The 144179-nt window shown below is 37.0% G+C and overlaps 3 protein-coding genes across 3 annotated transcripts; 2 read left to right on the top strand and 1 right to left on the bottom strand.

The window, feature by feature from the left end:
• The first annotated feature begins 34131 nt into the window (after window positions 1–34131).
• Window positions 34132–129161, top strand: PSMD14 (proteasome 26S subunit, non-ATPase 14). The gene is made up of 12 exons (XM_067741743.1): window positions 34132–34442; window positions 40818–40946; window positions 43217–43268; window positions 88350–88421; window positions 88637–88756; window positions 91303–91373; window positions 92367–92517; window positions 106328–106435; window positions 113095–113169; window positions 116358–116483; window positions 126248–126310; window positions 128749–129161. Exons 3-12 carry the CDS (start codon window positions 43221–43223, stop codon window positions 128845–128847), a joined length of 933 nt encoding a protein of 310 aa, XP_067597844.1. The 5' UTR covers window positions 34132–34442; window positions 40818–40946; window positions 43217–43220; the 3' UTR covers window positions 128848–129161.
• LOC137226604 (AP-3 complex subunit sigma-1) lies at window positions 44663–45946 on the bottom strand. Its single transcript, XM_067741744.1, has one exon. The coding sequence runs from the start codon at window positions 45846–45848 to the stop codon at window positions 45267–45269; it is 582 nt and encodes a 193-aa protein (XP_067597845.1). The 5' UTR covers window positions 45849–45946; the 3' UTR covers window positions 44663–45266.
• Window positions 129162–132834: 3673 nt separating the features above from the next.
• On the top strand, window positions 132835–143287 carry TBR1 (T-box brain transcription factor 1). The gene is made up of 6 exons (XM_067741742.1): window positions 132835–134688; window positions 135250–135404; window positions 135758–135879; window positions 136510–136668; window positions 137626–137687; window positions 140745–143287. The coding sequence occupies exons 1-6, from the start codon at window positions 133997–133999 to the stop codon at window positions 141598–141600; spliced, it is 2046 nt and encodes a 681-aa protein (XP_067597843.1). The 5' UTR covers window positions 132835–133996; the 3' UTR covers window positions 141601–143287.
• Window positions 143288–144179: the final 892 nt, after the last annotated feature.

Here is a 144179-nt window from a genome sequence, read left to right as displayed (position 1 = left end):
TGTGTTAGTTTCTGCTTTATAACAAAGTGAATCAGCTATACGTATACATATATCCCCATATCCTCTCCCTCTTGCATCTCCCTCCCGCCCTCCCTATCCCACCCCTCTAGGTGGTCACAGAGCACCGAGCTGATCTCCCTGTGCTATGCGGTTGCTTCCCACTAGCTACCTATTTTACATTTGGTAGTGTATGTATGTCCATGCCACTCTCTCACTTCATCCCAGCTTACCCTTCCCCCTCCCTGTGTCCTCAAAGCCATTCTCTAGGAGGCATTGGATTATTTTACCCAACACTTTTTGCCGTGACCAACACACGGTTACTTTCTGAACTAGACTGTTACATGCCTTTCATGGTCTAATTTTATAGGTTCTGAGGAATGGGACTTCCACTACTTTCCTGGGAAGACAGTTCTCCAGTGCAGTCCCTCTAATTATTTAAGGTAGGTCTTCATTTCTTTAAAAGAGCCGAGTTATTCAAGTTGGAAAAGCAGCTACTACGTAAGCAGCCTGACTTAAACTGACAAAAGCAAGGAAATTCTGGATCCATAATTCACCTTCCACCCCTTGACCTCGCAAGCCGCCATATTAGCGTGATCACACCAAAATACCAGCTTGTGTTTACAGTTTCATTCCTCCTGATGGCGGACGGGCGCGTGTACACGAGCACTCGCTCTGTGTGCACTGAATAGGATCACGATCCGGAGAGCTGAAAATGTAAACACAAGCTGGTATTATGGTGTGACTGGCGGTTTGTGGTTCTTTGTTTGAATACTTTAAAAATGGGCACCCTGGCAAGAACAAAAGAGGCAGAAAGCAGAACTGCTCTGAAATGGCTTCTCTCATCTTTGTCCCTCCTCAGGTACACCCAAAATAACTTATCCACTTGACGGGGTCTCCAGCAACCATTTGTTTTTGCCTAGTTGGCTACACTTCAACGCAACAGTTTTGTTTTCAAAGCCAGGCCGTTCATTCTTTGCCTTTCGTAATTTTAAATTAGCTTCTGAGTATTTGCAAGCACTATACTTCTGTAGTCATTCTTTGCATCAAAATCTTCCACGTGGCAATTTCATGGCAAGGTTTGATGGGTTTAAGCAAGAACCTAAATGTCTTCTGTGGCCTTGTTTTCGTATGTGCAAATCAGCAGTGGTTCTTTTACCTCAAATGAGGATTGGCATCAACATAACCCTATCAGACAACATATCTACCTACTGTTCTTGCTTATGCTACTTTAGTCATTGATTTTGAAGTGCAGAAGTTGACCTTAAGAGAAATGTAAAGGGTAGAAAAAAACCCAAAATTATAAACTTTATTTTAGCATAACATCTACTTGCATTGGTGGACCTTTAGTTTTCTCTGCAGTCTTTGTCATTTCTCCATTTTTACACTAAATATGTTCAATCATTGGCTCTCCGCTGTGCACTTTGATTCTGAAATAGATTTACTTGTGGGATGAAGAGATGATCGTATCATTTCAGAGAGAAAATTAAGACATATAAAGAAGGAAGGCTGAAAAAAACTCATTTCCTGAAAAATGTCAAGGTAGCTCATGATATGCTTGGTAAAGTACACTATCTTGTTTTTTAAAAAACAAAACTTTCTCTTTGGAATTAGGTATACCATCACTACCAAAAATCGGTAAGCAAAGGAACAGTGGATAGTGTGGCAGGTCCCTTTTCTTAAATAAAAATTACAAAATCTGATTTTACACCTATTGATGCAGCATTCGCCACTGTAAACTTATTTCTGACAACTGTTTCTTTTGGAATCTAATAAGTAATTGAAAAACAAAAGTGATTTTCTCAATATAATCGAAAGGCAGTTAATGCAAAGATGTAAACACAAACGACTCATGGTTGTAGACAGTTTTGATGTAGACTGCAATACTTAATAAAAGAATAAGAGGGATCCTAGCTTGGGATTTTTAATGAAATGCCACTCAAATGGAAGCAAGTGATTTCAGAAGTGTTGTCAGTCACTTTAGACTGAAAAGAAATAATAAGAAATAGCTTTTAAGATATCAAATAATTTGCACTCAAATACTGTACTATAGCACCTTGCCTTTGAATAAGCCAACAATTTGCCTTGTTTGTTTAAAACTTATTGTATTTGATCACTTCACGAAACTGCACAACTTGACTGACCTTTGCCATCTTGTATCTTTCTTATCTCTCTCCATGTGAGAATGCTCACCAAGAGCGCTTGCAAGCATTCCACAAATTATAACAAGTGAACCATCTACATATACACCAATACTGACAGATCTGGATCATCTTATTTTCACCTGATATATGTTCAGGCTCAATTGAAAACTAAATTATGGAATGAATAGATATACTGGAAGAGTGAGTTTGGCCTTATCTTACACATATGTTTTGAGAACAGCTGTATGAAGCTATTTTGGAGGTTCAATATCTATGGTAATATGTTCAGATATACAAATAATTAATGTACAAAGCATTGACATTTTCACAGATTTTATCCCCAATATCATATAATTTCATATCTTGTGAGCTGTATTTCATATTCTGGAGGGAAAAGTCTGTGCTACAGGATTTCATAGCTTTAAACTTGAGCTTTTAGTTTTATAGTTTTTTTTTAATTCTTTTTTTCAAATATACGATTGTAATTTACAGAAAGTTCAAAACGTCTTTGAGCCTGTAAACATTCTTATTACTCCTCATAATTTGTGTTGGCCCATCTACTTGCTAATGCGATCACTTTCCTTAGCTACCTCATGCTACTAGTATCTGTTGATAGTAAATACAAACAAACGCAGCCTTTAGGTTAGAAGGCCTTTGGCAAATTTATCTTGTGGAAGCCAGCTAAGGAAGGGAAAATGGGGGTCAGAAAAGCTGCAGCAATGGTCCAATTCTGTATCTGTAGCAATAAGGGTTAAAAAAAAAAAACAGGATGGATGGTTGAAGATGGATGGTGGTCATGACTGTTCAACAACGTGAATGTACTTAATGCTACTGAACTCTACACTTAAAAATGGCTAAAATGGTGAATTTTATATTGTGTATTTTACCACAATAAAAAAGTAGAGGTTAAAATTGACTCTAATGAGAAATTAGGGACTGACTCTAAGAACCTACTTGCCCAATAAAAAAGCAATTTTACTGCGGAAAAGACATATGAAAGCAGGAAAACCAAACTTTTCGTTCCCATTCATTGTAGCAAACACTTAAGAATTCTTTGCCATTGGAGTTTATTCAAACACAAATTATCATGTAAAATAGCCAAAAGTTGATATTAAAGTAAGACAAAGTTTATCAAATATTCTTTAGTCCCTATTCTATATTTTTTACAACTGGCCATCTTTTTTTTCCAGGTTATTTTATTTTATTTATTTATTTTTTGTGTGCGGTACGCGGGCCTCTCACTGTTGTGGCCTCTCCCGTTGTAGAGCACAGGCTCCGGACGCGCAGGCTCAGCGGCCATGGCTCACGGGCCCAGCCGCTGCGCAGCAAGTGGGATCTTCCCGGACTGGGGCATGAACCCGTGTCCCCTGCATGGCAGGCGGACTCTCAACCACTGCGCCACCAGCGAAGCCCTCCAGGTTATTTTTTTAAAGCCCATGCACATAAGCATATAACTTATCTGTATGACTATTTATAAAAATGAAAAGGAATGAAGTTAAAAAAAGTGAAAAATAACACTGCCTTAAATACTAATGAATTTTAAGTAGTTGAAATATTTAAAAGTAAACTATAAGTCATACTGTAGGGCCTACTTTCCTAACTTTTAATAGATTTCTAAAAAAAATTCAAACCTTGAAGTGCATGCAATTAGAAACCTGCAACAGTGAGGCTAGGCTTAGTCACAGTACTATTTCAATGCAAACTGCTTCTATTTTTGGTGTCCTACAGAGAAATAGAATTAGAATGTTCTAACCTCTGCTCATTCTGTAGGTGAGAGTATAAAGCTGACTGCTTAGAAAATTGGGGTGGGGGGAGTCCTTTCTAACCAATTCTTTCTCATGTTTTATGTATTAGGTGATTGTTTTACTATGATGTGGACGATTAAGGACAAACGATTAATTTTGCATGCATAATCAACTCCAAACTCTCCTGGACAGATTGCCATGAATATGGCCTATCTATGAACATCAGAACATGGTTGATTCTTCATATTTGTACTATCCTGCTGTTTTTTTGCCCTGCTGTATGGTTTTTAAGGCTAAAACAGAGCAGTGTTACATAAATTTATAGAATCTTAGGGTTGGATGAATTTCAAATTCATCCAGTTCAAGCACCCAGAGAGTTCACGCACTCTCTTCAAGTACTTACACAGCCTTAGCATTAATAATTCTAGTGATGGTAATGCTTACTTCCACTGGAGCATATATAATTGAGAGCAGGAAAACTAAGAAGTCAGGAATAAATTACAATTTCTTCATCTGTAGAAGATATATACAACTGAGGATTAAATGAAATAACCTATATGATCAGGCCTAGCACAGTGCTAGAAATATAATACATACTAAAAAATAGTTATATTTAAATTTATTTATATCACTACTCTTTATGTTTCAAGTGTCTAGTGCTTGGTAATGTCACATAATTTGAGGGGGGTGGTACCTGGTTGTCTGTTATTATGTTAGGGTCACTGAAGTGTCATTAGACTAATATTATGATATAGAACCAGGTCACAATTTTTTTAACATGAGAAAACTAAAGATACTTCTACTATACACTGGATTCTTGTTGTGTTAGGGTAATGGCTGTGTCATGTTATATTTACATAAATATTTACCTGTTCACTTAATTTACCTTACCACTCACTCACTAATGCTAAAATTTCATCATGAGATTTAAAGTTCACCAGAAATTTTATAATAGCCTCCATAATGCTTGTCTTCACAAATACAAGCATTTTTTTGCTTCATTCACGTCTTGACTGACTAGATATTGAGGAGTACAAAAACCTACTAACTTCTACCTCTAAAATATCTCAGATGTCTGTTTCTTAATTTTATATTCAGATATTTTAAAAACCCACAAAACTGCCCTCTGGTAAAATTGCATTCAACTACCTATTATCGTCTTTGAGCTATGTTTTTATTATTTTTAAAAAAATTTATTTATTTTATTTATTTATTTTTTGGCTGTGTTGGGTCTTCATTGCTGCGCGCGGGCTTTCTCTAGTGGTGGTGAGTGGGGGCTACTCTTCGTTGCAGTGCGCGGGCTTCTCATTGCGGTGGCTTCTTTTGTTGCCGAGCACAGGCTCCAGGCGTGCGGGCCTCAGTAGTTATGGCTCGCACGCAGGCTCTAGAGCGCAGGCTCAGTAGTTGTGGCGCATGGGCTTAGTTGCTCTGCGGTATGTGGGATCTTCCCGGACCAGGGCTCGAACCCGTGTCCCCTGCATTGGCAGGTGGATTCCTAACCACTGGGTCACCCCCTTGCTATGTTTTTAAATGTTCCTAAAATTTTCTAGTTCTATGATTATGATTATTATTATTAAAGCAATCTAAGTATAAGCAGTTTGTTGACGATAAATTAATTTAAATTATGAATATGTAACCTAAAATTTCTTAAGTAATTAGCAGCTCTGGTTTACCTGAAAGATACAGTTATCAGGAGCATGTAGTTTAATATCAGCACATCTCTAATATCGATGTTATTTAAAGCCATACATTAAGAGTCATAAGCATCTGTAGTGACAGAAGAAGCATGCAACAAAGTACTGAAAAACTGGAATAGAATTAATTGGTTTTGGTCTACCCACTTCAAATTAGAAAATAGCAACAGAAAAAAAAATTAAACACTAAATGTATTCGTTAGGCAGGATCAGCAATCATGCTGCCCACACATGATCTGCAATTAATTTGTAAATAAGAAGATTCATCACCTGGAGGATAATAAACTCTAGTTTTATGGCCCAAAACACTAGAGTAAAAACCACTAATGAATGTATTATATAAACACAGGGGCAAGAATGTACATTGGTTGAGCAAGTGAGGATAACAAGGACACTTTGTTTTGTTATTAAAGTAGGACCAAAAGATACATGACACATATCTGGAGATTTTTCTGAAGTGTTAACACTGCTCAAAACAGGGTCACTTAAGAGACATGGAAAAGTGTTACTACAAGGTAAGAAGGGAAAGAGTTGATTTTTAGAAAGAGCATTTTTTAAAAAAGTAAAGATCAGTGTTTAAAATACCCTGAGATCATTACGTTAATATTAATTACTTTTTCATAACTGCATATTAGAAAGTCTTACTAATAAATAATAATCTGAAGTGATTTTAGTTTAGATCTTAGTTTAGATTTTAGCTTAGATTTAGTTTAGATCTTCAAATGTGACTTGGACTATGAAGAGATGTCTTCAAACACTATTTATTGAGAAAATAAGTATTAAATGGAAATTCCAGTATTGCCCTGTTTTGGAAGAGGCTTTGATGTGAAAACTAATTTCCTTCCTGTAAGTTACAATTGTATAACACACCTTAATTTTGAATGCAAAATAAAACACTCAAGATTACATCCATTCAAATGAGAATTTCTTCTTTAGTGCCAGCTGAGAACTCTGAAAAACACAGAGCGGTAAAAGAATCAGTTGGGATGTTTATTTAAAATACAGAGTCCTGGTCTCCACCTCATACCAACTGAAATACGATCTCTGGAAGTGGGGACTTGGAATCTGTGTACAATCATAGCAAAATCTCTAGTTGATTCTGATGCATACTAAAGTTTAAGAATGACTTTATTGTTAGTAAATATTTATTATCATCAAATATTTCCTTTTCATAAACAAGATTATTTTTTCAATAGGCATATGAAAATACTTTTCCAAATAGTAAAAACTAGACCTGAAATTACTTTTATGAAATAAGTTCTCAGACCTGGAGTCACCTTAATGGGATCAATAATATTATTAGTGCTAAAATTAAGAGGAGAAAGAAGTCAAGGGAAGTGTTATTATAGTAAATAGCATTCAAATTTTTGAATGCTCTACAACTCAACTATTAGTTATAAATATAATCAATATATTAAGATATATCACTTATTAACCTGCTTCAACTATCAAAACATCTCAGTACTCAAAACAGATGTCATAGACTATTCAAAATAGATGCCGTAAAACATACTAAGGTCTATGTAATTCATCAATAGCATTTATATTTGACCCAATTCTAATAATTTTATCTATCTGGTTTATTTGATCATAAAACATTAGCTATATTTCAAAACAAAGTTTGAGGAAAGGAGACACTTGCTGCTAGCAATTACTTTTAAGAAGTAGTATCTGGAATAAAGAAGACTAAAAGGCTTATTAAAAATTAAGCCCCCCAAATACCAGACTATACAAAAATACTGTGAAAAATGATCTCAAAAAGTATAGTTATCTGAGACCATTTAATATAGGGTTAAAACTAGAATAATCTGTATATGCTTGTGTAGTACTGTAACTGATGTTTATGATGATCACTGTCAATCATCAGGAAACAGCTTTATATGTTCTAGTTTAAGAAAGGAGAGAAATGTATAGCCCATTTTAGAAAGATTTTAATCTGGGTTGTTTAAAATGAACAATTCTTTAAATCTTAGATAAATTTCACCTAACATGAAAATTCACTAGTGGGATTTACCTCAAAGGAAGACAAGGTTTTTTCCAAATAGTTAAACTTAAAGAATAGATATTGTTACTTAGACATAGGCGCCATCTAGTGGCAAAAGACGGTAGTTTCAGGGTAATTGTTTTGTCATTGGATTAGGACAATATGGAACTGGCTACATATACAGGTTTTGTTAAAGGTTTAAAAAATGTCTTAAATTGTGGAGATTAAACTGAAAATTATTTAATTTCAAAAGAATTCAGGCTCATGAAATCACGGAGTCAGGAAGAGGTTGAAGATGATGAAAGTCGTGTCAACATAAACAGTAAAGATATAGGAATATAAAATGGAAAATCAACACAAATAGAGTTTAAGAAAAAACTTTATTGAATATTGATTATAGATATATTATTTATTATATATATACATTTTATGAAGAATGGTCTTCTTACATTCCGAGCTCTTTTTAAAAATTATTAATATGGAGTGGAATTCTCTTTTCTCTGATGAAAGTGGTTACAAGCAGCATCATTATACATTCCAAAATTAGCCCATTGTGAGGAAAACTGGATTTTCTGATTAATTATAATTAACCAACAAATATTTATTAAATAGGTATTCTACATAACTAAACACGATCTGGGGAATTAATGAGATTGAAAAAATATATAGCCTCTGTTTATAATCTAACAAAATACAGCTGAAATGACAAGAGATTAATTACAACAGCAAATATTTAGTAGGGAAATTAATTTTTAAAAGGCATTTAAAACCTGTAACCACTGTACAATCAAAGTTCAAGAAAGGGCATACCTGCTTTTTCTGGTGCTTTGTGCCAGCCCAAGAGAGAACATCTCTATTAAAAGTTTATTGTGTGTGTTCATTACTTGGTCTGACATATATTTCTATAATTTCTTCTACTGGTATGTTCAAACGTAAATACTATATTCTCTTCTATAAAGAATTAATAATGCCAATTAAGTGAAACCATATATAATATTTCCTGGCTATGGTAGATATACAGTTCCTTTAATTCTTTGACACTTTAATACAGATAGGCAAGGCTAGTTGATAGTAAAAACTGAACAAGTACTGAAAGGAAATGTTTTACATGGGGTATGATTAGACAAGGAAAGATTTAAGAAGTTTTGAGTAAGATCTAGAACAGAGTGATAAGTAAAAAATGACAAAGAGGGAGCAAAAAGGCATATGAACTAGGAGCATAAAATTGAAAGTTAATATGATGTATTGACGTAGAGGTGCATGTAGATGTAGAGGTCAATGGGGAAAGTAAAAAGAAATAAAACAAGAATGTCATTAGGGTCATGGGAATTCTGTCTTAAAGACTTACTTTATATGATAGGCAGTAGGGGAAACTGTGCTGGATATTAGGGTTATAAAGACTGATAAGATTAGGTCTCTGTACTGAAAGAGCACATAATAAACTAAACGTTTGCTGGGTATCCAAAATTATTTTGAATTTTATTCAGTTTATTCATAAACATATCCATTTGATGTTTTTATTTCTCGTGTTAATTTTTAGATTCTCGTGCAGTAATCACAGGGAAAGTGTGTGTAGTTCTTTCGGTTGAATATCCCAGGGTGGTCCCTAATGTCAGCGCATTTTTCCTGATCCTTATAACTTTCAAGGTGGTTGTCAAGATGCAGTTTGACCATGAACGTACTCCTTAGATGTCATTGTTTTTTGGTTTTTTTTGGCGGTACGTGGGCCTCTCACTGTTGTGGCCTCTCCCGTTGCGGAGCACAGGCTCCGGACGCGCAGGCTCAGCAGCCATGGCTCACGGGCCCAGCCGCTCTGCGGCATGTGGGATCCTCCCGGATCGGGGCACGAACCGTGTCCCCTGAATCGGCAGGCGGACTCTCAACCACTGCGCCACCAGGGAAGCCCCAGATGTCATTGTTAATTCAGTATCCTACAGCAAGATATGCAATGACTTGATGAGGCTTGTGCTGGATATTTTCTGCTCTTCATCCTCTTCACCCTGCTCTCTGCCCTGGGAGACAGGCTCCTGAGGACTGAATCATCTGGAAGCCCGTCTTAGTCTGAGAATGCCTGGATTCCCCTAAGGCCATAGCTCCTGTCTGGTGGCTCCTCCCCACAGCTAAAGCTCTCAGCTCAGCTCTGGTTACTACCACCTCCCTCCCTTCCCCTCAAGTTTAGGGAGAGTAATGGCTTCATGTTGGCAGGTGCTTCAATCGAGTGCCTTTAAACTGGCCCACGTCTCTAATTAAACTGTCGTTTAATGATATCTTTTGAATGTGTCTCTGTTTCCTGCTGGGATTCTGACTGGTATAAGGCTTCTAGTCAGAGTCCCAGCAAGAAGATTATAAAAAAGGAATATACACTAAGTGGAAGAGACTAGGCAGAAGAGGCTAGGTTTATGTTGTGGTAACGAACAAGAACTAAAATCTTAGTGGTTTCACACATAAAATATTACTTCTCTGTCACTCATAGATCACTCTCATTGACGCAGTTCTTCAGGGCAGCTGTCATTCGTGTGTCACGTAGCAATCTCATCTTCTCTGATTTTCTGGCTCCAACTTCTTACCACAAGACATCCACATTTGCCGCTGCAGGGGAAAAGGGAACTGGAAAATTGCACGGTGGCTTTTTACTGCCTCAGCCCAGAAGCAAAACACATCACTTCTCTTAGTCTATTGACCGGAAGTATCAGATTGTCCTGGCCAACTCCTACAGGGCTGGGAACTATGGTCTTCTGCGAGCTCAGGAAGGAAAAAGGACATTGAATACCTGCCACTGCGGTATAATAAGCAATATATTTGGCCTTTGTCCATGGTTCCTGGCACAAGATTCCTAAAACCCATGTAATTTTCTGAGTGCTAGGAGTGACCTTTGTCATTCATCATAAGCCCCTTTTGGTCACACTTTAGTTTATGCCAATGAGATAACTTAGAGTAGGTCCCTAGATAGCCTCAGGATGGGACTGGTCACCAGAAAGGCCAAGTGATTAGAGGGTAGGAACTTTCACCCCCATGCACTGACCCCCAGGGAGGGGAGAGGGGCTGGATATTGAGCTCTTTAAAACTCCTGAACAATGAGGTTCAGGGAGCTTCCAGATCGATGAACAGATTAAGGTGCTGGGAGGGTGGCATACCTGGAGAGGGCATGGAAGCTCTGGGCCCTCCCTACCCTATGTACATCATCTGCCTGTTCTTTTGTATCCTTCATAATAAACTGGAATAATAAGCATATCATTTTCTTGAGTTCTATGAGTCATTGTAGCAAATTATCAAACTTTGGAGGAAGAAGAGGTTATAGGAACCCTGGAATTTGTAGCCAAGTTAGAAGTATAGATAACCTGAGAACCTGGTATTGGGCCTGATGTGAGTGAGGGCAGTCTTATGAGACTTAGCAGTCTTATGAGACTGAGCCCTTAAACCTGTGAAGTCTGACACTAACTCTGGGTAGTTAGTATCAGAATAGGATTGAATTATAGGACACCCAGATGGTGTCAGAGAATCAGAGAGTTGGAGAAGTAGTGTTGGAAAGACTAAATGTAGACATTAAGTTAAATAGTCATGTTAAAATTTAAGGGTAGCAACTAAAAAAAGATAAAATATCATGTACAAACTAGGTCAATTGATTTATAGTTCATTTGCAATAACTATAATAATAATAATTAACAAACACGTAATGTTTACCAAGTGCGTTACAAATATTAAGTCATTTAATCCTCACAACAAGCCTATTTAACAAGTAGCATAATTGTCCCCATTCTGGCTCTAGAATTCATGCTCTCAACCACTAATGCTAATGTTTTATATATGTCTTTATTTGATTACAATTGCAATAGATGTCAACATATTTTACACAGGCGACAAAGAATAGTAAATGTGGCATGAAAAGATATTCAAAATGCTAACAATTGGTATATGAAACTGTAAGTCTTCATAGTTTTAAAAAAAAAAGGCAACCAATTGTTCTTGGCAATCGGTGGAGGATGGAGAGAGCTAGAAGCATCCCTAAAACTAAAGTACTGGATAATAGAAATAGATTTGATGATATGTGAGAACTTATCACAGGAGAAGGGTGGCACTTCAAATCAGTAGGATAAAGACAAATTACTTAATAAACAGAGGAACAATTAGGTAGTAATCCTGAGAAATGAGAATTTAGAGACCTACTTTACTCCATACACAAAAATGAAATCCAGATAGATGAACAATTTAAATGTAAAAGTCTCTGAAGAAGGAAGATATGATTGTTTAAAATTTTTTATGCTGTGAAATCCTTTTCTGAGTATATGCAGCCCAGAAGCAAAAGCAAAGTCAGCAAACTTTTCTTGAAAGTTTTATACAGCGAAAAATATAAATCTGCAGAGGGCTCCAGGTTTTCCCACCCACCACCTCAACAGAGCAGTTCTGCATTTATCTGTTTTATATATTGGTGCTCCATGTAAGGTTCCATCTGACAAAATGTTCTATTGCTAGAATAAGAAAAAGAAGAGGAAGAAGCTGAAAACCAGTCTCTAGTTGTGCACACTGAGGCCCAGAGCAGTTAAAGTCTCACAAAGTTAGCAGCATAATCTGGTCTAGACTTGGGCTGTTTTGTTGTTTGTTTTGTTTTCTTCTTTTTGCTATCCTTCTGTTAAGATTAACGAAACACTATATAGCCATGGAAATAAATTCTCTTTTGCAGTAATTAAATAGCCTATTGACTTTTTCCTTTCTTTAAAAATAAATTTATTTATTTATTTTTGGCTGCGTTGGGTCTTCGTTGCTGCACGCAGCCTTTCTCTAGTTGCGGGGAGCAGGGGCTACTTTTTGTTGCGGTGCCAGCTTCTCATTGCGGTGGCTTCTCTTGTTGCGGAGCACAGACTCTAGGCGCGCAGACTTCAGTAGTTGTGGCTCATGGGCTTAGTTGCTCCGCAGCATGTGGGATCTTCCTGGACCAGGGCTTGAACACGTATCCCCTGCATTGGCAGGAGGATTCCCTGTGCCAGCAGTGAAGCCCCTATTGACTTTTTCAGTTTGTTTAGTTCGTAGTAGTTTTGACTAGTTTTGAATCTTTCGCATGTGTCCCATTATTGATTATTTAATTACTTATTAGCACTGTCTAATAAGTAATTAAATTATCTAAAAATTATGCAGATTAGAAAAAATTGAATAGACTTTTCAAAGAAATATATAAAGTGCTTGTTCCAAACAATGAAAAATTGATTAGAACTGCCTTAAAACCCCTTTTATGGTGTAAGCAAAATCCTGTGGACTCTGTTAAGGTTATCTTTTTCCTGTGCAGTTGTCAAGTGCGCGAGAGAACTACCTGTGATTATTTGGAGTTTATCTTCCTAACAAATGCACTTCATTACAAAAAAATTCATTAGAAACACTTACAACCTAATGAAATTGGCATAATGCCAAATGTCCAAAGTATCTTATTATAAAAAGGTGTCACCTTCAAGGCAATTCCACAGCACAGATACCATGGTTAGTATTACAACTCCAGCAAGCTTTTTTTTTTTCAGCAAGCTTTTTTTACATGCTAGTCTCATAAAATTACTTCATATAAATACATATAAAATAGAATTTATATTGATATATGTGTATATATATATATGATTTGATGTTGTGTTGCATATGAATATTATTTTCAAAATTTTTTTGGTCAGAATGATTAATAGTTCACTTGTAAGTATTGATAGTCCAATCATGTTTTGAAGCATAAAATTAAAAGTTATCTCTCAGTAAGGAAAAATAATCTGCCTTTATTTAATTCTTAATCAAATTATTTGCACTCTCAAAATTACCACTTTTGAAACTTGCACTCAATGGCTGAGGTTTATTTAGAATGTTACCATCTACCTATAGAGAATTCTTGTCATTTGTGAATGAATATTAAATCCTTTTCATGAATGAGCTCATTTTCACCCGAATTGTTTGAAATTCATCTATTACACTAACATTTTAAAGCATTAAGGTTATTGCTTAATTTATTAAATACACAATAATTATAGAAAGCTATCACAAAATGCTAAGAAAACTAATATAAAGATTAATAGGATTTATGGTGAACTAATCTGCAAGTCAAATAAGTTCATTATGAAAATAGTTATACTCTAATAAAAGGACTCTTTATAGTACCAATTAATATCATCCAACAAAGATTATCTTGTATAAGCTACCTCATTAGAGGCTAAGAAAGCTTTTGAAGTGTAAATGGAGCTATATTTTCTCATATTTAACACATTTTTAATTTAATTATCTTATTTATAGGTGGATCAAGTTTATTTTATAAAAAGTTCAGAGCTTTATGTAAGTCCTAACCAACAATTCACTAATATTTTTACTCTTAAAATAGGAGCTAAGTGTCAGTTTCGGGATTTTATAAAATTAAGAAAAAATTTTTTTTCTAATTCTTAAGAATAGAATGAATTTTATGCAAACAATATTCTGCACATTGAAACAAATAACAAATGACAATACTATGCTTCTTGAATCCTGGGATAGAAAAGCGGTTGAGTCTTTAGTAGTGATCTGATATAGCCAATTGCCTTAAGCGAGAATACACATATATAGTGTCAAAAAAAGGTCATAATCTAGAGATACTAAGCCATTAAGGTCTTCACTCTTCTACTGTATTTTGGGCACTCTGTACCCTAACAATTTTAGGAGAGGAACTTTAGTTTCTTTCATTTACCAGCTCTCCAAGTAGTAAATGGAAGATAGGACATTATCAGTCAAAACATTGGGTACCTCCCTGTGCATCTTATTTTAAAGCTCTCAAGAACTTGAAATATTTGATACTATCCTTACAGATGATAAAGCCTTCTTTGATTATGGCTAATAAAGCTGTTCAAAATTGTCATTCTATGTCTTATATGGAATAGAGAACATTCAGTATTTTTCTCAAAATAACATTCAATTGAATTCATCCGTTAGTTTTATTTTCTAGGTTAAAAACCCCAAATTACTCTCATCTTTATTCACTCATTTTTCTATTATTAAAACAATTATTATTGTTGTTTGTTCTTTTTCTTAAAATGTGAATAAAAGCTAGATATAGGATTCTAAAAGGGGCCTAGTCAATGCCAAAAATAGGAAGAAATTACTTCTGTGCACGTGCTTATTTGAACAAGAATGGGGAGGGGAGGTTAAGAAGTATATAAATGAAAAAGATGGAAGTTTTGGTGAGTTTCATAACTGTAGGTAGATGTAAGGAGCGAGCAATACATCCTAAGCACTGAATGTGCCCATGAAAATGGCCAGAAGTAGAACATTGTGTGGAAAGGGGCAGCTGAGAGAAAACATGATGAAGATTAATCCACCAAAATGGAAATTAAATTTTTGAAGATTAAAATTAAGTTTATTATTTATCAGCCATTATACATTATGAATCAGCTTTTAACTGGATTACCATAGTCATTTTTCCTGAGTATACTGGCAGATTACATTACATGCCAGTTTCAACATCATTGGAAAAAGTCAAAATTTGGGAATATTTATACAAAGTTAATAACACAAAACAAGATAGGACATGAAAACTTTGAAGTAAAAAACAATGAAGAGATTTAAAAAATTGACCCAGGACTATGTAAAACCATTAAAAGGGGGTCAGGTAGTTTGGGTAATGGTTTTAAGGATTTTCTTGGGGGAATTTGTGTTGGGCATTTGAAGTATGATAAGCAGGATTCTATTTATTTATTTATTTATTTATTTTTTCTTGCTACAAAGTGAAAGGTTCAGACTCTGGAGATATTGTGAAATAGTGCTCACTAGATATTTAAATTTGAAATTCTTATAGACTAAATTCTATGCAAAATAACTCAATGTCATGCTAAATTTTAAAATAGATCATTTGCTTACACTTGTGTATTCAGCTTATAGACCACCATGGCTATTCTAAATATACTATTCTGAAACTAGAGCTTTTTCTTATAATTAATACTATCTATCACTTGAATTTGGGATTATTAGAAGTAAATTATTTTTTAATTATTTATTTATTTGGCTGTGCTGGGTCTTAGTTGCAGCACACGGGACCTTTTAGTTGCGGCACGCAGGACGTTTTAGTTGCAGCACGCAGGATCTAGTTCCCTGACTAGGAATCGAACTCGGGCCCCCTGCATTGGGAGCACAGAGTCTTAACCCCTGGACCACCAGGGAAGTCCCAATGTTAAGGTATCCTAAAGCCAAAGTATTTGAGAATAAGAGAGAAGGTGTGAATCACTAGATAAGAATGACCTGGGCTTGAAACTTGGGTTCTCTAAATTCCATGCTCATCATTTGAAAAGTGATGGTGTTGAACTTTTGATAATATCTAAAGTTCTTTTAATTATATGGTTAACTATTTACTTGTTAACTCTTTGCTTGAGATAGTTGAAGCTCAATTTCGTTCTAAGGCCCTAAGTATACAGTGATAATCAAAACGGATATAGTCCCTGTCTTATAGAGCTTGGGGCTGAGTGGATAAGAAAAGCTGACATTCTTTATACAGGCCCAGTACTGTGCTAAGTGCATCATATGCACTATTTCATTTAGTCACATAATCCTACCAGATTGTTACTATTTTGATTTTACAGATAAGAGATCTGAAACTTACAGAGATTAGGTGACTTGCCCAAGGTAAGTAAGAGGTGGAACTAGGATTTGATTCTAGAACTGTCGAATACCACAGGCTGGATTATTGGAGTTGTATATTAAGTCTTAGAGTCAGGTAGTTTAAGTCCTTTACCTTTTTTTTTTTTTTTCAAAGTTGTTCTGGTTATTTTAAGTGCTTTGCATTTCCATATGAATTTTATTTTTTTATTTTAATTTTTTAATAAATTTATTTATTTTATTTATTTATTTTTGGCTGTGTTGGGTCTTCGTCACCGTGCGTGGGTTTTCTCTAGTTGCGGCAAGCGGGGGCTAGTCTTCATTGCGGTGCGCGGGCTTCTCATTGCGGTGGCTTCTCTTGCTGCGGAGCACCGGCTCTAGGCGCATCGGCTTCAGTAGTTGCAGCACGCGGGCTCAGTAGTTGTGGCTCACGGGCTCTAGAGCGCAGGTTCAATAGTTGTGGTGCACGGGCTTAGTTGCTCCACCTCTTGTGGGATCCTCCCGGTCCAAGGATCGAACCCGTGTCCCCTGCATTGGCAGGTGGATTCTCAGCCACTGTGCCACCAGGGAAGCACCTCCATATGAATTTTAGAATCAGCTTGGGGAGAATTGATATCCCAGCATTAAATCTGCTCAGTTACTTAGAAGTACTTTGATCCTTTGGACCTACTTTTAGTGTATGGTTAATTATTCCCCATTACTGAAGCATACCATTCTTGGTGCTCTTACTGATGCTGCTTTAATTATGAGGTTTTTTCCAAGTCTAGCTCTTGGGAACAGGCATTATTATTGGCCCTTACGAACGGGTCACCCTTCCTTCTAATGCTTTCACATGGTTCTTTCCCGAGCCACACGCATGCACTGATCTCCAATCAACTGAATATTCAGGACAGTCTCTCTGTAGATCTCTGGCGTTCTCCCTGTGCATCTCTCTCTCCTTTCTGGTTCTCTGCCCTGTTAACTCTAACAGCCTGGTTTTTCCAGACTCCCACACCTGTCTCTTCAATTCAGGTAGGCCTCTGGGTTCTGCCTACGTTCTCCCTTCCTGTGCTGAGGCTTGGAAATTTTCTCCAGACGGTAAGCTGGAACAACTGGGGGAACTAGAGGGCTCCCTTCACTTGTTTTCCATCTCTCAGGGTTCATTGTCTTTTGTTGCTTGATGTCCATTGTCTTAAGTTCCATTGTTTCCTTCCTTCCCACTAGAGATGATAGTCTCTTTAGCCAAGTGTAAACAAAAGTGATATGTGTAAGTTCTCATTCAAGCTCTTAACCAAAAGCTGCTTGCCCCCCTAATTCCTCTTTCCCCTTCCCACATGCTGTAATATGAGAGGATGGCGGCACAGCTGGGTAGAAGGACCCCAGGCTTCTCAGAATCTCATGGAGCAGTGCCACTCTGACCCCCTCACCACCTTGATCTTCATGTGAGATAGAAAGAAATGTTATAACCTGTTTAAGCCATTACTATTTTGGCCTTTGCTAAAGCAACTAATATATTAACCAATACAGCCAAGGAAAGTAAATAACTTGCCACGTTCATACACATAGGAAGTAATGCAGTCAATTTATAAACCCAGATTTGTCTGTGATCATAATCATTGTCCAGTGTTTCCCAAATTTTGGTCATTTACGTGCCTTTTTCACAATTTTTCCCATCCACTTACTATTTGCGTTATTGTTTACTTAATATTTTCCTTAAAGAGGTGCTTTTAAAAGAAACTGAGTGTTATCTTAAGCAATAATAGCCATTAAATTAAAGGTCTGATATGCTCTTTATATATTTTTCTAGTATACATTAAAATAAGTACATACCTATTAATGTAAAAAATGTCCACAGACTGTCCAAAATCATCTTGGGTACCACCTGTGGTATTGCTGATAAACGATGAGAAATACACTGTATTTTGATTTTACCTCTCAGTCACTTTTTTTTTTTTTAATTAATTAATTAATTTATTTTTGGCTGTGTTGGGTCTTCGTTTCTGTGCGAGGGCTTTCTCTAGTGCGGCGAGCGGGAGCCACTCTTCATCACGGTGCATGGGCCTCTCACTGTCGCGGCCCTCTCTTGTTGCAGAGCACAGGCTCCAGACGCGCAGGCTCAGTGGCTGTGGCGCACGGGCTTAGTTGCTCCGCGGCATGTGGGATCTTCCCAAACCAGGGCTCGAACCCGTGTCCCCTGCATTGGCAGGCAGATTCTCAAGTACTGCACCACCAGGCAAGCCCTACCTCTCAGTCACTTTAAACAATGAGTAGGTAGATCACAATGAGTAGAAAGATCAGCCTCATCTGGGGGTCTTTATTACACTACACACTTCCCTCATTCTATCCCCAAAATTTGAGTTTCCAGGATAGTTGTTAACCAATTTCCTATGCTACTTGCAATTATAATGAACAGACCTATAACTTTTCAAGTTTCACTGTTGGGTGTAGCCTCCTTGGAGCAGCATTCCAATCTCAGTGGACTGCTAAGCCCATATATCTGCCTGGCTTAGAAAGGAGGTAGTCACATACAGTCTAAAGTGTCATAGAAATCTTATATTATATTTGTTTCTACTTTAGAAAAATAAAATGATAACATAGAAGGAAATCACATTAGTTGCACATCAGTTGCTTTTCCACCAAAAAAATAAATCACTGGTTACTATGAATTTGACCCTGCTACTTACTAGCTACATGACCTTTCCCATGCAGGGTACCCTCTTTGGGTTTCATTTTACTGAAGTGCAAAATGAAGAGTTTGAAAGTATGCAAAACAATAATAAGAAGAAGAACTTCATAGTAAAGAATGTGACAGTCATGAATTGGCACTTCAGAAAAGAGTAAATATAAATGGACAACAAACATTTGAAAGATGTTCAACCTTATTAGTAATCAGGAACATGCAAATTAAAGCAAAGTGATATATCATTTTATTCTCATTAGATTGACAAAAATTAAGAAGTCCAACAAAATTAAATGAGAGTGATGATTTAGAGCAACAAGAAAGTTTGAACATTATATTGGATTACAATTTGGTATTATCAAGTAAAATTGACAACATGCATGCCTTAGAACCCATCAATTTTACTTCTAGGTAGATACTCTTGAGAATCTCTTGGTCAGATAGACCAGGGAATACATAGAATGTTTGTAGCAGTGTTGTTCATAATAGCAAAAAACTGAAAACAAAAAACTGGAAACGACCCAAATGTCCATCAACTGGAGAATGGATAAATAGTGATATAGTCATACAACAATGAAAAACCTGGAGAAGAGATATGTTCAGACAACAGAAGTTTGCAAGTCTTCAGAATGTACATGGTAATTAAAATTTTCAGCCTGAATAAAATCATATATAAAGCCCTATAGAATGAAAAGAGAAATGGGTGGAGAATGGCAGAGGAAAAGGGATCAACAAATTCTCTTTTCAAAAGGCAGAGGAAACAAAGGCATATAAAACCTTTGTTTTAATTCTCATCTAATACCAATTTCCTTTTCCCATTATAGATTGTAATGCTATTTTCTGTGTCTTCCATATAGTTTCGTTCATTAGAAACTTTTTTTATTGTGCAAAATTATTTTGTAATATAAATAATTACCCATTAAAAAAACATATATATATATATATATTTTGGCCCAGCAGCACAGCTTGTGGAATCTTAGTTTCCCCACCAGGGATTGAACCCGGGGCCCCTGCAGTGGAAGCATGGAGTTCTAACCACTGGACCGCCGGGGAATTCTCTCTCTCTTTTTTTAAATCTTTAGAATATACTGGGTTTCTGAACTTAAGGCACATCAGTTTGGAATCATTTGAGTTACTCTGTATATTTTACTTACTTTGCTAGAATACAGTAAATTAAATTTTAGAGGCCTCTTGGAAACAGAGGTTATGCTTTTTTACCCAGGAGTAACTTGAATATAGATTCTGGATTCTGATTTATCCTCTTTTTTTTTTTTTTTTTTTGCGGTACGCGGGCCTCTCACTGCTGCGGCCTCTCCCGTTGCGGAGCACAGGCTCCGGACGCGCAGGCTCAGCGGCCATGGCTCACGGGCCCAGCCGCTCCGCAGCATGTGGGATCTTCCCGAACCGGGGCACGAACCCGCGTCCCCTGCATCGGCAGGCGGACTCTCAACCACTGCGCCACCAGGGAAGCCCTATTCTCTTTTTTTTTTTTTTTTTTTTTTTTAATAATGTGGTAACATGCCCATTACTTTTTTTTTGGCTGCGTTTGGTCTTCATTGCTGTGCACAGGCTTTCTCTAGTTGCAGTGAGTAGGGGCTGATCTTTGTTGCAGAGGGCAGACTTCTCATTGTGGTACCTACTCTGTTCGTGGAGCACGGGCTCTAGGTGCGCAGGCTTCAGTAGTTGTGATGCATGGGCTCAGTAGTTGTGGTGCATGGGCTTATCTTCCTGGACCAGGGATTGAACCCGTGTCCCCTGCATTGGCAGGCAGATTCTTAACCACTCCACAACCAGGGAAGTCCCTGATTTATCCTCTTTATGGCATCTTTTCTTTATAGATGCTAAAAAAATTCTTTGTTGAATTATTTGCTCAAAGAGCAATAAGGAAATTACTTGAGAAAATTAAATTTTATTGACACCAAGGATACTTAGGCCACATCACCAAAAAAAATTTATGGCAATATCAGTAGTGCCTTTTAAATTAAATGACAAATTGGAAGTGTTTAACAACATATGGTCCCTTTTTCTTGACATATATGATTAAGAATATATCTTTTTATCAAAATGTAAAATACCATCTGGCAGAAGTAACGATTATCCTATTGGCTTTATACATTAAATTAAATCACTGTACTTTAAAAAGTAAATATTGTCCTATTTTTCTTTTTTCTTGTACTAGATCTATATTTATAATATTCAAAAACTGCATAATTCAAAAACTATAAGTAGGTATAACAATTAAAACTGATTTTGAACAGAAAACAATGTGTTTCTTAAATTTTTTCCAAACACTTCTTTAAAATTCAAATGGCAATAGCTGTTTTCTAATATTCATAATTATAAAGTTAGGCTATCTGAAAACCTACTGTTGTAATTTCTTGTTAGACACATAGACATTGTATGAATGGAGTTATATGTATATGCATGGATTGCTCTTTACAAAAAGGAAGGGATTTTTATAATAAGGTTGATGCATTTTGAACAGGTATGTATTCATGCTAATTGCCAGAGTTATTCATTCATTTGACGAACCTGTCAGGTTCAGAAGATACCAAATGAGCAGGAAAGTTTCTCTCTGACACATGTATATTATGTATTTAATAAGGTGAACTTTTTGGCAACTTAGGATTTTAGGAAACATATCAAACAATTCACAATTCTGTGCATATAGTGTTCTCCAAAGCCACATTGGGACTAACCCGAACAATGAATGTTTTAGATATTAGATGTAATATTCATATCAGATATGTGGCCTGAATTCTATAAATTTTGTTGTTTGTTTAACTTTAAAGAAGTGATTATTTCAAGAGGGACTGTATCTGCATTTTAAATGTTTCTGATCCTTTTGAGTATTCTTAGTAAGCAAAGTACTTGAACAAATATTACTCCAATATTCAACAACAATTTTTAGTACCTACTATGGCTAGGCCGTATCCACTGCTCTCAAGAAGCTTAGCATTTAGATGCAAAGGCAGACAAGTAAAACAGGGATGATAGAGTAGGATTGTAGGGTAAGCAACATGACTAGTATTAACACTCCAAAACACTGGGGTACAGTGTGTGGATGGGAGACGGAAGGAAGTACATTTCAGACAGGAGTCATACTTTGATATGACTAAGGAAAGTAATAAACTAACAAATGTGAGGATTTTTTTCTTCTTTTAAATCAACTACATGGTAGTATAAATTATATACGATAAAATGTACCTGTTTTAACTGTACAGTTTGATGAATTTTGATAAATCACAATAAAGAAATAGAACATTTCTGACAATCCAAAAAGTTCTTTCCCACCCCATGCAGTCAATCCTCCCACATAACTCCACTTTGAACCGCCAAGATAATCACTGACCTGCTTTCCATAACTATTATATATATTTGATTTCATTTGTTTAGAGTTTCATTAAAATGGTATTATACAGTATGTACTCTTTTGTATCTCACTTCTTTTCATCAGCATGATGTTTTTGCCATTGTTTTTGTTGTTTTTTTTTTTTTTGCGGTACGCGGGCCTCTCACTGCCGTAGTCTCTGCCGTTGCGGAGCACAGGCTCCGGACGCGCAGGCTCAGCGGCCATGGCCCACGGGCCCAGCCACTCCGCGGCACGTGGGATCCTCCCGGACCGGGGCACGAACCCGTGTCCCCTGCATCGGCAGGCGGACCCTCAACCACTGTGCCAGCAGGGAAGCCCCAGCATGATGTTTTTGAAAGTCATCCATGTTGTTGCATATATAAGTAGTTTCCTATTTATTGCTGAGCGTTATTTCATTGTAGGGACATACCACACTTTACCCATTTATCAGTTGGGAAACATTTGGATTAATTCCACTTTGGGGCTATTGTTAATAAAGCTACTATGAGCTATCATGTTTAAGTCTTGGTGTGGACATATGTTGTTTTTTTGTTTTTGCTGTACGCGGGCCTCTCACTGTTGTGGCCTCTCCCGTTGCGGAGCACAGGCTCCGGAAGCACAGGCTCAGTGGCCATGGCTCACGGGCTCCGCGGCATGTGGGATCTTCCCAGACCGGGGCACAAACCTGTGTCCCCTGCATCGGCAGGCGGACTCTCAACCCCTGCGCCACCAGGGAAGCCCATGGACATATGTTTTATTTACTTTTGGTAAATATATAAAGTGGAATTACTGGGTCAAATGGCAATTTTATTATTATTATTACTATTATTATTATTTTGGCCATGACGTGTGGCTTATGGGATCTTAGTTCCCTGATCAAGGATTGAACCTGAGCTATGACAGTGAAATTGCCGAATCCTAACCACTGGACCACGAGGTAATACCCTGGTAACTGTATTTTCTTTTTTGAATTTTATTTTATTTATTTTTCATATATCAGGTTCTTATTAGATATCTATTTATGTATATTAGTGTATATATGTCAATACCAATCTCCCAATTCATCCCACCACCACCACCCCCCGCCACTTTCCCCCCTTGGTGTCCATATGTTTGTTTTCTACACCTGTGTCTCTATTTCTGCCCTGCAAACCGGTTCATCTGTACCATTTTTCTAGGTTCCACATATATATGTTAATATACAATATTTGTTTTTCTCTTTCTGACTTACTTCACTCTGTGTGACAGACTCTAGATCCATCCACACCTCTACAAATGACCCAATTTTGTTCCTTTTTATGGCTGAGTAATATTCCATCGTATGTATGTACAACATCTTTTTTACCCATTCGTCTGTCGATGGACATTTAGGTTGCTTCCATGACCTAGATATTGTAAATAGTGATGCAATGAACATTGGGGTGCATGTGTCTTTTTGAATTATGGTTTTCTCTGGGTATATGCCCAGTAGTGGGATTGCTGGGTCATATGGTAATTCTATTTTTAGTTTTTTAAGGAACCTCCATACTGTTCTCCATAGTGGTTGTATCAATTTACATTCCCACCAACAGTGCAAGAAGATTCCCTTTTCTCCACACCTTCTCCAGCATTTGTTGTTTGTAGATTTTCTGATGATGCCTATTCTAACTGGTGTGAGGTGATACCTCATTGTAGTTTTGATTTGCATTTCTCTAATAACTAGTGATGTTGAGCAGCTTTTCATGTGCTTCTTGGCCATCTGTATGTCTTCTTTGGAGAAATGTCTGTTTAGGTCTTCTGCCCATTTTTGGATTGGGTTGTTTGTTTTTTTTAATATTGAGCTGCATGAGCTGTTTATATATTTTGGATATTAATCCTTTGTCCATTGATTTTTTTGCAAATATTTTCTCCCATTCTGAGGGTTGTCTTTTCATCTTGTTTGTAGTTTCCTTTGCTTTGCAAAAGATTTTAAGTTTCATTAGGTCCCATTTGTTTATTTTTGGTTTTATTTCCATTAATCTAAGAGGTGGATCAAAAAAGATCTTGCTGTGATTTATGTCAGAGTGTTCTTCCTATGTTTTCCTCTAAGAGTTTTATAGTGAGTGGTTTTACATTTAGGTCTCTAATCCATTTTGAATTTCTTTTTGTATATGGTGTTAGGGAGTGTTCTAATTTCATTCTTTTCCATGTAGCTGTCCAGTTTTCCCAGCACCACTTATTGAAGAGACTGTCTTTTCTCCATTGTATATCCTTGCCTCATTTTTTAGATTAGTTGACCATAGGTGCGTGGGTTTATCTCTGGCTTTTCTACCCTGTTCCAGTGATCTGTATTTCTGTTTTTGTGCCAGTACCATATTGTCTTGATTACTGTAGCTTTATAGTACAGTCTGCAGTCAGGGAGTCTGATTCCTCCAGCTCTGTTTTTTTCCCTCAAGACTGCTTTGGCTATCCAGGGTCTTTTGTGTCTCCATACAAATTTTAAGATTTTTTTTTTGTTCTAGTTCTGTTAAAAATGCACTGGTAATTTGATAGGGATTGAATTGAATCTGTAGATTGCTTTGGGTAATATAGACATTTTCACAATATTGATTCTTCCAATCCAAGGACATGGTATATCTCTCCATCTGTTTGTGTCATCTTTGATTTCTTTCATCAGTGTCTCATAGTTTTCTGAGTACAGGTCTTTTACCTCCTTAGGTAGGTTTATTCCTAGGTATTGTATTCTTTTTGTTGCAATGGTGAATGGGATTGTTTCCTTAATTTCTCTTTCTGATCTTTTGTTGTAATTGTATAGGAATGCAAGAGATTTCTGTGCATTAATTTTGTATCCTGCAACTTTACCAAATTCATTGATTAGGTCTAGTAGTTTTCTGGTGGCATCTTTAGGATTCTCTATGTATAGCATCGTGTCATCTGCAAACAGTGACAGCTTTACTTCTTATTTTCCACTTTGTATTCCTTTTATTTCTTTTTCTTCTCAGATTGCCACGGCTAGGACTTCTAAAACTATGTTGAAAAATGGTGGCGAGAGTGGACATCCTTATCTTGTCCCTGATCTTAGAGGAAATGCTTTCAGTGTTTCACCATTGAGAATGATATTTGCTATGAATTTGTCATATATGGCCTTTATTATGTTCAGGTAGGTTCCCTCTATACCCACTTTCTGGAGAGTTTTTATCATAAATGATGTTGAATTTTTTCAAAAGCTTTTTCTGCATCTATTGAGATGATCATATGGTTTTTATTCTTTAATTTGTTAATATGGTGTATCACATTGATTGATTTGCTTATATTGAAGAATCCTTGCATCCCTGGGATAAATCCCACTTGATCATGGTGTATGATCCTTTTAATGTGTTGTTGGATTCTGTTTGCTAGTATTTTGTTGAGGATTTTTGCATCTATGTTCATCAGTGATATTGGCCTGTAATTTTCTTTTTTTGTAGTATCTTTGTCTGGTTCTGGTATCAGGGTGATGGTGCCCTCATAGAATGGGTTTGGGAGTGTTCCTTCCTCTGCAATTTTTTGGAAGAGTTTGAAAAGGATGGGTGTTAGCTCTTCTCTAAATATTTGATAGAATTCACCTGTGAAGCCATCTGGCCCTGGTCTTTTGTTTGTTGGAAGATTTTTAATCACAAGTTTCAATTTCATTACTTGTTATTGGTCTGATCATATTTTCTATTTCTTCCTGGTTCAGTTTTGGAAGGTTATATCTTTCTAAGAATTTGTCCATTTCTTCCAGGTTGTCCATTTTATTGGCATAGCGTTGCTTATAGTAGTCTCTTATGATGCTTTGTATTTCTGTGGTGTCCGTTGTAACTTCTTGTTTTTCATTTCTAATTTTATTGATTTGAGTCCTCTCCCTCTTTTTCTTGATGAGTTTGGCTAAAGGTTTATCAATTTTGTTTATTTTCTCAAAGAACCAGCTTTTAGTTTTAATGATCTTTGCTATTGTTTTCTTTGTTTCTATTTCATTTATTTCTGCTCTAATCGTAATGATTTCTTTCCTTCTACTAACTTTGGGTTTTGTTTGTTTTTCTTTCTCTAGTTCCTTTCGGTGTAAGGTTAGATTGTTTATTTGAGATTTTTCTTGTTTCTTGAGGTAGCATTGTATTGCTGTAAACTTCCTTCTTAGAACTGCTTTTGCTGCATCCCATAGGTTTTGGATCATCGTGTTTTCGTTGTGATTTGTCTCTAGGTATTTTTTGATTTCCTCTTTGGTTTCTTCAGTGATCTCTTGGTTATTTAGTAACGTGTTGTTTAGCCTCCATATTTTTGTGCTTTTACGTTTTTTTCTCCTGTAATTGATTTCTAATCTTGTAGCATTGTGGTCGGAAAAGTTGGTTGATATGATTTCAATTTTCTTAAATTTACCGAGGCTTGATTTGTGACCCAAGATGTGATCTATCCTGGAGGATGTTCTGTGTGCATTTGGGAAGAAAGTGTAATCTGCTGTTTTTGGATGGAATGTCCTGTAAATATCAATCAAATCTATCTGGTCTATTGTGTCATTTAAAGCTTGTGTTTCCTTATTAATTTTCTGTCTGGATGATCTGTCCATTGGTTAAGTGAGGTGTTAAAGTCCCCCACTATTATTGTGTTACTGCCGATTCCCTCTTTTATAGCTGTTAGCCGTTTCCTTATGTATTGAGGTGCTCCTATGTTGGGTGCATATTATTTATAATTGTTATATCTTCTTCTTGGATTGATCCCTTGATCATTATGTAGTGTCCTTCTATGTCTCTTGTTACATTCTCTATTTTAAAGTCTATTTTATCTGATATGAGTATTGCTACTCCAGCTTTCTTTTGGTTTCCATTTGTATGGAGTATATTTTTCCATCCCCTCACTTTCAGTTTGTATGTGTCCCTAGGTCTGAAGTGGGTCACTTGTAGACAGCATATATATTGGTCTTATTTTTGTATCCATTCATCGAGCCTGTGTCTTTTCATTGGCGCATTTAATCCATTCATGTTTAAGATAATTATCGAAATGTATGTTCCTATTACCATTTTCTTAATTGTTATGGGTTTGTTTTTGTAGGTCATTTTCTTCTCTTGTGTTTCCCACATAGAGAAGTTCCTTTAGCATTTGTTGTAGAGCTGGTTTGGTGGTGCTGAATTCTCTTAGCTTTTGCTTGTCTGTAAAGCTTTCGATTTCTCCATCGAATCTGAATGAGATCCTTGCCGGGTACCGTAATCTTGGTGTGGGTTCTTCCCTTTCATCATTTAAAATATATTGTGCCACTCCTTTCTGGCTTGTAGATTTTCTGCTGAGAATTCAGCTGTTAACCTCATGGGAGTTCCCTTGTATATTATTTGTTGTTTTTCCCTTGTTGCTTTCAATAATTTTTCTTTGTCTTTTTTTTTTATTTTTTATTTTTTTTTTGCGGTACGTGGGCCTCTCACTGTTGTGGCCTCACCCGTTGCGGAGCACAGGCTCCAGACGTGCAGGATCAGCAGCCATGGCTCACGGGCCTAGCTGCTCCACAGCACATGGGATCTTCCTGGACTGGGGCACGAACCCGTGTCCCTGGCATCGGCAGGCGGACTCTCAACCACTGTGCCACCAGGGAAGCCCCTTTGTCTTTAATTTTTGTCAGTTTAATTACTATGTGTCTTGGGGTGTTTCTCCTTGGGCTTATGCTGCCTGGGACTCTCTGTGCTCCTGGACTTGGGTGGCTATTTCCTTTCCCATGTTAGGGAAGTTTTCGACTATAATCTCTTCAAATATTTTCTCGGGTCCTTTCTCTCTCTCTTCTCCTTCTGGGACCCCTATAATGCTAATGTTGTTGCATTTAATGTTTTCCCAGAGGTCTCTTAGGCTGTCTTCATTTCTTTTTATTCTTTTTTCTTAATTTTGTTCAGCAGCAGTGAATTCCACCATTCTGTCTTCCAGGTCACTTTTCTGTTCTTTTGCTTCAGTTTTTCTGCTATTGATTCCTTCTAGTGTATTTTTTATTTCAGTTTTTGAATTGTTAATCTCTGTTTGTTTGTTTTTTAATTCTTCTAGGTGTTTGTTCTTTAATTATTCTAGGTCTTTGTTAAACACTTCTTGCATCTTCTCAATCTTTGCCTCCATTCTTTTTCCAAGGTCCTAGATCATCTTCACTATCATTATTCTGAATTCTTTTTCTGGAAGGTTGTCTATGTCCACTTCGTTTAGTTTTTTTTCTGGGGTTTTATCATGTTCCTTCATCTGGTACATAGTCCTCCGCCTGTTCATTTTGTCTGTCTTTTGGTGAATGTGGTTTCCCTACCACATCCTGCAGGATTGTAGTTCTTCTTGCTTCTGCTGTCTGCCTTCTGGTGGATGAGGCTATCTAAGAGGCTTGTGCAAGCTTCCTGATGGGAGGGAGTGGTAGTGGGTAGAGCTGGGTGTTGCTCTGGTGAACAGAGCTCACTAATACTTTAATCCGCTTGTCTGCTGATTGGTGGGGCTGGATTCCCTCCCTGTTGATTGTTTGGCCTGAGGTGGCCCAGCACTGGAGCCTACCTGGCTGTCTGGTGGGGCGAATGGCAGACTCCGGGAGGGCTCACACCAAGGAGTACTTCCCAGAACTTCCGCTGCCAGTGTCCCCATCCCCACGGTGGGCCCCAGCCACCCCCCGCCTCTGCAGGAGACCCGCCAACACCAGCAGGTAGGTCTGGTTCAGTCTCTTATGGGGTCACTGCTCCTTTCCCTGGGTGCTGATGCACACAGTACTTTGTGTGTGCCCTCCAAGAGTGGAGTCTCTGTTTCCCCCAGTCCTATTGAAGTCCTGCAATCAAATCCTGCTAGCCTTCAAAGTCTGATTCTCTAGGAATTTCTCCTCCCGTTGCCGGACCCCCAGGTTGGGAAGCCTGATGTGGGGCTCAGAACCTTCATTCCAGTGGGTGGATTTCTGTGGTACAAGTGTTCTCCAGTTTGTGAGTCACCCACCCAGCAGTCATGGGATTTGATTTTATTGTGATTGTGCCCCTCCTACTGTCTCATTGCAGCTTCTCCTTTGTCTTTGGATGTGGGGTATCTTTTTGGTGAGTTCCAGTGTCTTCGTGTCAATGACTGTTCAGCAGTTAGTTGTGATTCTGGTGGTCTTGCAAGAGGGAGTGAGCGCATGTCCTTCTACCCCACCATCTTGAACCAATGTCCCTGGTAATTGTATTTTTAACTTTATTATTTAAAAATGCCAGAACAGGGCTTCCCTGGTGGTGCAGTGGTTGAGAGTCCGCCTGCCGATGCAGGGGACGCAGGTTCGTACCCCGGTCCGGGAAGATCCCACATGCTGCGGAGCGGCTGGGCCCGTGAGCCATGGCCGCTGAGCCTGCGCGTCCGGAGCCTGTGCTCCACAACGGGAGAGGCCACAGCAGTGAGAGGCCTGCGTACCGCCAAAAAAAAAAAAAAAAAAAATGCCAGAACAATTTTCAAAGTGGTCATACCATTTTAGTTACTGTTTGCATGGTATATATATTTTTCATCCTTATAGTTTCAAAATATTTGTGTCTTTAAATCTAAAATGTGTCTCTTGTAGATTGCATATAGTTGGGTTTTCTTTTTAACCCATTCTGTGAATCTCTGGCTTTTTTTTTTTTTTTTTGCGGTACGCAGGCCTCTCACTGCTGTGGCCTCTCCCGTTGCGGAGCACAGGCTCCGGAAGCACAGGCTCAGCGGCCATGGCTCACGTGCCTAGCCTCTCTGCGGCATGTGGGATCTTCCCGGACCGGGGCACGAACCCATGTCCCCTGCATCGGCAGGCAGACTCTCAACCACTGCGCCACCAGGGAAGCCCAATCTCTGCCTTTTAATTGGAATATTTAATTCATTTACATTTATTTATTTATTTATTTGCCACACTGCTTGACTTGTGTGATTTTAGTTTCCCTACCAGGGATTGAACCTGGGCCCTTGGCAGTGACGGCACACGGGGTCCTAACCACTGGACTGCCAGGGAATTCCCTAATCCATTTACATTTAATGTAATTACTGATAAGGTAGTATTTAAACCTGCCATTTTGCTATTTGCTTTCTAAATGTCGTATGTTTTTCTGTTCTTCTATTTCTCTATTACTGCTGCCTTTTGTGTTAAATATCTATTATATTTTCTAGTGTACCATTTTAATTACCTTGTTATTTCTTTTATTATATATTTTTTGATTATTTTCTTAGTGGTTGCTCTGGGGATTACAATTACCAATGTAGAACAACATAGCTTGGATTAATACTAATTTAATTTCAATAGTATACAAAGCTTTGCTACTATATAGCTTCATTCCCTCCCCCACCTTTATGCTACAGTTGTGATACAAATTAGATCTGTATACATAATATGTCTATCAACACAGACTTATAATTATTGCTTTATGCAGCTGTATTTTAAGTCAAATAGGAGAAAGAAGGATTATGAACAAAAAATATATTTATACTGTCTTTTATAATTACTTATATAGTTACCTTTACAAGTTTCCTTTATTCCTTCATGTGGATTTGAGTTATTTTCTAGTTTCTTTTCATTTCAGCCTGAAGGACTCCCTTTAGAATTTCTTGTATGGCAAGTTTCCCAGTGACAAATTCTCTTTATTTTTGTTCATGCATATATTTTGGAATGTACTAATTTCTCCTTCATTTTTGAAGGACAGCTTTCCTAGGTATAGAATTCTTGGTTACCAGTGTTTTTCTTTCAGCATTTTGAATATGTCATCTTACTGTTTTCTGCTTCCATAGCTTTGGTTGTGAATCTTATTTAGGATTATGTGATGAGTAGCTTCTCTCTTGACACTTTTTTTTTTTTTTTTTTTTTTTTTTGCGGTATGTGAGCCTCTCACTGTTGTGGCCTCTCCTGTTGCGGAGCACAGGCTCCGGATGCGCAGGCTCAATGGCCATGGCTCACGGGCCCAGCCGCTCCGCAGCATGTGGGATCTTCCCGGACCGGGGCACGAACCCATGTCCCCTGCATCGGCAGGCGGACTCTCAACCACTGCGGCACCAGGGAAGCCCTCTCGACACTTTTAAGATTCTCTTCTTGACTTTGGCTTTCAACAGGTTAATTATAATGTGTCCAGGTGTGTATTTCTTTGAGTTTATACCACTTGGAATTTATTAAGCTTCTTAGATGTGTGGATTAATGTTTTTCATCAAATTTGGGAAGTTTTTGACCATTATTCCTTCAAATATTCCTTTCCTTTTATATTTCTCCTCTCTAGAACTCCAGTTATACATGGTATGCTTGATTGTGTGTGACAGCCCTCTGGGGCTCTGTTCATGCATATTTATTCTTTTTCTTTTTTTCTGGTACCCAGACTGGATAATCTCAAGTGACATATATTCAAATTTGCTGGTTCTTTCTTCTGTTAGCTCAAGTCTGCTGTTGAGCCCTTTTTTTTTTTTTTTTTTTTGAGAGTTATGTTTTATTTGGCAGGAATTTTTAAGGCTTCCAGCCCAGGAGGTAGCATCTCAAGTACCCCTGAGAGAACTGCTCTGAGGCGGCGAGGAGGGAGCTAGGATATATAGGAGTTTTGGAACAAAGGGCAGGTAGTTGGAACATCAAAAGATTACTGTTAATTAAATAAAACCAGGTATCCCAAGTTAAGGAATTTAGCACTTTTCTATGTATGGGAAGATGCAGGAGTCTAGGTTCACTGAAATCATTCCTTTGATATGTACCTCAGTTATCTGGGGTCAGTATCCTGTGTTTTCATATCCTCAGTTTCCTCAAGGTGTTGAGCCCTTCTTATTTTTCACTTCAGTTATTATACTTTTCAACTCCAGAATTTTTGTTTCTTTTTTTTTCAAAACAATTTCTTTATTAATGTTACTTATTTGGTGAAACATTCTCATCATACTTTCCTTTAGTTCTTTAGACATGGTTTCCTTTAGCTTTGTGAACATATTTAAAATATCTTAAAGTCTTTATGTAATATGTGCTTCCTCAGAAATTTTTTCTATTGATTGCTTTTTCTCCTGTGTACAGGCCATACATACATTCTTATTTCTTTGCATGTATCATCCTTTTAAACTTTTGTATTTTGAAAACTGGACATTTTGAATAATACAGTGTGGCCACTCTGGAAATCATATTCTACCCTCTCCCCAGGGTTTTTGCTGTTTTTCTTTGTTGTAGTTATTGTTGATTTAGTGAATTTTCTGAATTCATTCCTTAAAGTCTGTGTTCTTTGTTGTGCATAACCACTGATGTCTTTGCTCAGTTAGCTTAGTGGTCATCTGATGACTGGACAGGGATTTCCTTAAATGTCTTCAACCAATACGTTTCCTAGTCTTTGTGGAGGGGCTTAGTATGTGTGTTGGGGTGTGACTTCAACAATCAGCCAGGGAGTATACAACTCTATTTTTGTATTCATTTCTTGCTTGTGTAGAGCCTCAAGGTTAGCCAGAGGTGAGAGCTTAGAGCCTTCTCAGGTCTTTCCTGAGCATTCACACAGCCCTAGCCATTCACACAATCCTAAGCATGCATATTACTTGGATTCCCTGAAATATGTCAGAGTTTTTCAAAGTCCCTATGGACATCACATTCCCTAGCTAAATAGTATGGCTGGAGCAACGGTGCTTCAAACAAAGATGAGAGGTTTTTTTTTTTGGTACGCGAGCCTCTCACTGTTGTGGTCTCTCCCGTTGCGGAGCACAAGCTCCGGACGCGCAGGTTCAGCGGCCATGGCTCACGGGCCCAGCCGCTCCGCGGCATGTGGGATCTTCCCGTACCGGGGCACGAACCCGTGTCTCCTGCATCGGCAGGCGGACTCTCAACCATTGCGCCACCAGGGAAGCTCAAAGATGAGAAATTTTTGACCTCTGTATTGGATGAGGAGCCACTGGTGAAATTTTAAGCAAAGAAGGAGCACAACTGTATTTGTATAGCAGAAAGAACCTTTGCCAATGAAGCGGAGAATGAATTATGGGCAGACAGACTGGAGGCAGAGAGATCAAGGAGATTAATGCAGTATTTTAGGAAAAGAGTAATGAAGGCTTGAGTTAAGGTTGGAATACAGAGAAAGGAGAAAGAGGAGTGGTGGATTGGAAAATCTATTTACAGATTAGACCCTTCGTGATTTCCAGGGTGTTTCATTGGGAGGCCAGTGCGAACAGGTAAATCAGAGGTAAGGTCTGTCTATTCTCAGATCTGATGAGGGAAATTAAATGGAGGATGGGGTCATCTACCAAAAAAAAAAAAAAAAAAAAAGGGAGGAGGCACAGGTTTGAGAGAAAACATAAAGACAGGGATCCAAATATAATTAACATTACCTGTGATTGAAATAATTTATGTATTTTTTAGATAAAGATCTTTGAGTGGGAAATTCTGTGTAATTGTGCCACTCAAACAGTTTTGGATTCAGATGCCACAATCCTTCCTTTCCCTCCATCCAGTAGATTCATCACCATTCTTGATTTAGGAATGCTTTAAAGATGCTAGTCATTTGGAACGTATCTGACAAAGTGAGAGGGACTTGGTAAACGTGCTGCCCTAAACAGAAATGTGATATAAACTTGTCAATAGTTATTTCTTGGGCGGTTTTGCTCTCTGAAAACCTAGCAGATAATGGGTGAAACGTTATTGGTGATGATAATTACCTGGAGAAACGTGAGTATATGATTTCTTAAACCTTGTAAATTAAATTGGGCTTAAAATAGATGGTTTTACCACTAGGGAAATGGTTGTTTTCCTTGAAATTCAACCTTTGCAAATTGGTAAAGACAAGAAGGTGGGTAGACTGCACTATGGAAAAGAACATCCGACCGATTTCCACTCTTTTCACACCTCTCCCTTTTTTTCTTTTGCTTCTCAGATGACCAAGTTAATCTTAGTCCAAGTGAACCTTTTAGTTTTGACGTAGGGCCGAGGTGAACACTAAAACGAAGAAGGGTTCCGGTCTTCGCGTTCCTGCAGTTTCATCTCGGCGCCAGCCGGGCGCACAGAACTGGGGAGGGAGAGGTGCGGGCAGAGAAGGGAGGATGTCGGAGAGGCGGGAGCGGCCCTAGCGCTAACTTCCGCCCCACCCTCCAAGCCGGGACGCCTGAAGCACGCGGCCCGCGTTGTCTGTCCCGGGCGCTCCTCCTGGGACGCCCGCTCGACTCCCGAGTCGTCTTCAATTGGCCGTCGGGGAAACGGAAGCCGAAGCGGCGCAGTGAACCCGGAAGTGCTTTGCGGCGGAGGCCTGGGCGACTCTTTTGAATGGAATCGGGCTGATTCATCGCAGGTTCGCGGAGCCAGAGCTCGGCCGAGTCGGAGCTTGCTGGTGTTGCTGTCGCTCTCGCCGCCGCCGCTGCGTCACCGCTGCTGGAAGACAAGGGTCCAGACCGCGACCTCCTGCTCCGCCCGCCTTCAGGTAAGACGGGGAACGCAGGCCCCAGAGGTCCGCGGAGGCAGCCGCGCTAGGCCGCTGCCAGCGCCTTGCTTTCCTGAGTCACGTTGCTCAGCCTAGTTTCCACTGGGGTCCCGGGCGGTGAGGGTGGAGTCCAGCTCCCTTCGTCCTACACGCTGTCTCCCTGGGTCTCTGACTAAGTTAGGTCTGGATGTGGTCTCCTTCCTCCAAGCGTTTCTGCTCCGCTGAATTCACCACATCTTGGGAGCCTCTCCTCTCTATTCAGAGAGGACCCTTAGTTTTGGCTTCTGTTTGTCTGTGTTCTGTTGAAACTTACCCCTGTGTTGAAAAACTTCCCGCCAGACAGGAAACAAGGGCGAGAGAATAAAATTAACTTTCCCGTTGAATGTATGTTTGCTTTATCACTTGTGTTAACCTTAGGCCTTGACCCCTTTTCTCATAGTGTTAGGTTTTCAACTGCCTTCAAAACCAAACAAAACCCCAGAGGTGCATTGTTTTTTAACCTTGAAACTCTTTAAAACAAAGTATGGTTATTCCTGCTCTGCCTTTTAACTTAACTTTCAGTTTGTCCCACTTGAGTAGTTGTTGATGAATTGATTACATTTCCTGTTTTCAGTAAAGTAGAAATCTGCTACTGTGTGTTACATCTTGGAACTTAATTTTCCTGGGGGCACTACTTTGTGTCAGGCAAAGAAGAAAAATGTAAATTTCTCGAAAGAGTTTGAATATAAACCTAGTGACCTAAGGAAAAATTCTTGAAATTAAAATGGTATCCAAAAGTTGGGAAAGGCAAGGAAGAGGCTTTAAAAATTAGCAAGAAATGTACTTCTAGAGTGAAAATCATTTTTTTCATTGCTCGCAAAAGTATTTAGTGCTGCTGACTTAATGTTTGTGAGTAAGCAAGACGATAGCCACTGATAATGTTGAAATAAAAAAGAACTGAATACAGTTATAGTGGAGATGATTAATATAATGGTGGCCTTCTAGTCTTGTCCTATAAAGCTAGCAACTGGCTCATTTGAAGTTTAAATTATGTTTCTTTTAAACATATAAATTTAAATGGGTTATTGTGCATTTGAAGAGATTAAGATACATGGTGGCTCAGAATTAACTACAAGATGTGTTTAGTGAAGTGGTATTTAGTGAGAAGCCTGAATATTGTCTTGAATTCGTCCCAGGACAGAATTGCATCTGGCCAACAGAAGAAAATTTTGAAGTCATGATCTTTCAATGAAGCCTCACCTGTTGAGTTTGGGAGATTTTTTTTTTCCCCCCCAAGGGTCTTGATAAATATTATATTGCTGTTTTAATTGAAAAGCTGGATTTTTAACCTGTTTGACATGGGTTTATTCTATTTTTATACTTGTCTGTAACCCTTGTGTTTAATATCTAATTTCAGAACCCATGTTTGAAAATCAATAACAAGGAGCAATTGTGCTTCTATTTAATTGTTTTAAATTTTATAGCAATGTTTGTTTCATAAGTCATTGTCTACCTGTGAAAGCCTTACCTGAATACTTGTGATTTAGTACTCATGAACTTGTCATATACCCGGTTTGTTGCACTCATTTGACACTCATTCTGTTTTATGGTATTTTGGTGTCCCCATCTGTAAAGTGAGAATTGGATTAAATAATCTTTCCTGGCTCTAAGATAAATAACAATAACAACAGTTACTGAGTACCTATGAATGTTTCAGGCACTATATGTACCTATAGTACCTATAAGTACCTATGAATGTTTCAGGCACTAATGTTTCAGGCTTTGCATTTTTTTCTTACAACAGACTTGCAAGGAAGATATTATTCTCATTTTATAGATGAAGTCTAGAGGCTAAGAGAAGGTAACTTGTTCACATCATATAGAGGGTAGGTGATGAAGCCAGGATTCAAATCTAGGTCTGATTGCCTCCAGAGCCTTTCTGGCTCAATACTACTATTCTTTCACTTTATGTTTTTTCTATGGGATTATATCATGCCTCCCCAGGTAGATTGTAAATTCTTTCAGTGAAAGTCACTAAATTCCTTAGTGGCTCTGTTTCCGTATCACCTTATAAACAAGATAGTATTTAATAAATATTTTGCTTCAGTGCTGTAATTAAGAGCTAGCACAAGAAGATATTCATGATAATTCCATCCTCACTGTTCTAAACAGGGGGAATCTTACTTTCAAAACCTTATTTATATAATTAAGTTTAACGTTGACTCTTTCCATTTTTTCCACTGAAGAAAGCCCTTAAGAAAGTGAGAGAAAGAAGTTCCTAATTACTTTCCACAAATCAGACAGTAGAGGAATTAGAAATACAGTGAGATCACAAATATGGAGTAGTTAAAGGATTTAGCATCAATCTGAGAAGTAATAGTATATAACTGCAGCATGGGTTGAGGAGTAAAAAATGAAAAATGAGCTAGGAAACAGTAGAAAAACCTGAACAGATAAGGGCTTCATGATTTTGTTAGCTCAGTTGTGAGATGAAGAAGTGGAAAATCATCAGCCCTTTTTTTTTTACCAATTAGGATTCTAAACATTATGTATGACATATTAGGCATAAACACTTTATTCATATTACCTCATAATGTTTTAGTTAATCATATCATGAATAAGCTGTTGAGTCCTCTGCTTTTTGATAGGTGTAAAAACTTGGTTTAGATCCATAGACCTTTTGCATTGCTTTTATTTCTAAGCACTGGAAGTATTCTTTTATGTTCTAGTGTAACACTTTTAATTTTTATGAACCCCTTTGCGAAGTTCTGCAAAATGCAAGTCCCTCTTCTCCAGTGTGATTCATTTAGTACTGTGAAATATGCCATGTTTTGAAATTCACTAAATGGCAAACTCTATGGGAAGAAGAGCCCATGCTGGATGAACTGTAGCTATGCTCAGGATGGTGGTGCTGATGACAGCAGCTAGCATTCATTGTTTACTTGCTATGTGCCATCATTGTTTACTTGCTATGTGCCAAGCCTTGTGTTAAATGTTGTTTATGTTCATTATCTTATTTAATTATCTAAACACCTCTATGAGGTGGATACTATCATTATCCCTATTTTGCAGATGAGGAAACTGAGCCTGAGAGAGGAAACTGACCCAAGGATACAGAGCTAAAACGTGTTAGAGCCAGTATTTGAATCCTGGCACTTAGATTGCAGACTCATAGCTCTTAACCTCATATAGCAAGAAAAACAGTCATCACCATTTACCATCTGGGCCAGTAGACCTTTTAAAATTTCTTACACCTTTAAGTCATTTGAAGGTGTATGTACCTGAAATGGACAACATTGTTGGAATGTAATTAACTGCTCGTCATCCATCATGCATGAACCTGGAACATACCCATCTTATAAAGATCAGTTCCACATTTTAAATATGTCTCTAATAGGCCCCAGCTTATCTTTTCTTTTGGTTCTACTTGCACTCGCAATACTTTGTATGTGTGTTAAAATATGCCTATCATAAAATTTACCATTTTAACCATTTTTAGCCATACAGTTCAGTGGCATTAAGTTCATTCACATTGTTGTGCAATCATCACTACCATCCATCTCCAGACCTTTTTCATCTTCCCTGATGCAGTACTTTTTAAAACAAGCTTATAATTTTGTTGAAGTGGAGATGTCCATCATCTTTGCTTATAAAACATTTTTATTTTTAGATTTATAAACACCAATTAGAGTTAATCCAATGATTTTTTAAAATTTCTACATTCTTTTACTCACCTTTGTGTACACTTCAGCATTTATCCACTTATCAACTGTATCAACATCATAAAAGATAACAGAATACGTCATCTCTTTATCAAAACAGGTTCTTGTTGTAAAATAGTGTATAATGAAGTCCTTGTTGAATACTAACTGGATGAGAATGTCATATTTCCTTTCTGGTCTTAGAAATATATTGTTCAACTCATTGATCCTTTAAAAAGTAATTTTTCGAGGTAAAATTCACATAACACAAAATTAACCATTTTAAAGTGAACAGTTCAGTACCATTTAGTACATTCATAATGTTGTGCAACTACCCCCTCTATGTAGTTCCAAAACATTTTCCATTCTTCTAAAGTAAAATCCCTTACCCATTAAGCAGTTTCTCCATTTTATTCCCTCCCTCAGCCCCTGGCAATCACCAACCTGCATTTTGTCTTTGTGGATTTATATATTTTGGATATTTCATGTAAATGGAATCATACACTATGTGACTTTGTGTGCATGGCTTCTTTCACATAGCATAATGTTTTGACGTTCATCCATGTTGTAACAGTTATCAGTATTTCATTCCTTTTTATAGTTGAATAATATTCCATATGTTCCATTGTATGTATATATAGAATTTGTTTATCCTTACCCCCTTTGATGGACATTTGGGCTGTTTCCACCTTTTGGCTGTTGTGAATAGTTATGCTATAAATATGCATGTACATGTTCTTGTTTTGAATACCTGTTTCAGTTCTTTTGGCTATATACCTAGGAGTAGAATTTCTGGGTCATGTGGTAATTCTGTGTTGAGCTTTGTGAAGAGCTGTCAAACTGTTTCCAACAGTCATTAATTTTTAAGTTTGAGAAAATTGATACAGGATATTGTCAGTGGTCTGAGATTTTGTTTATATTAGTGGTTCTGAACTGGGATGATTTTGCCCTTCTAGGGGACATTTGGCAATGTCTGGAGACATTTTTTTAAAATTGAAGTATAGTTGATTTACAATATTGTGTTAGTTTCCGGTGTAGAGCAAAGTGATTCAGTTATATAAGTATATTTTTTCAGATTATTTTCCATTATAGGTTATTACAAGGTATTGACTATTGTTCTCTGTGTTATACAGCAAATCCTTATTGCTTATCTATTTTATGTATAGTAGTTTATACTGTTAATCCCATACTCCTAATTTATCCCTCCCCCACAGCCTTTCCCTTTTGGTAACCGTGTTCATTTTCTATGTGAGTCTGTTTCTGTTTTGTACATAGATTTATTTGTATTATTTTTTAGATTCCACATATAAGTGGTATTATATAATTTTTATCTTTCTCTGTCTGACTTCATTTAGTATGATAATCTCTGGGTCCATCTATGTTGCTGCAAATGGCAATGTTTCATTCTTTTTTATAGCTGAGTAATATTCCATTGTGTATATGTACCACATGTTCTTGAACCAGTCGTCTGTTGATGGATACTTGGGTTGCTTCCATGTCTTGGCTATTGTAAATAGTGCTGCTGTGAACATTGTGGTACATGTACCTTTTCTAATTAAGCGTTTTCATCTTTTCCGGATATATGCCCAGGAGTGGGATTGCTGGATCATATGGTAGTTTTATTTTTAGTTTTTTAAGAAACCTCCATATCGTTTTCCATAACAGCTGTACCAGTTTACATTCCCACCAACAGGGTAGGAGGGTTCCCTCTTCGGAGACAGTTTTGATTATCACAGCTGGTGGCATCCAGTGCGTAGAGGCCAGGGATGCTGCTAAACATCCTATAATGCCCAAGACAACCCCCTACAATAAGAAATTATTTGGTTCTGAATGTCAGTAGTGCCAAAGAAACCTTGGCTTATGTCAATTTTGTTATCATTAGAGTGCTGTTACTTGTTTCTTTACATTCACCTTGTGATCCTCTAATAATTGTGAAACTTTTTTTCTCTGTCAGTTTTCTCTTTGCCATTATGGGAGGAAAATGAAGAATTCTGAATTCTCAACTGTGTTCAATGAAAGCTAAAAAAAAGACTACAAAGATGATATCTCCAGTCTTTTATATCTTTTTGAAAGATGAAGCAGTGCTTTGGGCAGCACAATAAAAACTGAAGGATGATGCAATGGCTGTAATGTATTTCACTATTGCATCATTTGGGATGATTGTTACCATTCTTCCATTTTCTTATTATTTTAGTCTTTTTTGGCATAGTTGGGAATAACTGATTAAGACATGACAGAGTAATTCCTAGGATAATGAAATAACAAACCTTAAAGATATAGGAAAATTAACCACTTAGATTCCATAATATGTTATAGATTTCTAACAATGTACAATGAACCTATATGGTAATTACTCAATAGAATGAATTTTGTTCTATTTAAAAAATGAATAAATCCTCTTTGTTCTTTAAAACACCTCTAGAAAGACTGAAAGTCATGAAATGTCAGTCTACATATAATTAGAACAGCTCAAAAAAGAAACTTTAGAAACAAAATTTGGATACAGGGGCAATCACTATGCTCTGTAGAGCTCCCTTGGATGGTATTTCATTCTGTACTCTCAGGAAATGGTAATTAAAAATCAATTTTGATTTCTATTTTGTTTTTAGGAATTTTGCTTCTTTTAAAGCTCTTGGTATATTTCCCTCCTTAGTTCTCAAAATAATTACATCTTATTTTATTTACTTTTTTTTAGGAGAGAAAAAAAATAAAAACTTGGGAAAAACTGTACCTGCCAGCGTTAGCAAGAGCTTGAGTTAAGAAGAAATTTGTCAAACTCAACAAATTGAAGCTTAACATCACAAGAGTTGTAGTTACTGACCAGGTGAGCATTAAGAATATATTTTACTTTTATCTATCCTTACAGGATATGTCATAAAGATGTTACGAAAATGTATCAGTTTTAGCACACATGAAAAGCCCAGATTGAGGGGCTCATGAAAGTCATTTCGATAACTAGCAGTTTTGTCCTTGTCTGCTTTCTAGAAACTTTTTTTAAAGTAGTATGACTTAGAACATTTATCGATGTATTTCATTCCAAATGTTAGTATTTTATTAAACCTTATTATCTTAAAATATTTAGTTTGTTAAATATTTTCCTGTTTGCTGAGACATCTAATTTTGTTAAAAACACAAATTTGACCTGCCAGATTTTCTTTCCCTCTGCTCCTCACATTGCTCATGTATATTCACAGCATCTGGAGTCTGTGTAAAGTCATCAGAAACAACACAGGGGGAATAGATAAACTGAACACAGCTGGGAATTGACTTTGGCCTGGAATATATAGAATGTCTAAAGTTTTTTTTTCCCATTTGTTCTTTATGTTTGTAAGCTTGAACTAGGCCAAAAGAATTTTTTTGAAGGGGGTAATATATTGTAGAGGAATAAACGTATTTTATATTTTAAAATACACAGGGTTTTGTTTTGTTTTCCGTCTACAGCCTTTAAAAAGTGATATGTATCAATGCCATATTTGAGTTGAGGAATTTTAATGAGAATTTGATGGAGATTTTATTTGTAAATATTGCTATTAGGAAGGTGAGTTAAGGTTATAAAGTAGAAATTTTGTTTAGACTATCCAGTTTTCTTATATGCCTTTTCATTTTTTCAAATGAGTTTATCTGTTGTCAGTCTCACAAACTTGTGGAGTGAAACAAGCCAGACAACATATATTATTTTGTTTACATAAAATTCAAAAGCAACAGAAGTGATCTGTGCTGTTGGAAGTTGGAATTCTACCTTTGCAGGGTGGTAGAGACTAGGAAGGGGATACGAGAGGTTCTTAGGTGCTGACAGGGTTCTCTTTCTTCATCTTGGTGGTGGTTATGGTGGTGTGTTCACTTTGTACAGGTTCCATGGCTGTATCATTTGTGCACTTTTCTAAATATGGACTTGAATGAAGTTTGCTGTACCAACAGTGTTAAATATTCACAGGATTAAATTGTTTGCAGGATTCAACAAATATAATTAGGCAGTAATGATCATAAGTACATTATTGAAAAGTTTGTATATCTGTTCTAACTAGTAAAACAACATGGACAAATGACTAAAGTAATCTGTTAGCATTTAATTTAGAATATAATTTGTGGTAATACCATTTTCTAAAGCATACACATAGGAAGAAGAGGAATTTTAAGGCATAGTAGCAATTTTTAAGTAGAAAAAAATGCTTCATTGTTTAGAATATTTAGTTATACTAATATTAATTTTTATAATTTGATTACTCCTTTTTGTGTATTTGTGGCCATACTAGTACCCTTGTTGTTTTTTCCTTTGATTTCTTCTGTGAATTTTTCAAGCTTATAAGAATATCTTCTGTAGTTATTCCAGACATAAAAAACAAATCAGATTGATATTTCAAAGTTAATTCTCTTGGTACTGATTAACTCTAAAATTGTAATTGAGAACAGCAGCCAAATTTCCTTAGTGAAAAAGGTGTATATCTTTACAGTATCTGAAATAAGGCAAACTATCTGTGTGGATTCTAGAACACTATCTTAATGCATTTAATGCAATATTACTTTATATTTCTTTTAGTATAATGAGTTCGTTTTTAAAAAGCCTTTGATGCTAATTCAGAGATCCATAATCTGCTCACAATGTCTTTCACATGTAGTTTTGATGATAACTGACAAGCTGTAAGTTAATTAGCACAGAACTTACTAATGAGGATGTTAAAATTTAATTTAAAAGTGAGGACTTTTATTTGTACACTCTGGACAAATTGAAGGAAATTCAATCATACATATGATAAGCATTTCAGGCACTTTTTCCTCATTCAGGTACTTTATTAGGTAACAATAAGAAAATATAATTAACTTAATGATAGCAAAGTTTTGAAAGTATGCTAAGATTGCTTGTCTTTAAAACTGGGGATAACCCAAAACCAAAGCAGTAAAATAAGGTCTGTTAATTAGCATGGAAGACAGCTTCTTGAATTAATATGTGGTGTTAATTAACAGGAAGTCTGATGTTGTGTTGTAATTACCACCAATATTTTTGACATACTGAGTGACTGAAGGTGAATTATGTAGATAGCAATTGAGTAAACACTTTCGTGCTTAGGAACGTTTTTCTTTGTTTCTGTTTTCTAGAAATATGGACAGACTGCTTAGACTTGGAGGAGGTATGCCTGGACTGGGCCAGGTTAGTATATAGACTCTACGTGTTTCTTTGTGTGTAAACTATAAGCCTTTCACTAGTTATCCAAAGAGAAAAAAGTCAGTCCCAAGAAAATCGCCTCACAGATAACCTTATGGTAAGAAGCTTCCCTTACTGCTGGTTACTGTATTCCAACACTAAATAACTTGTGGAGAAAATGTTCTATTTTCTTAATTTAATTTTCTCCCAGGAATAAGAATTTTCTCTATTTGCTTTGATTTAAAGTTTTGGGATATGCGAGATTATCAAACTTGCCTATTGGTTAAAAAAAAAAAGACTCAAAGTATCTTATTTCTGGGTTTACAATGTAGACTTTAAAAGTAACACATGAAAAAGTAAACATGGCATACTCTTGGCAAGATCCAGAAAACCCATAGAATGTTTGTATGTACAGTCTTAACACTGATAAATTCCTTCTAGTAATTATGATACATGGATGAATTAATAAGTAATACCTCTCTTTTCTTTAAATTTGGCATATATGGTTCCTTTTTACATTCTTATTAAAATTAAGTGAATTTTCAGTTGTTTTAATATTATCATCTGTCTTGTTCCATACTGTTGGGGCAAATGGCCTCCAGATAGATTTCTATCTCAGGATATTCTATCTGCTTTCAGCTAAAGAAGAAATTTCTGCCTCTTTTGAATTCTACACTGATTATCTTTCCAGTCCAACATTTACAAAAGAGATGACTATGTTAGACTTGAATGTATTTTATGTCCAAATTTTGGGACTATTTTTATAACCCTCCTTAAGAACCCTTTTAGTTGTCAGCTGTTTCCTATTTCCATATCACTGTCAATGACTTTGTCTTCCTTTATTCAAAGTAGTCTAATATTTTGACTATTAAGAAATAGTTTTGTTTGAGATTTCATGAAATTTTCAATGTTTTGTAGGTTCTTTTACAAGGGTCTATCATGGTTTATGACTAATAAACCTTTTCCTTTTAGAAAGTTGAAATCATGTGATCCTATATTGCATCATTGCACAGACTTCAGTTATTTTTCGTTTGCTTTTGTTAGTTTTTTTTTTAAAACAGTGAGGTTCATTTATTTATTTATTTATTGGCTGCGTTGGGTCTTCGTTGCTGCACGTGGGCTTTCCCTAGTTATGGTGAGCGAGGGCTAGTCTTCATTGCGACACGTGGGCTTCTCATTGCGGTGGCTTCTCTTGTTGCAGAGCATGGGTTCTAGGTGTGCGGGCTTCAGTAGTTGTGCCGTGTGGGCCCAGTAGTTGCGGCGCGCGGGCTCAGTAGTTTGGCTCGCAGGCTCGAGAGCGCAGGCTCAGTAGTTGTGGCGCACAGGCTTAGTTGCTCCGTGGCATGTGGGATCTTCCCTGACCAGGGATTGAACCCATGTCCCCTGCATTGGCAGGCAGATTCTTTTTTTTTTTTTTTAACAGTGATAAAATATATTTTTATTTACTTCGTTGAGTCAGAGGGTCATAAAAAAAATTATTGCTAAAGTAGATACCAGGCAAACAGAATGGTGCTTTAGAAGTCCATTTACCTTGGAGTTTATTTAAACTAAGAGAAAAAGGTCATAATGTTTTCATGCAATACATACTTCGTTCTTTAAATAACAATTCTGACAAATAACAGAAAGAATTAAGGAATGCTGTATTTGTGATCCATACAAAACACCAACATTTTGGGTTATACATAATTTAAAGAAATGTCCCAAACACTTTTCAAAATACTGTAGTAGCCAATACATAGAGGCATGCCTTAGGTGGCCATAGGAATGCAGTTTAGAAAACAAAGAAAAAAATCACACTGTAACTACTCAATTCTTCAAAATCACTGAACAAGAAAAGCAACAATGAACTTCCATACTGATTTTACATAACTTCTATACAGTACCTAGACTTAAATCCAAGAGCAAAAGTTAAGCCTCTCCTCCTCTATTTTTGGTAAACAACTGCATGGTAAACTTAGATGACATTTCCCCCGGATTTTACCTGAGAGTGGCCTTTTAAATTTTTTATTTAAAAGAGGGCAGGTTTGGCACTTTTATACTGATGTCACCAATGTTAATATTTCTTGGGATCTCAGGAAGATTCATATTCTTTACAGCTGATACAGCACGGGCTGGAGCTCCCGCTAAGCCAGCCTCAGATTTCTCCAGTTTATTTTGTGCATCAATTTGTGTAACAATCTCATTCATGTTGGTCTCCAATACCATTCCCCCCATCACCATTTCTGCAAGAATATTGTGAACCTTGTCTACATGGAAAATTAAATCCAGTTCACAGACGTTTTCAAAACACTTGTCTAATGTTTCCACAAATACTTGAATTAGATCTAAAATGCCAAGTTCACTTTCTGAAGAATCCACACAGAAGACAAAATATAATGTTGCATAATGTCTATAAATCAGTTTGTTGTCAGATCCTCCAATTAATAATCCTCCTTCTAGGAAATTACAAACATTTTCATCTCTCTTAGATACCAAATGGAATGTCTCCCTGATGATTTGCTGTTGTGTATCTTCACTGTAGGGCTGGTAGAACTTGGAGAGCCGCGGCTTCCCGTGGTTGTTAAAGATGAGGATCGCCTTGATCATGGCTGAGCCGGGCCGACCGGGTGGGAGCTGGGGGCCAGGGCGGGGGCGAGCGCGCGAGACTCGCCTCGGGATCTTGCTGGTGATCCTTCCCCACCCGCCCCCTCGGCAGGCAGATTCTTAACCACTGTGCCACCAGGGAAGCCCCTACTTTTGTTAGTTTTGAATATTTCTCATGTTCCTTTACTGTAAGCGTGTTTCTTCATGATTCTTCATTTTTGTAAGATCTGTGTAATACATTCTCTTAAGAGGCCTAAGCCTCTCTGAACTTGACCCTTCTAAAGCTGCTTCCATACATTTACAAACATTCTAGGTAGCGTCTACAATTTCCCTAATTCATTCTGAAATTAGCAATAACAATGTGTAGGCATATAAAAGTGTCAGAAGTGAACTGAGGTGGTATGTAGATACTGCACATTTACCTGCAAATTACAGGTAAAGATGTTGCCTTAGTAGAATTCTTAAGGGGAGTTGCATCAAATTTAAATACCAAAATAACTTTTTCCTTAAGTAGTAGATGCAATAAATTATATATCCATGCCAGAAATCCATGCTGGGAAATTGTTGGACATGAAATAATGGGTTGACTGACCACCAATTGAGTTACATCATATCTCAATGACCGCTGCAAACCTTTGCATTGAGTGGAAAACTAAGTGTTGGTTCAATAACCTGTCCTTGGTTTTGGATAATTTAATCAACACATATCCCCCCTCAGTTTGTATTCTATTTGAACTTAAAAATGTGGTGCCTGAGAATCTGATATTTCATGTGTTTCATCTTCCTGATTAGATGACAGACTCTCAAGAGAATGATTTATGGGGTTCTTATTTCTGTGTTACCTCCTTTATCAAATACTAGGTGTTCAATGATTACATTTTTTCTTAAAAGTTAATTTACTCTTGTTCTAGACTAATATGACAAACGGATATGATGTTGCTTCTAAAACATGAGATATTAAGTGTATTATTTTTTAATAAACAGGAAAAAAGTTAAGTGTATTGTTTATTTTTTAATTTTTTTTGGCTGCGTCGCACGGCATGCGGGATCTTAGTTCCCCAACCAGGGATCGAACCTGCACCCCTGTGGTGGAAGTGGGGAGTCTTAACCACTGGACCACCAGGGAAGTCCCGAGTGTATTTATTTTTAATAAAAAGTCAAAGACCTTTGGATTGATAATAGCTACTCTTTCCATTAGATAATGCGTAGCAGCCAATAAAAGTAGAAAGGATGGGCTTCCCTGGTGGCGCAGTGGTTGAGAGTCCGCCTGCCGATGCAGGGGACGCAGGTTCGTGCCCCGGTCCGGGAGGATCCCACATGCCGCGGAGTGGCTGGACCTGTGAACCATGGCCGCTGAACCTGTGCGTCCGGAGCCTGTGCTCCGCAGTGGGAGAGGCCACAACAGTGAGAGGCCCGCGTACCGCAAAAAAAAAAAAAAAAAAAAAAAAAAGTAGAAAGGAGATAGAAGTTGTTTTACCCCTCCAAAAATCAATGGGAAATGTTACTATCTTACCATATAATATAAAAGTCAGAATTTCCTCATAAATAGGGGCAGGTTACTTGCTGTTAACTTTGCAGATGTCTCTTTTAAAACATGGGAATAGTAGCAGAACAGGGTTTTCCATCCATTCTACTGACTCAACTTTCTTTGACTAGAAATGACCTTTCTCTTTTCCATGGCTAATGCTTTGACTTATTCTCTGATCCCATCCTCTCTTGAAACCTTGCTCATCTCCACTGACCCCTTCCTCTGCCTACAAAGATGTTTAAGTGTCCTGTATCCCCAAAACAACAAAACTTCACTGCATTCTGCCATTAAACCTTTTCTTCCATTTATTTCAAGAATTCCTGAAATAATAGCTTATACTCACATATTCTACCTCCTTACCTCCATTGACTCTCATGAGATTATATTCTGGCCTCCTTCTTCATTACTGTACTGGAATTGTTCAAATTGCCAAGTCTATTGGCTTACTTTTAGTTCTTTTTTCACGAGACTTTAATATATCACACTGTTCACAATGTCTTTTTTAAGAATTTTTCTTCCTTTAGCTTTATCATGGTACTTTTTCCTAGTTCTTCATTATGGTATGCATACCTATAAAACAACTTAAAGTTTTTCTTAAATATTACATTTTTAAATGTTAATACGTGAACAGTAGCAGGCTAAAATCATTAAATCTGTCTACAATCCCCTACTTCAATATAACTTATCAGTAGTGAAGCAGAAACAGATGTTTTATTAGAACTATTAAAATTTGTAAACAAATAGCTTTTATTTCAAATGTGTGTTTTTATTTACTTTGCTAAAGTGCTTATGAACTTGAAATTACTGAAAGATGTGAGATGATTGTATTAAAAGTATTTACTGCTGTAATTTGACTGCTCAGTTGTCTTCATAACTATCCCAACTTAGGTCTTGGCAACTAAACTATTTCCAAAAGTAGTCAAGACTAAGCCCAACAGATGGGCCTAACCAAAGCATAGTCTGCAGCATCTAAAAGTGTTTTTTTTTAAATAGTTTAATGATAGTTATTTTATTTATTTATATTTTGGCCATGCCACATGACTTGGGGGATCTTAGTTCCCCAACCAGGATTCCAACCCGTGTTCCCTGAAGTGGAAGCTTGGAGTCCTGACCAATGGACCGCTAGGGAATTCCATCTAAAAGTTTTTGTTTAAGTCTCTTGGTCCATTTTAGCTTTAGAAAGAGTCAAGATAAGCTTAAAAGTAAATGAGGGCTTCCCTGGTGGCGCAGTGGTTGAGAGTCTGCCTGCCGATGCAGGGCACACGGGTTTGTGCCCCAGTCCGGGAAGATCCCACATGCCGCAGAGCGGCTGGGCCCATGAGCCATGGCCACTGGGCCTGCGCGTCCGGAGCCTGTGCTCCGCAACGGGAGAGGCCACAACAGTGAGAGGCCCACGTACTGCAAAAAAAAAAAAAAAAAAAGTAAATGAAACTTAAGTAAAATGTCAATGACATTTATTATCTCGTCTTGTATTTACATTCTTTAGGCCAGTATTTTGAGTTTTCATGTGTTGGGTGTTATGCTATAGGGAATACCAAGGTAAACAAGAACATTGTTACTTAATCTAGGGACCTAACATTCTAGTAGACATACAGCAGTTATGTTTCAAGTGCCTGGCACATATTAACTCTTCAAATTAGCGAATACCAGTGCTTATTGTAAATAATGTGATTTGTAGAGGATGTGGTACTTAATTTTTTTTCCCAAAAAAGGAAAGTGAGACTGAGTTGAGGAAATGATGCTTGAGCTAAATTTTGGAATGTAGCCAACATATATTGAGAAAGGCCTGGAGAACAGGTGATGTGAGGGGAAAAATGGGAAAAGAATCTGGTAAGGGAGTTTGGAGTAGATTATAAAAGGTACTGAATGCCATTTTTAGTGATTTTTACTTTTTCCCTAGTAGATGTACTTTAATGAAGACTTTTTAAGCAAAGCTGTGGGATAACTGAATCTGTGTTTTTGAAAAGTAATTCTAGTGGTAGTTTGAAGAATAGGTAGGAGGAAAGAGTTTGAAGGTAAAGTCATCAGTTATATGAATATTTTTGTCTTTTAATCCTGTAGGTACATAGTAGGGTTACGCTTTTCCATCTTTTTTTGTGGGTGTGTATGGTACGCGGGCCTCTCACTGCTGTGGCCTCTCCTGTTGCGGAGAACAGGCTCCGGACGCGCAGGCTCAGCGGCCATGGCCCACAGGCCCAGCCGCTCTGCGGCATGTGGGATCCTCCCGGACCGGGGCATGAACCCGTGTCCTCTGCATCGGCAGGCAGACTCTCAACCACTGCGCCACCAGGGAAGCCCTTTTCCATCATTTTTGAACTTAGCCTGCTCATGATTTTGCTTTGGCCAATGGAGTGTGAGTTGGAAATTAACAGGTCACTTTTAGGTGGAAGCTTTAAGAATCAGTGTGTGATTTGCCTGCCCTGGTAATCAAGGAAGCATGGAAATGGAATCTCTCTTAACTGAGAGAGAGTGACATACAACCTGCAAGTCAGAAATCCTATGATTTTTGTGTGAAATTCCCTAATTTTTTTAGTCTCTAGTTTTTAAGAAACATGATATAGGCCAAACTAAGCACAAACCAAAAACATATTTGTTGCCTATAAGTTATCAGATTGTACCTTTCTAACGCAGACCTCAGTAAATTTCAGATGCAAAAATAAGGGAAAATACTGTAGGTGAGTGGTCAGAGAAGGCTTTCTGAAAGTGGTGAGATGTAAGCTACATTTTGAAGGATTATTTCAGGTCGCTAGACTTAAAAAAAATAACTTCATGAATTGGATATGATCTATTTTATTTGTTATAACTCCCAAATTCACACAGTATACAGATTTTATATTTATAACCAATAACTGTTTTTTTGGTTTTTGTTATGTGTCTTGGAATAGAAATGTTCTTTCAGTTATCTGTCTTTCAGATTTTGGTCTAACATTTTATAGAAAGAATTAATTTAACATAGTAATGGGGGGAAATGCCTGGAATAAATGAAGAAATAATAAACTTTCATGAATGATGAGTCTCAATATCACATGCCAGTTATCTTCAGTTAATCATAAATTCAATACAGTTCCAATAAAAATATCAACCAGAATTTTCATGGAATTAGAAAACTGATTCTAAAATTCATATAGGAGAAAAAAAATCCAAGAACAGCAAATAAATTCTTAGAAAGGAAAAAGAAACTGCTCTACCAAATATCAAAATATATTTTAATGCTGTGTGACTCAAATAGTGTTATATTGGTATAGAAATAGTCAGGTAGATCAGCATAATCAGGTACAAAGTCCAGAAACAGACTCATGCATATATGGGAGCTTGATTTATAATAGAGATGGTATTAAAAATTAGTGGGGAAGGAGAGGCCTGTTCATTAAATGATGCTGAAGCAAGTGGCTTTCTATATGGGGGGAAAAATAATATTAGATTCTTACATTATTCTGTACACAAAAGTGTATATCAGATGTATTGAACCTACCTGTGAAGATTAAACTTTATAATTTTGGAAGACACACCTATTAGGATGCCTATTTTCCAAAAATATGTAGCAAATAAACAACTGTTGGTGAGCGTGTAGAGAAATCCTTGTGCATTGCTGGTAGGAATGTAAAATTGTGTGATCTCTGTGGAAAATGGTATGGCGGTTCCTCAAAAAGTTAAACAATTGCCATATGATCCAGCGATTCCATGTCTAGGTATATACCCCAAAGAACTGAAATTAGGGAGTCAGGTATTTGTACAGACATTTCATAGCAGCATTATTTGCAATAGCCAAAAAGTGGAAGCAACTTGTATTTATTGATGGTTGAGTGGATAAACAAAATGTGGTGTATTAATACTGTGGAATATTATTCAGCCTTAAAAAGGAAGTTCTGACACATGCTATGACATTGATGAACCTTGAAGACATTATACTGAATGAAATTAGCCAGTCAGAAAAGGACAAATATTTTATGATTCCACTTAAATGAGTTACTAGAGTAGTCTGATTCATAGAGACAAAAAGTAGAATGGTGGTTGCCAGGAGTTGGGGGTTGTAGTGGAATGGGGAGTTGGTGTTTAATGGTACAGAGTTTCACTTCGGGAAGATGAAAGTTCTGTAGATAGTTAGTGCTGATGATTGCACAACAATGTGAATGTACTTAATGCCACAGAATTGTACACTTAAATATGGTAAATTTTATGTTATGTATATTTTACCACATTAAGAAATTCAATTACCATATCTTTGTAATGAGAGTAACAATATCTACTTCAGATAGTTCTTATAAGGATTAAATAAACTAACCCGTGACCATGTCAGACATACAGTACATAGCCCCAAAAAATGTTTTTTGGAAGAAAATTTCGTCCTTTATGACCTCAAAATAGGAAAGCAGAACTCAAAAGAGAAGATTAGTAATTTGACTGCCTCAATACATTACTAACTCTTGTCCTAACAAAGACAATATAAACAAACTTAAAAGACAAGGAGTAGAGCAAGAGGAGATATTTGTGACACGTCCATCCACAACACATTTAGTGGAACCATAAATCAGTAACACAAAAAAGACCCATGGGAAAAAAGATCATGAAATGATAATCTGTAGAACAAGATTTGCCAATGAACATGAAAAGATGGTCAACCTCACCGTATATCAGGGAAATGAAAAGTAAAACAAGTATTAGATTGTTTTTTTAAACAAAAGTATGTTGTTTTAAGTATTAATGAAGACTTGGGGAAGCAAGAATTCTCATGGAAGCCTTTTTCCTTAGGGTTGGTGTGGGTGTGGCAGTTTGGATTATTGAAAAATTGCAAAGTACTTAAGTGTCTATCTGTGCCAAAATGCATTATGATGGAATATTATGCAGCAGTTAAAATGAACGAGATTCTGTATCTCAATATGCGTAATAGACCTTACAAACATATTAAGAGAAAATTTCAGGTTGTAGATATATACATACAATATGAAAGCATTAATGCTAATTTTAAAAACATAGAATAACTTTTTTTTAAGGGCATGTAACTTTAGTAAAAGTATTACAAGTTCTATAGCAGCACTGTCCAATAGAACTTTATGCTGTGAAGGAAATGTTCTATATCTCTGCTAATACAATAGCTATTAGCCACATGTGGCTATTAAGCCTTTGAAATGTGACTAGAACAAGTGAAAAACTGAATTTTAAATTTTATTTAATTTTAATTAACTTAAATTTTATAGCCACATGTAGCTGTTGAGTCCATGATAATGTGCCTAGTGTGACTGAAGAACTGAATTTTTAATTTTACTTAAACTTAAATAGTCACATGTAGATAGTGGCTACCATATTGTATAACACATGCCCAGATAACTCATACCAAATGCATGAGAAGGGAGGGAGACAAAAGGAATTTCCACTTCATAAATAATGTTCTCTCTTTTTAATAAACAAACACAAAAATTAAAGCAAAAGAACAAGTCAGTGAATAGCATTAAATAACATTTTCCTTTGGTAAAAACTTTTTTTAAAAAGCTGCCAAGTAAAACATAATCAGAAATTCATTTTATTTTTCAGTACTTTTTTTCATGCCTTACTTAGACATTCCATATTCTCCTTGGAGTTGAAGAGGGTAACACTATAGCAGTTGCCAGAGACTAGATCATAGAGGGCCTTGTAGAAAATTCTCTTCCAAGTGAGTTGGGAGGTTGTTAGAGATTTTTGAGGAAAGGAGTTATGCTCATCATACTTCCATTTTTAAAGAACCTGGATACTCTGGAGATGAGACTTAGGAATGGAAGCGGAGACATGAAGCTACTACGGTACTGTTTTAAAATAAATTACAGATTATGACTTATTTTTATTGTGTATTTATCTACTGGAGAGATTCTGGTGTGGCTTCAGCCACATTTGAAATAAAACCTTTATTTACTGCTGGTGCAGTAGCATGAAAATGAGCAGGTGTTTACAAAAGGCTTTTTATGAGTTCTCTTTATGTTCCTGAGCTCTTTAACCTGTCTGTATTGACAGTTTTTATATACTGATGGGTGCTTCTGGTTACCTTTTTCCCCCCTTTGATTCTTTGAGTATCCTGATGTGATCCTCTGAACATTTACAAAGAGCCTTTCTAAACACTGTTAGATTAATTTGGCCATTTTTGTTCCTATTGAGAAATAGGGAAGGGTCAAGAAATTTTAATTCTTTTATTTCTTTGCTTAACTACAAGTAAATAGTGATTTTGCTTTAGAAACAAAGGAAAAATACGAAATGCTTTTAATTTTTTTTCATTTGCTGCTCTTGTCATGTAATAATTTTATTATTTAAAAAGGTATAGTTCCTAATTATTCTATTCATATACTTGAGCTGATGCTTCTACTGTAGAAAATCAGAAAGAGGTCAGGTCAAAAACATGCTAATTAGAGCATATTCTTTCTAGGTGTCATTGTAGTATAATTCTTCTGAATAGTTATTAAACCCCATGAAAAATGTGCTCCTGAGGAGTCTCAAATCTGTTCTTGAGAGTTCTCAAGTAAAAGGGAAACAAAACAGATATCTGGTGGGTGCACTATAGTTAATCTGTGTTCTTTTGTTTGAACATTCTAGTTGTGACTGGGCTTTCAAGGGAAAAGGTGTTTGACACTTGTGAATGTTAAATTCTGTCTTGATATGAAATTACCGTAAATGACTTTGCTTGAATTCTTTAGAACATAAGGGGAGCAGTGACGTGTTTTCAATCATAGTGAAATTGTCTTCCAGAATTAATCACATTCTGATGAAATAGAAAATCAAAGTCATGAGGAAAAATGAAATGTTAAGATTTTAAAATTAAAGTCAAGGATATGATGGATCCATGACAACTGATACTGCTTTTGGTAGAAAGGGTATATGGGGTGAGAAACAAGAAAAGATACCTCTGTCTAATATAGGAAACGGAGATGTTACAGCATAATCTTAATATTCCAAATGTATGGGATGTTATGGTCATAAAAATCGAATTTATGTCTTTTCCTTCCCTACCCTCAACATTGTTTTACTTGTTTGATTTACTGGTAACCATTCTCATTTGGTACACTGATCTTTGGGTTTCCTATCTTAAATTTGTGTTACATAGTTTCTAATTTTTCAGTTCATATGATCATTTGGACAGTTCTTTAGGTTATCGTACTCACTTGAAATGTGGACAGACATGGCCAGTGTTCTCTCCCACAACATACATTCAAGGTGGTTCTTTGTGGAATATTTTCTGGGTTGAGCATCCTGGAAGCATGCCACGAGAGCAGGGCAGTGGTCTCTAGTGGGCAGCCTCCCAGTGCTGCTTTTCAAACTGTTGCCAGTGATTTCACAGGCTCTTCCTTCCAGGAGACTGAATGAATGCCTGTGTTGGGCACAATGGGAAGGCTTAGGGACAATAAAGAGTTAAGTAATGACTATGATAGTTATACTTTTCTCCCATTCATTGTATATTCATTTCCTCTGTTTTTTACTTGATTACATATTCTTACCTGCCTGTGGTATCTCTCTGTTAACTATTAGTTCTTTGTTACCTAGTGTTGTAAACACAAGAGCCTGAGTAATTAGAAGCAAAATGCTTATCAAAAGTAATAGTAGAATGACAAAACCTAGTTTTGGAAAAGCACCCCTTTCTGTTATATAGAAAAGGTATTCTTTTACATCATGGGAAACTACTTATTTTATTACCTAGTAAAATACATTTTTGTTACCATTATATTGCTGTATCACTATAGGGAGTTAATTTTGATTTTACTTTAGCTTATAACTAGTTCCACAGTTTCTGGCTACTGTTTCCTTCCCACTTGCAGGTTCTGGTTACTATATGCATTTCCTAGTTTCTATTTTATAGGCTAACTGAGGTCTTCAAATATTTTATAGCTCAGTCTTTCTACAAGGATCTTCCTGGGGATTTCCTTGGCATCTATGAAAATTGTAGCAATATAGGGAGATAGCCAGATACTCTAAATAGGGAATGTAAGTTTCAGTGGGATCTGGAGCAAATGTATGGATCTGTAAAGAGAACTCACTTTTTTTTTTCTGCGGTACGTGGGCCTCTCACTGCCGTGGCCTTTCCCGTTGTGGAGCACAGGCTCCGGACGCGCAGGCTCAGCGGCCATGGCTCACGGGCCCAGCCGCTCCGCAGCATGTGGGATCTTCCCGGACCGGGGCACGAACCTGTGTCCCCTGCATCGGCAGGCGGACTCTCAACCACTGCGCCACCAGGGAAGCCCAGAACTCACATATTTTGACAGTTGTATCAGGATTCCCCTCTAGAATTTGTAGCAGTGGTGTGGAGAAAGGGATGAGAGCCAAATGGACGAATGCTGAGGGCTCCCATGTTTTAATGTGAGATGTTCTATGTATATAATCTCCTCGTTTAATCCTCACAACAATCCTATATGGGTAGGGATAATTATTTCCATATTATAGGGTCAAGTCACGGAACTAACAAGAAGTGGAGCTAGAGTTGGAACACAAGTCCTGATGCCAAAGCCTATCTACATCAACATGTCCTCAGGTAGATAATATCTATAATAATGTTGTCACTGGCTACTTGCTTCATAAATTAAAAAACCTTAAACAGTCTGGAATTTTTACTGCAAAATGTAGGTGAAGAGAAGATTCTTGCTTTACAATTCTTTAGGAAACCTAAAATATTTGAGAGGATTTTTCTTCATTATGACGTGTAATACTTGGCCAATGTTTTTAAAATATTTAAGGAATGAGTAAATATTTCATTCATTTTATTCCCTGTGACAATGTATATCTTGACATATTGATGAAGACAGAGGAAACAAATAGTACAACTTTTTAAAGAAGGTTTATATTTCTTACTCATTTTAGTTTATAAAGCATTTTCATTACTGTTCATAAACTGATTAGTGCTCTAAACTAATTGTCAAAATGTGTGGTTTCATTAAAAAAATTATTTCTGGAAAGAGGCTTCTATTATTAAGCTAATTTGAATGACCAATCTTGTTGTACCTTGACTTGTAATAATGAAAGAAGAGGTACAGAGAGCTGTTTTATTTGAATAATAGACTTGCCAATTAGCCATCAAGTGCTTCCATCTGTGAAATTGTTGATCAGATGGGTTAGCTGGGATGTTTCCAGACTAGGGCATCATAAATGGCACTTGAAAACTGTCACTTTGATGATGAGGTTTCAAGTATTACACTGCTTGATGCTGTGGAACCTTTTTTTCCTTTTGCAGTACCATGTTTTTTTAGAACATACTGATCCCACTTATGAATTCTGTGGCATCAAGAGAACTTGGGAGACCTGCCACTGATGTAAAGTTCTGCCTAATCTGCTGCTCTGGTCTGTGCTGAGATTAAACCAGAGTATTAACAGCTTCTTTCATGGCCTTCACAGTAATGTTGGTTGATGATCTGACTGGCACAGGCAGGCAATGCTCATTACCTGTGGGTCATGGAACTGGCACATGTTGGCAAGTTTCTTTGCACTTTCCCATTAATATAAACTCAGTTTCAAGTGCCTTACTCCCTTAAGTAAATGGATAATAGTCTAAGCTATGTAAGTGTTGAGGTTTCTATGTAGCAATTGTATAAAGTGAATTTAACATCTGCACTATACATTTTTAAGGATTTAAGTTACATATTGGTAATTATTACATTAAAAAATTTAATAACAACTTGGAAATATAAATTTCTGGAAATAATTGTCATATGTCCTTCTTCACAATACTATATCTTTCTTGCTTGGTCTTATATTTTGTAGGATGATTTCTTTAGTAAGTTGACTTCCTTGAATGCTTGTGGATATGATTAGCTATTGGAGTCCCTGAATGACATTCCTGTCTGTTAGGCCTGTATCATGCTTTTCTTTTCCCATAAACCCAGATTCCTGAAATTTGGGCAGGCTTCCTGGTCACCAGTCTGTGTGGGGACAAATTCACGTCCTTGTCACTTTGTGGACACCAGCTTGCCCTTCTGTCTGCCCTGGCACAGATCTCTGACCTGCCTAAACTCATTGTGAAAGGCAGTATGTTTTGGGCAATGCTGAAAGAAAGGCACGCTCTGGAGCTAGACCAGATGTAAACGGTGGCTGAGCTCCATGGAAGAGGAAGAGAATGAGAATGCTGTGTCAGCATGAAGGAAAGTGAGTGGTTTGTGATCTTGTTCCTATTCATTTTTCTTCCAAGGTAGATTTTCATAAATTTGAACCATCCTCAGGTCCTTCAGCCTCCCGGAGTGGACCATCTATCCCCCAATGAGAGAAAAGTATCAATTCAAATGTTTTGTTGTTTGTTATTTGGGAGTATCTGACCACTGTGCCTTTTTTGTTCTCAAAGGTTTGGCTGTTCCCTCTCCTAGGCAAAAATGTCCGGTAGTTAGTGAATAACATTGATTAGGCAACAGGTTTCTGTTTTACAGGTGAGGAAATTGAGGCATATAGCAATTCACTTGTTCAGTGTACTATATCGTTTGAAGAAATATGACATTTGGCAAAAAAAAGTGACTTCAAAGCAGAACTGAAAGGCTGTTGCTTTTAAGTGCTCCTCTGTAGAGCAGTAAATGGAAGTATAAGAAGAGAGATGTGACAGTGTGACCTGTGCCTTTCTTCCCAAAAGAATAGAACTTTCCCCTGTGCCTTTTGACCACAGTTACTCTTTCATACCTTGTAAGCATTTTTTTCCTGATGTTTTTTCTGTCCCTGTTCCATAATTCCTCAGAAATAGCAACTTGGTAATCTTTTGCATGGTATCCCAAATAATATTGTGAATAGATAAATGCTTAATGAAGTTAGGGTAGTGGGCAAGAGTATTTCTAAGAAGTCTTGGAGAGGTGATTTCTGTCCCTTACCCTCTAGCTGTTATGCTTTAGAACTTCTGAGCCTTTTATGCTTCTAAGAGCATAAATCAAGGAGTTTTTCTGAGAACCAAACAAGACAGTTTTTAAAAAAGGTAAATAGTTGTTTTAAAATAGGTGGTATATGACATGTTACAGAGTTAAGAAATTAACTGTGCGTATGTTGAATGTGTCCTTGCTGTTTCTGTCCCCTTCCCTAGAAACACCTGTTATCAGTTTCTTTCTGTTCTTCCAAAGATATTCTATATCAATGCTGTCTGATAGAACATTCCATGAGGGTAGAAATGTATTATAGCTAGGTGCCTAATATGGTAGCCACTAGCCATGTAGCTATCAAGCCCTTAAAGTGTGGGTGGTATGACTGAAGAACTAAATGTTTAAATTTAATTTTAAATAGTTTAAGTAGCTGCATGTGGCCAATGCTACTATATTAGACAGTGCAGTATACATACTTAATAGTATATTCTGGAGATTGTCCTATTGCATACTTATACATATAAAGCTGCCTCATTTTCTTTAAATGATTGTTTGCTATTCCTTTTTATGGGTGAACCATGATTTATTTAACCAGTCCTCTGTCAGTAATGCTTAGGTTGTTTTCTATCTTAATGTTTTCACAAGGATATTTACTACAACATTGGCAGCTTTGAATTTAGGCTTCACCACTTACCTTGATCACCTTGGACACATTAGTTGATTTTGAGCCTCAGCTTGCTCATTTATACAGTAGGCGCAGTAGTATCCACTTCATGGGATTATGTGATTATTAGAAGTAATTTATGTAAAAGACTCAAGAATGGTCTAGGAGCTCAAATTAGGTGTAGTAGATAATAGCTTTACTGTTACTTATTATTTTAATAATGAGACCATAACAACCCCATTGGCTGATGTTTAGTGTTGAATTGTGGCAGAAAATTGAGAAAGCTTTGCTTAGCCCATTTTAGGTTTGTAAGTATAGACAGTCTCTACCTTTTATTCACTTGACTTCTCTGAATTGTACATAGCCATCTGTAGATTACTCTTCATATGCTAATTTAGAACTTTTGTATATCAACTGGCAAAATTGTACATTTAAAGCTCTTACATGGTGCCTTGCCTGTCAGCCAATGGTTAAATTTAAGCAAGATCACTGTCTTAATACAACATTGCTTGTGTTTGGATATTTTATGGTATATTTGAATATTGATGGAAAACAGGAAATTAAAGATGCTTATACTATTTAGAAGCAGCCATAAAATTATATGGATTATGGAAGTATATTATGAGTTTAGATATCAGTTTTTTCTTTAGTATTTTCAGTGATGTTGCTTATAAATAAAACCCTTAGAATTTTATTGAAAAAGTAAACTTTTTGCATTGTGATTCCTTGACCACAGGTGATTTTTTCATTCTTAATACTCTGGCAACTATTAATAAACTTGTTTTAAGTTTTCCTTGACTTCACTCTTCATAAACATTAAGATCTGTTAACAACACCTTTGCACTTCATGTGAATGGTTTTCTTATTCAAAGTTATTTAAAGAAAAGTTAGATTAATTTTTTAAAGGCAGTAATCAAAATTTTCACAAGTATACAGATTAAGAACCAATTTCAAGCATGTTCTGTGTCTATGTATACTACGAAGGAAATGTGCTGGCGGGTTTTTGTTGTTTTTAATCTGAGTACCTAAATGGCATGTTTGTGAGTGAAACTCAGTTAAAGGAAAAACAAAGTATTAGCCTTTTTCTATCTAAATTTAGTATTTATTTCTAAAGCATATATATATTATATTGAAATTAGAATGGCTAATTTGTTTGTTTGTTTTTTTGCGGTACGCGGGCCTCTCACTGTTTTGGCCTCTCCTGTTGCGGAGCACAGGCTCCAGACGCGCAGGCTCAGCGGCCATGGCTCACGGGCCCAGCCGCTCCGCGGCATGTGGGATCTTCCCAGACCAGGGCACGAACCTGTGTCCCCTGCATTGGCAGGCGGACTCTCAACCACTGCGCCACCAGGGAAGCCCAGAATTGCTAGTTTTTGATAGACATCAGTAATTTAAGTATTAAAAGTTTATCGTTAAAAGTAGTAGGTGGAGTGATAGCAGCTGTGTGCCAGGCACTGTATTATTTGCAGTACATATGTTGATACCACTTAATCCTCATAGTAACCAGTACTGTGGGTATGATTAGCCCCATTTCACAACGGAAAGTGAGCCTTAGCTTTAAGCTGTGTAGTGAGGATTCAGCCTCACGTTTAATTTTTCTGATTCCGAAATATCTATGCTGTTTACAATATTTTAGTTTGGGAGGGAGTTTTATCAAATTGTTGATAAGCATCATCATCTTCCTTATATACTGACTTTATAGGAATTGCCCAGTTCAAATGGTTATTCTTTGTTCATGGTGATGGTCTCAGGGCTGCCTGTGCAGATGATTTTGAGCAGTAAGTAATAATATTTTTCAGTGTGTAAACAGTAAGGTACATTTGTGTTAATTGAAATGATGCACTGAATCAAAGGGATTAGACTGTGGGTCAGGAGATTTGGTTCTGACGTGTAGATTGCACAGTTGTTTAAATTATCTGTGTTTATTTTCCTGTCTGTTCCTATCTGTATGTTCAATAAAAGTGTGATTATACTTCTTTGACTACTTCGTTGTTTTATGGATCAATAAAAAAACGATGAGAGGATTAAAAAATTTTTGCAAAGTCATACAGCACTCAACGAATACTTTAAAATATTGGCTGTCTCCAAGCACATAACGTTGTGGTGAGTTGTCAAGCCTTGATGAAGCATCCCTAAACTAGATTGTCTCCTAAGACCATAATTTCTCTTAACTTTTGGAGCTGTCTTTGGAACTACAAATTATGAGATAGGAGGTTTGGAAACTGCAGAGAGAAAGAGGAGTCAGAGAGGGAGAGAGAGGGGGAGTGTGTGTGTGTGTGTGTGTGTGTGTGTAAGTAAACACAGGTGCTGTAAACCAATTACATTGTAGGTGGAATCGGGAGTTGATTTTTTTTTTTGAAAGATAGGAAAACTGTTCTTAAAAAGTTTTAATTGGGCATCTTTGAATGAATGCTATTTTTGCCATGATGCCGGAATTTGCTGAATTGCTATGACAGATCGTATTATCTACCCTATTTGTAGGCCTTTTTTCAATTTTATGCTTACAAAAGAGATTTATTTTGTAGTCACTATTTTTGAGAAAGATCACAAGAGGAGGTACTTGGGCATTAAATAACTTTACAATATTCTTGAGTTATAAGAAGTTAGGATAGAAATATTTATAAGCCTTTTATTTTTGTTTTATTTTTAATAGCTTTATTGAGATATAATTGGCAGCCACTAAACTATACATACTTAAAGTACATAATTTGATAAGTTTTGACATGTATACATACACCTATGAAACTGTCACTACAATCATCATGGTGAACATCCATCTCCCCCTCTCCCCCAGATTTATTTATGCCATTTCGTAGGCCCTCTCCTTTCACTCTTCCTCATTCCTCAGGCAACACCTCATCTGCCTTTATACATTAGTTTTCATTTTCTAGACTGTTAAACAAATGGAATTTACAGTAGATTTTCTTTTTCGTCTGGCTTTCATTACTATATTTCAAGATTCTTCTCTGAGTGTTTATCAGTAGCTCGTTCCCTTTTATTGCTAAGTAGTATTTCATTGGCTGGATATACCACACTTAGTTTATCCATTCACCTATTCATAAATATTTTAGTGTTTTCTGGTTTGGGGCTATTACAAATAAAGCTGCTGTGAACACTCTGTACGTGTTTTATTTCTCTTGGGTAAATACCTAGAAGTGGAATGGCTGGATTATATGGTAGGTGTGTGTTTAACTTACTAAAATAAAAAACTGCCAAACTTCTCAAAAATGATTTACTGTTCTACATTCCCACTAGCAGTGTGAGAGTTCCAGTTCCTGCACATCCTGGCTAACACTTGGTGCATGGTATGGTTAATTTTTAAAATTTTAGCCATTCTAAAAGGTAGTGGTATCTGATTATACTTTTAGTTTGCATTTTCTTAATGACTTATGATGCTGAACATTTTTTCATGTGGTAATTTGACATTTATATATCTTTTTTAGTGAGGTCTTTATTAAAGTCTGCTGCCCAGTTTTTACTGGGCTGTTTTATTAATGAGTTTTGTGAGTTCTTTATCTATTCTAGATATAAGTCGTTTATCGAATACGTGATTGCAGATATCTTCTCCCAGTCTATGGCTTATTTTTTTATTCTGTTAGTGTTTTTCAAAGAGTGGTGTTCTGGGCTTCCCTGGTGGCGCAGTGGTTGAGCGTCCGCCTGCCGATGCAGGGGACACGAGTTCGTGCCCTGGTCCGGGAGGATCCCACATGCCGCAGAGCAGCTGGGCCTGTGAGCCATGGCCGCTGAGCCTGCGCGTGCAGAGCCTGTGCTCCGCAACGGGAGAGGCCACAACAGTGAGAGGCCTGCGTACTGCAAAAAAAAAAAAAAAGAAGAGTGGTGTTCTTAATTTTGGAGTCTAGTTTATAAGATTTTTCTGTTATAAATTATACTTTGGTGTTATATCAAAGAGATTTATGCCAACCCAAGGTCACAAAGATATTCACTTGTGTTTTCTTCTAGAAGTTTTATAGTTTAACATTTTATATTTAGTTCTGTGATCCATTTTGGATTAATTTTTATATATGATGCAAGATATGGATCATGTTCAGTTTTTAAAACTTTTTGCATGTGAATATCAAATTGTTACAGCATCAGTTGTTGATTATTTTTTTCTCTACCTTTGCATTTGTACCTTTGTTGGAAATCAGTTGTCCCTAAATGTATGGCTTTATTTCTGGAGTCTCTATTCTGTCCCATTATCTATTTATTTATCTTTTTAAGCCAGTACTGCACTGTCTTGAATACTGCAGCTCTATAACACGTGTTGAAATCAGGTTGTGTTAGTCCTCCAGTTGTTGTTTAACAGCATTGTTTTGGCCATTCTAGGTCCTTTGCATCTTCATATATGGTTAAAAATTAGGTATGTCAATTTCAGTAAATAAAAATCTGCTGGGGTTTTGGCTGTTGGTATATCAGACCTACACATCAATTTGAAGAGTATTGACATCTTAACTATATTGTGTCTTCCAACCCATGAACATAGTATATCTCTCTATTTATTTAGATTTTCTTTAATTTTTCTAAGTAATTTTTTGTAGTTTTCAGTGTACAGAATTTTTATATCCTGTCATGTTTATGTCTAAGTATTTCATATTTTTGATGCTATTATAAGCAGTATTTTTATTTCATTGATTATCTTGTCTGTGAAAAAGACAGTTTTAGGGGACTTCTCTGGTGGCACAGTGGTTAAGAATCCGTCTGCCAGTGCAGGGGACACGGGTTCGAGCTCTGGTCCAGGAAGATCCCACGTGCTGTGGAGCAACTAAGCCCATGCACCACAACTACTGAGCCTGCGCTCTAGAGCCTGCGAGCCACAACTACTGAAGCCCATGAGCCTAGAGCCCGTGCTCTGCAACTAGAGAAGCCACCGCAAGGAGAAGCTCACACACTACAACGAAGAGTAGCCCCCGCTGTCTGCAGCTAGAGAAAGCCCATGCTCAGCAACAAAGACCCAATGCAGCCAAAAATTATTTTTTTTATTGAAATTTAAACTCAATGTGAGTGAATTAGTATATATAAAAAAAGGACAGTTATACTTTTTCCTTTCTAATCTGGATGCCTTTTATCTCTTGCTTTATTAAATTGACTGTAAATGTCAGTAAAATGTTGAATAGAAGTGGTAAAAGTCATTCCTATCCTGTTCCTGATCTTAGGGGGAAAGCATTTATTTCCCTATCAAATATGATATTAGCTGTATGTTTTTTAATAGATGTTCTTTATCAGGTTACAGAAGTTCTCTACTATTTTTACTTTGTCAGAGTTTTCATCAGGAATGGATGTTGGATTTTGTCAAGTCTCTTTTCTGCATCTTTTGAGATGATCGTGTTTTGACCCTTTATCATTATATAGTGACCTTCTTTAGCCCTTGTAATGTTTTTTGCCATGAAATTGATAGCATCCTAGCTTTCTTTTGATTACTATTAATGTGGTGTATCTTTTCCTGTCTTTTTCATGTTAATATATTTGGGTCTTTATTACTTCCTATTTGAAGTAACTTTCTTGTAGGCACTATATAGTTAGGTCTTGTTTGTTTTTAATCCACTCTGATAATCTTGGCTTTTTAATTGAAATTTTAAGATTATTTACATTTAATGCAATTATTGATATGATTAAGTTTCAATCTATTATATTGCTGTTTACTTAGTATTTTTCTCATTTGTTCTTTTGTTGCTTTTTCCTTTTCTACCTCTTTCATGTAATATTATATTACTTCACATGTAATATTATATTACTTCACTGGAATGTTAAAATAGTATATTTTGTATCTCCTCTGGTATGGTAGTGTTGCTATAATTTTTAGTCTCACCTGTTACAAAATTTGTAGTATGTTTTTATTATTTTTGTCTGAGTAGTCTTTTTTTTTTGGTGACGGTGGTAAAATATACATAACAAAATTTGCCAGTTTAACCATTCTTAAGTGTACAGTTCAGTGGCTTTAGGTACATTCACATTGTTGTGCACTTAACACCACCATTCATCTCCAAAAGTTTTTCATCTTCCCTGTACCTATTATTAAACAATAATTCCTCATTCCCCTCTCCTCCAGCCCCTGGCAACCACCATTATACTTTCTGTTTCTATGAATCTAACTACTCTAGGTACCTCATATAAGTGGAATTATAGAATATTTGCTGATTTGTGACTGTCTTATTTTACTTAGCATAATGTCTTCAGGGTTCATCCATGTTGTATCATGTGTCAAAATTTCCTTCCTTCTTCCCTCTCTCCCTCCCACCCTCCCTCTCTCCCTTCCACCCTCCCTCCCTCCCTCCCTCCCACCCTCCCTCACTCCCTCCTTCCCTCCCTTCCTTCCTTCCTTCCTTCCTTCATTTATGGTTGTGTTGGGTCTTTGTTGTTGCCAGGCTTTCTCTAGTTGTGGCGAGCAGGGGCTACTCTTCATTGCGGTGGGTGGGCTTCTCATTGTGGTGGCTTCTCTTGTTGCGGAGCATGGGCTCTAGGGCATGCGGGCTCAGTAGTTCTGGCTCGCGGGCTCTAGAGCTCAGGCTCAGTAGTTGCGGCGCACGGGCTTAGTTGCTCCGTGGCATGTGGGATCTTCCCAGACCAGGGCTTGAACCCGTGTCCCCTGCATTGGCAGGCGGATTCTTAACCACTGCACCACGAGGGAGGTCCCTCCTTCCTTTTTAAGGCTGAATAATACTCCATGTACGATATACCACGTTTTGTTTATTCATCTGATGATGGACATTTGGGTTGTTTCAACCTTTTGGCTATTGTGAATAATGCTTCTGTGAACATTGGTATACAAATATCTGTTCTAATCACTGTGTTAAATTCTTTTGGGTATATACCCAGAAGTGGATTTGCTGGATCATATGTTAACTCTATTTTTAAGTTTTTAAGGAACTGCCATACTGTTTTTCATAGCAGTGCATTATCTTTTAGAGATTTAAATAATAAGAAAAAATCATATATTTACCTATGTAGTTATCATTTCCTGTGTTCTTTCTTTTGTGTGGATCTATATTTTTATCTCGTATTATTTTCCCTTTGCCTGAAGGACATAACATTTTTTGTAATGCAGGTCTGCTGCCCATTAAAAAAATTGGACTATTTTTCTTTTAATATTGAGCTGTAGAAGTTCTTTATATACTGTGGACTCAAGCCTCCTTATATGATTTGCAAATATTTTCTTCCAGTCTGTGGGCTCTCTTTTCACTTTCTTGATGGTGATCAGCCTTCTCTTTTATGATGTGTGTTTGTTTTTTTTCCCTTTGGCCGCACAGTGCGGCATGCGGGATCTTAGTTCCCTGACCAGGGATCGAACCTGCATCCTCTGCAGTGGAAGCACAGCGTTTTAACCACTGGACCTCCAGAGAAGTCCTATAACTTGTGCTTTTGATGTTGTACTAAGAAATCATTGTTTAGCCAGAGTTCATGAAGATTTACTCCTTTGTTTTCTTTCAGGAGTTTTATGATTTTAACTCTTGCATTTAGTTCTGTGATCCACTTTGTGCTTGATGTGAGGTCATGCTTTTGCATGTAGATATCTAGTTGTCTCAGCACTATCTGTTGAAAAGACTCTTCTTTCCCCATTGAATTGTCTTGGCTCCTTTATCAAAGATTTATTGACCATAAATGTTGGGATTTATTTCTGAACTTTCAAATCTGTTTCATTGATCTCAGTATCTCTCCTTATTGTTCTGTAATACTTTAAAATTTTTTCTCTTTATCACTGGTTTTTAGTTATGCTATGCAGTGACATAGTTTTCTTCGTATTTCTTGTGCTTGTGGTTTGTTGACCTTCCCATATCTGTAGATTTATTATTTTCATCAAGTTTCAACAGATTTAGAAATTATTTTTTAAAATATTTTTTCTGTCCTCCTACCACCTTTCCCACCCTTTCAAGGATCCCAATGACATGTATATTTTTCTTACAGTAGTTGTCCCTGCTGATGGCTCTGTTAATTTTTTTCCAGTGTCTTTGGTCTCTGTGTTTCATTTCCTTTTGCTGTGTCTTCAAGTTCACTCAGTTTTTTCTTGTGCAGTGTTTGATCTTTCATTAAACCTATCCAATATATTTTTCATCTTACAGCATTTTTTTCTATCTTTTGGCCACCCATGGACACCCTAGAGATAGAGCTCCCCCAAGCCCCTCTAAATTCACTGCATATTTTATCCTGTTGCCACTCATGTATTGTGACATTCATCATAAGTTTCATTTGGGTCATTTTTATGTGTTTCATGTCTTAACTTTTTGACAGTTATAATAAGATTTTAATGTCCTTGTCTGTTAATTTTAACATCTATGTTGGTTCCAGATTGGTTTCAATTAATTGATTTATCTCCTCATTGTGGGTCATATTTTCTTACTCTTTTGCATGCCTGGTAATTTTTTTTACTAGTGGCTGACATTGTGAGTTTTACTTTGTATGTTGGCTGTTTTTTATTTTTATAGAATATTCTTGATACTTGTTATGGGGTGCAGTTAAATTACTTGGAACCTGTTTGAATCTTTCTATTTTGCTTTTAAAATTTGTTAGGTGAGACTGGAACAGTGCTTAGTCTTGGGCTTATTATTTTACACTACTGAGGCAAGACCTTTCTGTCTAATCAACGCCTTGTGCATTTTAAAGTTTGGCTGATGGGAAAAGCATTATTACCAGTGCTATGTGAGAGGTAGGTACTCCTCCCTCTAATCTTTTTGGGTGTTCTTAACACGGCCTTAAGTAGTTTCCTCATATACCTGCACTGATTAGTACTCAGTTGAATATTCAAGGAGGACCCTCAGAAGATCCCAAGGTTTTTCTCCCTTTGCAGCTATTTTCTCTCTGGTAGTCTGTCCTGATAACTGTAGCTGCTTTGGTCTCCCAGTAATCTCAGCTCTTAACATCTCAATTTAGAGAGTCCAGTAGTCTTTGCCTGGTTTCCTTCCCCCTGCACTGCCGCCTGCAAACTGTCTCAAGGCAATAAGCCAAGTAGTAGCAGGGTTCACCTCCTTTGTTTCCAGGTTCTCAGAGATCACTGTCTTTTGTTGCCTGATCAGTGTCTTGCAAGCTATTGTTTTATATAGTTTTATCTTTTTTATTTTCTGGTGAGAATGTAAACTTAGTCCCTGTTGCTCTATCTTGGACATAAGCAGATGTCTTTTTTACTTACTTTTTAATAAGAAAAATTTGTGTGGGACTAGATATTCTAGATGGATTCTCTTTTCTAGTGGAACTTTAGAGAGATCAGTATTAAAATTGTACTTAGATTTTTTTTTTTTTTTTGCAGTATGCGGGCCTCTCACTGTTGTGGCCTCTCCCGTTGCGAAGCACAGGCTCCGGACGCGCAGGCCCAGCGGCCATGGCTCACGGGCGCAGCCGCTCCGCGGCATGTGGGATCTTCCCGGACCGGGGCATGAACCCGCGTCCCCTGCATTAGCAGGCAGATTCTTAACCACTGCGCCACCAGGGAAGCTCCTGTACTTAGATTTTAAGAAAATATGCTGACATTGAACAGTTAATTGAAACCAAATTAACAGAAAGTGCTGTTCTTTCTTAGCATTCAGAGGTAGTAAATAAACAAGATAGGTTATTGCTTTATGGACACATAAAATTTAATGTGTAAGGCAAGATTTCTTAAACAGGATAGATAGCACAAATACTAACGGGATAGATTGATAAATTTACATTGAAATTTAAAATTCGTTTTCCTTTATAAACGTGATTATAAAATAAATAGTTAATATTTGTGGAACACTTAGATGTGCCAGGCACTGTTCTAAGTACTTTAAATATATTAACTCATGCAGTCTTTGAACAACTATATGAAGTTGTGTTATTGCTAAGAGTCCTCATTTTTTCACATAAAACTGAGGCATGAAGAAATGTAAAAAGCAAAGCGGGGAGCCGCAGATTGGGAAAGATATATCTAACATGTAATGGACAAAGCACTAGTCATCAGTATATGTATTTTGCTTCTACAAATCAATAAGAAAAAGGCATACATTTTTAAATGGGCAAAAGATAGGAACATTAAAAGAAGAAACAAAAATGGTTTATAAACATGTATAAGCTAGTGGTAGTGTACAGCCACCTTGTACATTTTGGTAAAATCTAGTAACGATGAAGATTTGCTTATCCTGGGCTTCCCTGATGGCACAGTGGTTGAGAGTCCGCCTGCCGATGCAGGGGACACGGGTTCGTGCCCCGGTCCAGGAAGATCCCACATGCCATGGAGTGGCTGGACCCGTGAGCCATGGCTGCTGAGCCTGCGCGTCCGGAGCCTGTGCTCCGCAACGGGAGAGGCCACAACAGTGAGAGGCCCGCGTATCGCAAAAAAAAAAAAAAAAATTTGCTTATCCTACACCCTAGGAGATCTTTTCCTAATTATATTCCCTAGGGAAAGTCTCCCACGTGGATGCAAGAACATTCACAACAGCATTGTTTATAACCCTTCAGTACTCCTTTCTTAAAGGGCTGGATAGTAAATATTTTAGACTTGTGGACCAAATGGTTTCTGTTGCAACCACTCAATTTCACTCTGCCATTGCAGTGTTAAAGCAGCCATACATACATAATACAAAATGAATGTGCCTGGCTGTGTTCCAATAAAACTTCATTTTTCAAAAACAGTCAGCTGGTTCTCCCACAGGCCCTAGTTTGCTGATCTCTAGTTTATAATATCAAAAAATTGAAAACAACCTAATTGTCCATCAGTAGGAGAATGTGTACATAACTTTGCTTAACAGTGGACTTTTGTAAAGTAGGTGATCTACACATATCAGCGTGATTAATCCGTACTAACATACTGGAGGAAAAAAGCAAGTGGAGGAATAATACATTCTAAGTTTTAATATACAATTTAAAAACATACAAATACTATAAAATATATTACCTGCATGTACTTACATAGTGAAAGTATGAGGAAATGCATGATATCACCAAAAATTAGAATAGTGGGTACAACAGGGGGTATGGAGAAGATGCAGTCAATCAAGGAGGATGACACAGGAGCTTCAGCCTAACTTTTGGTGATGTTTTATTTCATAAGCTGTTTAGTGAGAGTATTATTTATTAGGTCTTTTGTGTCTCTTAAATATTTTATAATGAAGTTTAAAAGAAACAAAGTTTAAAAGAAATTAACAGTGGTTAGTTTGAAAAAAACATTTGTTGTTTGCGCTGTGGATAGTTGTCACTTGGCTCTCTTTTTCTCCCAACTGCTCACATACCTGCCTCATTGGCCTCTCTGACACCCAGGAAGGCAACTTTCTACTCTTAGGCCTAAAACAGATTAGTTCCCTAAACAATAACCCTTGTGTCCATGCTGCCTAGTTGGTTTACTATCTCAGTCTCTTGTTCTCTAAGTATACTTCAGGCATATTAGTTTCCTTTTCTCTAGCCTCTCATTTATTCAGCCTTTTGGATATACTTATCCTCCTGGAGAAGGGATCTAAAGTTCTTAACGGAGACCACATAAGCATAGGATTGCCTTTGGCATTTTCATGTGTGCTTGGCTCAGAGAGGCATCAGAATGCCTTGCTTGGCATGTTAGTGGGTGAGATAGTGATCAAAAAATAAAAGCCAAAACTGCATTTATTTATGAAGAAATTGAAGAGTTATTTATTGAGCATCTTTTTGTAATTCCTCAAGTGTCCCATGTCATTCTTCTCATTCATTCATGACTTTGTATAAGGAATTCTCTCTAAATGAATGTCCTTTGCCTCCATTGTTTGTCTGATGAATTACTACTTACTAATTACTAATTACTATGTCAGTGAGGAAGGCTGGGGTATGCTTTAGCAACAACCCTTAAACTTCAACCGCTTAAAACTACAAAGTTTTCTTTTTTGTTCACGCTGTGTCAGCTGGGTACTATTCTGTGGTGTCATCCTTACTCTGGGACTCAAGCTGATAGAACATCATCACTGAGCACTGGCTCTTAAAAAGCTTTGACCGGGAATGACAGGTCACCTCTGCTTACATCTCATGGGCTAAAGCAAGTCACATGTTCACATCTAACTTCAATCAAGGAGATGCAGTTCTATTATGTTCCGGAGAGAAGGGCTATAGCAGTAATCGTCACCCATGATGTCTCCAAACCTGATTAATCTCTCCTTATTTCATATTTCTGTGACACTGTAAAACCTCTGTATTTCACTGAGTTGAAATGATAATAAAACCCTATAGTAATATTGAATGTGATATGTTTGGCAGTTGGCTGTAGACCTCTGAAATTCCTAGCCAGGTAGCTGGGCAGACTTACCTCAGTCATTTCATTAACCTTGCAATAAGGAAATCTTTGCTTTATAAGTTTACAACAGTGGTTCTCAACCTTGGCTGTACTTTAGAATCACTCACCCCAGAGCAGTTTAAATCAGAGTCTCGGATGGTGGGTCCAGGCATCAGAATTTTTTAAGCTCGCCAGGTGATTCTGAGGAATAAACAGGGTTTAAGAACCACTGGCTTCCATGTTCATTGCTTGTTTGCTTTTGGGGGAGGCTCTTTGAAAATAAGGCTTTATTTTTATTATATCCCCAAGGCTTATTCTCTTTCCTATTTTTTTGGTACCAAACCCCTATTACAATTATATATATATATTTTTTATATTTACTTGTATAATTATCTGTCTCCTACATACATTTTAAGGACTAGCACCACGTGTAATTGGTTCATCATATACCTAGTTCATGTCGCAGTATGTAGCACATACAGTTTCCCCAAGTCCTTTTCCTTTTTCTCTCCTAGCCATGCCCACAATTTTTGGATTCCCTCTACTCTATATGGTACTTTTTCTTATATAATACATGGTTCCTTGGTCTTCCTCTTCTTTCATTAGATGAGATAAATATCATATTTGAAAAAATATAAAGCAAGATGCACCCAAACAGGCAAGGTTATTAGTGTTCTGTGTTAATACCTCTAGGGCCTGGCTTTTATGGCTGCTTAGTGGCTCTAATAAGCTGGTCACAGTAGCATCCACTTAACCCTAAGCTCCTCTGATCAGTGATCCAACTAGTCTTGAACTCTGTCTTCTCTTCCAGGGATACCCATTGCTTGGATGTCAGGTAATCAGCTTTTTACAAATATTTGTTGAAAAAATATTTTATTTTGAGAACTATATGTTAAAGAGAAATAGCCCTTGGCCTCAAGACTATAAGTCAGATATAATATTTGTAGAACTTCTATAAACCAAAAATATACTACATATTACTATAAGCATTTTGTATGGAAAACACACCATCTTCTCTCTTGTCTTATAACTGTGTATTTCTTTTAAGCATGTCAGAGAACTCCAAACTGTTTGATTTATATTCTGAAGTGCTGGATATTTTTCATAAAAGGCAAAGTGTGGATAAGAAAAAAAATGACCTTTAAAAAAAGTCACATCCTCAGTAAAACACCCATTGAAATGGAAGCAGTATTGACTCATGTTTGGCTTCTTAAGAATCCATGCTTCAGTCAGCCCATTTTATTTTTTAAAAAGCTTTGAATGGTAATGTACAGGATGATTGCTGTTTCATGTCTTTGTGCCTTTAAATGTCAGTTTCTTTCCTTGCGACTCTCCTCTCTTTTTTTTTTTTTTTTTTTGCTTGGAAAAGTTATACATATTTTTCAATTCTTAGTATAAGGGATAATTGTATCAAATACATAGCTCTGACTTCTTTGCCCCCTATATGTGCTTTTGTGGTGCTTTTATAGTTTTTCTTGCCTGCCTTCTGGTTTGTAAACATTTTGAGGACAGGGGCCTGTTTACCTTTGTATAACCAGTACATGGCAGTGGGCTTTCAGGTCTGTGGTTGTTGAGTGAATAAATAAAAGCATGCATTCTTTGTATATGTGTGTGTACATGACTTTGCATACTATACTTTAAAAGATGAGCTACTTAGTGAATTATGAATGCTTCCCAAAATAACCAGTTTATTTGTGGCTGACTATATTTTACATGTTTTATAATTTAAATACATAAATAGTTGAACAGTATAAAAGGAGAAAGGGCCACCGGTGACTGTAAGAACTTTAAAGTCAAAGCCAACTGTAGTAGGGTCTGTTGTGGAACAGTTCTGATGCCTTAATGTTCTGTTGTAGGACTTTAGAGGTTCTGCTTGATTCCGGGACCCTATTTCCAGTATAAAAGATAGCATGTTTTAGCCACTCCTAAATGTTTGTAGTTACAGCTTCTGAAGTTTGACTAATCGAACCTCTGTGGATGATGCTTCTTTATAACAGAGGTAGTGAAACACTGCTTGTTCCTCTCTCATTGCTGTGGGGCAGAGTGAAAGTCACCCAGAGTGGGAGACAGTAGGTCCTTCTTCTGGTAAGACAGATTTCACAAAAATGTCTGAAGTGGTTGGTGCTTATGGCATTTTTTACACACACACATACACACGCATTTTCAAGTAGGTGAAAATGTTTCAAAGTGAATATCAAGGGTGGTCTTAAAGAGAAAGAAATAGCACAGCTGGGCATTGTTCACTAGGCCGCCAGCCCCTATGTTATTTTGATCAGGTGTCTTTTTAACCAAGTAATGGTGTCATCTCCCCTTCTCCCCGACTGTTACCTTGCCTTAGCCCACTGCCTGTTCCCCACTGAAATTTTTATATTCTCAAAATATTGGCTCCAGGGTGGCCACTTAGGTTTGCTGTATTGGAGGAGCTGAGTAAGCCTAGGGAAAAAAGTCAGTTTTCAGAGAGGAGGAACTGAGTTTGTCATAATTGGAATGCTTGAAAGAAGGAGACGAATGAAAAGAAGGAGGAAAAGAATAAAGAATAGGATGTAGGAATATAGCATGTATGATTTCCATTTTTTGACATCCTCAACCATTAAATTTCCCATTATTATCTAAGCCCTTGCTGATCAAGTTTTTAATAAGCGTATTGTTGGTTATAGTTACTTGAGAGCTCAGCTATGTTACAACAGTGGATGAAATTGTGTCTCTGTTGTCATGCTGGTAATTTTTTTTATTGATTTATCACAAGGCATAATTTTAAGCATTATAGATTTTCTAATGTTTAGTTCTTACTCTGATTTTTTTTTTTTGACTGCATTGGGTCTTCGTTGCTGTGCGTGGGCTTTCTCTAGTTGTGGCAAGAGGGGGCTGCTCTTCGTTGCGATGTGCGGGCTTCTTATTGCAGTGGCTTCTCGTATTGCGGAGCACGGGCTCTAGGCACGCAGGCTTCAGAAGTTGTGGCTCGTGGCTCTAGAGCGCAGACTCAGTAGTTGTGGCGCACAGGCTTAGTTGCTCCGTGACATGTGGGATCTTCCTGGACCAGGGCTCGAACCCGTGTCCCCTGCATTAGCAGGCGGATTCTTAACCACTGCGCCACCAGGGAAGTCCTCTGATAATATTTTTATTAAAGGAAATACTTCCAAGATTACTTAGTGATGAAAGATGTAGCATATGTATGTTAATTTTTTAAATTGTAATATTTAGAATGTTATTTATATAGTTGAGTTTTAAATATCTATAATGCTTATTATATGAGAATATTAGTATTTATAAATAAGGTATTTCAAAAGTAATGCATCATTATTTTAACATTTCTATTCTTATTCTTCTTTCCTTCTTTTTGTCTCTTTTTTTTTTTTTTTTTAAAGAATTAATGTGCCATCTGGAAACCTCTGAAATCATGCTATAAAAGGAATTTTGGCTTTTTGGCAACCAGTCATCAGGATATGCTGTGACTGTGCACCTTATCAGAATAATGAAACTTAATTAGAAAGGTGTTTATCTCATATATGTTCCAAAACATTTTCATAATGGGGATTCTTGTATGGACATTGTGGAAATAAAAAAATTATTACTACCCTATCCCAAGGTTAAGGTGGTTAAGTTATCATCATGAGATAGTCCTTGGATCTTAAACAGAAATGTAAATCAAAACCTATGTGGCTAAATGGTTCTGAGCTATTTTTAAACACTATATCCTATTTCTTTTTTCAGTGTTAAAATAAGAATACATTTAGTTTATATGTTTTTCAGAGGGGAGAGTTGCAGTATTACCATGCAATTAGCTTGCTCTGTTCTTCTCTTCTGGAATAATGTAGTCATTGGAACTGTCAGCCAAAGGACCTTTTTTTGGAACTTTTTTTTTTAACTCTAAAAAGTAACAAGTTTTTAAAATTAACTGAGAGAAAACAGCTGAAAGCATGCATTAAAAGGGTTAAGTCGACATGAAAGAATTCATTTCCACTTTAATGACCTAGCCTTGCTGGGTTAGGACTATGGGGAACATGCTTCTGACTTGTACTCCTATTGCCAATTAACACCTCCTATAACAGGTTGCCTCAGCTAGTCATTGAAGCTCAGACAGTAGAAATAGTTTACATGCAGCTTGTTTTTCACACTAGTTGTTTAATACTCACAAAATTAAAGTATTAAAAGGTTGTTTCTTACCTTGCTGGGTTAGAGATAAACAATACAGTGATAGTTATTTGTGAATGTTTGAATTTGCTTATTTTCTGTTCAGGTTTTTTTTTCCTCTTCAGGGGTTATTAACTGAGGAAACTGAAGGTGGTGGTTTCATCAGATTTTAAATTTTTTGACAGAATTTGTCGAGGGTTATGTTGCATACCATAAATTAAGAATTATTTTCTGTCAGCTTTCCAATATATGTTTAGGTTTTATTTTGTTTTTAAAAACATAGTCACCTTCATTTGTTGATAAAACTTGCTTTCTCTTTGTTGAAAAATATTTTAACAGACCTCTAAAAATAATTCTATAATGCAGGACCAAATACCTTAAAACAGCCATTATAAAAATAAATAAGTCCAGGTAATATTTTAATCCTAGAACAACTTTTTAATAAATTTTGAAATGCTTTATGTCATTTCCTAAGGTAACTTTATATTTTTGGGTTTTTTTGGAGTGTTGCAGTTCAGTGATACTACTTATTTTACGTTTCTTTTTAAGTGACACTTTGGTTCATGTTTAATCAGCAGGTACTTTAATAACATTATAAAATTGGCTAAATAATTGATACCAGTTCACACTAAGAGAAAGGTGGAGTGATATAACTAATAGTGTTAACATATTTGTTAAAAGGCCTGAGTAGGTAACACTTTGAGGCATTAGTTTTTATCCTGTTATAATGGCAAATGCCTTTTTTTTTTTTAACACTTAGTCAACAAGGGCTGCCCAAGTAAAAGTCACAGCCTTTTATGCTGGATCAGATTTTAACCTTCTAAATGGGGGGGAAAACCCCACAAAAACACAAAAAAACAACTCATGTCTCATTTAATTTTACCACATTTAAAATTTGTGGACCTGGATGATAATTTCTGTTTTACTAAATGTGACAGATAAAACTCATTGTACAGAGGTAAGTTTGATGGCCTTGTGGGGTCCCTAATAGGTATTATATCACTGGTTAGGTAGATTTTCATGTATGTATAAAGGTCAGTCACACTGCTTGTGCCTATGGCTCACCTATTTTACCCTGCAGTTCTGTTAGATAGCTAACTTATACTCTTAGTCAGTTTAAAGGTATGGATTCCCCCCACCTCATTTTAAACAAACTTATTTTAAAGAGTTAGGCACTTACTTAAGTGATTTCAAAGTTGTGCCTGTAGGATTTGAGCATTGTGGATTTATATAGCAAAAGTAATTATTTCAGTTTCTTATTTGTATGAGGGGTATGTGCATTTTAGTTCCATGTTTTTTTACAGAAATATATAACTAAATCATATTCTAATTTTCAAATTGTTACATTCATTTAAGTTTTAACAGTAGACTATAAAGTTGTAGAACATTCATATATTTCTTATTTTACTTATTTGTTTTCAGTGATGTGTGTGTGTGCTTTTTGTGAAATACAGACCAGTTTTCTTTAGTTTTTTATTTTATTTTTTCTTTTGCGTAATACCACTTTAGTTATAAAAGTACCTTCAGTTATTCTCATAGTTGTTTTTAAAGAACCTTGGAGTTTAAGTTACATCATGTTCAATCTTTAAAAAAAAATGACTTTCTGTACTTGTTTATTATGGTGGTTAGATAGTTGTTATAAGGTCAATAGAGTTAACTTGAATAGTTCAAACACGATGTAAGTTGGTAATTTTAGAGTTATGCTGTTGATTAAACATCAGAAACATTTTCTTCATTGTTTATTTTTTAGAATAATAACAGCCTAAGCCAATTTTTGAAATTCAAAAAATATTTGGGCCCAGGTTTTCATTTGATTTATATCACTGTATAGTTTTTTACTTTAGTTTACCCAGCATTTAGCTTAGTTTCTTTTTTCTTTAGTTTCTTAAACATAATAAATTCTCAATAAATGAAAGGTATTTGAAAGTAATTCAAATTCTGTACATTTATTCAAATTTTTTTCATCCTGTGAATGGAACACATGTAATTTGTCATTGTATGTGATCACCATATGCCCATTTTAGTTGAATGTAAACATAGACTAACAGTAGTTGATTTAAATCTAACATTAAAGTTTGTATCACTTTCTACTTGTGAAATCTTTTGTTTCTCATTAAAGTCATAGGATTATAAATATGAGACATGAGGGCAGGGGTAAAGGGACGTGGAAACTTTCTGTGGGTGAGGAATAAAAACCATCCTATATCTCTTTTCCTGGGTGGCACCTCCCAATCCTGGAAGTCCCTTTCTGTGCCCATTACCACTTCATTACCCTGACTGCTCCTACTCTGTACATTTCTCCTCCTTGAATCCCCTGACTCACACGTGTTTTTTCTTAAGTTATTTAACATTTGATATAGAGCTATACCTCGACATCTTTATTTGCCTAGGGTATAGCCATCTTGCACCTCAAGTATCTTGAAAATTCTTACTTGATATCTCTGCTTCTGTAATGAACTAGTGTCCTACTTTTGTTGTTGTGCATATTTACTCAGTTCTTTAAAATACATTAAAGTGATACTCAAATAATTTGGTGTGCTGACATATGTACAACCATGATTTAATTGTTTGAATAAGGTGATATGTTTGTGAACTGTGCTTGCCTTATTATTTTTCTATCATTTGTATGCTGTGATTAAAAAAAAAAAGCCCCAAATGTTGTGTAACTTGTTTCCTACAGTATATTTTAATAAAAAGGCATATTTTTGTTTTCACAGTAGTGTACATACTATGTTATAAGTAAATTCAGTAGTGCCTTTTGGTCAGCCAAGCCCCCTGTGCCCATCTAGACTTCAGAAAATAAAGGGAGGCCCAGAAGTGTTCCCCGTTCTTAGTGGGCATACTAACTGCTTTTAGGTAGGAAGAGCATCCCAAGACTTATTTCCATTTTCTTTAGTAGGAAATGGCTCCAGGTGGAAGAGGATTCTAAAATTGTAAACAATGGAAAGGAACTAAGCTTCCAGAATAAAAGTATATTTGGGCATATGAAAAAGGGATGGTATGCTGTAGTGGAAAGGCCACATGGCTAGAAGTCAGAGACTGCATTTCAGTCCTGATGATCTGTGCCAATGTGTGTTTTGTCTGCCTTTCCATTTACATTATAAGCTTCTTGAAGCCTTCATTTAACCATACAGCTGTAGTACTAGGCACATGGTAAATACTTAAATATTATTTGGAGCCTGGGCTTGATCTCTGCCTCGCATTTGAAAAATGATAAATTTTTTCAGAGCCTGGAAAAGAAAGTCCAGATTTTCTCTGAGAAGACCATGTGGACCATGGAATGAATCGGAAAACTTCAGGTTAAACAAAGACAAACAGATTTTTTCCACTCCAGGATTTTTCTTAGAGCCTCTAATATTCTAACATACAACATAAATTTGGGGGGTAGGTTAGATATTCATTATATCCCAAACTTACTTAACTAGGAGTGAACTCTATGGATGGTATTTTCTTGAAACTCTTTCCCCAAAAATGAGTATTTTAAAAATCTCTGTCACACTGCAGAATAACAAAGAATTGATAAAACTTGGTGATATATTGACTATAAGGACTGAAGGAGAGTAAATGAAAATTTTGCCTAGGTTTCTAGTTTGAGACTCAAGATAATTATAAGTTGGGAAGGTTAGTTTGTAGAGAAACATGGTGAGTTTGATTTTTGAAGATGTTTAATTTGAGATGTCTCCCTTAGGAAATAATATGATGATTTGGTAGTATTACTAAGTGAGGAGGGAACCCTTAAAAAAATATCATCTGATTTAATTAGTCATCAAATATTTGAACCCCTCTGTAACATTTTCCCCAATATGAACCACTTATGTTTGCATAACTCCAGTTACAGGGGACTCATTAACTGGAGCTCTTCTTTAGATAGCTTGGACCAATACAAGATTTTTCTTATATTGAAGCCAAATTCAATCTCCCCATAGCTTCATTCCATTAGTCCATAGTTCTACAAATTATATAGTCTAAATCAGTGGTTCTCAAATTTTAGCAAGCATCAGAATCACCTGGAGAGCTTTCTAAAAACCAAGATTTCTGGGCTCTGCCCCCAGAATTTCTGATTCAGTAGGAATGTGTGTTTATAACAAATTCCCAGGTGGTGCTGGTGCATCTGGTTTAGGGACTGCACTTTGAGAGCTATTAGTCTGAACTTTGTCTGACAGCTTTTCATATATTTGAAGACAGTTGTTTTGTATCTTGTCTTTTCCAAGCTTTATTAAGTTCTTTGGAATATTTCCTATATATCATGACTTTAAGTCACTTTTCCATACTTGGTAGCTCAGATTCTGAGAGTGAAGAACTCTGGAGTAGAATCCTTTACATACAGTCAGGAGCCAACCATAAAAAGACCTCATGGTTCAGTGCTCTAAAATACTTTGCACTGGTAAATGTTGAAACTTGTGTGGTGTCTTATAGGTTAGTTCCTAATTTACCTCTGTTTGTTATCATGGCCTTCAGGATGGGAGAGGAATCTGCCTCCATGTGAATGTACTTCACAGCCATACTCCTTTTTATTAGCTTTCTTTTTAAATTAAGCGAAGTTTCCTTCAATATTGTAAGTTAAAAATATTCAATGTAGCAGCAGGCTAGGGTACTTTTTTTTTTTTTTTTTTTTTTTTTTGGCGGTACGCGGGCCTCTCACTGTTGTGGCCTCTCCCATTGCGGAGCACAGGCTCCGGACACACAGGCTCAGTGGCCATGGCTCACGGGCCCAGCTGCTCTGCGGCATGTGGGATTCTCCCGGACCAGGGCACGAACCCGTGTCGCCTGCATCGGCAGGCGGACTCTCAACCACTGCGCCACTAGGGAAGCCCAAGCTAGGGTACTTTTAACTTAAGGTAATATTGCTGATTAAGATGGCTAGAGTCATCTGAGATCTCAGAGAAAGGAGCTTTCAACAATATTTTTAAATTATTGGTTGTTATTTGTTCTTAGGTTTATCTGCATTATTAAAAGAAGTATCACGAATATTCTGGTTCAAGCAAACATCACTGTTTATTTACTTAAATAATTTCTAGGAGTGCAAAAGTGGGTTAAAAAGTTTGTACAGTTGTAATGCTCTTGATATACATTGCTCAGTTGCTTTTCTGATAGTTTGTACTAATTCACGTTTCCACCAGTAGTGCTGAGAGTGTCTCTTTTATCACACCCGCTCCAAAATTGGGCATTGTAAAGCTTGTTTGATAGGAAAACAACAGCAACAACAATGTCTTAATGTGTTAATTGGCATTTCTTAATTAAAGGAGGTCAACTAGTGAGGTTGAATATTTTTCATATTTATTTCATTATTTCTTATGTAATTAGTTGCTTTATATTCTTTGCCCATGTTTCCATTAATATTTTAGTATTTTGTTAACTTGGGTATTGACTTTTTGTCATAAATGGGGCAACTATTTTTTCGGGGTTTTTTTTTTTCCTTTTAACTTTTTTAGTACAGGTATACCTCATTTTATTGAGCTTCACTTTATTGTGCTTTGCAGATAATTGTGTTTTACAAATTGAAGGTTTGTGGCAACCCTGCATCCAGCAAATCTGTTGGTGCCATTTTTGTAACAGCATTTGCTCACTTCGTGTCTCTGTCATGTTTTGGTAATTCTCAATATTTCAAACCCTCCACCAGCAAAAAGATTATGACTCACTGAAGGCTCAGATGATGGTTAGCATTTTTTTTAGCACTAAAGTATTTTTAAATTAAGGTATGTACATTGTTTTTTTAAACATAATGCTATTGCACAGTTAGTAGACAACAGTATAGTGTAAACATAACTTTTATATGCACTGAGAAACCAAAAAAATTCATGTGACTTTCATTATTGTAATATTCACTATATTGGAGTGGTCTGGAATTGAACTCATAGTATCTCCAAGGTATGCCTGTATTCAGAAAATTTAGATTATATTGTCAGTTTTATATATTTTTTTTGTTCAATTGGGTTTGTAACTAGAATGTATTTCCTCGCCCAGGTCAAATTTATTTATTTAGTTAATTAGTTATACTGAAATATTATCCATTAGTAAACAGTAACTTTCCATACTCCCCTCCATGCAGCCCCTAGCAGCCATCATTATATTTTTCTGTCTTTATGATTTTTGTTTGTTTTGTTTTGTTTTGTTTTGTTTTGTTTTGTGGTACACGGGCCTCTCACTGCTGTAGCCTCTCCCGCCGCGGAGCACAGGCTCCGGATGTGCAGGCCCAGTGGCCACGGCCCATGGGCCCAGCCGCTCCATGGCATGCGGGATCCTCCTGGACCGGGGCATGAACCCGCGTCCCCTGCATCGGCAGGCGGATTCTCAACCACTGCGCCACCAGGGAAGCCCAGTATTGTCTTTTTGGATTGGCTATTTGACTTAGCATAGTGTCCTCAAGGTTCATCCATGTTGTAGCATATTGCAGAATTTCCTTCCTTTTTAAGACTGAATAATATTCCATTGTGTATGTGTATACCACATTTTGCTTATCCATTCATCCATTGGTGGACACTTGGGTTGCTTCTACTTTTTAGCTCTTGTGAGTAACGTTGCTGTGAACATTGGTGTACAGACATCTCTTTGAGAACCTGCTTTCATTTCGGGGGGTTATATACCCAGAAGTTGAATTGCCAGATCTTACAGTATTCAATTTTTAACTTTTTGAGAAACCACCATACTGTTTTTCACAGTGGCTGTACCATTTTATATTCCCACCAGCAGTGCATGAGGTTTTCCATTTCTTCACATCCTTGCCAATACTTGTTTTCTGTTTTGTTTTGTTTTTTATTAGTAGCCATACTAATAGGTATAAGGTGGTATCTCCTTGTAGTTTTGATTTGCATATCTCTAATGATTAGTGATGTTGAGCATCTTTTCATGTGCTTACTGCCCATTTATATATCTTCTTTGGAGAAATGTCTATTCAAATCCTTTGCCCATTTTAAAATCAGGTTTTTGGTTGTTTTAGGAGTTCGCTATGTATTTTGGATATATAATTTGCAAATATTGTCTTGGCACCCTTGACACTCTTATTAAAAAATAATTTGACCCATATATGCAAGGGTTTATTTCTGAGCTCTCTGTTCAGTTCCATTGGTCTATGTGTCTGTTTTTATGCCAATACCACATTGTTTTGATTACTGTAGCTTTGTAGTAATTTTGAAATCAGGAAGTCTGAGTCCTCCAGTTTTGTTCTTTTTCAAGATTGTTTGGCTGTTCAGGGTCCCTTGAGATTCCATATGAATTTTAGGATGGGTTTTCTATTTTTGCAAAAGTTGTCATTGAAATTTTGACAGAGATTGCTTTGAATCTGTAGATCACTTCGAGTAGTTTTGACATTTGAACAATATTAAGTCTTCCAGTCCATGAACATGAGATGTGTTTCCATTTATTTATGTCTTCTTTAATTTCTTGCAGCATTATTTTGTGGTTTTCATTGTATAAGACTTTCATCTTCTTGGTTAATTCCAAGTATTTTATTCTTTTTGATGCTATTGTAAATGAAATTATTTTTGTAATATCTTTTTCAGATTGTTCATTATTTGTATGTAGAATTGCATGGTTTTTTGAATGTTGTCTTTGTATCCTGCTACTTCACTGAATTCACTTATTAGATCTAATGTCCTTTTTGTGGATTCTTTAGGCTTTTCTTTTTTTTTTTTTTTTTTTGCGGTACGCAGGCCTCTCACTGTTGTGGCCTCTCCTGTTGCGGAGCACAGGCTCCAGACACGCAGGCTCAGTGGCCATGGCTCACGGGCCCAGCCGCTCCGCAGCATGTGGGATCTTCCCAGACTGGGGCACGAACCTGTGTCCCCTGCATCGGCAGGCGGACTCTCAACCACTGCGCCACCAGGGAAGCCCTAGGCTTTTCTTTGTATAAGATCATATCATCTGCAAACAGAGAAATTTTCCTTTCTAACTTGAGTGCCTTTTATTTCTCTTTCTTGCCTAATTGCTCTGGCTAGAACTTCCGGTACTATGTTGGATAGATGTGGTGAAAGCAGGCATCCTTGCCTTGTTCCCCATCTTAGAGGAAATGCTTTCAGTCTTTCACCAACATGGGACATTATGTTCACTGTGGATGTTTCATCTATGGCTTTTATTATGTTGAGGTAGTTTTCTTCTATACCTAGTTTGTTGAGTGTTTTTTTCATGAAAGAGTTGAATTTTGTCAAATGCTTCTTCTGCATCAATTGAGATGATCATGTGGGGTTTTTTTCCCCCTTCATTCTGTTGATGTGGTGTATTACATTGGCCAGTTTTTGTTTGTTGAACCATCCTTGCATTGCAAGTTTTAATCCCACTCAGTCATGTGTATAGATAGTCCTTTGAATATGCTGCTGAGTTCTGTTTGTTAGTATTTTGTAAGGATTTTTGCATCGATGTTCATAAGAGATACTGGTCTGTCTGTAGTTTTCTTTTCTTGTAGTGTCTTTGGTTTTGGTATCAGGGTAATGCTGGCTGGCCTCATAGAATGAATTAGGAGGTGTTCCCTTCACCAATATTTTTATCATGGTTTTGGTTATGATTTGATTTTTTTTAATATAAATCATTGATCTATCTGGGTAGTGATAATGTGACATGGAGAAACAAATTTAGTTTTAAATGTTTTCCATACTGAACAGTTAAAAAAGGAAAGATAAAGTAGAATATGTTCGATTCTATGGTAATAACTTTGAATCTAAATGAAACGAAACTTTCTGGAACAATATAATATTCCATCTAGTTTCAAGACAGGTAACCTGAATTTATTAATACCACTGCAGATGTTATAAAAATTAGCTCCAAAATCAGCGTCAGAGCCAAATGTTTCATTAGTGAACTTGTCCAAATTTAAATCTGAAGGCATAGATAATTTAGTATATATACATTGTATTACAACATAGAAAATGGGAAGTTGTAAAACTTTCCAATTCATTTTATACATCTAGCATAATGATATCAAAACCTGACAAATTTAACAGAAAAAAAGAAAATGTCAGGTCAGTCTCACTCATAATAATATATATAGTAATATAAATAAAAATTAAATATAAATATATTTTAAATTTTAGTATAAAAATAGTAAATTAAACTTGAACAATTTATCCTGGAAAGGTGGTTTAATACTAGGAAATCTATTAATGTAACACATCACTGAAGAAAGGCAAGGTAAGTAAAATATAGTGGCCATTGTGGCTTCTTTTGCAAAAAGAAATAGCTGTGTCACTGACAAATCTCACCAATCCTTTTGTTTTGTTTTAATTCTTATTTGTAAGCAGCATATACATGAATTTCCATTTTAAACCCATTATAGAAGGCCTTTAACAGGGGACCTTACCTCATTTATACCTCATTTATATTTTTTCATTTCATTTTCATTTCATATTTTTTATTGTCAGTGTTGTGTTAGCTTTTTCTTCTTCAGAGATTTGGTAAGGTGTATATTCAGTTTTAATGTTTATTGTGGTTACTTTAAATTTGTTCAAAAGACTCTCAAATCCATATTTCTGTAATAGTCTAAGTCAACACTTAAACAGATCTCTTTTTTCCCCTCCTATATGTCAAACAGAGAGTTTTGTATACTTCATTTCTCTCCATTGCCCTATATAGTTATTGGGTGAGATCTGTGGTTTTGAACCCTGGTTATTTATGTTATTTAGCTCTCTCTGTTTTTAACTGCTTTCAGTGGTCTTAACAAATTGTTTTGTATAATGGCTTTTCCATTTTTAATTTTCTATTTTTGATTTGTGGAGTCTCAACTGGATCATTTATTCAAAAAGTTCTTTGAAGGAAGATACATGGAATCATATTTTCTGAGCCCTTGTGTATATAGTAATATATTTGTGGGCCTTCAGACGTTTTTTTTTCATAGAGTGTAATGTTTTTGACTCCACAGGGTATCTCTCTTAAAAGTCTGAAACTTTGTTTCATTGTTTTCTGCCATTTAATGTTGCAAAGAAATTCAAAGTCAACTGAGGTGCATTTTTTTCTTCAGGTTATGTAGTTTTTCTATTTGTATGGTTTTAGAAATTTTGCTCTATTCATGTAGTTAAGATTTACCTAAGACTTTACAATGTATATAACACTTTTCTTCATTGATTATTGCCTGACATTTAGTGATGCAAAAGTTGAATTGTTTTTCATTCAAGAAAGTTTTCTTCAGCTTTGTCTTATTGATGCTTTCCATTTCTTATTTTATTTTATTCTTAGGATCAACTGTATTTCTTAGCTTACATCTCCTTCCTTTCTCCTCTAGTATTATATTTTTAATAGTTTTCATCTGTAACTTTTTTACTCTACATTCTAAGACATCTTCAAAAGTTTATGTTCTGTATCACTGAATTAAACTTGTCATAGTGTTATTTTTACCCTTGTTTACTCCAGTGTAACTTTAATTCTTAACTGTTTTTCATCTTTTCATCTATTTCAAAGATAAGAAATCGTCTTGTATTCTGCTGGTGCCAAATAGTTTTCCAGAATTTTGTATATGATTCCTATTTTTAAATGACTTTCCTCTCTTTGAATTATCTGAATGCTATTCCTCAGGAGTGTTTGCTGAAAGGCAATGTATGTAAATTGTACATTGCTCCACAGTTTTCTCAACTCAGGTCATCTTTGATCTACAGCTGTACTGGCTCTTACATAACTGTTTTAGCTCAGTTTCCAGGATATTTAATGGGGTTTTCTTCATTGCCTGGTTGTGTGCTATTCTGAACAGGTGAGCATGATGATAGAAAAATGATAGCATCTGCTCCAGAGATCCTTAACACATGTTCCATAGACAGTGTTTTACATGGGTTACTCTTTTTTTTTTTTTCTTTAGGTTGCAGTTCACTGCTACAAACCCTTCTCTACTTCTTGTCAAGTTGTTTTCTGGGAAATTTATTCTAACTAGATCAAGAAACAGTAGTAATAGAGTGAGAAGGGTAACAGGAAATATCACTGGCTGCTGTCTCAAAAAACAACAATAGAGAGGCCAGCTACATGGTTTTCTGTTAGTATGTTTCTGAACCAGAAGAACATAGTGAGAGAGGAGCTAGCGATCTTTGTACTTGCTTGCATATGGCTTGTTCTCTCTCCCAGGGTAACTGGTGGGTATTTTCCCTTCCTGTTCCATTGGCTTGCACTACCTTAACTTGTTCATTCTTTTTTTCCAACCAATACTTAGTGAGTTCTGTGTGCCAGGCACTTTGCTAGGTACTGGATATATATAATGCTGAACAAAACAGTGTTTCTTCTTTCATTGATGGCAGAAATAGTTTTTGAACTCTGTCAGTAATGCATTTTGGCAGAAATAGTTTTTGAACTTTGTCAGTAATGCATTTTGGTGATGATGTGATGTTTTATTTCCCTATTCTTATTTTTTCTTAATAAGTATTTCCTGGCACATTGAGAAAGGCTGTATTAATAACTCTAGCCTAGATATCAGTTTTAACTTTTGTCATGGGCATTTTTTAAGTTGTTCTGAATTAGGAAATAACTTTTATGAATACAGTGTTCATTATCCTGACCTTAGGGTATTATTTCCCCAAAAACATCTTGTGACAACTAATTTACTATTTCTTCTCTTTTTTCTTAAACTTTTTTAACTTTCTTAATTAGATGAATAAAATTGTCATATCAACAAAATTATCTTGTTTTATGTGGTGACCTCAACAAATGTTTTGGCATGATAGCACTTTAGCTTACCTTAGAATTTTCATATCTATTTGAAAGGCAAGCAGCAAAGCTGCATTAGGTGATAACAATGAAGAATTCGTTCCTTTTTAAAATATGTTATCTGCCATGTATTTTTAAACATAAAATTTGAAGGATTGAAGGATTTTATTTTTCTCACCACTTTGTATATAAGGAAATAGAGGTAGTTTTTGTATGTGATGCTTATATTTAGAGAAAACTTATTCTAGAACTTTTCATACTCAGTGCTTCCAGTAAGTATTATGAGCTTTTAAACAAAACAAAACATCACAGAATTTGGCATATAAATAGACAAGAAGCACAAAGTACACCCAGACCTATAAGTGTGAAATGTAATGAGTAAAGCAATTTTTTAATTTTAGTAATAAGCAAATCCATGAAAGCAAGATAGAATATTGACTTACAATTTAGATAGCTAACGTGTTCATTATGTAATTGTAATAGAGTTATTGTTGAGGAAAGGGAACTTTAAGCAAAACAGGACCTGGCAAGTAAAAGTCACATCTCTCAGGCTTCCCTGGTGGCGCAGTGGCTGAGAGTCCGCCTGCAGATGCAGCGGACGCGGATTTGTCCCCCGGTCCGGGAGGATCCCACATGCCGCGGAGCTGCTGGGCCCGTGAGCCATGGCCGCTGAGCCTGCAGCGTCCGGAGCCTGTGCTCTGCAACGGGAGAGGCTACAGCAGTGAGAGGCCTGCGTACCGGGAAAAAAAAAAAAAAGTCACATCTCATTTTAGTTTCCCAGGACTGCTCAGTATTAAAAAACAAGAAGCTTTCCATGTGCACTGATTGGGGCAGAATTAAATTTATAAGATTGTAGTCATCTTGAGGGTAAGGACTATATCTAAATTACTTTGTGTGGCAGAATGTTACACTAAATAGTGGTTTGGTGATTTTGATGAAGAAGATAGAATCCTTAGGGGGAAACATAGTATCTTCTTAGGCTGTAATAAGATTAATAGTAATATTTGTTTTAAAGGTAGTTGTCAGGATTTGGAAGTATTTTCATGTTAGCTATACCAGTCTCAACCAGTTTGTTCACATCTGGGGCAGTTGTGTTAAATTTGATGTTGTATAGGGGAGGGGAACAACTTCATCAGGTGAAGTGAAGAGCATGTTGTTCACAGCTCTTTCACCTAGGGATTAGAAGTCTTCTCCACCCCTCACCGCCCCCGCCCCATACCTAAGTTTCTGCAGAGATCCCATAGCCCTAATCTACATGCTGTCTTTAGCTGAAAATTAGGCTCAGAGAATTTACTGTTCGTGTTGGTCCTTCAGTTAATCAGTTTACATTCACGTTGGGGTAAGAAACATAGCTAATTGGTGCATTATAGTTATTTTGTAGTGGAGGTAAATTAGCATCGCTGAAAGATTCAAGCATTCTGTCCATTGGACACTTACCTGAGTACTAAGTTTGATGTTTTCTACAGGTTTGATATTTACAAGCTTGTTTTGATTGTGTTGTAGCTGAATACTTACCATGTTTCCCCTAAACTCTTTTAAAACAATCATGTTTAAATAACTTGTAACTTTAATTTTAAACTCATAAGTTCTTTGTATTTATAATGATTTGTATGCTTGTTTCTAGGGCCCACCTACAGATGCTCCTGCAGTGGACACAGCAGAACAAGTCTATATCTCTTCCCTGGCACTGTTAAAAGTAAGTGTTGAATGGAGTTACTTGCTTCAGAGAGTTCAGCTGCTTTCTCTCTTTTACTTCGGAATATTTTTCACGTTAACCCTCTCACACATAAGCTGTTGTTTTAGGTGCATGTGTTTTATTTCCACTGAAACACAATTAAGTTATTAATTTTAAAAAGGGGGGTGGGTCCAAAGATCTCAAAGCTTTGTGTCTATATATCTTCCTCTTTACAGATGTTAAAACATGGTCGTGCTGGGGTTCCAATGGAAGTTATGGGTCTGATGCTCGGAGAATTTGTTGATGATTACACCGTCAGAGTGATTGACGTGTTTGCTATGCCACAGTCAGGAACAGTGAGTACTTTTTTGGTTGCCTGATGCAAGTAAACGTGTTTCTTTTTTCTTTTCCTGTGTAAATTAACTCTCATCATATTGTAATTTTCTCTTTCTGATAGAAAAATTCATTATAAGATTAATGATAGAAATTTTTAGACTGTATTGAATCAAATCATTGATCTTTTAAATGCATTATGAATTCCCTGTAGATCCACAAATTGAGTGATGCTAACATTTAATCCCTTTACTTGTTCTTTCAGCTTTAACTAGCATAGTGTACCGGATTTATAAGTTAGTTACCTTAAAATAGTAGGTTACTAGTTTGATTAGTTTGAACACTTGGTTCAAAAGATTTCAGAGACACTCTTTTTTTACGCGGGCCTCCCACTGTTGTGGCCTCTCCCGTTGCGGAGCACAGGCTCCGGACGCGCAGGCTCAGCGGCCATGGCTTACGGGCCCAGCCGCTCCGTGGCATGTGGGATCTTCCCGGACCGGGGCACGAACCCGTGTCCCCTGCGTCGGCAGGCGGACTCTCAACGACTGCGCCACCAGGGAAGCCCCCAGAGACACTCTTAATTAGAGTTTCAACTCACCTACATTATCTAGTCCTCATGTTTTGTTTTTATTGTTTTGAAATATCACCCTTTTTAAAATGTTCTGTGTATGGTGATAAATGACTCTTAAGCTTTTCCTATTCAAAATGTTAAGTTTAAAAAAAAAAACAAAAAACCATGACAAACTTTAGTTCTTTTTGCCTTTTTCGCATGGTAATTTGTTAATAGACGAACCATACTGCATACACATTTTGAAAGTCCTCTACTTTAATGCATTTAAAATGCATTGTTCTTTGTGGGAGTTTGTTGTTTTGTTTTGTTTTGTTTAATGCATTGAACTTGTAGATAGGTGTGTATTTAGATTTTTTTTTAATAGCCAAAAAACAATAACCATTTACTTACCTTCCGAAAAATAACACATATATCCTTCTCATCTATTTGCCTAAGAAAATATAATATGTATATTCGTCTGATGAATGTCCTTATGTGGATATCCATTGTAGTAAAGGGTTCTTAAGTTTTAATATCATTTATTTCCTTGTACTACAAGTGCTTGTTTGACAGTATAAAATAGAATATTTAATCCCCATGTTCATTCTCTGTAGTAGAGTGGGAAAGTTTTTCTTCTAGCCCAAGAGTTAGCAGACTTTTTCTGTAAAGACATGTATCTCTGTCTCATATTCTTGTTTTGTTTTTTTTTTAAACCACCCTTTAAAAATGTTAAAAAACATTCTTAGGCTGTAGGCAGTAGATTGCATACCCCTGTTCTTGAGGATGCACTCTCAATTAGAATTCAAAATACTGTTTATTTTGGTGGGAAGAAGTGCTTATGTTAACTGGTTTGTTTAGGTAGATTAGACTTAAATTCCTGATGTTAGAGGAAAACCTTGAGGGAGCTATAATGGCAGTGATCTATCACTGGAGAGATAATATGAATGCCTTTAATTCTTCCATGTCCTAAAATTTTCTTTTGGTTGAACTAGCAAAATAATGCAGCATTTAAAAGACTTGGTTGCAGATTGCCTCTTGTGGGGAATATTTTGAGAATGCTGTTATATTTGAGGTAATATTCAAATGTATATATTTCCCTCCAATTGCCTAATCTACCAAGTAGTCCTAACTAAAGCACTGAACATCCTCCCCTCCCAACTCAGCCAACCAAAAAACAAATAAAAACAACTCTGGGAAACTATTAAATTATTTTCCTTCCTCAAGGTGTTTATATTACTGAAGAAAAAAAAACCAACTTGAACTGTTGATTATTATAATAGCACAATATTTGTAGAACTTCAGATGAGATGGAAGAGGCCTAGTGCTTATCAGTTATCAGAGGATGACGTTAGGAAGTATGCTTGCCTAGACTGATCTAACCAAAAAATAGTTGGTTCACTTATTTGGTATTTCTGGTGTGTATATATATACACACACACATTAGTCATGGCCATAAACTCTTTTTTTTGTTTGTTTGTTTTGTTTTTTTTTTTTTGGTACGTGGGCCTCTCACTGTTGTGGCCTCTCCCGTTGCGGAGCACAGGCTCCGGACGTGCGGGCTCAGCGGCCATGGTTCACGGGCCCCGCCGCTCCACGGCATATGGGATCTTCCCGGGCCGGGGCACGAACCTGTGTCCCCTGCATTGGCAGGCGGACCCTCAACCACTGCGCCACCAGGGAAGCCCCCATAAACTCTATTAAAGGAGCCTAAAAACTATCTATCTTAACTCAAAAAAAAAAAAAAAAAAACTATCTTAACTCATTAGCTAACAGCAGTATGGTACTTGGCAATTTTTTGGTTTTCTTGGTGCTTGGCAATTTAAAAAGTTTTATTGATGTATGGTTTATAATTGAATGACATGAGTGGGTATCAAATATGGATATCAAAACCTATTAACTTATTTTGGTATCCCAAAATAATATACACAGGTTTTTAGGCAGTAGCTTTTTGTTCATTTATCTTATAATTTTTTTCTCATTGTTATAGAAGCTAATCGTTTTGCTTTCTTTCTAAATCAGGGTGTCAGTGTGGAGGCAGTCGATCCAGTGTTCCAAGCCAAGATGTTGGATATGTTGAAGCAGACAGGAAGGTAAGTATTTCAAATGATCATATAATGGAATTATGGGAAATATTTTCAGAAATGTATCTCAGAATTTTACATGTTCGTGAATATCGTTCTTAGGGGAAAAAAGCCACGTAATTAATGTAAAAGTATCACTGTCAGTGCTCTGCACCACCTATCTAGTATCTCTTTCCTCTAGAATCATAGAAATTTGCCAGTTAGGAAACTGCCTCATGTTAAAATTCTCAACTGTTACATAGTAAATTTGGACTGTAGCTTCCCACCGTTTAGCATATGGAGTTACTCTCTAGTCACTTATAATTGAAAGAGCTTGTATGTTCCAAAATTTGAGAGTTGCAGCTAAATAAAATTCTGAATATTTAATTATATTTGTAGTCATATTGAGTTTTAAAGACAGGGAAAGTACAATCCAAATATTGTTCAAGTTTTTTACCCCAGATTAAATCTCTCAATAGTTGTCATTCTCTTGCTCAAATTCTTCTACTGTGGAAAAAACTTCAAAATTAATGTTAGCAAAAGGCTCAGCAGCTGAGCAGAACAGTGCAAATTGGTTTTTGACTGAGTTCCTAGTTCTACTGCTGGTTTAATTGATATTTAATCCTTTCACAACAGTGGATCCTGGTGTCCATTGTTAAAAATGTACTCTGCCTGGAAAATCCAACTCCCAGAGCTAAGGAGTTAAAGAGTAGATATTTACTTGAATGCTGAAAGGGTAAAAACTGGCTCTGAGAAAGTGTGGTAACAAGGTGAAAAACTGAAAGCCTTATCTACCACTGCTAATGTGCATCTCTTAATGATAGCACTCCTTTGTCACACTTTTTCATTTCCATGTTTTCTGGATAATATGGTGTATGATTTCAGTGTTTCTAATGGTGCTTTTTCACACCTGTGTGTTTTTCATGTCTTCTCAATTTATACCCTGTTAGTGTGTTGTTTCTTTTCTATCATAAATGTATTACTTATTCTGTTCTGAACGGCTGAATGCCCTCTTTGTTTCAGGCCTGAGATGGTTGTTGGTTGGTATCACAGTCACCCTGGCTTTGGTTGTTGGCTTTCTGGTGTGGATATCAACACTCAGCAGAGCTTTGAAGCCTTGTCGGAAAGAGCTGTGGCAGTGGTTGTGGATCCCATTCAGAGTGTAAAAGGAAAGGTAGAGTGGATTCTATCTTTATTAGCATCTCCTGCCACATTCTATTTACAGATACATCACATAAAAATCTATTTTGTTTAAAGCATGATTCTTAATTACACAAAAATACCAACCAAACAAAAAACTGTACCAGTTAATAAATGTGTCTTGGTATTATCATTAGCAATTTACCTATTTAGAGATTTGTTTCTACTTTAATTAGTCTAATTATAAATGTTTATCTTTAATTTTTATTTCATAGATTTAGGAATGTTAATCATACTGAAAGCCTTCTATACACATTTTATAAATATTTTAATAAACATTGCTGTACCTTCTTTTATTTTAAAATGGTGAATTTGGGATTGGCACATTTAAAAAATCTAAAGAGCTCTGTTTGCAGACATTGTGCAGGACATATTCTGCAGTTGTAGGTTCCAAATATTTTAGACAGTGAAAACTTGACCCAAACATTTGGTATCAACCGTTTGCATTTTTGGAGTGAGGACACAGATGAATGATTAGATATGCTAAATGATTCTGAAAAGAGATTAACTTGCAAAGCATATTGGGTTATAGTTGTTCTTTGTTGAAATCTTTTGTTCATGTTTAGTTCTTTTTTCCTTCTTTTTTTTCTTTTTTTCTTTCTTTTTTTTTTTTTTCTTTCTTTCTTTCTAGCCCCATATGCCATTTTCCTATTTCCTGCCTCATGACAGCAGGGAGCAGCTCTATTATCACCTTCACAGAGCTGTCTGCAAATGTGAGAGGCAATTCGATTTTGCTCAACCACAGGGAGAGTGGATTAGAAAAACTACAGAACATACAGAAATTGGCTAGGTGGTTACTGCTTTAAAATACTGCTGAGGTGTCTTGTTTGAGCATGTACGTCCATTGTAGTGTAGAATAATTGCTAAAATACAATCACAATACATTTATGGAATCCTTTTTATGGAGCTTTTACAAATAATTTTTGGAGCACTTAAAAATAAATATTAGCTTATCAGACCTGGAGTTTGATAGTATTGCAGATTACATTTACATCTGCTCACCAGCTCAGACAAACTAAATATGGCTGTTTAAACATGGAGTTTTTATCTGTCATGAATTTGAACACTTTCTGACATTATATTATTGTGATGAATAAAAATTGAGGTCTTTTCTAAATCATGATCCTATTAGATGTGATTTAGCTTTTTAGAGGTAGAAACTAGCCACAAAAACAATAATAATAGAAACTGATAATACTAGGCAGTTCTGAATGGATAACTTCTGAGGCTTGCTATATAACTATATTTCAATTTATTCACTTTCTTTTTTACTAAGTGTATTGTTATTTAACTGATATAGATAAAAGGAGTTGAAAATCTTTGACATTTGTTAGTTTTATGAATTAAAGTACAGTATAATATTTAAGTTTAATTCTCTGATAATTAAGATACCTTATAAAAAAGTAACCCATAAGTAACTCATTTAAGTAATAATTATTATTTTAGAAATATAATAGAATTATCTGATTAAATTCCCATGCCACAATATATGCTACTAATAATTGAAGCTTAGTTTTAAACATAATTAGAATTCTGTTTTGTAGTTTTAGTGTGATTTTTTAGGATACTTAACTCATGTGATGGTGGCTGCTTTGAAAAGGAAAATATAAACTTAAATACAATGAAAGAAAGCATTTTCAAAATAGAATGTAAATAAATGAATATGTGTTTTGGTTATCTTGTTTATAGTATTTTAAATGGCAGTTTTAGTTTCCAAACCTGGTTTAGGTATTATATAACTGTGGAGTTTGCATTGTTTGTTTCTAATTAACCATGATTCAAAGAATGCATTTCATTAAAAAATATACTTGCATCACATGACTCTGTTGTCATGTGGTAAAGTGTAGTATTTAAAAATATATATCAAAAATTACTTTAGGAAATTACATGTATCGCTGTCTAGTTTTATATGTCATGAAAAAAATTATTTGGAAAAAATTTAGTATAAGCATCTATCACTGATGATTCGCATCACTTGTTGTACCTAACGAGATTCATACAATTATATCACCTCAAATAAGGATCCATTTTTTTGTCAATAATGTAACTTCATTTATAAGGTGTCTGAGTTTGGTTATAATTTATAGTTCTCTCAGTGTCTCAAAACTGAATTAAATTAGATGTTAGTAAGTCCATGGCCAGAGTGTTCTAGTTAAATCATTATACTTAAGAATATAAACTTACAAGAAAATGAAGAATAACATAGGACTCTCCCTTCCCCTTCCCTGCACATGATTTATCAAAGCTGTCAAAATATTTAGCAAGGCAATGATTAGATCAAGAGTTAAATGACAATCTATATATAAAGGATTTAAGTGGGTGTCTGTTCTTTTAATACCTCTTTCCTGTATATTTTTGTATTTTCATTTTTGTAAGTCCCAGTATTATCTCTGTTTTTTTGAGTGATTAGGTAAAAATGGATTCTTTCTTTGTAATCTCAATTGATTCAAACTGGTTGATTTCCTTTTATAGTGACTTGACTTTATCTTTATGGAATTATTGCTATGTGCCAGGTATTACGGCAATAATCATTTGAACTTGTCTCATTTATTCTTTTGGATAATTCTGGAAATAGGTTCTATTATTCCATCTGTCAATGAAAGGGTATAAAAATTTAGGGTCAAAAAGATTACTTTGCCCAAAATCATACTATTGTGTATTAAGCAGCAGAACAAGGATACAAATCTAGGTCTATAAAATTTCAGAACTCAAGCTGTTTACTGGCTCTTTAATATTAGACAGTTATGAACAATGTAATTAGAATAACTCAGGAATGGAAAATGAGTACCATAGTCATTGCAGGGCCTTCTCTTAATTTACGTGTTTAGATATCATTCCCTTCAACATAAGTCAAGAGGAAGGAGCTGCAGTTTCTCAGAGTTCTCGAGAGTTCTGTGTACTATTTTTAGTAGGTATTATATATTAATTGATTTTCTCATATAGTATTTTTCTATTAATTAAAAACAGTTTAGACAGACTCATGTCTGTCAGCTTTTGTGACATCCCTAAGACCAAACATTGAGACCAACATAAAAAATAAAATGTACTATATGATAAAGAATCCATATCACTCTGTATATCACATAATCTTGGAAATGTTTAAAAATGATACAGGCGAAAAATCAATGATAATAACATTTGTAATTTAAATGGAGTGTAAGCTTATAGAAATTACCAGCGAGCTCCACTCAAAACTTACCAGTGAAATAGTTTTTAAGATTCTGTTTTAGTTTACTTGTAAAGAAAACACGTATTAAAATATTTTAAACTTCAGTTCTCAAGTGGTATGGTGGCAACCTCTTGCTTAATGTTTTGTTATCTTGTATATTCAGCCTACAGCTGGACTTAATCCAGCAACAAATTTAGAAGTAAATTCAACTTGTAATATGACTATACTTCTTCATTAAGGCAAAAAGAACAGTCACTTTGTGCAAAGTCATAAAACTAGCCTACAACCATGACTACTTTTGAGAACTAATTTTCTTGTCAGGATTCCTGTCAGTAAAATGTTCACATGTTACCTGCTAACTCCAAACAATCTTTGTGTCTGTTCTCTATTTTGAAAATACAATCACTAAAACCCCTTTATCTCAAATAAATCTTCACACTGGCTGGACTTTCTTGAAGATTTTTTTATTTACTTTGATTGGAAATACTCAATGGGCTTCTGAAAATGTGGTGTTTAGTTTCAGATCAACTCATCATCAGGTATTTCTTAAGTACAGCTGATATGCCTGTATGCTAATGGGGATACAAATTAAATAAAAAATGGTCTTAGTCTTTTTGAGAAGATAAGTCATATACATTTAGTGTCACTAGTGAGCCAGATAACATTCTGCTAGTTATGTGCTGGTAATCCTACACTGCATACTGATATAATACAAATTATACTGGTACTGCTTTGTTTCTGTAACTAAGTATTAAATTGGTTGCAAGTGACAAATGATTCAACAAATACTTATTTAGAACCTTTTATGTGTCAATATGCAATAAAATAGTACTTGTATAGCAAACATAGTAAATGCAGATTAAAAGTAGGCAGAAATCAGTGTAGACTGCATAAAGTAAATGAAGTTTGGACTGAATTTTAAGGACATCACTCTGTTATTGTTGTCTTTTAATCAGCGTTTTACAGAAAAGGTAGGGCTCTGAAGAGTAACTACAAAATATAGGAGGAAAGAATTAGGGAATGTATGTTATAGGAGCTTACCTTTTATTTTCAGATATCTAGAAGGTCATGTGTTTTTCAAGGTAAGGGGGAAAATATTTTACTCATCCAAGAAATTTTGTATTCGAAAGTTTTAAGATGGTGACAATTTTAAACTATTCCACTAATAGTTTTGTTTTAGCATTTTCTTATTGCTATTAAAAATTATATACCATAAAGGCTGGGCATAAAGTAAAGAGCACAGGCTTTGGGATCAGGCCTGTATTAGAATCCAATTTTTATCTCTTCTTTATAGCATGACCTTGAGCAACTTACCTAATCTTGAGCTTTCTCATCTATTAAACAGGGATTTTAGTAACTATCTCATAGTATTACATTATGAATATTATAAAGTGATATATGTAATCATTACAGTGCACATGCATATAGAAGGTGTGCAATAAATATCACTTTATTATTCTGAAGATTAAAATAATTGATACTTAACAGGAAAAACAACTAGCATATTTAAAAAAAATAGAACGTGAGCATTTCTGAAAATGTTGTTAAGAACAAGTCTATAAATTAATTACTAACTTGCTCACTTTAGGAAGATGAAGGTAATAATTACAAAAGAAATGAAAACTTTCCCGTTTATATTTTGTATGTTCAGACTAATTTAGGAACACTCTTCTGATTCAGCTGATTTTTTTATTGAGCACTTACTGTTTTTCCAACATATTTCTCTGGGGCATGCTGATGAAAAAGAAAATGAATATATTACTTTAAAATTCTGGCCTTTGAAATGATTGATGTGATTAAAACCATTTTGTGTTTCATTCACCTGTCTGTATGTTGTCTCTCTCACAAGATTGGAGCTTCTTTTAAGGGAGAAATGTTTCCATATCTTGGAATTGATGCAGTGTCTGCAAAAAGTAGTTTTTTTAAAATAAATGTATATAAGGTAAAATCAGGAATGAATGTTTCAGTGGTCAGCTAGCTGTTACCAATTCAGACTTTTAGCATATAAGAAAACTGCAACTAATTTTGTGAGGTTAAGTAATTTGTATACATTAGCGGTGATCACTTATTAAATGAGTGAAACATGAGATTGACAAGGTCAGTGAGCCAGTTTGTTCATAGACATTAACCTTGATGAATCCGAGCCTTGTGTAATCAGAGTTAGAGTTCAAGTTTATCATGTCATTTGTCTTCCAAAGGTAGTGAAAGATATTTAGAATAGCTGTCATTCATAAGATTTTCTGTTGATCAGTATCCCATAAAGGTTAATTAGGGCTGAATAATTCTTATCTCAAATTGTATATATACACATACCTTTCCTTTGCCTAGTTTTTCAGACTGAAAGAGAAAAATAGAAAATAGGACACATAAAAATTCTATTTCCATTCCTAATATAGCTCTGTGAGCATACTCATCCAACTCTTGGAACAAGGTTAGTTACTATATTATCTTTTGTTTGTGTCCTGTTTTTTACTCCTAGTATCAATTTGAAGTTTTATAACACTCTTAGACAATCTGTGAGGATGTCTAAGAAAATATTTTAGGTGCTAATGTGCATGTACTATTCCTGATAGACTTAATAGTCTTAAATTATAACATTAATTTAGCTGATAAATCAGAAATTGTCAGCTAAGAATTTTAAAGCAATTTTATGTTTAAAATTCTAAGAAGCATATATCTGATATAGAACTAACAGTTCTTAGTTTTGTTCTTTTAATTTAGAGCTTCTGTATTAGTAATATAATTTCTGAGCTAATTTATTATTGTTTAGTAATTGCTATGCATTTGAGTGATAGACATCTGCTTCAAATTAGTTTGAATTCAGCTGTTTCTGTAAAGATATAGGAAAACCTTTAAAACAATGTCCCATTATCTATAAGAATATTATTTATTGACTCTTTTGCCTCTTGAATGCTTTTCTTTCCCCAATCTAACGATCCCTGGTCATTCATTCAACAGACATTTATTGATCATTACTGTGTGCCAGGCATACAGTGGACACACAGGAGAGTAAGATCTACTCCCTGTCCTTAATGCCAGTGTTGTACCGGAAAATGGAAACTATGACTTTGTATAAAAGGCCTTTGCGTAGCCCATGTATATTAATTGTTTAAGATCATATTCAAATGATTTGACATTAACCCTTGTTAATTGTGAGGATGTTTCTGGGCCTGGGACTTAGTTTTGGCGGATTTAGTCTGTTGTTATCACTAATTTCCTGAAGAGGGTAGAATTGATTATGGTGGTGAATTTTCTTCTAAGTCATAGTTGATTATTATTCTAATAATCAGTAATTATTCTTAGACTGGTAGTAAGCTTTTCAGTAGATGCCCACTGCCACTTTTTACATGCCAGATAGCTTTTCTGTATACAGTTTTTATTCCTAATTAAACACAAGTCAGTGCTTTGTGGTGTTTGAGTGTTTCATGAATTCAAAACTGAGCGGTGGTAAGGAAATGGGAAGTATATATTTTGTAAAGCTAGTGATTAGATTTTTATAGATAATGAATTTGTGGGGGCATTCAGTGGTAAAACTTTATATAAAACGGTAACCAAAGGGACTTCACTGGCTGCCTAGAGGTTAAGACTCCGTGCTTCCACTGCAGGAGGTGTGGGTTAGATCCCTGGTCAGGGAACTAAGATCCCATATGCAGCGCAGTGTGGCCCAGAAAACCCCCCAAAAAACGTAACCAAAAATGCTTTCTTGGAGCTTTTCATTTTAATAGATATTTATTCTGCACCATATTAGGTGCCCCAGGTACTCTGCTGGGGAATGTATATTCAGTGGTGAATAAGACACAAACCTTGCTGTGAAGTAACTGAATCTAAGAGTGATCTTTTCTTGCATTTGTGTTAGGATAACTGTTACATCAAATAGCTTGGTGATGAAGAGTACTGGCTTTGGCATGCTGTGTATGTACAAATGATAGTGGTATCACTTACCTGGTTGTCATCTCATTTAATGTATTCAAGTCCTCGGAACCTCAGTTTCCTTATCCATAAATTGAGAATATTAATACCTACCTCTTGATTGTTGAGTATTAGACAATATAATTTCTATATGATATTTTAACAAGCCCAATAAAAATATGTAAAAGTGATAACATAGCAAAGTAATTGACCTTTGCATATTTTTCCTACAAAAAGGACTATATTTTTTGAGAGATGGCAGTCTGAAGGATATATTTGTATTTTTCTTTGAAGGTGATGTTAAAGCACAAGAAATGTATGTTAAGTCTTTTATTTCCCTTATCCCCTCCTTACTGCCTTTCTAACATGGGTGAGCCCTAGCCCTTAATCTCTAGAGCCTTTTATTCCTTTACTTTATGTGGGACTGTCAATAAGCATACCAATTGTGTTGATTTCATTTGTCTACTAGAGGGGAATCTGAAGTCAGTTGCTCATTTTATGTTGGCTGACAGAGTAGCCACCAGATAGCATTGGTACTCTGAGTTGGTTATCTGACCAGTGACCCAGAGATGCTAGTATCTTGTAGCTCATTAATAGTCCCTGAAGAGTTCAGTTTTTAAGTTCACTGTTTATTCATCACCTATAATTCTAGAAATACCTATCATAGAGGAGTATCAAAATTCTAGGCATATTGTCATTTTTTTAAAGAGATAATATTCAGTATAGCTGTTACATTTTTTCTTTATTTTATTTAGGAATTTTCCTAGGGAAATATGTCTTTAAATGTCTCTCCCTAATTTCCTGTTGGTATTTTCATATGCCAAATGTCTGTGGATACCAAATTTATAATTCTGATTTGATTTTGAGGGTGGCTTTTTTCTAACTTTAACATTGTATTGCAGTAGCAGTATTCTGCTTAGTTTACTGGTCAGGTTGAGTGCTACAAGAAGCAAACGCCAAAATGGGATTCAATCTGTCTGACCGTGTGGAAGGAGAAAGAGAAAGTAGGATTGGGTAGGAAGAGCGTCAGACTGCAGCATGTTCCTAAGAAAGTTTCAGCCAGGCTGTTGGGGAGTCCTTGAGACAGTTGTCCTTTAGAAGAAGCCCTTATTTGGCAGGAATGGCTAGGTTTGTAGTACCCCTGCTGTGCTCAGACATTGGCTGGGAGTAGCCCAAGGGAGGTTTGACCTGGGGTGAACCCCCAGAGGATCCAAAAGTGTAGCGTCTGGAGTTTGTGAGTCAGCTATACTCTCTACAGTAGGTTCTATTGAAAGGAGATCTGAGCTAGGCAAGTCCATGAGCACCATAGTTAAAAACACTGAGAACTATAGTGGTAGGTACACACATATTATTTCATTTAATCTTATCATTAAATGGTGTCATTCATGAGCAAATGGAGACATTGAGAAGTTAAATAACAGTTATCTTAGCTCAATAACTAGCAAGTGTTAGAACCAGAATTCTAACTTAGGCAGGCTTCTGACTGCAGAGTGTCTTAAGCATTTAAATACCTATACCATACTGAGTACATGCATACACTGTAAAAATTTTGCTAAATTTATTTTATGACATAACTATATTCTTTTTAGAAAGTTTCATGAATCTAAAAATGTGTAATTACCTTTCACCATACTAGTTTTTAGAGATCGATTTGTTTTTATTAAAGTATATATATCCAAAACGGTGGCTTTACTGTTTGCATTTTGATGCATGTCTTCACTTGTCAAAAAAAGTACGTTATGCTAGTTATACTCCATCCCCTTTTCTCCCAATATATTGAAGTTGTACTACAGATCTCTAGCTACAATAAGCAATTCTCCAAGGATGAAGAAAGAAAATGTACATACACATAGGAATTTCTTTTCCAGAGCTAAAATTGACATTTTATAAATAATTTCCATGTTGCAAAGTTGAGACTAAGAAATCACAGCAATTCAGTGATATGCATTTGGCATGAGTCAGTTTTAGTTCTTAGTGCTTTTCATTGGAAATGGCATAAAAAGTAAGATTTCTTTGAATTTTTTATGCCGTGGGCTTACAAGAGACATAAGATGTTTTTCTCTTATAGATGCCTGGCAGTGCACGGCAGCAGAAGTAACGAACTGGTCACAAACCCCAGCAGTACTTCCCAGGTCACATGCACCCTTAATTTTTAAAGAATCTAGAAACAACCTAAGCAGTTGATAACAGGTCATTTCTGGGTGATAAAGGGTATTTGATTTCCACACCTAGCATTTTTATAGTCATTTAGAGACTTATTTATGGTGGTGGGTTTATATGTGTTTAAATATGTAACCTAACTGGTCACTGAATTGTAACTCTTTTCTTTTCTTGATGTTTGACATTGATTTTGAGGTCTGAATTTTTTTTTTCAAGCTTTTTTTCTTCCAGCTCATTTTATATATAAACACTTCCCATAGTCATTGACTTCAATATAAGGGCAGCTGGGAATGCCAAAGGCAGCTACTGTTAAACAAAAAAGGAGAGGGGGGTGGGGAGGGAGATAAATTGTGAAGTACAGTATCTACTGCCAGAAGTGCTTGTGCATTTTTCTTTCAAACAGCTTTGAATTAAATTAATTTTACAAGCTTTACTTAAAAATTAGTCTCCTTTGAATGTAAAAATTGGGAACCATACATTGGTGCTTTAGAAATTTAGTCTAGTCCTTCAGTGACCTAGCAGTTGATATGAAAACATGAATTTAAAAATAAATAGCATATTGGATAAACTGTACCATACTCATGAAAGCAGCCAAAAAATTATGGATTAAACTGAATTTGAAAATAATTACAGTTTTGTGTCCTAAACCAGATTCGTTGTTAAAATGAAATGATAGGTCTTTGACCCTTGGGTGTGCTTGGAATAAATGTGGAACACAGTATTGTTTTTAAAACTATTTTGCTTTTATAAGCTAAGACAGATGTACAAAAAAGATGCAGTTTTTATTTTGTATTGGCAGCTTCCAAATATTTAGTATCTATTTCCAAGAATTGCAATTAGTAAAGCAACCATGGTACTGAAATCTGCACATCCCACAAGCTAATTATATTTGCAAGGTCAGAGTGAATACATATTTTCAGAAAAATAAAGGGTTATATAAATATGTGTCTTCTACTTGGCTGTTATATCACAGTTTGTTGATCTGGGGTATAATGTGTACAATTCACAAATTTGTCTGATAACAGAAAGTGGTGTGTGATTGTGTTTATTTTACTAACCAGTATATTCACAGCAATCACTTCCAAATATCTCTCCAGTAAAGATGTGTTAATTACAAAACAGACAAGGTCTTCTATTATATTAAAGCTACTAACAAGAAGACAGCAGGAATCACACATGTAAATAGCATCATCAACCCCTATTTTAGTCCTCTGTTTTGATCTGTGAGTTGCGCATAGACCAAAGGTGCTATTAAAGACTGAGTGTATGAAATAGGCAGCATTATATGAACAAAATTTATTCAACAAGAAAACAGACCTTTAACATGAATTTAACAAGCCTGAGAAATTATAAACTATCATATGCTGCAGATTCATGCAGTGATAATAAACAAAAAAGGAAAGTAAGAGGTTTCCCTAAGCTAGCCAAACTGCTAATGGTTTTGTTATAAGCTGTCTACTGTTGCAGTGACCTCTGAAAAGTCTCAAGGCACTTGTACCAGAAAAAATTAAATGGTCAGGCCAGTGAATGGAGATTCAATGTGGTGCGTAGGACTGCAGCATGGAAAGGAATTATAAAAGTCTAGCTTCATATTCCTGAAAATGTTTGTCATACTTTAGCTTGGAAGTTTTTGTTAGTACATATTAAGGGGGAGGTTTTGTGCAAAGTTTTTTGGCTAAATTACTTTTTGGATTTATAACCTTATAAGACATAAGCTGAACTGGTTTAATGTATATATACTTTAAAACAAACCATTTAGAAAATTCATATAGCCCCCAAAAATGAATTTTTCCCCTGCCCCCCTCCCATAACTTAATTAATCCTTGGGGGTTCTTTGTTCAGTCTATTGTATCTAAGATTTCTGTTCTCATCCATGGAGTGACCACTTTGCTGTCATTCTGTTGCATCATGCTGTAAATACATAAACATGGAGAAACGCCTTCAGCCTATACACACCTCCAAGTGCTCACCAAGGCTTTTTCTTGAATCTTACTATGGCATAATTAACACCTTCTTCACCCATTGCTCATTAGTGCACTGGACATTAAAGAGTCTATTTTGATAGGTTGCTCTAAAGGAGAAACCCACTTATTCTCACAGCACAAAAAGCAATTATAAAATTGTACAGAAATTAAAATGTAGACTATATTGCCATATTTATATTTTTATTGTGTACTAAATCTAATTTTGGTCTGCAGGTTGTTGAACATGTTAGTTTCCTTAAGACAGTTGCTATAGTGATGGCAGCAAATTCCTTTAATCTTGGTGTAAAGTGTTCATTTTCTATTGGCTTTCATATTGCTACTCAGAAATCGTCATTCTAAACATTCCATTTCATTTAGGCCATCATTTACTAGTTGAACAGTATATTAAATTCTTGAATTTTTCTCTTAATTTTAAATAGAATTAAAATTTCTAAATTTCAGACTGTTTTTAATTGATCATGATATCTCTTTAGCTGGTATTTTTATTTCCCTTTTATGAAGTTTCACACCTGTTTATAATATTCCAGAGAAATATTACAGAGATTTTTTTTGTGTGTAAAATAGCTGGTCTCCTGTTCTAGTTTGGAAGCATTCAGTATAAAAAAGATATTTTGTGATATATTGTGGAATTTTCATAGTTTTGTAGAAGTGTTCTTTTTCTACAAATGATACAGAAATCTTTAAATGGAATCCAAGTATTCTAAAAACAACTGGACCAAAATGATGCTTTGCTCTTAAATATTTACTGCTATTGGTTAGGGAAGCAATTCTTAATTTTGTATTTATTTAAGTTGTACATCTGTCTATCAAAATGGTCTCTTTTCTCTTCTTTAGCCTACATTTTATCTTATTTTTATGTGCTTTTTAGTAGAAAATTTTACTTCTATATGTTTTTAAACAGTTGTTTGAAATTATTTATGATAATATCTGATTAAAGCATGTTTGATAGTAGTACTTATTACTTTATGAAAATGATTAGAAAAAAGTTTAAGTATAAGCAAGAGATATAAACCTAGGCCATATTTATTTATACATAATTGTGAAAGTTAAGTCTGGATTACAGTTACTGTATAAAAAGAAAAAAGTTTTCACAAACTATTAAATCATGCATGTTCTGGGGATACTTGGTTTTATTTTAAGGCAAGAGGAATCTTTGGGGAAATTCAAACGGTTAGAAATAAAAGCAAAATTCAAAGTTTTGGGGTGGCGGGGGGGGGAATTACCGGAGTAGATGGAGGCCTTAGATTGAGTCACTTGTCATAGTGCTTTGGTGTAAGTTTGTATTCATTAGTACCGTTGACCCTTCATGGCAGCTTTTTAGAAAGGGTGATTTTTCCTTTCTTTCTTTCTTTAAATCTTATTCTTTAGCATATAGCATTTAGTAATACTTACTACAGATTTTTCAGACTTGATTAGATTCCAGTTGGTTTATTCTGGAAATAAATTTTTTTTAATCCCTTAGTATCCTCAAACTATAATTATACAAATGAGAAAGTCTAGTAGACAGTAGATTTTAAAACATTGATAAATCTCAGTTGTTTAGCACTTTTAAAGGCAAATCTAGAAATAACTGTATTACCCTGCTTTAAGATATTTTTATGTGAAGAATGTATTGAGTTTATTCTCTAGGTAATTGATTTACATTCCCTGGAAGAGGCATCTGTCTTAAGATCCCTAGTTCTTTACATAAAACTTAACAACATTTAAAAGCTTTAACAAGTTCTTTCAAATCCATGATAATGAACAGAGAAAAGCATTCGGATAGTATGTGATTCTTGTTCAATCTCTTAATATATGAGCTAAAAGATGATTTGTATCATGTAAGAATTTGAAGTGTTTCTCTACAGAAATATTGAGTACACCTAGGAAAAAGAGGATACCTATTGTTATTTCTTTACTATGAACTTAGGGCTGTATCATTCTATACCATGTTCCTGGCTTAAAGCACGGATGACCTTGGTTTTCTTGTATTGTGCCTCATATTCTTGACAGTGGCTTGGACATTTAAGGCCATCAGACAAGGTACAAAGTCTTTTATAGTCACAAGAAGTAAAAGGTATCTGACTAGAAGAGAATACGTGGAGCAAGTGCCTTGCTGGTTGTAATTTTGTTGTCATTTCAAGTACTGTGGTAGTATAATTGATGTGACAGGGCTGGGCTTTAGATGTGGTCCCTTAGCTTGTGCTCACTTTCAGTTTTAGTTTCTCTTTGTCATTCATTTTGATTAGGTAAAATTTAGGTGACAGACATATGCGCACCAATGAAGGCTGTTTGGTGTAAGTTTAGTAATGACGTATTTCAATAATAAAGATGCAAAGTTAATATTTTCCTTTACTGCTTCATGAAAATTGCAATAATTGGTGTCACCTTACATTACAAGATAGAGGGTGGTGTGCTGATGGTGCAGTCAGCAGGAGGTTCTTTTTTATTAATATTATAATTAAATGATTTTCTGGAAATAGGCCAGAAACAGATGCAAGTTGATCATGCCTTGTCCAGTGTTGCTTGGCACCATCACTTGCTTTTTAAAAAAGAGATGACCTGACACCTTGTTTTTACAGGTTGTTATTGATGCCTTCAGATTGATCAATGCTAATATGATGGTCTTAGGACATGAACCAAGACAAACAACCTCAAATCTGGGTCACCTAAACAAGCCATCTATCCAGGTAATACCTGTATTTGATATGTGTTAAAACTGTTTTACATTTTAAAAGCCTGTTATAAATGACCATTTTAAGATCCAGTACTTAGCATTTTAATTTGTTTTGCAATTAATTTTTCTTGTGCTTGAAAAGGAGATTATGGAAATAGTGTTGCAAAAGTTAGATTTGCTCACATATGAGTTTGCTTTCAGTGAAGTCTTTAAACTTTCCTAACATAGTTTGAGGACACCCTTTTGGGGGGCATAGTAGAGCCTTAATCTTGAGAGTACCTTACAGCTTTGCACGGTTAACACTGTAGTAAAGGACTGATAGGGGTTTTAGGTGGAGTGCGTTAGGTATCATGGTATCATTATTGGTTTGGTTAGTAGACATTTCTTATAGTAGTAAATAATGGTAAATTATTGTATACTTTAAGAGGTCCCCAGAAGCAGTTCCTAAATAGTACTTAAATATTTTTACCTTTTTCTTTTTTCTTTTTTTGCCTTAATCCCTACTTTTAAAACAAATCATATAAAACACAACTACATATTTCTTTTGATTAGAGTTTATATCTTGTTCTTTCTAGTGATGTCAACCACCATTATTACAGTTATTCAGACACTTAATATCCTCCTGAGTGATTAATGTTTTCTTTGTATCATCCACATGCTTCATTGTTTTTACACAGATCTTTATTGTCTGCAAAAATTATTTTAAATGTGTTTTTAAATGCACCACAACCTGTGTCTATATAGTTAATTGCTTCTCTGAAGATTAATTAAAAGGACAGAAATACCGTGTTTGGTTAAATAGAACACATAGGACAGAGACATTATAGTAGCTATTGCTGCTCCCCTTCTGAAACCTTGCTCTGTCATATGATTGTCTCTGGGGAGTTGTGGCTTTGACAGTTAAACTAAGCTTGGTTATACTTTGATAACTTTATACTTTTAGATGCTTACTTTTTCAGCAGTCACTCATCTGAAATCTTCATCAAAGTGAAAAAGTTCTTTCAAAGGATTGAGGTGTGTTCCTTTTGAAAAAATTACTTAGAAGCCAGGGAAAACTGCAAAGTATAGTGAGTATGATGAAATAAGCTACTAGTGTTTTTGATTGGGTACAGACAAGCCCATGCTTGCATGTTCCAAGAGAATATATTATTGGACCTGTTTAGCCTGTGATAATGACCTTTCTTATAACCCCCATAGCATCATACTGCTTCATTATTTTTTTGCAAATATTATTTTTTTTGTTAAGTAGCATCTCACAGTCTAAGATCATTGTGATTACTGCATGGTGTGTTTCTGCCAGAAGTTTTTACTAATTGCAAGTCAACAGCCACCTGTTGCAGATTTCATCTTTTAAATTTAAACACTGGTTTTTAACCTTAAAATTTGAGTTAATTAAATAATTAAAATCTGTTTCTTTCTACATCAGTCCAGTTTGTATTTTTACCTTATAGTCTGTAATTTAAGGTGAACCTTATGAAGCAGGTTCCAAACCAAAGTTAAAAGGACCTGTGTATATAACAGCTACAGCGTCATTGTTTTCCATTTCATTTTAGTTTGTTTTGGCTTCCAATTAAAATGTATATATATTTATTTCAAAGTTTTTATAGCGTCCATCAGGAAAACATCTATCTGGGTGCTTTACAGTTTTGAGACAATTCCAATACTGAAACACTCAAATGGGATCAAGCCAAAAAGTGACGGAACAAAGGCACACCTTAAAACAATTTCTTAGTTTTCTAAGACAAGCTAGAAAGAAAGCATCCCAGAAGAACTTGAAGTGAATGGTGATATTCATAATAGAGTTTTAAGATGTGTTAGCAGAATCTTTACCTCAGGGATCAGAAGCCTTTCAGAAAGGCCGTGCCTTTTATTTTGAAGGAAAGGTAGTTTGTATTTAGAGGGATCTTATTCCTAAACCAGCTTATTACTGGTAGGAATAGGAACCTAACAGGTACCATCAGCACTCATGTGGGTGGTTACTAATGCTTTTCTAACACTGATTTTTTTTTACTATCATACTTAAAGTAGGAGGGGAAATATTAGGGTTATACTGTAGACTACTATTTAATATATTGAAGAAAGTTCAAAATATGTTAAGAAAAAGATTATAAAATCACATATGCAAGTTCTCCTTTTTGAAAATATATATTTTATAAACTGTGCCTATATATTTACAATATGATATTAGTATTGATTACCTTTAGGTTGTAGGGTTATTGAATTTTTTTTCTTGTTTTTCCTTCTCTATATTTCTTAAACTTTCTACAATGAAACATATATTGCTTTTAGAAAATGTTATTTTTAAAGCACTAATAACAATGTTGAAGTATCTGCCACAAGACAATCTAATAGACAAAGTTTATGTGAACTTTCATGTTTTAAATGAGAAGTCATTAATAATCCTGATAGAGAGGGAAGAGTATAATGCCTGTACTGTAGACTTTTCTATTAATATATGTGACTTTGTATTATTTTGTTCTTGGAACATTTGACCATTATTGTCAAATGTATAGAATTGAGAGTTAGCAAGCATTTATTTTAGTAACTAAAAATGTAAAACTATTCCACTAAAAATTGTTCAACAACATTTCAGATGCTTAAGGGCCACAGTGTATATGAAGACTGGTTGTCAACTGAATGGAAATTTAGTAGCTGTTGATGCATAGATGCATTATACTAGGGTTATGAACCTCTAAGTGTAGCCCTGAGTACAACTGCATTGTCTAACACAGTTAAACTATTTGAAAAACATTGTTTTCGGTAGTTGTTAAACAGTTATAAAATAGTTGTACTAGAAGGAACCATTGTGATGATTTTGTAGGTGAGGAAACTGAGGCCCAGCAAGTTTGTGATTTGCCTAGCTTATCCACTGAGTTACTGTAGGAACTAGTACATAACCAGAGTTCCTCATTCTTTTATACTATATTTGGAAGTTTCATTAATTCATTAATTTTGGCATAGATAATGTATATATACAGCTCAAAATTCAAAAGGTATGAAAAGGTATTTAGCAAAAATTCTTTTCTTCTTTTGCCATTTGTGACCCAGTTCTCCACCCTAAAGGGAACAAAGCACATGTTTTGTTTCTTTCCAGAGCTATTATATTTATATAAAGAAAGATTCATTTTAAAGTATGATTTACTGGATTATATTTAGTACCACATTTTCAGTTTATCAATGTAAAATAATTTAAGGCAAACATATATCTTTAGATCTAAGTAAATATGCCTTTTTTAAGAGCATGAAACTTTTTTAACCTATCAAGAACCTATAAATAGGTTATTACATAGTTCATAAGCTGTGTATTTTATAATATGCCTGCTTTTCCACAGCAGTGAGCAAATGGAGTTGTAACTTCTAACCTCTTCTCAGTAGGCTGGACAATGCCAGTGAAGTATTATTTCACCGTAATGATTATTTGTGTGCTTTTCTTTGAATTTGTCATACCAACAAAATTATAAAGCTCTACTCTAAAGATTAGCTTAAAGAAACATAGAAATAACCTGGAAGTTAATCAGTGGGATCTCAAAACTCTGCTTTGTCTAGTTCCTCCTCCAAACCACTCTTTGTCTAGAATAAATAGCATCTTAGACTGATAGTACCAACCTAGGAAGAACTTCCTACTTTGAAAGGTTGGCAGCCTTTGAGCAAAGAAAACAAGGGTCAGGATATCCAAGAAGCAAATAAGCTAAGTCCTGTTAGTAATTCCAAAAAGTATTGTCCCAGAAACAGTGCTCTAAAATGTGGCTAGCTTCCCAGGTCAGTCACTGAAATATTATTTAGCCCACAATATAAACACTATAGAATAGAACCATGCTTTCTATGAGAAACTGTTGCAGATTTCAAACAATTAATGAATGAGCTTCAGGACAATATCCTGTTTTAATGAAGAATTGCCTGAATTTTCCTAAATTCACCATATGTTTGTTAGGTGTAAATTTAAAAGTTAAGTATTGATGTTTTGAGAAATTTCCTGATTATGTAACTTCTTTGTCTGCCTGACATACTATGGCATTTGCTAGTATGTTATGTTTAATTTGCAATTTGACCCTGTCAAAAGGCTAGTCTCCCCCTTGGTAAAGCTAATCTTATATTTGGTGTATGCTGTCACAACTTGTAATTCAATGTCAACTAGAATGGGGAATTTGAGGTAATTTGTTTTTCACTGAGCTAAATAAAAGAGCCTGTGCCTTTGGGTTTATATGGAAGGAGGACTGTACATGGCCAGTTTACCTATGATTTGGGATGAATGTACTTGGGGGCACACAGCAAGTGAGTAAGTGAAATTGGGAAATGGCTTGAGGATATCATTTGATTTAAATTTATATTTGTTTTATTATTGTCCCTGCTAATCTTTCATGCTGCCTGTTAGTTGTACTACTTTCATCTAAATAATGTAATTGAAAATCAAGTAGGTAGTGCCTTCAAGTTCCAAACTGTATATTTCAGCAGTACAGTTAATCTCCAAAATGTGGACCTATCTGTGTGCCCATTTGTCTGACTTCTGTATCTCTTGGCCATACCTGTTATTAGCTTTATGGCCACTATGTAGAATTATATAGTTGAAGCACTGCATAAAGGTGATTGGATGAGAGGGCAGTTGGCACCTGAAATCTAGCCTAAACTTTGCTCTCCAGCCAGGCTGAGTTTGCTTGGAGCACTGGGCACCTTTTTCTAATTCTTCCACCCAGAGGATGCACTTCCTAATTTGCATAAAGGTGAGTACAGATTAAGGGAGGCACTGATTAGCTCCACTTTTTGATTCACACAGTACAGCATATCTAGGCACTGAAATTTAATTCACTATTCCTGATTATTATTGAAATGAATAAGGATTTAATAGATACTCCTAGTACTTTAATTTCATATAGCAACCATTTTATTATAGCAGATGTTAGGAATATAAGAATGGATTTTTGGGCTTCCCTGGTGGCGCAGTGGTTGAGAGTCTGCCTGCCGATGCAGGGGACACGGGTTCGTGCCCCAATCCGGGAAGATCCCACATGCCGCGGAGCAGCTAGGCCCGTGAGCCATGGCCGTGGGGCCTGTGCTCCGCAACAGGAGAGGCAACAGCAGTGAGAGGCCCGTGTACCACACACACAAAAAAAACAAAAACAAAACAAAACAAAAAAGAATGGATTGTTATAGTATATACCTAAAATGGGTTAGTATTTGGTGGAGCGATTTTTGCTAGCAAAGTTTAAAAATAAGACTATGCTTTGTTTTCATTCTGATCCCTGACGTACAAAGACTTAATTTAAGAATTTCCTAAGATACATTGTAGCATAGTATGATAGAAAAAAACATGGGCTTTGGAGTCAGAAAAACTTGGGTTCAAATCTCAGCTTTGCATTTTATTAGGTATAAACTAGGACAAATTGAGATTTGTGTCTTATTTCCTCATCTGTCAAAATACAAATGGAACCAACCTACCTTACTGGGTTGTTGTGAAGATTAGAAGACTTATTGTGTAAAGCAGGTGCAGGTGCTCATCAAATGTTTCCTTTCCACCCCTTCTTCTACCTCAACACCTTAAGACTACATTGTAAAAATCCAGTTATTAGTGTGGTGGTTGTTTTAGTTAGCTTTATCTTTAGATTCCTGAGAGTTAGCCCCAAAGCCCTTTTTGTTTTTGTACTTGAAGATATGTCCAGGGTGTATTTCTGTACTTTAATGTCTTAGAAGGCTGACAGAGGGGTCCACAGAAACTGTTCTGGACCTCATTTGAACCTATGTAGCTAGAGTTAGACATTTGTGCAGCTGTGAATGGATTACAGCACATGCAGGATTATTGTTCCTTAATAAAGCCATGCCATTAGCTTCAGTTTTTATGATGATTTGACTGTTTGTCTTGGTGATCAAGTACAGTGGAAAAATTTCTGCTTAGTGAGGTTGCCTGAGACTGGACCCACTAAAAAACAAACTCCATTTCGTTAATTTGGAGACATATGCAGACACAGTTATTTTTTTATTTTATTTTTTTTTTGCGGTATGCAGACCTCTCACTGTTGTGGCCTCTCCCGTTGCGGAGCACAGGCTCCGGATGCGCAGGCTCAGCGGCCACGGCCCACGGGCCCAGCCACTCTGCGGCATGTGGGATCCTCCCAGACCAGGGCACAAACCCGTGTCCCCTGCATCGGCAGGCGGGCCCTCAACCACTGCGCCACTGGGGAAGCCCAGACACAGTTATTTTTAATATGTTAGAACTGAATTAAGAAAAACGGAAACTCCAGATTAATGTTGTGGGTGAAGGAATAATTATATTATTATGTCTTTTTAGGCTTTTCTTTTGAAATAAGAAAGAGCCTCCTATGTAGATAATCATAAAATCAGACTTAATAAATTATGTATTATTTATAAATTATGAATAATTAGTTTATAGGTTAGATTATGATGAGGTCAAATCATATCTCTGACTCTGAGCAAGGCTACTAAAACTGTTGAATTTGTGCGGCTCTATGTCATGTTTTAAAGAATGTGTGCCCTGTACCTCTAAACCTCACTTCTAAACTCGTAGCTGAGAAAAAAATAGTTTAATATTTACTTAGGATAAAAAGCTATTTTTAGAAGATGGTAAAGGTATTGTCTACAGGATATGTCAACAGTTTCAAAGAGTTGTATTTTATTAGATGAAAAATACTAATTTGTCCTTCTAATCATTTATCTATATAGGCGTTAATTCATGGACTAAACAGACATTATTACTCCATTACTATTAACTATCGGAAAAATGAACTGGAACAGAAGGTAAGCTTAAATTTTTATCTTAGAGGTGGAAAAAAATCTATTTCAAACAATTTAAACTATTACCTGGTATATTTGAATTTAAATTGTTGACCTCTTTCATTGATGCATTAAAATATTTTTTCATTCCTGATGAACTGTAGCATAAAATAAAGGAATATTTTATTGGACAAATTGAGAGACATTTTACCTTATTGGTAGGCGCTAAAACAGGAGAGGAGGTAGGAAACAAACATTCCAGTTTGGTTTTATGATAAATTATAAAAATCTTTCTTCTAGTTCTGCGATTTTTCTGATTAATTTATCTTCTCCAATAAAATGGCCTTTTGTTACTAAATTGCTAAATAAATAGCTTTCCAGATTTGAAAGGAATAAATTAGATTGTAATTGTGTAGTGCTTTTTAAAAAAAGTACCATGGTTACTTAGGATAAACTAAAGGTGAGTCAAAAGGGAAATGCATTTTAAGGGTTTTCAGATATTTAGATCTAAATTTTTATACCTTTTTATAGTAATCAAATTTGATGACTTTAAAAATTACCTAGCGTCTTGGTAGATTAGCATTCTTTAGTTTCTACTATTTTAGGATTATCTCAAGAACAGTTTTTCTCTCAACTAATTGGAAATATTTAAGTCTGCCTACTGCTTTTTGAAATTACAATCTGAACTGCTTTTTTTCTTTATTATTACAATTAGTCATCCTCCAAATAAGCTTCTTGTATTTCTTGTATTTCTTGTATTTCTCTCTGAGAAAGACTTAAAAAATTTGAAAGAACATGAGTACTATTGACAGCCCCTAAGTTTTGATTTCTACATGCATGCTGAAGTCCAAGCATAAGTAATCAGTAGTAAACAAGACCTTTCTTACTAGTTGAAAGTGTTCCCCACAAAGTCACCCTAGAAGGGATTCTAGTGATGGTGTATGGGAGTGGAGTTAGAGGGCTCTCCATACTACTCCCTCTTTCAACCAGATCATCTCCATTTTCAGTCTTATTTATATATTGTGGGCAGAATATGCTGTATAAGATTTTCTGAAGTTTGATAAACAATTGTTTTAAAAGTTCAAAGCCACCAGTAAACTCACTCAAAGGTCCTAGGTGCTTGAGCATGACTTTGAGTGAGGGGCTGCAGGGGACCAGTTCTTCCTTGACCTGAGGGGAGACACAGAGCCATAGTTCTTCCTTCTGCTTGCTTTTGTCCCAAAGTTCATATCACCTGTGGTAGATTTAGTTGATAGCTTGAAGTACATTTTCAACACTTATTTTAATTTTATGTAGAATAGGTACAGGCTGTGGGATAAAAGGATACCACTCAGACATAAACTGAAAAATTCATTCAGATATATAAACATTTTATCAGTCTGACACCCAACTATTTGGAAATATCCATCTAATTACATCAAATTTTCTTTTTCTTTTTTTCCTTTATGGTACCCCATGAACTTAGCCACCATCCTTGGTATAAAAAACACACATATAAATACTTACATAAATTAATTAATATTTTGTTTATGTTCCTAGTATAGCTCAGTTCAGGTGCTTTCTTGATACTCAAAGCCCTGCCTTTACTCTTATCTCACCAACCTGTATACTTAACTCCAAGTGTTACCTGAGGGGCCCAATCCAGTCTTTGTCCAGGCATGGTAGAATTATTCTTCTGCTCTGTGGGAACTTTCTTTGTTTGCTTCTGAAGTGTAGAAAAATCCAATTCTCAACACTTAATTATAGGTAGCTTTATAGCATAGGTAGTTGCAGCAAAATTTCCTGAGGATGTATTTTCTAAAACACTGTCACTGGCGAAGATGGGAAGCATTCCAAGAAATTCGGGTTACATGTGCAGGAGTTTTCCAGTTTTTTTCCAAACTACTCTTGCTTCCATGGGCCCTAGGAGGGGCATGGAGGAATATGGATCTTTTGTGTCTTGAAAATTCTCATAGGTGATTTTGACATGCAGCTTATTCTCCAGCATAAGGAAAACTTTGTACCACTTTTAGCTGCAAACCTCTAAACAAATAATTGTTCTAAACTAAACTCATACACTTCCGACTATGTCTTTAGATCCTCATAGCTTGTGGATCTCACTTAAAGTATACTGGTTCTCATAGCAAAAGAACAATAGTCATTCTGTAGGTACCGTTTTTTTTTTCACATTGCATAATTTTATCAGTCGTTTAGAAAACTCTTCTTATTCAATGATTATCCTCAACTGAAGGACATTATAGAGTAGGACTTTTAAGAAAAACTGTCTTAAGACTCTGAACTTGAAAACTTACGAACTTCGAAGAATATGTATTCAGAATTAGGAGTCCAGTTTGAGAAATAATGAACTAAAGTGTTTAGTTCCATGATCACTACTAATAGGGTCTGATCCCAGTTTGCTGATGTGATTGCAAAGTGGATGGATCTGTGATTTCCTTCCCAGTTTTACGACTTTTCATTCTGGTATAAAGAAGTTCAAAAATTTTAAATTATAGATGGAGTATTAGAATTTGAAGAAAATTTAAAGATTATCTAATACAAGCCTTCAGTTCATAGATATGTAAACAGGGACTCAGAAAGATTGACACAGTCATTCAGTAAATGGAGGCATTTACCTCCTTATCTCGGCATTTGAGAGCAGGGCTATATGAACTATTAGAAATCCTGTGTGTAACATAGTAGTTTCATTCATTCAACATATGCTTATTTAGTATTTGCTATGATTAGATCTAGATTCTAGAATCTAGACCTTGGTAATCTTGAAATAAACAGAGCAGAGTCCTTGCCTTGATTTCTCTTTAATGGGAGAGAAATGCACTAAACAAGAAAACAAAAATTTCAGCTGTTTATAGTGTTATAAAAATAATAAAGCAAGTTAAGGAAAGAAAGATGTTTAGATAGTATGGGGTGGCTTTATTATATAGTGGTGAGGAATGGCAGCTATATCTAAGGAAGTGAGAAGTGTAAGCCATAGAAAGATAAGAAAAATAGCCTTTGAGGCAAAGGGACAGCAAATGCAAAGGCCATGAGTTGGAGTATTCCTTAGATTTTATTAATATAAATTTAGAAGGATACTTATTAGAGTTTATTTAAATTAATAAAATTAAACTTAAATTCATTAATTCCAAAAGTTGTTTGTAAAGTTGTTTCTCAAGACAAATAAAGGAAATTTTCTCAATACAGGAAAATAATTAATTTTTCTTTATATTTTTTAGATGTTGTTAAATTTGCATAAGAAGAGTTGGATGGAAGGTTTGACACTTCAGGACTACAGTGAACACTGTAAACACAATGAATCAGTGGTAAAAGAGATGTTGGAATTAGCCAAAAATTACAATAAGGTAAAAACTTACTTTCAACATTTATTTCTTATAATCTTTGGAATATATATGATTAGATATCAGGCATTGTATAAATATAAATAGTTAAGAGTAGAGTGGCCTATTTTGTAGACCAGATAGTAAATATTTTAGGCTTTATAAGCCATCCAGTCTGTTGCAGCTACTCAACCCTGCTGTTATAGTGTAAAAGTAGCCACAGACAATACATAAAGGGAGGGATGAGTGAGGCTATGTCCTAGTAAAACATTATTTACTAAAACAGGGAGTTGGCTAGATTTGACCCGTGGCTTATAGTTTGCCAACCCCTGTTGTAAATAGCTTTACAATTGAAATCTCTTCATTATTCAGAGGACTTTTTCTTGGAAGGGAAGGAGGAACAAGGAGATGTGAACAACAACAGCATTTAATACTTGATAACATATAACTTATTTTATGAACTTCTCTGTTTTTCATTTAATACGTATTTATTAAAAACCTGCTATGTGCCAGGTGCTGGGGATATGGTAAAAAAATAAGACCTATCCTCATGGAATTTATTTTCTGGTAGGGGAAACAGAAAGTAAACAAATAAACACAACATAATACATTGTAATTAGTGCTGTGAAGACAATAAACAGGATGATGTAAAGAGTAGCAAAGGGAGACCACTTCATATGAGGATGTAAAAAAGTTACATTTTTCACAATCTCCTGAAAATATTTATTGTATGCTAAAGTATATGTGGCCATGATAACATTTTGTTTATAGATTTATGTTCTTTTACAATTCTGAAATTAAGAGAATACTTGACCAAGACTAAAATGTATCTTCTGTATTGTATCAGTTTCCTAGCATTGCAATCACAAACTACCATATAATGGGTGACTTAAAACAACAAATTTATTCCCTCACAATTCTGAAGCTAGAAGTCCAAAATCAAGGTACTGATAGGGCCATGCCCCCTGTGAAGCTTCTAGTGGGGAGCATCCTTCTTTTTTTTTCTAGCTTCTCTTGGTCCCCAGGCATTCCTTGGCTTGTGGCAGCATAACTCTAATCTCTAACCAGGGTTATGACTTCAATGTATCCTTTTAGGGGGGACATGATTCAACTCATAACATGTATTTTTCAACTTTTTTGACCAAAACCCATATAAAGAATAGATTTTACATTTGACCCAGTACCTGCAAATGTATATGTATGTGTGTATATATATTGAAACAAAAGTTTTATGAAGCAATATTTACCCTTATTACAAGTGGTTATATTCTATTTTCTTTCTCATTTGACTCAATTTCATACTGTTTCAGTTATATACATACATATTATATACATCGACATATAGTTTGCAACCTATTAATGGGTTGAAAACCTGCAATTTGTAAAACATATACATACTATACAGTGTTATGCTTACAGATACTTATCAAATATCTTCTGTACAATTTGCAGTGGAAAACAGGGATCCTTCCTTCATTTTTAGGAAAACAGGGGCATTAAGAAAAGTTCATAACCAGAGTACTTGACCAAAATTCGTGTGTTTGATAACACCTTAGTATTCAGATTGTCCACAGACCAGCTGCATCAGTATCACTTGGGATCTTGTTAGAAATGCAGGTGTTTGACCTGCTAAATCAGAATCAACATTTTAACAAGATTTCCAAGAGATTTGTATACTCATTCAAGTTAGAAGTTAGAGAACACTGCCATAGAGAAGTCCATGTGAAGTCCTGTAGAAGTTCAAAGGCTTTTGCTTTCAGCTGGTACAGACCCAGGATGATGTCTTTAGAGAATAACATTTGAACTGGACCTTAAAGCATGAATAAGATTTGGACGTACAAAGGAATGTTACCCTAGGCCAACTGAACATCATGAGCAAGACTAGGAGACAGAAAAGCAAGGGCATCTTTAGGAAACTGTGTTTGGCTAGAGTACATGAGAAGGGTGTACATAAAAGGGTGAATAGTGGGGAATAAAGATTTTTAAAGTTACTGAAGTCAAGTAACAGAGTTTGGAGAATCATGATAGAGTTATTTTTGATCAGGGGCATGGTATACCCAGAACCTGACTTTAGAAACATAATTTGACAAGGCTATAGAAGAAAGAGTGTTGTAAGAGGAGATTTGAAATGGAGATTCTATATTTAGGAGGAGCTTGCTATTACCCAGACAAAAGGTACTAAGTGTGTGAATTACTGTAGTGGCAGTGGGAAGGGAGGTATCAATAGACTAATAAAATAAAACATGGTGCCAGTTGGATAGATAAAGTAAAAGAAGAAGGAATCAAAGATGAGTTAAATGTCTCCTGCCTAGGTGACCAGAAGTATGTTGGTACCATTAACATTTCCAATTTAAGTAGAAGTAGAAAGATTGAGAAAGAAGATAAAGAGATTAAACAAGCAGGGAATTCCCTGGCGGTCCAGTGGTTAGGACTCTGCACTTGCACTGCCGAGGGTGCAGGTTCAACCCCTGGTCAGGGTACTAAGATCCCACAAATCGTGGCTCGGCCAAAAAAAAAAAAAAAAAAGTTTAAACAAGCAGTTTACTATGTGGGACTAAAAATTAATGGTGGGGGCTAGAGCTTTTGGAGACAGTTAAAGTTGATATTGGTTGGCACACACCAAAAAAGTAATATTTTACTTTTTAAATTAAACACATCTTACAAAATAAATATTAACCAAGAGACGGTGTATAAGATTTGCCAAGTGTTAACAACAAGCCTTTTGAGAGAATTGAACTTTGAAAAAATGTTGATGGGCCCATACAAGCTAAATTCCAGCAGAATTAGGTTTGGCTTTGAAGAGCATGCCCTGATTTATATGTAGTGTTCCAGCTGGAAATTCCCATTGCTTCTAGATTGTAGGGAAAATATATATATATATATATTTAATCTTTCTAGTGTATGTTTTCATGCTGTGGAGATTAAAGAGAAAACAATAGTTCATCCTATTTAAAACAGTTAACCTTTTATAAATTAACCTTTAAAGAAATTTAAGTTATTATTCAGCGGACTGTAGGAATGGTTTTCATTTCTCTGTAACATTACAAGTTTAAGTAAATTCTTATTGGTACTACTGCCAGGAAATAACCTATTTATGGTTACTGCTGCCCATCCACAGAAGTTTTTGCTATTTTCCAGTTTTAAAAAATCTCTGAAGTACTCAAAAATTTGTAAGGTTTGGTTATAAAGTGAAAACAATGTATAAGCTGTGATATGAAGGAGTCCAAATTTGGGGCTGTAATTCCCTCTGTGATTGAAAGAGAATGTGGTGGAGTTTTTAGTAACACTTAAAATATAAAAAGAAAGGCCCATACAACCAGTTCTTCATAGTATTCTTTTTAATTGGTTGGTGTTTTAAACTAAGGTAATTACTGTTACGTGCCAGTTAGCTCCTAAAGTGAAAGAAGGTTAGAAAATAATTAAATTCCTTTGTACCAACTTTTTGATTTCAAGTCTGAAGTCCACGCAGACGTTCTGCTTGATTATTAGTCATTGATTTCTCTAGTTACTGAACTTTAGCACCCACAACTCTTTTATTCCAAATCTCCTAGTTTATTCATGCCAAGATGTATCAGTATTTTAATATTGATAACATTTGATTGGATATTTGTAAATGAATCTGCCAGTGAAAAAATGAATTGTAAAAGACTTTTTTAAGAATAGCATAGACACATAAAAGTTTGCTTTGTTTTCAAGCATGTAGCCCTATAAATTCAGAGATCTGACAGTTTACTTTTCAGGTAGAAAAACTGCCTACTTAGGAACCTGAAAGAAGGTTTGGATGCAACTTTTATGTAATTACATACAAAATATGTAATTATATGATTACATTTGGTTTATCAAAGTAGCTGTATTAAATAAGAAGGTCTTGTTTTGTGCTAGTGCAATAAGATAAGAAAAACAAAATAAGATATAAATATTGGGAAACCAGGCCAGATTATCATTATTTAAGTATGATAGGATATGTTTGCAATCAAGCATAGAAATACATGAAACTAAACTAGAATACTATTAGAACTATTATGATTGAGAATTATGTAGCCATGCAGTTACATAGGCTGAAACCAGTTGAAAAATATAAAAGGCAGGGCTTCCCTGGTGGCGCAGTGGTTGAGAGTCCACCTGCTGATGCAGGGGACGCGGGTTCATGCCCCAGTCCGGGAAGATCCCACATGCCGCGGAGCGGCTGGGCCCACGAGCCATGGCCGCTGAGCCTGCGCATCCGGAGCCTGTGCTCCACAACAGGAGAGGCCACAACAGTGAGAGGCCCGCGTACCACAAAAAAAAAAAAAAAAAAAGTATATATATGTATATATATATATATATAAAAGGCAAATCAGTTTACAGAAGCATCCAAAATTACAAAGTATTTAGGAATAACTACCATAAAAAATGTAAATGTTTAAATATGTATATATGACTTCTTTGAAAAATGCTAAAAACATTGTGAATAAATTCCCATTTCCAAAAGGAAGACTTAGTATTTGTAAAGCTGTGGTCAAGCTTCCCAAAGGTTACTTTAGTGCTAGTAAGAATATCAGTGCTTTTAAATTTTGATAACTTGACAGTAAAATTTACCTGCAATAAAAATAACATTTATTAAATGCTTATTAGGAGTCAGACTGGCAGAAAATATTTGTACCTATAACCCAGAAAAGGCTAGTATCCAAAAAGTACATAACAGACAAAGAATTCCTATAAAATATAAAGAAAGGATAATAAATTGGACAACAGAGCTGGAAAATTCACTGAAGATGAATGGCATATAAACATGAAAAAGAATTCAGTCTTATTAAGTATTCAAAGAAAAAAGTTAAAAGTACAAGATTTTTTTTTCTTTTCAAATTAAAAAAAATGGTTTGGGAGAATGCGCCACTAGTGGGAAAATAAAAAAGTGATATATGACATTTTTGAATGCCATCTCCCATTTTATCTTTAAATTTTAAGTGCATATAACTCTTTAAGCCAACGTGTTCTCTTTTAAGGATTTATTATGAAGAATGAAATTCTACAAGTACCAACTTAGAGAAATATTTAAAACTTGATGTTATGTGTATAAAATGAAATTGTGTAACAATATGAAAAGTCCCTACTATGTTACCTTCCCTCCATTTTTCAATGATACCTCTTTGTCTCACATATATCTCAACGTATTATGCTGTTAACAGTGTCACCTCTCAGGTGGAAGGTAGGGGAATTTTATACTTTATGTAAATCCTGGATTCTTTTTAGTTTTTGCACTAAGCAGGTGTTATTTATATCTATTGTGTTAGCTTGAGGTAGCAATGGCTTAAAGAGGATAGGAATGTACATCTCTTGCAATTCAAGTCCATGTGAAACTTTGAAGTTATTACATTTACATACCCAGATATCTCCATCTTTTGCTCCACTTTCCTTGTATTGGCTTCCATCGTTTAGATCTCCTCATGATTCATGGTGATTGCTAAAGCTTTAGCCATCCCATCTGAGTTCCAAGCAACAGGAAGAAATGCAAGGGCAAAAGAGAGAGACCTCTCAACTAAATCAATTCCTGTTCAGGATCCTTCCTATAAGTCCCACCCAGCACTTCTGATTATATCTCATTGGCAGAACTTAATCAAGTGGACATACTTTGCTTTGAGAAAGGCTATATAGTCTTTTACCTGGGAGCATTACTGCCTTTAATAAAATTAGAGCTATATTATAAAAGAAGATGTGTATTAGGTAGGCAACTAGCAGTAGACTCTGCCATAGAAAGTTTTTTCAACAGTCTAAACTGCAGTTTCTATTATACATACACACACTTGTATGGGCACACACATGATGTTTATTTTATATCTCTATTTTATATAATTATATTTTAAAATTGGATTCCTTATAATATTTTTAGAAGGAATTTACGTATTCTGGGTCACTTAATAAATCATGGATTTGGCTTTATTCAAGATGTGTCATTAAAAAGTAATGATTTCCCGAATTGCCATGAATGTTGCTTTGAGGTCTTTGGAGATAGATAAGACTGTATTTAAGTCACAGTTTCATTGCTTATTGGCTGTGTGGCTATATTGTCCCCATCATTAGTTGGGCACACTCCTTTTTTGTATATTTCATATTGCATTATAATTTGAGATTTACTGGCAGGTAAAGTAAAACCCAAATGCAAGCTTCTTGAAGAGCAAGAACTGTCTTACTCATAGTGAGTACTTAGTAGTTATTTACTGAATGTATAAAATGAGGAAAATTCTACTGTTGAGGACATACATAGAATGTACTAGAGCGTTATAAGCACTTTCAAAAGGAGAGTTAGAAAAAAAATTTATAGTAGAAGTATTGCTGGAATTAACATATAGGAGATAGTGCCTAATTTCTTTATGTAAAATGTAGATTACTTCACTGGGATGTTTTAAGGATTCAGTAAATTAATATGTACATGTTAATGTTTAATTACTAATGGTTGTAGGGAACCCACTTTTTTGTTCTCCATATTCACACCTGTAATACTTTCTCATATAGTTTTCTAATTGTTTCATGTTTGTTAATTTTGCTTTCCCAAGTATGTTTTATAAAAGCCATTTCTTTAAACTTATTCTCTATCCCCATAACCCATAGTGTGATTTTCAGTTATATAGTCAATGCATTGACTTTTTATGAAAATCAAGAAAGAACTAAAATGCCTATATTACATTCACTAGCAGTTTATGAAGAGATTGTTTAATGGTGAAAAAATATACCATATAGGTGATTTTACAAAGCATGTGCTTAAATGGAAGCATGGCATGTTAAGAGTGAACACTGCAAACATATCAAAGGGAAAAAAAGAAGCCCAAGGAATGGAATAGATATGACATATAAAGTGAAATAAGAGACATGGTGTCATGAAAGCAGAGGTTAAAGGATTAGAAGAGAAAAGGGGTATTGGAAAAGGTGTTCAGAAAGTTCAAGTAAACTGAGTCCATTGGAATTTGCCAGGTGGAGATCCTTAAAAGAGTACTCATGAAGTGCTAAGGGTCCAATCCATGTTTGTTAGAAGGTAAATAAAATGGTAGAATTTGAAACACAGATTTTCCATTTGAGAAATTTGACTCTTACCAGGAAAAAGATAATGAGGTTAATGGCTTTAGTAAAAGCCTCTTTAAGATGGGGGGTACATCTGAGGGGATTATGATAACACAACAGACCAAATTCCAGGAATTTCTTAGAACTGTGCAGACCGTGCATGATGGGATAGCCATCTGGGGGTCTTTGTTGATAAACTGTTAAAAACGTTTCTAGTGTGAATAGCCACAAACATTTTCAGTGCTTTTTTGTTGGTTGAGTAAACCGAAGAGCACGAATGCAAAAGCAAAATTTGATGCCAAATCACAGAAGTTGCCATAAACACAGAAGTTCCCCTAGTAAGGACACTGCCTGTGCCTGAATTTCATTTGTTTCTGCTGCTACCATTTCTTAATTTTTCCTGGTGACTAGCCAGATTAGAGCTATGAATGAAGGCAAACTGGTCTTGCTCAGATGATAGATGAGATAAAGGTAACTTAGGTAGCTGGAGAAAATATTTAGGGGTTTAATGTGATGATCTGGTCTATCTCAGAGTGTAAGAGATGTGCTTACTCTTTTGTCATGGGGGTTTGCAACCTTAGTATATGCCTAAATCTACAGCTGCTCCTCATTTTCCAGATGGCATCTATGGCTGGGAGTACTTTTTACCATCTGCACTTCTCAAAGAGTTTGTGAACTCTCTCTTTTAATTATAGGAAATGGGAAAACTAATTGGTAAAGTGGTTAAATGATATAAAAGATTTTTTAAATTGAGTTAGAGCTTTTTATATTCTGTTTAACCTTTCAAATAAGATCAATGCTTTAAGTGCTTTTTTACTTTCATCTTTGCATGTCTGCCATCTTTGATATTTGCAACACTCCAAAATACTCCATAATAACTATTTTGTACATGGATTGGTATTTTGAGCCAAATTCCAAAACCCTTACCTCCTTCCAGTACCGTAAAGTACTATTGTTGGCGTGTGCATAGAACTAACACTGAATGGATATAGAGTACAGACTTAACGTGAATTGTTCCATTTATCTAATATGTTTTCAGGTTGGTAAGGTATAGTGTCATGATTTGTAAAAGTAATTTAGAAAGACAAACTTTTTATGCGTTGCCAGTGTTTCTGTATATGTAAAACACTGAGATAGTAGGAGAAGCAATTTTCCAGTTAGAAGATACTTTTTTTAACTAGCTGCAAATAATAGGAGTGACATCTGACTCTGAAAATGAATATATTCTCTGTCTAGGGAATTCTAGATTTGGAGTGTTATTAACTTATTTTCCCCTTTTTAGTTTTATGAGTCATAAATGTATTTCCTAATGATGTGTTGTAAATAAGTATCCTATAATAATCAGTAGATGCAATACTTATTCACTGTCTTTTCTCTTTAGGCAGATTCTACTGCGGAAAATTCTCCAGATAGTTTGTCCGTTTATAAAATTAGATACTTGCCATCTTTGCTCATTTTCAAGTTCTCTGTTTACAAAACTATTAAGAAGGTGTGAAATGCAGCCAAACTTCCCAGTTTATGGGAAATGTCTGATGATTGCATTTCCTACGTGTTCATTGTTCACACATGAAGAAATTTGGCAGCTGCGAGATGATTAAGTTTAGAGTATCCAAATCTAACCCTCACTGGGATTTTGGTTTCCTGCTTTCTGCCCCTGTTTTCTCACTCCCTTTGTAACCATATTAAGTGCTATGGTATTACTTCTTAAGATTGGTGATACTTAAATTTTCTTCATTTTCCATTTATCAAATGCTGTGGATAAATCACAGACCAGGAGTTCACCTGATGCAGGGCCCTAGCTTCAGGCAGTACCATACCCAAAACTGTTACGAAGGAGGTTGCTTAAACTTAGAATTCTCAATAAAGAGGTTACACAGTGGTGCATTATTAGGGTAGAGGGCAATATTGGTAGCTAATCTAAATGCTGTAATTACTTCAAAATTATTCTGCTAGAAAATTTATGGTCATACGCATAAAAGTTTGTAGCTGGCTTTGAAAATAGTAGAAAGTGGTTTGTATATATGGTTTGGTTGAATTAATTTTTATTTGATTTGGCATTTATTTCAAGTAATTTTTTTGATGTTGAAAACTTCAGATTACTCTATTTCTTCATGATTATTAAAGATCATTCATGTGGAGAACTGAGAATTTTTTCTGAGTATATCTATTACTTTTACAGATTTAAATATGTGAAGGTATTAAGGGATTACACTATATGATTTGTTAGCTGTGGATCAAAAGTCAGTAGCAGGTCCTTTGATCCTAAGTGTTACTGATAGTTAGATACTGGGTATGCACAGTTTGGTTGACAAGAAAAAGGTGACAAAGATAATAGGAAGTTGGGGGAGAGCCATAGTGAAAGTAGGAAAAGAAAAAGGAGACAGAATGGGAGTAGTTAGTACCCCAGTGCCACAAGCAGCTCCCTTAGGGTCTTCCATCCTCCAGTTTAGCCATCCCTCAGATAATTCCATAACAGTTTTCAAATGGTTACCACTTCCATTTGGTGGTCCAATTGGATATTTTCAATGTCTTTTACAAATTTCTTAAGTCTGTTTTCAAAATGATGGTGGTTATAGTTTTTATTACCCTGAAGGCTGTTCTGAAGATTAGCAGAATTACTTTTTTGTGCAATAAATTACTTGAATAAAAGGTTCTGTGAATGAAAATTATGATCATCATTATCTGATGATTATTCAGCAGTGGGAAAAGTACATTTAGAATTTGAAACTCTGTCCTTTGTGTTTCATTCACAGGCTGTAGAAGAAGAAGATAAGATGACACCTGAACAGCTGGCAATAAAGAATGTTGGCAAGCAGGTGAGGTGTACTGTAATAGGTTATGCATTCACATAATAACATGCTCTTGTAGAGTTAAAAGTATTTTGGAGCCTGTGTGATTTTTTTTCCCTGTCTGTTCACTGTACATTTTTCTTCTGTCATGTAAATGTGATGCTAATTTTAAAGGTCCCTGAATTATTTGATGTCAGATTCTTTTTGCCATCTATAGAGAAGTAAATCACAAATATACCTGTGAGATACTATCTTTAGTGAAAACAATTTTGTAGAAATAAAGTAGGAAACTTGTGTCCTGAGTTGATTTTCCAAGCACTATTTTTACTTGAAATAATATTGTCCATGAAGATAATAGAATGATAGGTTTATTTCATATGTAACAGTTTTAAAAATGATATAGTTTATCAATATGTAGGCTTCAATATATAGGTAATATTCCTGAGAAAGCTTAGAGCCCTGTTGGATTCTACTGAGTGAAGGGAAAGGGTTTTAAGTATTTGCTCTTTCACTTTTCCCAAGATGAAATATATATTTTAGTTCCTATTTTTCTGAAGGTTGGGGGGAACACAGCAACCAATTAAAAGAATCTACAGATTAATTAGACTGTTTTTTAAAGAATGTTGATTACATTTTTTCATTTCATGGAACATGGTTATCATATTGCTGATGTTGGCAGAATCTTGATATTTCAGATGCAAGACACTAAGCTGTCTTTGCTTTCAGCCATCCTACCATATGCTCTGATCCCATCACATCTCACAAGCTATGTAGGTTTGGGCCAGGACCATTCTTGGATGGGAAATCTCTAAGAATCACCCAGCTGCCACAAGAAGTAATGTAGATAACTGAGGGAAGTGTGTTACCAATTCACCGCAAAACCAGTTATTCCAATAGAGCAGTAGGGGCAAGGGTCTGACTTAAGTATCATAATTGGTGAAGTCAAATCTCACTGCATTCTGAATATTACAGTTTCATTAACAAGAGGAACCCTCCAAAACCGAAAATGAGGTATAATTCATCTTATTCTCTCATCCTGTGTGATACAGTCACCCTTGTTGTCTTTTCCCACTACTTATTTTAGTCTAATATGTAATATTAGATCACCAACTTGGAGCCTAGCATTCAGTAACTATTTTTTGAATAAATGACTCTGATGCTATAGTTTCTTGATGTAGATTCTGTTTAACAGTTAGCAGCAAAGAAATTAAAAGTGAAACTGAAAATATATATAATTGGCAAAGTTTAATAATCATCAGAATCATTTTTTAAAAATATAGTACTTCACTAGTTTGGCCTCCTTTGTGGCAAAAGCAAAACTGCCTATGATGGAATCAGACCAATATCTTTTTCTCCTGCCGGTCTTTCTTAGTCTCTGTCACCTAAAATGTCCTAAGGCTTATTTCTGAAATAAAGAAAATTTAGTGTTGTGGTCTAGTTATTTGAAATTATTTGTAGCGTGTTGTATCTCTGGGTATTTTAAAGAAATCAAGCGTATTGAAATTGTAGTTTAGAAAAGAACAGCCAAGAAGTAATTTCAGTGGTGAACATTTGTTTAAAGTTAGGAGTCTTGGTATTTTAGCAAAATACATATAAGAAAATAATGGTTTAGTTGAAAGTTTTTTATTGTGTGCAGTATCTATCCTTTATTTCAAAGCTTTCAAATTTAGCTGAAATATTTCAATCAGCTCAGCCTTAAACATAAATGTATATTAAGCATTTAAACTTAACCTCCTTTATTACAATGCAATTTTAAGTCTTGTTTTTAACTCAGATGTTTCAAATACAGATTTGATCAGGTTTAAATTAATGGATTGTACCTATATTCTTTTCTGTGATACATTTTTTCAAAATAGCTACACGAAATATCCTTAACATTTTAGAATTGATCCAAATTGTATTTAAATTTTTAAATTACTAACAGTGACTTTTGATCCAAGAATATTTCCTGAATCATTTAAAGCACTATTCCTGAAATATTAAAATTACATAGGAATTAAATTAAAATTACAGAGAAAGTGATGAGAATTCACATTGAACTCTTTCCTTTTGGTATGTCTGCTTTGAGTAAAGTACCCCCTCAGACATTCAGTATATATGAATGGCAGAAAGTATACACACATAATCAGGCTTATACACACAGATAAAATGCTTATGCTTTTTTAAAAAAATCAGATGATTTCGGATTTGTATAGAATTCCTTGTGACTATCATTTCTGCTGCAGAGTCATAACATCGATTGTGTAAATCGGTCTTTATTTTATCAGCTCCTTAACATTTTAACAGATTTAGAAATCCTGAAAATGTAACAATATATAGGGAAAGTTAAATTGTAAAATATATATAAATTTAGTTTTGGCTTTCTTTACCAATTTCATCAGCTACTGAAAAAAAATCTAAATAATTCATCTACCAGTAATATGGTTCTTTTTTCTTTTTCTTTCCTTATTCCTTTTTTCTTTTAGGACCCCAAACGTCATTTGGAGGAACATGTGGATGTACTTATGACTTCAAATATTGTCCAGTGTTTAGCAGCTATGTTGGATACTGTTGTATTTAAATAAAGCAATGCAAAAAGCTCTAGTGATACTTTCAGTGTATAGTCCTCTTGTTCCTAATGCTCAAAATCAAGGGACCTCTGAAGGTGTATTTGGTTAAATGTAAGACATCTGGCATCATTTGCAGCACTGTAACACCTTCAGTCTCCGTTGTGCAATTACTTCTGTTTCTTTAGTCAGGGTCTTTGCAGATTCCAAAGTTGTATAAGAATACATCAAAGTGGACAAATTTTGTTAAGATCCCATTTAATATTTGAAGAAATCAGTAACACAAATATATTTTGATTGTTGCTTACAAAATAAAATACATTTACAGTCTATGTCTCCTGAGGTCTTTTTGGCACTGGGTGGAATTGACAGAATAACATTTGACAGTGCACTGGAAATCTCACACAAAGATATGTTTTCCTTTGTAATTTAAGATAACACATAAAACATCAGTGTGATAACAAAACTTCACAAATGTAAAATGACTGCCATTAAAGAGTGGCTACCTCATTAGTGAGTAACCCAGAAAAATGTTGACATATTTTATTAAAAATATTTGTCACAAGTTAATATTGAATACTCAATATCTTGTTAACAGATTATACTTTCAGTATTTCAGAGGGGTACATATAAGGAGAAAAGGGAGGCAGTTTAAATTTAGACTTTGATGATTTTTTTTTTTTTAAAGAGTACATTCCACCAACAGTGTTGCGATTGTCTGGGAATTGCCTGCTGCAAAACTTCACTAGACTTCCAGCTGAAACAGCCATAGAAGGTGTGCAGTGTCCTCAAAGCAAAACGAGAAACGTAGCCATAATGTGAATTGAATATCATGAGCACATAAGCAGTAATTTTGTTACTGTTTTCTCTCATCTTTCTTAAATTAACTTAGAAGTACCCAGTTTTCTGATAAAGACAAAAATTTGACTAATGGCAGTTTTCATAGATGACCTCGTCCCTCAACCTGTTTCTAACCTGATGTACATAAGTACTCACACATGGTACAGCACCATACTGGGTACACCAAAGAATGTGCAAAACGCATGGAGACAAAGATTTAATTGTCTCTCTCTTTGTGAAAAATGGTAAGAATGTTTCTAAGGCTTCATTAAAGAGGGAATTTACTTGGGGATTTAGAATTGAGCTTCAGCCTCTGATAGAGTAGTATGAATAATGTGGTGAACCAAATTACTCTCCTATTTGAATAATTCTAGGCTGTTCTTGGTTGCCTAATGAAAAGTTACCAGAAACTAAAAGTGGAAGTGGCTTAAATTCCCACTATGTTTCACAGTCTCTGTTTTTGGTGGAATAAGGTATTCTGAGCATTTCTTGATTGTCCTGTGGTTTCTTCTTTTAAATATAGTGATGGTATATTTTATATAGGACTTGTAATATGTATTAATTGTTGGGATTATAACAGCTAACCATTTACAATTAAAATATGACTTGAAGTTTGTAGAAATTTTCCTTTTGCCTGATTTAAACTTGTGTGCAAGTGTTCCGGGTTTTTTTAATACATGATTTTCCCCTTTACATAAATCAGGTTCTGTGACTTCTTCACAGATAGTGTGAAAAGCTAGTCAAGATTATTTTTGTACAATATGTCCAAAGAAGAAGGCCTCAGTAATACAAGGGTTATTCTCAACATTGCATTGGAAACTACTTTTTTTTTTTTTCTTTCTTTCACTTTAGTCCCCTGAAAAATAGCTCCTGAGTGAGTAAAGTGACTGAGAAGGCTTACACAAGGCCTGCCTTTTGCTCTCCTTGTTTGATCACCTCATCTTCCGGGACTTCCCACAGTCACATACCATGTTCTCCCACTTGGTTCATGTTGGAGACGTTCCCAATTTCAAAACCTTACCAGAATCCCTCCTAGCAAAAACCTACAGTTTTGTGGATTTGGAGTCAATCAGAATGAGGATGTCTTAAGAAGGCTCAGTGAACACCTTTCTCTTGGAATGCACAGCTATTTTAGCAGCAGCCTGATAACCCAGGCCGAGGCAGGCACTGAAACAACTTATTTAATCACAAGCTCAATAAGCCACTTCAGGGTGTGTGTGTGTGTATGTGTGTGTGTGTTTATGTGAGCATCTTTACCGGTCTCTGCAGCACTAAAGCAGCACTAGAACCAAAACTCTTGCCTCTAATACAGAGATGTTCCCGCTTTCCACTTAGCCTAGTATGGGGGCATCAAAAGCTCCAGCCTCACTATTCAGTGCCATCTGCCTGTACCAGGAGCACCTGAGTCTTCCGGGAGCTCATTAGAAATACAGGCCTGCTGAATCCGAATCAAGAATCCTGGTGTGGTGCATAAGCACTTCTAAAGTTTGAGAAGACCAGCTCTATGGAAGTATGATTCAAGAGCTGATGTGCTGATTCTGAGAAAAGCCTGTTTTCCTTCTTGAGCATATATGTTAAAGACATAGCCTGTATGTGAGGAATCACTGAATTCAGTACTGGTAATCTAAGTGAGAATGCACATTTATCTCCTAATCCAATTCCTTAGAAACTCTGAGGAGGAGGCACTCTCCCTTTCCTCTACTTTAACAGTCATTTTTAGCATTCTTCATTTTTTAAAAAGCCAGTTCAGGGTACCGGGAATAACAAAACCCGAAAAAGAGTCCAGGTAGAGTCTCTCCTTTCTGCGACACACTGAAGGCTCTGTCCCACCGAGGAGGGGGTGGAGAGGCATTCGGGGACAAAGAAGTGAATGATCGAAAAAGGGGAAAGCAAGAGTAGCCAAAACCAGGCCAAAGGCTCTCGGGAGAAATGGTGGTGAAAGGTAAAAGGCAAAGAAAACCAAGCGTCCAATAATGTCATAGCTGCTGTCCCCTCCCCCCACACCCCAACGCCTCAACAGTTAAGGCCCTGCTTGTTAGTGAAGCTTCCTGGCCACGAGCTGAGATTTGCTTTCGAAAGGAAAATGGGGTCTGGCTGTATTTTTTTTTTCCCAGTCCGGGACATCTGGGCACCAACCCTTCCGGCCCTGGGCCGCGCTCGCCGGGCCTTGCCACGCCTGGTGCCCTCTGCGGCCAAGGCGCCCGCCCGCCTCGGGGGCGCAGTCCGGGCTCAGCGCTGGCCGCTCAGCCCCCAGAGGCGGCGCTCTCAAAATGCGCCCGCCTAGGCGCAGGTCGAGTCGGGTTAGACCCTCTCTGCAAAGCGCCAGACCCACCCAATGTCCCCGGCGCCGCTCTCCCTCAGGGAGCGGCCGGGCCCGAGGAAGGCAGATGCACTCTCTCGGAGGAAGGTACGAGCTCCACCGGGCGGAGGCGCCCAGGCCGAGCCTCCGGCAGGGAAAGAGTGTGTGCCCCCGGGGTCCGCGCCAGCTGCCGCTCGCCCCGCGCTCCCCGGGTCTGTGGGCGGCTCCCTCTCGGGACCGCCAGGGTGCTGGGGAGCCTACGGGGACCTTAGACAATGGAGCCAGAGCGGGGCGGCTGGCCTGGGGCCGAGCGCCGGGCGCGGGGGTGGCTTCTCTCGCCGCCTGCCCCCGCAGTGCCCCGCGTGGAGCCGGCCCGCCAGTCAGCCAGCTCGCGGGGCCGAGCTGAGCTCCGGCGCTGCGCTCCTCCTCCTAGTTCCCGCGCGGCTCGGCGTCCCGGGAAAGCCACAGGAGGGCAGGTTGGCGGGTGCCGGCCACGGGAAGCAGCGTAGAGCGGTGAAGCCTCTTGGCCCTCTGGTTCGGGCGGAGGGCTGGGCTCCTCTGTAGACCCAGTACTGGGAGATTTCTTCCTACACCTCGGTGCTGCTTTGGGCCTCGTGCTATTGATTTGTGCCAACATCCTTTTAAACTGGTTCTTTTCTCTATTCCTCTTTAGATTCTTTCTCATTTTAAAATTACTGGCATGGATTCTTTTTCTCCCCTCCAGATTATAAAAACATTAAACACACACACACACACACACACACACACACACACAGAGTCTTCCGTAACGATCACTGCGTTGACACCACTTCCACTCTGTCTCCCCAGATCAACGCTTCTAGGGAACCCATTTGCGCGAGGACCCGGCCCTCTCTTTTCCTGGCGAGGCTTTTGAACCTGTCGCCAAGGCCGTACCTCAGAGAGAAGGAAGTGCAGTGGCATGCGAGGCATGCATGGCGCCTGCCCCCAGTTAGATGCTCTTCAGATAATCTGCAACCAAGCTCGCTGATAAAATATTTAGGGAAGACCTCGTAAACATCACAGCAACTACATTAAGGCACTTCAGCCCGACAGCTTATGATTATTTCAAAACTTAAAAAGGAGATCATTGATTGTCACTGTTTCTGTGCTCAACCAAGAAACCGAACCTTCCCGAGGTGGGTGGATGGGGGGGCTGAGTTGCTTGCCTTTCTCCCCCACTACTCCCCCTTCCCGCTCTCTCTCATGGAGGTGGCTCTCAGCAGCAGTGATTTATTTATGTATGTATGTAGTTTAAAAGGTGTGCGTTGGTGGGGGTGTTCGTGGAGGACACACAGGACCTGCTCACAAAGGACTGGGTCAGGTGTCTTGTGCTTCTGTATTAACTGGAAAAGACAGACTCTGGAACTTTTACAGGGCGAGAAGAGGCCACCGGCTCGCGCTTTGTATACTTTGCACTTGAAATCGTTACATTCAACTGAATATTTGGCTCATTCAGATCCGAAAAATCTCCTAGCATCGTTGAATTCCCTCCTCCGCCCCTCAGCTCCAAAGGAGGGAGGTGGGGGGAGAAGGTAGGAAAATGTTTAGTAAATTGCACATCTTTGAATCTTCCTAAAGCAGTGGTCACAAAGCTTAAAGGTGACACAACAGTGCTCACGTAAAACTAACACACGTTCCCCATCCCACCCCCAAGCCAACAATAAAATCATCCCCTTCAGTTTGCCATGATCGCAGCGACCAGGAGCCAGGTGATTATCCTAATTAATGTCTATCTAATTAAATTACTGTCAGCAGTTAACCAATGGCAGGAGCCGTTTCATCGGCTGCACAAGCAGCAAGATCAAAAGTGAGCCTTTTCTGATTGCTGCATAGTGTCAATTGGCCAATCTCTTCTCCCAGGGAAAAAAAAAGTAAATCAAACCTTTGAGAAGCATTTGCTGGTTGAAGTGCTTTCTGTCTAGTGAGGGGGTCTGTGGATTTCTAGTTTATGATAAATAGGACTTTAAAAACCAGGGACAGGAGGGTGAGTGTTCAGGTTCCAGAGCTATGCAGCTGGAGCACTGCCTTTCTCCTTCTATCATGCTCTCCAAGAAATTTCTCAATGTGAGCAGCAGCTACCCACATTCAGGCGGATCTGAGCTCGTCTTGCACGATCATCCCATTATCTCGACCACTGACAACCTGGAGAGAAGTTCACCTCTGAAAAAAATTACCAGGGGGATGACGAATCAGTCAGATACAGACAATTTTCCTGACTCCAAGGACTCACCAGGGGACGTCCAGAGAAGTAAACTCTCTCCTGTCTTGGACGGGGTCTCTGAGCTTCGTCACAGTTTCGATGGCTCTGCTGCAGATCGCTACCTCCTCTCTCAGTCCAGCCAGCCACAGTCCGCGGCCACTGCTCCCAGTGCCATGTTCCCGTACGCCGGGCAGCACGGACCTGCGCACCCCGCCTTCTCCATCGGCAGCCCAAGCCGCTACATGGCCCACCACCCGGTCATCACCAACGGAGCCTACAACAGCCTCCTGTCCAACTCCTCACCGCAGGGCTACCCCACCGCCGGCTACCCCTACCCACAGCAGTACGGCCACTCCTACCAAGGAGCCCCGTTCTACCAGTTCTCCTCCACGCAGCCCGGGCTGGTGCCCGGCAAAGCGCAGGTGTACCTGTGCAACAGGCCCCTTTGGCTGAAATTTCACCGGCACCAAACGGAGATGATCATCACCAAACAGGGCAGGTAATGCTACGTTCTTGGCTGCCGCTGCTCCAGGCGCGGTCCGGGGGCAAGTGCACCCGGCTTGTGACCGCCGCGGCAGCGAAGATTCGGGGTCGGGAGCAGAGTGGAAGGCGCTCTGGCGCGTCCTAGAGTTGGCTGGTGTTGGAAAAACGGAAAGTGGAAGGTCTAGCCACCGCGGTGATGTCGGGGAGGGGGGTCCCGCTCTAGAAAGGTGGTCGGAGAGCCAGTCAGTGGCCGGAGAAAGGAGAGCGAGAGAGAGGGGGAGAGCCCTGGCCGGTGGCCGGGAGATGGGAGGGACGCATCAACGCCCGATGCACCGACAGGTGGAGATTCGGGTCGCCAATCTCGCTTTTCAGCTGGGCAGTGCTACCTGCCGACTCCCCGACTTCAGCCCCACTTCTTTTCCTCCGCCACCACCCCTTTTCCAACCCAGCAAACATTCGCTCATTGACGCTGAGAGAACAAGTTTTGCTTTGCTATCTGGCGCCTCGCTTCTTGCATTTAATCTTTAACATTTATGTTTTTCCCCCTTGTTTTCTCCCCCCTTCCTAATTTAAATAGGCGCATGTTTCCTTTTTTAAGTTTTAACATTTCTGGTCTCGATCCCACGGCTCATTACAATATTTTTGTGGATGTGATTTTGGCGGATCCCAATCACTGGAGGTTTCAAGGAGGCAAATGGGTTCCTTGCGGCAAAGCGGACACCAATGTGCAAGGCAAGTCCTTCCAATTAACACGTTTTCCTGACACTTATTTAGGTGAGAATGATTAATTAAAGCCTTTGTGGACTGGCTCGAGCGACTTTTAAAACGATCGGCCAATGACTTCTAAAAGCAAACGAGGGGGATGGGGGACAGACTGAGCCGCGAGAAGGGGGAGGATTATGCAAAAGCAATTTTAATCATCCCAGTTAATAGGAAGAAAGCACGGCCTAAAAAGCCCCAGCTAATGGGCCTCACAGTGGAATAAGGGGTGTGCGTATGTGTATATGTGTGTGTGTCCTACGTGGTGAGGAGTTAAGACTGGGCAGTGCCCGGGGCACATGTAAACAACTTGTTTCTTTCTCTAGGAAATCGGGTCTATATGCATCCGGATTCCCCCAACACGGGGGCTCACTGGATGCGTCAAGAAATCTCTTTTGGAAAATTAAAACTTACAAACAACAAAGGAGCTTCAAACAACAATGGGCAGGTCAGTGGCTCAAGCGCTCATTTCTCTCTCTCCCTCTCTCTCTCTCTCTCTCTCTCTCTCTCTCTCTCTCTCACACACACACACACACACACACACACACACTCACTTATACATACTCGTCCCTCCCTAAGATCCAGTTCATCACTTTAAACCAACATGAGAAACTGGACACGTTTCTTTGCTTCATTAAAAAGACTTCTAAAAAATTCTATTTCCATCCTCCGAAATTATATTAAACAATCTACAAAGTTGTTCTTCTCCCCCCCTCTCGCCCAATTCCCGAGTTCCCAACCTTCCCAAGTACAAATACTTGGTTGATTTTGAGAAGGAAACGCGCAGGATCTGCAGGTTGTGAAAATCTTTGTTTCTCCTTAAAGGAGGACAGGGAGAAGGGCCCTGAGGATCGGGCGGTCGGGTTTGGTTTTCCTCCCGTGCTCGGGCGATCCGTGCTCCCGGGCAGCGAGGGCTGGTCTGCCCCCGCCAGCCAGTCACCAGCCGGGCGAGGCCCGCTATCAGTTACTAGGGGCGGCGGGCTCCTTGCAGCCTCCGCGCGGCGGGCGGCGCAGAGCCCCGCGCACGCCGGCTGCGTTAACGCGCCGCCCGGCGCTCCCCTTTCTCTCCGCCGGACAGATGGTGGTTTTGCAGTCCTTGCACAAGTACCAGCCCCGCCTGCATGTGGTGGAAGTGAACGAGGACGGCACGGAGGACACCAGCCAGCCCGGCCGCGTGCAGACATTCACTTTTCCCGAGACTCAGTTCATCGCCGTCACCGCCTACCAGAACACCGATGTAAGGAGGCCTGGGGGCTGGGCGCGCGGCGGTCGGCACCGGCTTCTCCAGGCCCGCGCCGCTACCCCCGGCCATCCCCCGCTCTGGCACTAACGTCAGCCGCAGCTGGCTCTGCTGCGCCTTTTAGGCGTAGGGCTAGGGGCCTGCTGGGCACCTTCCCTAAACACCTAGCCGGTGGGAAAACGCTTCCTATTCGTCTCCGTCGCGGGTCACCCGGGCCACCTTTAAGGTGACCAGAATTTCTCGGGCCTCTTGGGAATTTTTATTTAGTTTTCAAGTATCACTTTCTGGGTGATCAAAAGAAACCCACATTCATATATTTAAAACCTACACTAAATTACTGGGGGCTACGAAGTGAGTTTTCTAGCAGTTTGAACTTAAGCATTTGCAAGTTTGCAGAAACTTATTTTACTACTGTTGATTTGACTACTAGAATTGATGGTGTTTTTTAAAAACTTAAATGAAAATATTAGAAGTTAAAAATATGCGTTTATTTTAAATCAAAACTGATTTTAAGATGCAGCTTGTGGGTTCTTCAAGTTGTGTATCAAAAGCGACCAATTTTAAAAAATATGATGAAACATTTAAGATACGCAACATTTTTTAGTGATGAATTCAAGTGCCCCTTAAAGATTTTTGCCTGAGTAAGGGCATTATGTAACAAGCATTTTAAAAAAATGAGCATTTGAACCAATTTAGAACACATGGGAGAGCTAATTGAAAGCAATTCTTTAGTTTTAGTCACCATTAATTTAAACATGTTCCTCATAACTTTCATCATACTTTCTTTTTTTTCCTTTCCACCCATTCCCTCAAATTTTTCAATTAGGGAAACTTTGCTATTTAATGAAATGTGGGCCGTAAGCCCCTGTAAAAAGCGGCAGATGACATATCCTTAAACACCCAATCCTCTGTATAGAATGTAAAATCGTATTAATCTTTTTTTCTCTTTTCCAGATTACACAACTGAAAATAGATCACAACCCCTTTGCAAAAGGATTTCGGGATAATTATGACACGTAAGTAGTTTTGCACTTTCTCAAATTTGTGGAATTGGGCTTTAGGTCAAAGGTGCATTGCTTTGTACAAGGCTTTTGGAAGCTAGAATGTGTGAAGACAGGGTTGTTTTCGAGGTTTTCCTTTCCTTTTTGTCGGCTCCCCTTCTCTCTGGTGACCTGGCTTAGTACTTCTGTGGTTTTGGTGAAAGGTTTCCTCTGCCTATTTTTAGCTTTTGCGTGAATTACAAAGTTGTTGGCGGGGCTCGGGGACTGGCTGGCTGGGGAAGCCGCCCTGGTTCCCGGGTGCGCGAGTTGTATGTGGCACTGCAGATGCTCAGCTCAGATTGTCTGTGTCTGAAACCACCCGAGTCTGCCTGAAAGTGCATGTGGCTCTGGCAGTTGTTACAGTCTCCTTGGCATATGTGACTTTTATTTACCCATTTCCAAGTTTTGTGTAATAGCTTTTCCTGTGCAAGTTTACTATGGACTGAATAAAAATGTGCACCCACTACAGGCAAGTTCACGAGCACAGCCGATATTGCAGTCACTTCAGGCTTTGGGAAGGACCCAGGTTCTGTTGCTGTGTATTATTTATGCTTCGAAAGAAAAATATTTCCTCTTATCGTTTTTATCTAGGTGCGTTTTAATTAAATGTGTTGGTTCCCTTTTCTCCAGGCATCACTTACCTACTCCATGTCTTTTCTATCAAAATGCTGTCCTCTGGGGGCAACAGTAGGTGTAAACTGAATACTTCCTGGGCTTGTTCTAGCGTTCTTCCTCAGAGCCCAGGTATAGTGCCTAGGAGTTCAGATAGAGTTATATAGCAAAATCTAAATCTGGATTATGGTGATCCCTTCACTTTTTTTCTGACCATAGAAGGGAAGAATACATACATTTTAATTTCATGGCTTGCATTAAGTGCTTGGGATAGAACTACAAAGTTGAATCTGTCTTTGACTAGGAATAGATTAAATTTGTGGAGGAGACAAGTGGCTATCTCCAGGTAGATACCGAACTTCCCTCCTGATATTTTTATAACAAATTGAAAAGACAGTCATGGATGGTACTGCCTGTAACTGCCATGTGCATCCCTCAAAAGTGGTCCAAAGGAAGCAAGCCTCATCAGTATGATTCCCCAGGAAAAAAAAACTTGGCTACTCTAGTCCTTCCTCACAATCTAAAAAAGGTGGGCTCAGCACAGTGGAAAGTGTGTGGCCCATGAGACCAGAGATATTGGTCTCTGTACTAGGGGGTCTTGTAGATTTTGAGCTTTTAATTCTGCTGTGAACATCTGTTCCAAAGCATTTATTTTGCACAAATCAATTCAGTAATCCCAAGTGGGTTGGGACCTGGATGGGCATATAAACTGTATCTTTTGCAGATTGTTTTTTTTTTCTTTTTAAAATATTGTGGTGGTAAACAGAGAAGGTATTTGCACCTTGCTGGTTATGTTCCCTTCCTGCCTCCCTCTACTTGTTCTTATTTGAGGCTGGACTTAAATTTCAGGAGGGAAATTTTGTGCAGTAAGCAAACTGCACCTGAGCAGCCACAGCATGACACTCACTTGCCCCTCTTCTGGCTGACTTCTGTTGGAAAAAACCACTCCATTTGGTGCTTAAATCACTATATATTTCTCATAAAATGCTTCTTTAACTGTACAAGTGGTTATCTTAGACATTTATGGGTTAGAGAAGAGTAGAATGGTTTATGACACTCCCTTTCCACTGTTAATGTCGGTTATTTGGGCCTGGCTCACTTTTGGAGAAACAGGGAGAGCAATGAAGAGTTCAGGGGGGCCAGGGGGTTTGCTTGGCCACTCACCAGGGAATCTCCTCCCCAAAGGATTGAGGTCTGACAAGACTGAGGCTCTCTTTCAAAACAGTCTGTTGATTAAAGATTAAAACATTTATGTGTGAGCTAAATAAAAAGGGAGGCATGTGTGTATGAGTATGAGAAAATACTTCGACCAATCTTGATCCAATCTCTGGTTCCTTCTCAATTCGAATGGGATTTTCTAGGCCCAGGGCCTAGAGCTAATCTTTGACTATTTTCTTTAAGGTAATTCTTAGTAACACAATTACTGTATGGGGTTGGGCAAGTTATTTAACTTCCCTTTGCCTCAGTTTCTTCACCTGTAAAGTGGGATAATAATGGTACCTAACTTGGAAAATTGTTGTGATGGTTAAATAAATTACTGTCTGTACAGTCCTAGACAAGGGTGCCTGGTACACATAATCAAGTTGTATAAGGATGAGCTATTATTAGTGGGAGACTGCTTGGCGGAGGTTGATAACTGTACTTCAAGAGTTTGCCCCCCAAGTTGTTGTTGCTGTTGTTTTTAACCAGTAACAGATCAAAAGCTGGGGAAAGAAGGTCAGAGTAAAGAATGCTTTTTCTCTGCAAAAGAATTTTACTGATTGATGACTTTGTTTCCAAGTAGTAATTCTTGTTTGTATTAGTGGTCGGGAGCTGGGGGTTGAAAGATCACACGGGGAAAACAAGACAGTAAGTCCTGCGGAGGCTTGCAGCAGTAACCCTCCCGGGTCTCAGCAGACTGGCGAAAACCAGTCCGATGCTTGTCAGTACCTGGGGGGCCCGCGCGTGTGTCAAATGGAGGAAAGCGGTCTTAAAAGGGTGGAAGTGGGTGACTTGTTTAGAAATTTCGCTCAGAAACTCTCACCGAAGAAGAAAGGCCCACTGGGCAAATAACACCTTAGTTCCTGGGTAAATCTGCCATAATGTGTACACATACAGTGGAGAAGGGGGATGAGAATCCCTTGCTGTGCTCCTCTCTCGGGCCCCCTGTGCACCTGGTGAGAGAACGCAAGAGAGGAGGGAAGCCTTCTTCTTCACCTGTATCATTTTTAGGTCCCTGAATAGACAGATTGATTCCTTTATAATTTCACGATTTATTTTGGAGAGGATGCAGGTCTGTGACCTTTTGTCTGTCTCCATCCTGGACGGCGGCAGGTTACACGTGGAGATGGTGTGGGTGGGCAACCAGGGGTGGCCTTCCCTTTTGCCCCCCGAAGGGACCTGGCGCCACCCTTCGGTTCTCTCTCTCTCCCTCCCTCGCAGGATCTACACTGGCTGCGACATGGACCGCCTGACCCCCTCGCCCAACGACTCCCCGCGCTCGCAGATCGTGCCCGGGGCCCGCTACGCCATGGCCGGCTCTTTCCTGCAGGACCAGTTCGTGAGCAACTACGCCAAGGCCCGCTTCCACCCGGGCGCGGGCGCGGGCCCCGGGCCGGGCACGGACCGCAGCGTGCCGCACACCAACGGGCTGCTGTCGCCGCAGCAGGCCGAGGACCCGGGCGCGCCGTCGCCGCAGCGCTGGTTTGTGACGCCGGCCAACAACCGGCTGGACTTCGCCGCCTCGGCCTACGACACGGCCACGGACTTCGCGGGCAACGCGGCCACGCTGCTCTCGTACGCGGCGGCCGGCGTGAAGGCGCTGCCGCTGCAGGCGGCCGGCTGCACGGGCCGCCCGCTCGGCTACTACGCCGACCCGTCGGGCTGGGGCGCGCGCAGCCCCCCGCAGTACTGCGGCGCCAAGTCGGGCTCGGTGCTGCCCTGCTGGCCCAACAGCGCCGCGGCCGCCGCGCGTATGGCCGGCGCCAACCCCTACCTGGGCGAGGAGGCCGAGGGCTTGGCCGCCGAGCGCTCGCCGCTGCCGCCCGGCGCCGAGGACGCCAAGCCCAAGGACCTGTCCGACTCCAGCTGGATCGAGACGCCCTCCTCCATCAAGTCCATCGACTCGAGCGACTCGGGGATTTACGAGCAGGCCAAACGGAGGCGGATCTCGCCCGCTGACACGCCCGTGTCCGAGAGCTCGTCCCCGCTCAAGAGCGAGGTGCTGGCCCAGCGGGACTGCGAGAAGAACTGCGCCAAGGACATAGGCGGCTACTACGGCTTCTACTCGCACAGCTAGGCCGCCCCTGCCCGTCTCGGCCCCGCGCCCCGCCGCGGCCGGGCCCCCGCCAGCCCCTCGCGCCTCTCCCCCTGCGCCTCCTGCCCACGCCCCACTCGCGCGCCCCCTCAGTTTGTTTGACCCTCGAACACCGTCTGCAGCGGCTTAGTACAGGTCTCCGAGTGTAATTTTAACCTTTTCTTTCTTTCTTTCTTTCTTTTTTGCACAGCAGTTTCCGCAATTAGCGCACCGACCTTCAACTTGGCTGTAAACCTTTTGGTTTTCCTACTTCCGAACCTTCTGTGAAGTTATCCTCCCAACAATTCCCCTTCCCCTCGTCTTTTTCTCACCCTCTCCTTCCCTTTCTGGTAATGAAACTCTTCACCTTTAGGAGACCTGGGCAGTCCTGTCAGGCAGCAGCTATTCCGACCCGCCAAATCTCGGCCTCCCCATTAACCGTAGGATGTTGACTCTAGAACCTGGACCCCCCAGCGCGTCCTTTCTTATCCCCGAGTGGATGGATGGATGGATGGTAGGGATGTTAATAATTTTAGTGGAGCAAAGCCTGTGAAATGACTGTATATAGTGTTAATTTACTGTAACGAATGGCTAGTTTTTATTCTCATCGTCAAGGCACAAAACCAGTTCATGCTTAACCTTCTCGTTCATTTCTTTTCCTTTCTTTGCCTTTTTCTCCACCCCCTCCCCTTTAACATTTTTTCTGGTGGGATAATTAACAATATTCTAAGAGGCTCTGAAAACTTGAAACTTGAAAAACTAGATAATGATGGGTTTCTCACTTCTCCTCAATCCGTTGCATGAAATAATTACTCTGCCCTACTGCACACAAATAGCTAAGGAGAATCTGACCAAACACCTGTAAAGGATAGGTGTCTTTTCATAGGCAAGTCGATTAAGTGGCATGATGCCTGCAAAGCAAAGCTAACTGGAATTATATGTTTTTTACCCCTTACTTCTAAATAGAATAGCTCGACATCAGCAATATTATTTTGCCTTATTTGTTTTTCCCCAAGTGCCAAATCCATTACTGGTCTGTGCAGGTGCCACATATGCTGACAAACTGTTTCTGAGTATCTTTTCAGTTCCCCCCTCCACCTTTATATGCTGTAAATCTTTGTAATGAATATTCTACTAATGATATAGATGACTGAATTGTTGGTAACTATAGTGTAGTCTAGTGAAGATGAATTGTGTGAGTTGTATATTTTACTGCATTTTAGTTTTGAAAATGATTTCCCCGACACCTAGAAACAGCTGCAATTTGACTTCCTTGGGAAAACACTAGCATTAATGCAAGTAAGACTGTTTTTCCCCCTCCCACTAAGTCTTGTTATATTTGATAAGGAGCACTAATCCCCCTGAAAATAGATTAGTAGGATTTCTAATGTTGTGTAGCAAACCTATACTTTTTTTTGTATTTTAAAATTAATGTGAAATATGCATCATACACAATATTCAATCTAGATTCAGTCCATTGGGGGGATTTTTTTTCCTGATAGGAATTCAGGGTCTAAACGTGTGTATATTTTGGCTCTTCTGTAAATCTAATGTTGTGATTTTTATATTTGTTTCGTTTTGTCTGTGAACTGAATAATTTATACAAGTACACACTCCATTGAGAAACGTTTTGTTTTTTGCTCGTTTGTATCGTCTGTGTATAACAAGTAAAATAAATCTGGTAAAATGCTATGGTGTTTGAAAGCAGTTTACAGTTTGAAAATAATTTAATTGTAGATGATTATTTTTAAGGGTTAAGGAAGAATAGCCTGTCCCTACTCCAATATGGGGCAGTCTGTTTAGTGGAAACTGCCTCCCGTTTTCTTCTTAAATTTGTTTTATAGCACTACCAGTAATTACTTTTTTTCCTCTTATTTACAACTACTTAGTTCCCTGTGAGTCGTTTTACTTTGTTGCACTTTTTCTTTTTTTCAGGAAAATGTAGACACTTCCTTATATCTTTAAGTAGGAAATAACGTGAGCAGGAAAAGGAGGGTCTTTAATACGAAATTTAGAATTTCTTTAAATTTCACAAAGTCAGGAGGGAGGCTTTGGGCAAGAAAAGGGTGTGATTTAAATGCTTGTCAAAATAGGCTGTTGACCGCAGCTCTAGGCAGATGTCGAAAATTCCGGTCCTTAAATACGAGGCCTTGGAGTTGAGTGGTGAATCCGTAAATGAATACACAGGATGGCCTACATTTCTTGAGTGGATTGTTTTGGGGGGATTTGGGAGGGGTTGGAGGGGGGGAAGGACTCATAGAGCAAACTCGTGAAAGGTCGGTATTTAACCACTGAGCTTAAAACTTGCTTTAGGAGGTATCTGGGGGGCACCACTCCCGTCTTTTCTACAACGGAACTCCTGTGCCAGTCCTGCCCAAGCCAGATCCCCATCCCTTGAGAAAAAAAATACAGAAATGTGGATATTCCAGCTGGGGGGTCGCTGCGTCTTAGTCAAGGTGTCCGCAGAGCTCTGCCTTTACCTCCTGGAGAAGCGATTTTTGTACTTTTGTGTCCAGAGAAACGAGATCCAAGAAAGAGGTGGAGAATGGTTCAACTTTCTTGCTTAGTCTGGGCCAGTCTCA

This window comes from Pseudorca crassidens, chromosome 6 (assembly GCF_039906515.1).
Source record: "Pseudorca crassidens isolate mPseCra1 chromosome 6, mPseCra1.hap1, whole genome shotgun sequence".
NCBI classification, from domain to species: domain Eukaryota; kingdom Metazoa; phylum Chordata; class Mammalia; order Artiodactyla; family Delphinidae; genus Pseudorca; species Pseudorca crassidens.
This window is presented reverse-complemented; position numbering and strand designations above follow the sequence as displayed.

Coding starts and splice junctions, on each gene's coding strand:
- TBR1 (XM_067741742.1), top strand. CDS start 133,997: ATGCAGCTGGAGCACTGCCTTTCTCCTTCTATCATGCTCTCCAAGAAA. Junction 134,689..135,249: donor ATCATCACCAAACAGGGCAG/GTAATGCTACGT, acceptor TAATTTAAATAG/GCGCATGTTTCCTTTTTTAA. Junction 136,669..137,625: donor CCGCCTACCAGAACACCGAT/GTAAGGAGGCCT, acceptor TCTCTTTTCCAG/ATTACACAACTGAAAATAGA.
- LOC137226604 (XM_067741744.1), bottom strand. CDS start 45,848: ATGATCAAGGCGATCCTCATCTTTAACAACCACGGGAAGCCGCGGCTC.
- PSMD14 (XM_067741743.1), top strand. CDS start 43,221: ATGGACAGACTGCTTAGACTTGGAGGAGGTATGCCTGGACTGGGCCAG. Junction 88,757..91,302: donor CTATGCCACAGTCAGGAACA/GTGAGTACTTTT, acceptor TTTCTAAATCAG/GGTGTCAGTGTGGAGGCAGT. Junction 92,518..106,327: donor TTCAGAGTGTAAAAGGAAAG/GTAGAGTGGATT, acceptor TTGTTTTTACAG/GTTGTTATTGATGCCTTCAG.